The sequence below is a fragment of the Fringilla coelebs genome (assembly GCF_963513975.1).
Source record: "Fringilla coelebs genome assembly, chromosome: Z".
Lineage (NCBI taxonomy): Eukaryota > Metazoa > Chordata > Aves > Passeriformes > Fringillidae > Fringilla > Fringilla coelebs.
In genome coordinates this window covers 14,777,743-14,921,921 of record NC_140031.1, presented here as the reverse complement: position 1 = coordinate 14,921,921, position 144,179 = coordinate 14,777,743, and the positions used below count along the sequence as shown (strand labels likewise).

The window sequence follows — 144,179 nt, the reverse complement described above, 5'->3', positions numbered from 1 at the left end:
AAAGTTCATACTGATAAAGTGAAATGGATTCCAGAATTTTAATGGACTTTGGGATTTAACTCGTATGCCTATTCACACAGCAAAAACAATGGTGAAACATTCAGCATATGCTAACAAAAGTATGCATTTAGATTCCCTTGACTGTCTATGCTTCAACTCTTTCTGCATGTATGTGGTTTAGGATTATTAGCTAGGATTATTCAAATTAAAACTACTATAACTGAACCACAGAGTCAAGCGCATGCTATTGCCTTACCTCTGCTTTGTCTTCCCTGTATACAATCAGATTAAAGTATGTCCTGGTAGAAATAAGAAAAACTAAAAAAAAAAAGGATGAACCATAAGATAGATTTTTAAAAACAGGTTTTGGAAAAAATAGCTTTATTAGTTGTTCTGGTGGGCCTGGAAGTGAGACAGAATTTTATAATATCTTAAATTTAATTCTTAGACTATAGATTCCTATGGGTATTTCTTTGGGCCTATCATACCAAAATGGTAGGTGGTGGGGAAAGTGGTGGAAGAGGACTTTGAAAAGATAGAGACAGAAGATTTTTGTAGTCTGACTTCACAGGCACTGTATAATGATTAGAGAGCACTCTGGAAATTATTGATGGTATAAGAAGCAACAGAGTGAGGCCTGAGAAGCCACATTCTGGCAACAGATCACATATAATTAAGACTGAGTATTCAATAATCTCTATTATGTGCAGCTATAGCCTCTACTTTAAAAAAGTAAGGAAAAACTAACAAAAAAAAAAAACCCCGCAAAGAGATGATCTGGAAATCTCAAACTACAGATTGTAGCAACTGGTTATGGAAAGCCCTGGTTTCATGATCAGGAGCTGTAACATTCACCCTGTAGATAAATAGAGGAACAAATCTACACAAAATACTCAGCATGAGCTTTTCAATGAAGTTTGTGTTGAAGTAACTTTATCTTAGTTTAGACAGATTTATCATTAACAACAGGAAATTTTTTTAAAAACTGTAATACAGTCTGATGATAATTTTTTCAATGAATTGCAGCCATTTTGTACTCTCTGACTATTGCAATAGTTTTAATAAAGTTTGTACACTTCTTCAAATATCAAAACATGTTCTGTCTTCTGGCCAAAAAAAAATCATAAAAGGAAATCATAAGTCCTCCTGACCATGGAGAAATCTTGTGTGTATGCCTGCAATCTGTTGTTGGCTTACTCTGCTCTTTTTCATTTTCTTTTTCTGTAGTAGCTTCATCACTGACCCCTAAAAACCAGGAAAAAAAAGCCCAATTTCTTTTTCTTTTCTATAAAAAGGCCAATAAAAAGGGCAAATATAGAAGAGTGAATGGCCATTGCAGTGATTCATTTTGGCAACTCTAAACTAACTTATGTAAAGTTCAGTTGGTTCCTGGAGTTTGACTCTATGCCATTATTGATGCAGTTCCTGGGGTACTAATTCAAATTCACTCAATCAACTCCCTAAGCAACTCCAAGGATTCCAGATCTTCTTTCTCTAGGACAGACTGTTCCAAAATCCGAATGTGTTTTCTCAGAAATTACTTTAGTGACATACTACAAGAAACTTTACATTTCCACATGTGACCTGAGATTTCAATAAACAATTTGAAGTGATGCTGATGAAAGCAATCAGCTTTCAAACTGTTCAAATATAGAACACAACAGATCTGTAGCCAGTAGAAAGCCTTCCCCTTCCGTTTCCAAAATCACTTCAGTTAGGCATCATGATTATTGTCTTCCCATGAGCACAATAAGGAAGGTCTTCATTCTTCATTCTATTATGCAATTCACCTTGACATGCTTTTTAAATTTGAGGCTGTCCCAAAAAATGTAAAATATGATAGTCTTGTTACATAGATGTTTTATTTTCAGAACAGCAATAACACGAACATTAGAGTTTCAGAAAGAGCAATAAAAGTAAAAACACGGATTACATAATATAGTTTAAAGAATCTGCAAAGAATTAGTTGGAACTGTAAATACACTCAGATGGGCTGTAATAATTTTAAATCAGAAGGAGATCACTCCTAAGACTCAAATTCCATATGGGCAAAAGCTCTACTTTCCTAAATCAAATGAGTAGCCCCACAGGAGCCAGTGAACCAGGAGAGGAGTAATTTTGTTTATGCAGGGCTTAGAATGAAGAAAAACATCTCCTATCGCATATGCCATGCTCTTTCTTCTTAGTACAGACAAGAAAGTTATCTTTTCAACAGCAATTATTTAGAACCTCATCTTAACCTGCTTCCTTCTTGAGCTGAGTAATTTTCAGGAGCAGGGCCAAGAATGGTAAAATTGACTGGGTAGGACCATCAGTCATGCCAAGTGAGGATTTGGAAAGTCAGGTAAAGTGTAGGATTTGGAAAACAAGGCAGCTTGATCCTGGTGGATGCAGGACCTTCAGAGCAGAGGAGTGTGGCACCATCACCACGCCGTCATAAAATCCTCCTGGTTCTCTGCAGCTCTGCACGGTAATACGTGTAAAGCCAAGACTCAAATACAAACAACACCTTGCTGGATCACACTTACCATTTTACAGTCAGCAGAGGATCAGGGTTCCAAAGGGTTTTGCTGTGTCTAAACTTCACCAGGTGGGATGTTGTCATACGTGGCTAGTGTGGCCCACGCAGAGGAAGACATTCTAAGATTCAGATGTGAATCCCAGTTTGGATTTTACACTATGGGTTTTGAAAAAATAAAAAGAAAACAAATGTAACTAGGAATACTTTATGTTCCGCTCCCTCATCTTTAAGGAGCTTACTGATTATACAAAATTTTAAATTGCAGAAGCTTGTGGAATTTTTTTTCAGGTTGCACCATTATTCAAGCTTTCTCTTCATCTATAACCAATAAAATCATACAGTTTTAAATACATAATATAAATCTATGGGTTTTTTAGGCTAGTTCCACACAGAACCATTTGTAAGATTAAAAAATAGTATAAAGTCTGAGTCTAGCAAGATGACTTAAAGGAAATTATCCTGTTTACCTTATGCTATATGAAATGGTCAAAGTGTTTATTGAAATTAAATCCTTAGTAAAATTTATCATTTTAATTATGCAAGGTACAATAAAAACCAAAATTATAGAATGCCTCTAAAGCAAAATAAAACATTTAATGCTGAAACTTCTTTACAGAATACCAAAGATTAGAAGAAGAACTATCAAAATATCTCTGCTATTATATTCATTAATATAATCTGGCCAGTTCCTCATAGAGAAGGAAGCACTGGGGTACTCTGAGAGGGTACATTTGCACGTGGTTCTCCTCATGAAGAGATACCAAAATTGACCTCTCATATCTTGAAGACTTTGAAGCATTAGTGGAAAGGTGAAAACCTCCCTTACAACCCCTACTCTCTGGCTGCAGGTCTCTGACCACTATCGACAGCACACGCATTCTTGAAAACCCCCTTTTAACAAGATAATTTGGTGCAACACAGAGGAGCTATGAGATTATATTATCAATTTGTCTAGTCCAGGATGCTGGCAAAAATGGCATACCTTGTCCCCTTTGGGTGAAACTTCAGCACACAGAAAAAGCTTCAGGATAGTCTAGGCAAAAAAGAACAAAAATATAAAGAACACTGACATGAAGAAAAGTCTCATCCTGAATCACGTGTTCTCCACACACAAAACCACAACAATCAATGAAAAAGATGAAAAAAGATGATCTTTGGAAACAACACGGCTGTGTCAGAAAGGCAATACAGAAGTAGAAAAAACCCAAGCTTTCCCAAAGAAATGTAAATCAAAAGTAAATAAAAAACTTTCTAACAATACAGAGTTTACAGCAGAAATGCTAATACCAAAATATTCTAAGATTTATGCTCTTTCAGAACACATACTGGTTTCTCTTTCCCCTATATTTTTTTCAAAAGATGAGATTCTTACCAATATGAAGTGGTGCATCATGAAAAACAACACTAAATATTGGGCTGCCAATATAAAGTGGCAACACAAAGCTGAGCAATCATTACCATGATCTGTAATAAGGCAGGTCAACCTTTCCAGGGCTAAGATATGAAAGCCTTACTTTAAAAATATTTTTTTTTTTTAAGTAGCATCAAAAGCAGACTTGATTAAATTTGTTCACAAAGTTCTTGGAATGATTCTAGCTGGAACACAAATCTCTATTAATTTTGGTCCAGAGGAGAGAACACCAGTAAACCCATCCCAGCTTTTGCAGCATTTTCCTTGTAACGTCTGATCAGAGTTTAGCTTGTAGGATCCAAATACAATTGAGCAACATTTGATTATGATTATTTTATTTGATTTTCTGAAGTATTTGCACAATATTCTTGTTACTTTGAAGATAGCTCACTTCAAGCTGTTCAGCTTTTATTCAACAAAGCCAAACACAATTTCTTTTTATGAAACACTGTAAATATAGAAAGCTGTAAATTAAGTTGTTCTGGAACAGAGAAAGAAATTTTAAGAAATGTTAAGTGATATATCTAGCTTTGAAATCACTCTCCATGGGAAGGAACAGGACTTTCCTTATTTTCTTGCCAAAAATGGGAAGCAAAAAGGCTAATTCAATTTCACGCCAGAAAAAAAGAAAATAAGTGTGTGTATATATTATAACACATACCAGTAGGTGGAAGAGATACTTCAGAAAAGGAGAACTGTGCTTATAACCACAAAACCTAGGTGTTAGTGAAAGTATAAGAAATACACTCCAAATTTTAAAAGTTATGACGCAATTACTGTAGTACCTGTTAGAATGTATGCTTAATTACTCCTTTACCTAAAATAATCACTTACAGGCTTGTGCTATTATTTACACATCACAGTGAGTTTGGGACCATCATAATAAATAAAAAATTATTCAGGAAGGCGTGTAAACTACACTGCTGATATGAATGGATCTATTAGTTATAAAACCTGTTCTTGCTTTTAATATTTCTTTCATACACTGAACCGTCCAACTAGAAGCTGAATTGAAAGGTATTCTTCTATATGGGCTGGCAATTATTGAAACCTTACCGCAAGAAAAGGTTTGGGAGCAGATGTTTCAAAACTGGTTTGCTGAGCTTAGAGAGTTTCCTAAATAATGGGTTACCTGAGTTGGAGCCCTCCTACACCAGCAGTTCCATCTGATCCCTGCCACATCACTGCTGCGTGACTCAGAGGTCACCCCTTGGCAGCTGTATGATTTTCAGCCTTTGCTGCAAGAATACAACCAGCGCTGGAACCTGCTCTTCAGGTTCAGCACATGGGATCAGGGCCAAGGAAAGGCAGCTGGCTTGGAGGAGGGAGGGAGTCCAGAGGCTTTATATGGGCTTAAGAGCACAATAGCATTGGCCAGGCAGCTGTGTCTGAATGGAAGTGCACAAAAAGAAGGCAGAACCTTTGTGGTGGTGCTCTGGCTTTAGGGGCTGTCAGGAGAAAGGTGACAAGAGCAGGAGAGAGAGATGTTAGGCTGCCATTTCACACAGCCTGCATAAAACTGAAACAACCAGATTTAAAAATAAAAGCCACCTGGGAAAAGAAGATGTGGAAGGCCAATATAGTGTTAAGTGAAAGATTATTTGTTCACAACAAACTTTAAACCAGTCCTATATTGAGCTGGACAGGCAGGTAAGTGAAAGGAAAGTGTCCTAGAATCTGCTAATCTTATTTCCACTGAAGAAATTTTTATCCTAAATTTGTCATTACAGGCTTTGTAAGTGCAAGGAACTTTTATGGATAATTAAATGTTTAAAATTTCAGGAAGAAATTTTACCCAAAAGTTGAAAGTGATTTCTGAAAACGCAGTCCTGTGTGCCCTAATGTGTACAATTCCACCATCCACTTAATGTAAAATTTTCTGTGTATTTACACTGCTTTCCAATTATCACTTAGGATTTGATCATTGTGATTTCAATTCTTCTTAGATGCATTTTTTGGGGAACCAATATAAAACAGCTGTCATGCTTTTAAAATTAACAGTCTTATCTGAAAAGCATATAGGTATAGACCTCTATTGAAGCAGTGCTCAGAACACTATTGGTGTTCAATTTAAACAGCTGCTGAATGCAAATCAGTGATGACAGCACTAGAACTTTGTACTACTCTAGCAGAACCTGAGAAGTTGTCTCCTGCTACGTTTATGAGTCCTGATAATCAATACATTTACCAAAAAAAAAAAAAAGAAAGAGACCCTAAGATTAGCTTAGTTGTTTAGATTGTGGTGCTAACAACACCAAGGTCAGTTGTTTGAGTGCCCCATATGGGCCATCCACTTAAGTGTTGGACTTGATGATCTCTGTGAGCCCCATCCAACTCAGAATATTCTGTGACTGTGAAAATCACACCTGAAACCTCCATCTGCCTTACACCTCTATATTACAGTGCTTGCTTATTGAAATTAAATTATTCATTACTGGAAGTAAAGAATCCAAGTAGCACAAGCAGATTTCTTCTTCCCAATTTGATAAGAAAAAAATACATTAGAAAGACAATGGTGTAGGAACTCATAGATTTTGTTACCCAGACTTCTGATTACAGCCCATTCTCTACCACCCTTCCCTTTAATTTAAAGAAAAATATCAGCAGAAGTTTTATCTTTTTCCAAACTCCTGAAATCCAAATAGCGTGTCTCCTGACTAGGTTTTGTTCATTTTCTGCTAAATCTCTGCCAGAGAGCATTGTTTGTTCTTTGTTTGAAATTATCAGCAACTTTAACCAGATCTATCAGCTGCAAGGAAATCTCTCAAGTTCTGAGCAATTTCTCCTCCACAAGCCATCTTCTATTAGGCAAAAAAGTTGCTGGGAAAATTCCAAATTCTCTTTTCATCCCTCTGGGGTGTTTCTTAAATTTCTGCATCAGGTCTTCAACAAAGAAATGAGCTCTTTCGTTTGGAATCAACAAGAATAAAGTGTTTAGTTTCTTAATTACTGGACTAGGCTCTCTCCAAAAGTGTCTAAGTTTGGAATTCTTTTTCTGGCTACTTTTTCTAATCAAGAGCCAAGCATTTTCTGCTCCCTGGTTGGGAATATAATTATTTTCATTTCTTTTGGGTTTCTACTGTCTTTACTTGCAGCTCAGAACTGCCTTATATTCAGGAATACAGAGGCTGCAGACAGATATGTAAGAACACTGCCACAAAAGCTACCTAGAGAGGACTCTCATAATTCCCAGTGCTTTTTACATTAGCAAAAAACCAAGCAGAAGTATAAAAATAAGCTCTGTAAAAGCAATGGATAATAGAACACTAGAAAAGTAAAAAATTGTTATTTTTATGTTCTAGCATTTATAGTCTTCACCAAGACTTTAAGCATTTAATTTGCAGCCTCCAAACTCCACACCAATCAAGCTCAATTTATTCAAGTGCAAATCCCACAGCAACTTTCAGCATTGCATAAAAGTAATTTCCCATACAGAAGCCGCAAGTGACTAGGATCAACTTGGAAATTTAAATACAATCTAGTTCATAAAAATCCTTTCTTCACCAATTCAAATCCTTTTTGCTGTTCCTCTGTCAAAAGTCACTCAATTAGTTGCTACTACAATGGCATTGCCCAGGCATGCAGAGTGTACAAAAGTCTTTTCTCTCAAAATGGTGAATTTCCTCCCTTCTTGAAGAAATTTCTGGGTTCTTTTTAACAGTCAGTTCTGGGATTGGAGGTGCAGTAGCACAGATGACATTATTTTCAACTTGCTTCATCTTCCTTTGTGTTAAAGGATGAACATTAAATTGAAAGCACTCATTTGGATACCTTTAGAATGTTTCCAGCTCCTACCAAATAGCTATACTCTATTCCATATAAAGAGTTGAAATAACTTAAGTACTTGAAAACATCTTCTATTCCCAAAGATTTAGGATATATGACTTACTGCTCTCTGGAAAATCCAGAGCATTCCACAGTGAATTTTTCCTCACATTAATTACAGGCAGAACAATATATTTTATATATTTTGTTCCCAATGCTTTACATTTTCTGCTACAGGAGAAAGCTATTAGCAGTCATGAGTTATCTGTGTGAGCAGAATTAACACATTCTCCAGTTTTGGTCATACTTTAAAAAAATTATTCCTGTAAAAAATGTCTAATCAGCTCATTATTTAGTTTCTTTTATCTTTAGATGATATACTATAAAATCCTACAGGCTGACTTTCTGTCCATAACATGCTGTGGCTTGTCCTAATGCTGTACCAGATCAAATCCCTCAAGTTTTCAATTAGTTACAATTGCCACTTCCTGCCCTTTTGGCTTGCAAAACATCCTCTAGATATTTGACTCACATGAGCTTCACAGCTCTTGTTCTGTGATTACCTCTGCAGACCAAGCTACAATGAACAAGCTACAATGATCCTTGGTCGGTGTTCTGACAGGCTACATCCTGGTCAGCCTTTGTATCCTCAACAGTACATTGCTCAGGACTACAGTTCTCCATGTAGAGCAAAGATATTACTTTCACATCAGTGCATTCACTACCTCAGTTCAACTCTATTTCTGTGCTCTTGCAATTGTACTTCATTTAACTTGCTTTTAGAAAGCTCATGTAGAGCTGGCCTTTTCCATATGCTGTCCCACTGACTTTAGGGGATCATTTTTCCATAATTAATCAGTATTCTGTATGTGTAAATGCTGCAGAATTTACCGTGTTCTTCCTATGTCAGTCTGGATTTTCACATGTTCACTGTGTCCTTCCTACCTCACTCTGGGTTTTCCTTTATTCCTTGCATAGCCTGTAAGCAACTGATCTTCCAGACATAGCAAAGAAAGGCTCAGCACAAATAATTCACATATACTTACAGCTTATAAAAAGCTTCAAGATTGTGAAACACTACCCCAAATCATAATATTTTTGGACACCATTGATGAATTTAGGAAAAGGCAGGACAGATGAATTACATCTACATGAAAGCAACCACTGGAAAAATCTAAACACCTTAGCTAGGCAATTTCACATCATTGCTCTTATTTGATTTAATGAGATCAATATCAGCCAAAAGTGGAAGAACAGTATGAAATTTAGATTTCTTTCTCTAAAACATAATTTTCTGCTAATTTCTCTTCTAGAAAGCTTTTATGCTTTAAGCAACCAGATTCTCATTCTAAGACTTCATCAGTGTGCTATTTTTATAAAGTTCTTGGAGGAAGACAGGTCAAGCACTTGCTTTAGGTGAGTTAGAACCAGTAAGAGTGTGCTCTTTCAAAGGAAGACCTTCTGAGCATCAAAAATGAAAACATTTTTGGAATTTACATTAGGGATTTTTAGGAAATTTTTTCTTGAAAAATGAAATGCATTTGAAAACTCAATTTTGTATGAAAAACAAATATGACCAGAACTACTTGATCACTTTTGGCTCAACAGATGGTGACAAGTAATGAATCTATTTCCAAAGACTTCTGACTTACTGTGCTGCTGCCTTGATCATCAAAACTGCAGATATCCACTAACTAATAAATCTAGGTGAAATTTTAAAATACATTAATTTTAAGAAGTAATTTAAGTTCTAGTGTGCTTGGTGCTGAACAGACTTTAACAAAAATAAGTTCCCTTCAGAGTCCTACAGCCTCATAATTTGGATGAGATCCTAAGAATACAATTCCCATTTAATTCAATGGTAAGCACATAACTAAAACCCTGTGCAAGGCATTGAACATTTAGCACAGTATTCACTAAGTAGATCCAGATGATGGGCCAAATCCAGCTCTGATGTAGGTGGGCAAAATGCCATTTAAATCATTTGAGTTGCAACACTAGAGCCGAATTTGACCTTATATTTTTTGAACATGATGCCAAATGACTGCAAAAACAATGTCGTTTTTACTCAAGTGCAAATGAATGCGGTGGTTTCATCCTAGACCCTGGAGGACATGTATTCAGAGCACAAAAGCATCACAGAGTTTGGCACAGCTTGTAACTGCTTTTCCACAAAGATCCAGGACTCGAGTGTTTAGGGCGTTGCAGGTCATGAGCAGAAGAGGCAAAGCAGCATAGCTGCATGGACATGGCTGCACACTGTTTGCCTCTTGCTAACCTCTGGCCAGCACTGGCTTCCTCATTTTCATCATTCACTTTAATGCTTCAAGAGCAACAACATCAATTTGAATAATTCTGAAATCTCAGAGGATGTGCTTTGCCTACTGAAAGGCAGCTCCGTTCCTCTGTATTTTTGCTGATAGAACTGTAAGCCGAACTTGTCTTAGTGTGGTTATTAACACCTGGCCTGTGTAATGTTTTACTTCTGAAGATGTGAAGGGTCTTTCCAAAGGAAAATTTATAGAAGACAGTGATAAATGGAACTAGAATTTATCATACATGTACTTGCTAGCCATTCATATTTTCGTACTATTTTCATATTTTTATATTTGAATTTTACCTTCCAGAATTAGTAAGGATAAAAGAAGAAGGTCCTTTAGAACTATAAGCATCTTTATTTAGCACAAATAAATAAACAACTGGTAACAATTAAAAAAAAAATATCTAGATGGCCCACAAAAAGGCTGCCTGAATCATGAGATTCAGCAACTCGTCTCATCACTTTTGAAGGCTATTGAGTCCACTTAGCATCAACATCCCCTTACTGCTCATTTCCTTACTGACCTTTTCAATCTTAAGGTAACAAGAAAAAGATAAATCCTTCCACAGGAAAAGGGGGGAAAAGTACAAAAACATAGTCTGGTGAAAAATTCCTTGTTTTGACTGTGTGTACATGTAAGAAACTGGTGACCAACAAGTTGAATATATAACAGAGAAAAAAGCAAGTCTTCTAATTTTTCTGGTATTTCACAACAACAACTTTTGTTCTGCTCTTTGTTCATCTCATTTGTACTCTTTCAAACTGTACTGTCAACAAAGACACTTTCCTGAAAGAAATCAGAAGGATAATACCCCAGGACCGCAGAATAGCCAAAGAAATAATCTGCAGTAGTACTTGTTCTCTTCTCACATAGAAAATGAGAAGGATAATTTGTTTCTGGAAGCCTTCTCCTTCATTTTCTTAGCAATTTTTATCACCGGTTTAATTCTTTCTTACAACATTCTCTGATCTGTTCAGACCAGAGACCCTAGCAGTGGTTTTTTTGCATCCGTGTGGATCCCATACCCCCCAACTCTGCAGACCAAAGCCAGCAAATGGAGGCAAACCCAAAGCAGGCCCTGCCAGTCTAAGCTGAGCAGAAGAGTTGGGTCATGTATCCAGACTGTAAAGCAGCTATGGCAAGCCCAAATGGAGACTGGGAATTTATCAGGAACTCTCTTAAAAGCAAGATAAAAGTCTAAATCCATTAACCTGGTTTTGACAATTTTGATTTACTGCTATTAAGGCTTTTGATTTGGGTTTTTTAAATGTAATTAGGAGTAGATGACATTCAGCGTTTTCCATGATATTCTAGATGACAAGGGTTTGAATCTCACAATTCATTTATACATCTTTCAAAGATTCCACTCAATCAACAGCATGTAATGTTCTTATATTTACATAAACTTGCTTCATCTGGTTACAGTGATGTCAGATTTAAATTCTTCAGACAAAGTTTTAAACTGCTGCTGAGAAAATATTTTAAATTTATGTAGGTGGCAGATAAACTTTTTCTTACCCTTTCCCTCCAACCAGTAGAAGGAATATCTCCTACAGCCCAAAACCAAGACTTTGAAATAAAAAGATGGGCAGCAGAGTTCTTTAAAAAGTGTGGTTTACAACCTTGGGTTTTTTTCGTCTCTCAGTTTTTTTTTCAGATGTGATGTCTGGAAAACTGTAGTAAACTGGCTTGCAATTCCAGTAAGCCCCCCTAGGAAAGCAACTTTCAGTTCCAGGAGAAAATTTTTGCTTAGTGGCTAAAAGACTTCCAAATTCATGATCCAGAACAGGCCAAGAGCACTTGCAAGTCAAAAACATCATAAAATAACTGAGTAAAACTAAAGTACTGAAATATCTGAAGTTGATTTCAGGGATATCAAATCAGAACTTAGCTCAGACTTCCAAATCTTGTTTAATTTTCATAAAGAATTTCTGTCTCAAAAAACCAGTCTTTACCAAAATACTACATCCCACAAAGCCCACCACTGAAACTTGAACAGGATTTTGCATTACAAGTGGCAGACTTATTTTTTTGCCCTTGACCATCGTTTTGCTAAATCAGACTTCAAATAGAGAGGTTTTCTGGGAGAAATTAAAAGACACTCACAAACTACCCCCATCTTAGATTGACTTTGACATTTTACAAGGATGTTAGAGCTAAGTCTAGCCAAATTTGGGTGGAAGGCTTCCAACCCAGGATTCTGTGGTGAGTAGGGCTGGTGAATAGGTCACATTCTTTCTTCCAGCCATAAAAATTGATGTCCTAATATGGTGCTAGGTGGCAGTATTCTGTGAAGAGATTCTTTTCCTAATAAAATAACTCTTCATCACCAAATACCACTGTACTCTTTGACAAAATTGTGGCATTAACCCGTTCTTTAGCAAATACAGGACTTGACTCGCCTTAGTCCCAAAGTAGTTTTAACCTCTCTGTTTTGGTTCAGTTCATACATCAAGCTTCTTGTACTGCTGCTGTTAGAGAGGATATAGACCTTCATGTATATTTTGAAGATGCTTTTGCTTTCAAATTAGGATCACATTAAAGTTAATGTAATCTTTGAAAACATTCAATAGAGGATTCATTTGGAAAAGCCCCATGGGTCCTTTAGAAGAAAGTCTCCAAATTTGTATGAAGAATTTTTTAATTAGACAACATTTAAAATCCTTGCTCTGTCATCAGTCTGTCATCAGGCTTATGCTGCCCTACTCCCTAACATGCTGAGTGGTCAAAAAATATATGGACGAGTCTTTCTTTTCAGGGTACCTTTTACCTTCTTCCCCTTTCTTTTCAGGCATCACTGCTGTACAAGGATCCAAGAACAAGAATTCACTGAGACAGGATGTCTATTTCCTTAGGGAACTGAAACCCAGAAACTTGGATTATAGTAATACACTTTAACATTTTTTATCTGTGTACCTCAGTTTCTTCTGAAAGAAATTACATATCCTGACATAACTAAACTGTGGAATCCAACTGTCTCTTATTACCCGTTTCACAAATAAAGAGAGTTTTTATAGGCAAGCAGGTCTACTTTACAAAAAATGTAAAGCAGCAATGAGAGGGAGAAAGATTCCACCCCTTTTCATGGGAAATTTCTTTTAGTGTCTTGGTGTTGCTCTTGCTTAATGTAGTGTAACTTTCAGGCAACACTTCCATCTGTAGTAACTCTTAACTCCCATATCTGCCCAGAGTACACTGGGGTTGCTAATGTCTTGTATTTATTTCTTGTATTTTGTACTTGTTAACTAAAGTCCAATGTTTTTAAAAATAGCAGCTCTCAGGAACTCTAATGAAAGAGAGTCTATTTGGCATTTATTTCTTGCCATCCATTCTTACCAGCATTTTGATGACATTCTGAAAAAAAATTGGCATTAGGCATGCAATGTGATTATTCTTATTAACCATACATTCATAACTACTGCATGTTATTGAAAAAATCTTCTAGTAACAGACTGCCAGTTTTCATGACACAAAAGCCATGAAAATCTGTAGATATGGAAAGGTGTATATATTAAAGCTGTATTTTCCCAAGCATTTCACGTTCAGCTTATTATAACAGGACATCTGTTTAAGCTGAATCAACAGGTTTACATAGGAAGTATCATACACTACAAAAGGGAACTATCAGATTTATCATGAATGCATTTCATAAAAATGAGCTCCCTCTTCATTAAGCACCAAATTAAACAAAGAAACAAAATCAGGAAAGCAGGGGGAAGGAGTGAGGTCAGAGTGATTTTGTTTTGTCCTTTTTCTAAACCCTCTTGCTTTCTAGGTTGGCTGTTTACTTATATATTCTTTTCCTGCACAAAGGCATTTTGCATTCCTCTTGCCTGGTCCCCAGTTTGACCATCTCACATGAAAGATAAGAAGAATGGGACAGGTAGCAAAGGCAGAGCTTTCCCTGGCTTCCACAGCCGACAAGCCATCCGTGTCTCCCCTCCACGGGACTGCAGCCTGAGCAACTTTGCCTCCTTTTGGAGGGGCAGGTTATGGGCAGGAGGAGAGGCAGCCCCCAGGAGAGTCACACTCACGCTGCAGTCAGTTTGCAGATCCCAAATAGCTCCGTGGCATTGTCGTACTAACAGCCATCCCCCTTGTTGTGGTCTGAGGCTCTGTAGAAAACCTCTGAGTTATGCTGTGCACTTAGCTGCAGAAGGTTTGGTGGACTTGAGTTCCTTCTGAGGCCTGTTAACCAGGAAGGAAAACTCCAGCCTATAGTTTCAGAGGGTTCACTGCTTAGATGACACTAATAAGATCCATATCCAAAAGGTAGTGACAGCTCTGATCTTCCTACACCGTGCCCTGCAGGATAAATGCTAAATAAAGCACTTCATCCTCATCATTTTCCCCCTGCCCACTCAAGCGCCCAGGTAAGGGGAAAACTGGAGAAATTAGTGCATTTTCTTTGCAATAATAAGAATTTTTAAACCTCTGCCAAGAAGATAAGGCTTAGATGGAATGCTGTAAAGATACTCCACACTCAACAACTTTTTAAATAGATATGCTCATTATGACCAGAAGCTGTTCACAAGTAATGCAACCTAGAGAAGAAAAACATATGCATAAGGAGGCTGACATAGGAAGGATTTCTTTGAAAAAGTCAAGATAAAGGAAATGCAAAACACAGCAAATAAAAAAAGCTGAGGATTAATTAAGCTCCAAACATGCTTTGTGAAAATGTGGGGTTTTGTAACAAAATAAAAATTAGTATTTATGAACTAACACAGATATTACCATAATTTTATTAAAATGTCTTGATATTTGTACAAAATATCAGTATCACAACTGAAAGATGTAATAAAAGTATCTGATGGTAAAAAAATTGCTTCTCTAGCTTTTTTCCCTTTGTCTTTACCTAAAATGCTTCCATTTCTAATATGAGCAATTACATTAACAGCAGTCATTTGCTTAGTGTAAAATATCATTCACACATGATAGGAGTTATATAGGAAGTGACTGCATGCCACAAGCTCAATAATTTACATTCACTAGTCAAAAAACAGAGATGGTCCGATCCTGAAAATCATGCCTTGTGAGTAAGCACCTTTCAGTGATGGTATTTCTTTGAGCAGGATCAAGTCCTACTCTGTGCACCTGACATCACACCATCAAGAAAACTCTGCAGATGTTTATCTTAAAACCTGACAGCGACACAGACCATCTCCATCAAAGAAAACACTAAAGGCCTTTTCATCTGTATTTATTGTCATCAGGAAATACATACCTTTCATCTCATGTAATGGGATATTTTGGTTTATTGAATTTAATTTGAACAGGTGAAACAGTAAGAAATACTTCTGTTAATAGCTCATCTTTTAAATTCGAATGGCATTGCTATAGATAAAGGGAATACCAGTAGAAGGCACAAAACATAAAATGAACAGAAGTCATAAGAGACTGAAAGACATATTTGTTACTGCATTAGACCTGTGGCTTCCAGCAAAACGTTTATTTGCTTATCAGCTGATAAAAAAAAATATTATCACTAGTGCCCTCTTATCATGAGTTGCTTTACTATCCTTTTAGAAAGGATTGGCTGTCAAGTTTCAAAATATAATGGAGATTTTTATGTACTACAGAGATTTATCTGTATAAAACTTGAGTTCAGGAGGAGCCATTATCTCTAAATCAGTATATTGTCTGTGTGATATTTTTGTCTCCCTTCAACAATTCTCTCGTTTCCAAATTCTGCATGGCCTACAGGACATTTCAGCAATTGACTGGTTCAGAGCTGCTACCCATGCTTGGCCTTGTCTTTAGTCTCAGTTTTGTTCCTGTATCATGCCATAGAGGAGGGATCTAATTTAGTTGCTGCGTTGTCAGCGTTGGTCAAAAAACCAAATTTCCTTCAGAATTAAAGAATAAAAAAAGCATTTTAACATGCAGAAAGTTCAAATGTTGCAGATGGTTCCTATCAAATGACTGCTATCTGGATATAGTTTTATTGGAAAGCTAAATATTTATAAAATAATTTGGGCTTGAATTTAAAGGTCATCTAATTAAACAAATAAGTGACATTAAATTAGTCACAAATGTTCTTAAAATATGGGGTTTGCCATTTACAATCAGCCAGTAGAAAGTTGACTCATATTTCTCACATCTGACAAAGTGTTACTTTTGATTTTTAAAGCAATAAGAGGTTTTAAGCTGTATCAGGGTACTAATATTTAAATACAAATAGAAAATTGGCTTTGAGTCATATTTGGCATGATCTCTTACTTTTCTTCCAATGGCAAAAATTATTACTGAATTTCTCAGTAATTCTCATAGCAATGTTCTTTGGACAGATCTGGAGAAATTTGACAAAAATTTATTCTCTGGAATCCCAAGCACAGCAGAGATGCAAATTATGGCCCAGAAGCTATCTGCCAAAAGGTGACATGCTGTGATGTGTCTGTTTGCCATCAGGATACTGCTGTGGTAAATTACAGTAATAACTATAGCATTGCAGTTATCCCAAACACCTTTTCAAAGCCACTGCTCCTCCTTTGAACACTTAGGTGGTGTGTACTTCAGAAAAACATTAATCTTAAAAACATTAATCAGGGTTTTTGATCCCTGTAATTGAGCACTTTTGTAGTAGAGCATCCGTGAAGGAACAGATAAATATGTGGTTTCAGAGAAAGTTTTTTAATGAGACAAGGAGAACCCTTTTTTTTTTTTTTAATAGAATGGACCCTGTTGTATCTCTCACTGCACTATCCACTATCCTTCTGTGGTTGACAATGGCTGTTTCAGCTTTATTTAATACCTTTCTGATTTCTGTCTACAGGGAGAGTGGTTATATACAGTCCTGCACTGAAATGTTTACCTGCTTACCAAATGATGGGAAATTAATTAACAAATTTGTAGTAACAAAAGTGTTTCCCTAGCTCTAACAAGCCAACAAGCAAACAGAGATTCTTAGCCTGACAGAGCAGCATTTTAGAAAGCCCTAATCCCATGGTCCTAGAAAGACTACACACACCAGTTTCAATGTCTGTAGAATTATTTTCACTTCATGATAGTTTGTATTTAGAGTACTTTCAGCTTTAGTTTGCAATGCTCAAATCTATGATCTACAGTAGGTTTGGTTTTGATCTAAACATCTTTCAATTTGAATATTGTTTTATTGGCACAATAGAGAATTAATGAATTCTCAATTTTATTTGATTCTTCTTCTCCATTTAGAGCATAGCTCTGATCCTGAAAAAAACTAGATCACAAGGGTGTACAACATATGCCCAAATCTTATTCTGTAGCAAATGCCAAATAGTAATGCATGGGTTCAAGTTCCTGCTCCAGTGATAGTCTGCAGCATAATTCTCATGGGTAGAAAACCACATTGTGTTGTGTCCTCTTGACACAATATATAACAATATCCAGCAAGCTTAATACTCTTGAATATATTTCAGCAGCAGAGCCACAATTATTTTTAGACATCTAATTCTTTAAGCCTTTCTGTGTTATTGTAGGGAATTTTGGCCATCCTCTGCACCGCCAAAGCAAGCTTGAATAATTTCTGTCAAGAGTTCAGAACTCACAACAGAGCAGGCTGGGAGATTGCCATTAGCCCCCAAGAGTCTACAGAATTCTGCCCACTACTGACACACAGAAGGAGGCTGAGGTTTTCAACTTCATACGAACTTAATAGCCTTAAAATATTTGCAAAGGCTGTAATTCACCTTTTTTAATAGAAATTTAAATTCATGTGAGAGAGCAAAATATGCCTTCCTTTTAAGGCTGTGTCCTTTTTTCAGGGATTTCAGTCCTTTCTTAATTAAAGGAAATTGCAAAACTCCCGCCCATTTCCCTAGGAGCAGAATCAGATACTTTCATATCTTTACTAGGGACTACATCCTGTGATGTGTGTTTTAACATGAGAATCATCCACATCCAAATGTATTTTTGCAATGGAATTAACACAAAAATGAGGCCTGTATCACAGACTCCAGAGCAGAGAGTCAGTGCTGCTTGCTCAACCCCTAGCAATTGGCCATCTTATTAAGTCCCAACAGGCTAGTTATAATCCATCTCACAGGCCTCAGGGTGTAGGAGAGATCCAACAGCAACAACAGCTAGCTGAATAAATAACAAATGTGCAAGTGGAGCAGGGCATCCCACTTGTTTTGTTAAAAGCCCTAAGCATACATGTGCTCGACTGTCATGCATGATCACACCCTAGGACGTGGCAAAGCGGCACTCACTGCAGTCCCTTCATCTCTTTTCAGACTGCCCTGTCTCTTCTGACCAGCAAAAACAGTCCAATCCTCAGCTTAGATACACTTTACAGACCCTAAAATCTTGGTGTAAAACCTTGTCTAGCACTGCCATTATTAGCTTGAGCTGCGGCTTAGAGGGTGTTGAGGAAGGAGCAGGAGGAAAGAAAAAGCTGTGTGTTAAATATTGTTAAGACTTCCGCTGTTTTATATGTAACATCAGAAAGAGAGAACTTCTGCATAAGGTCGTTCTCATGGTTTTCATTATCACATATGGTTAATTAAAAACACTTCTACCCCAGGCAACCAACACACTGCAAAGAGAATATTAAGAGGGTATAAAAGCATCCTACTCACTTGGAAACTAATTAACTTGGTTAAAAATGAAACAGTTTTTTAAAAAAGTACTGTAGTGTCAGGAAGGGCTTGTTGATACCTCAGATTTACTATGTGTGGACAGAAATGAAAGCCAGTTTTGCTTCTCTTGAATGTAATGGCAAAAGTCCATCTTCAGGGCAGGCAGATCAGGCCTTTAGCATTAGACTTAAATCTTGAAATCAATAGAATAGCTATATGGTGTTTAAAATAGGCTTTAGGTGCCTGATGCTAGTTTGAGAACAATTTAGCAATTTAGTAATTTAATTCCAAAATAATAGCCCTGAAAATCCTTCTTCAATATCTTCCTAAATTTTGCATATTCTTATGAATATCTATTTAAAATAGACAGATGATTTGCTAAATAACCTATCTATTAAATGTAATTCATAGCTTCTTTATAAGACTAAATAGCTTCTTTTTTAAATGTTATATGTTGGGCCTTACTTAACTTACCACTTTCCTGTGGCCAGATAGAGACCAGAGCCAAGACCCTTCCACTGAGCTGTGGGGTCTACAACACGGATTCCCCATTCTGGCATTGCCTGCAGAAATATTTCTATGGTCAAGGGAGATCAGGTCACTGTAGGTAAAAGAGTTCAAAGCTGCAAAGCTGAACTTTCCCCAGAGCTTGCTGAGAACTATGGAATAGATTCTACTCACTCTTTTGTCAATGGGACATTTACCTCAGACATTGATAGTTAGAGACAGGTAAAAGAACTCTGGATTTGAGGTCATACTTCTTATCTCTGTTAGCAAGCATTAATTCTCTGAGCATGTCTACTGAACACCAGTGGAAGTAGGACCTTCATAAAATGCAGTAGGAAGTCCTTTCATTTGAAAGATGTGTGGTGTAATGCTTTCCCTTTTACACGGAGAGATCAGAGAACAAATGCATAGCATGAAAAAATAGTTTTCTGTCTGTGCCAAAATCCTCCAGGTATTGACTAGTATGATGATCACGTCAGATAAGGGATTTACAGTTTAAGACCCTCTTAATGAAGACTCTCCACTGAACAAACAAAAAAAACCTAGAAATTTATTGAGCTGGATGAAGACAGCAAGAAGCAACAAGACTTTTTGCAGCTTGGTGTGCAAATCGCCAGTCTCCTGACCAGATATCAGAAGCATCCAAACAAGTGCATCCTTTCTTTTCCACAGAAAACTCACCTCTCAGCACAAGCCCACAACCCCACCTCTCATGAGGTGGCCGTGCTTGAGTGTCCCGTCCATCCAGCATTCCAAAGCTTTTCAAATTGAGATCTCTTTCTGAAATCTTGACTTAAACACATAAAACATCAAAGCCCAATGGAGAGAACCATCCATGGAACCAGTACTAATTCTGGATTATTTTCCAGGAACTCGTTTGATAAGAAGAATGCAGTTTCCATAATATGTGGCTAGCCTTTGCCACTTTTAGACCTAACCTTGCACTGAAAGTCTGCTGCTTATACCCTGTACATGGGAAGCCTATGAAATTCTCAGCAAGTGCTTTGCTATGTTATAGGAGTTTCTGAAGAATGAAGGCCAGAATTTGAAATTCTCCCTTGCTGACACAGATTAAAACAAGAACAGCCAACTGAATAAATAATTGTTTTAAAAAAAAATGCATCAAATCTTACACTACAGGATTATTAGAAATAGCATCACAATTATTTAAACAAGGATCACTAACAGTACCTAATCAGGCACAAGTCTAAAATAGTTACTGATGCTTATTTCATACTAGGGTAATTTAAGTGTTATTCTGTTGCACTGATTAATAATAGATAGAGCACATTACAGCGGTTTTCTTTACTCAGCTTTCTCTCACATGAAACTAATCCACACATACATTATTGATAAATAATGCACACCTCTCCTGTTCACACCATCTAAATTATGCAGAATTAGGAACAAACTAATACACATAATTGTTTATCTTAATAGACATCACTGTATTTGTAGCCAGCATACATGGACAACCTCACTTTTGTGTAAAATGCAAAGTTTATATATAAGTGGAGTTTTTCAATAAATGTCAGAACGTTTGGCTTTCAGATTGATACCTGTCTCCTTACTCTTTTTTCAAATAAAATATATTAGATTTAACTTAAGTGTATTTTCAAAAGAATCACTTGAAATAATGCAGCCTGATATAAAAATATGAAATAAATTTTTTTGCAGTATTTTAGAGTAACTTGGAAACATGTCAGTACTGTGTTGCACTATAGCTGTCCCATCAAAAATAAATGACCATCTGCCAATATTCATATTGCCTTCCTTTTACAAAGCAGTGCTTATTTTCATCTCGGAACTAAACACATCTCTATCAAGCAACATCTCTCAACAGTCATGAAATATTTAGCACTTGAGAGCATCACCTAGTACAGATTTTCAAAGCAATAATCTTAGGTTACATTTGCTTTGGGTTTCCAAGAGGAAGTATGAGTTTTCCTAAGCAGATACACGGGGCCAAATTCACCTCACCTGTTCACTTAATTTACAACTGGGCTGTTTTCAACCACCTGAAAATGCTGGCATAGGCATTAGGGCTTCTAACCCCAAAAAAGTGGCAGGATCATTAGCCCAACAGAAAAGCAGGTACACCAGTGCACATTGCATGGAAAAGAAGCAGGTCTCATTGTGAAGAAGGAAAAATATTTGACAGTTGCAATAATGAAAAGTGATGGGAAGAATTGCACAACTGGGGTACTCTAATAGAGGGCAATCATTCAAATGTGTTGAGTTATATTTGCATCTTCAGCTTTTTCTAGCTCAAAATAATTGCCTGAGAAAAGCCTCACAGAATATTCATTATTTAATAATACAGTTTTGCAGACAAATAAGCAAAATTTGGCATAAAGTTCATTATTTGCTATATGTTGTGCCAGTTATGACTGGACAGCTCAGGTGAACAATTCATAGGGCCGATGACGTACATTGTGGGGTCTGAGGCTTTTTTGATCACTGGGGCAATACAAGTACAAGACAAAAGCATAAAACCCTAAAAGCAGGCCATTCTTCAAATACTGAAATCTAAATCCCATTTTATTATGCTGTCAATGAACTGCCGAGATTCTCCTTTGCTTGTTAACATGATAGCAGACTGATGAGAAGAAATAAAAAGTACTGGCGTGTGAAAGGCAAATCAAAAGGGGAGATTGAAGGGATTTCTCGAGTTACTCAGGTGAGTCTTTAAGCCCCAGCCAGTGACCCAGCCAGTGGTCAGAACGGTGCAGGTTCCGTTTGGTTGCTCTGAACACTTAGACACGGTATCCAACTGTCTGCCCAAAAGGCTGAGAATTTGCAGTTTCTTTGTAAGCTTACTGCACAATTAACAAAAGAAGGGAATTTGATACTAACTAAACAGAGAATGAATAGTCAATAACATTGTATAAACTTTTTCAAGTCACAAATCTTTATGCAGCAGGAGCAACTTCGCATGTTACTGGAGTCTTTTACTGCAAAGGTTGGGGTTTTTTTGTTCTCTACGCTCATGTTTTAGTTGTAAAATATATTTTTCTAAAATGGAACCCTCACCTGTTGGCAGATAATGGCAACAAATCCCTAACATAAAGAGAAAGATAAATCACAGACTAAACAGAAGTTACAGTAAATGAATAAAATGAAGGACACTATGGTTAGAAAGATCCTTAAATATGCCAAACTGCAAAATAATTACTTTATGACTTTCAACTTTATGACTTTCAGGATAATATTTTAAAAAGAAATTATTCCAGTAAAAAAAAAATTTTTTTTTTTTCACTGCTGGATTTCTAATTCTTAAATTTAAAAAAAGCATTCAAAGTCCCGCAGGCAACATTTTGAATAAAAAAATTAAACATGAAACAAGTTCCATGCTATCGTAACTCAACAACTACAAAATGAGGTGGTATGTGAAGAAGAAATGCAGCAGACAAAATGCAAACACAAGTATATTTGTAAAACAAGTTTTAATGCAGTTAACTAGAGTTTATAGACCTCAACCTGAATACCCTTACAGTGGAAACATTATTGTTTGCATGATGGTGTATATTTCTCAGAATGCGCTAGCTGTCAAGTTTAAGTAATACTTTACATACCCTTTTCATAACTGCACAATTAGCTTTATGAAACCCAGCTGTTCAAAATAAAGCCTGGACTAGCAGTGCCATCTAGCATCTTTTAAAAAACCCCAACAACAACAAAATCTCTGTGCACTTACAGAATTGGTAGATTAGCATTTATTAAGACTATCAATCTTTGTAATAGATCAATGCATCAAGTCATAATGCTCAAGTGAGTAACAAGACATGTTTTGATAATCAGTGTATTACCAAATATAACATCTGTAATATGTACACGTCACAAACCATCTGGACAATAAAAGTGTCAGACAAAATTCTTTAGCCTTTGAAAGGGCTCAACTGAGGCTGGGGAGAAGGGGACTGCATTTACTCATTCAGTGTTGGGTTATAATACGTAGATGTGTAACGTAGTGTGAAAGTGTGATAATACGGAGAAAAGGAGCAGTCAAGTTTTCTTTTGGGAGCAGAGGCCACATACACAAACTGTACCCTTTTCTTACGGAAAACTACTGACTGCCTGGGGCCCAGGTTAAAGATGTGGAAGGAATATTCCTGCTCTGGTACTGCTCTCTGAGTACCACCCATTTTTCTGGTTGAAAGCAATGAAGTTGCAACAATCTGAGGCCAATCAGTAGAGATTTCAGGGCTGTGGAATGACTGATTGAGGGATCAGAAGGAACTAGTTTTCCCTCTGTCCTTGCATTTTCAGGGACTGATAAGAGAAGAGTCAGAGAAGACACAGCACATTAATACCAGGTCCAAACCTGATGTAATCAGCAGAATTTTGGGGGTTTTGATCCCAGGTCTGTCCATGGGGTGCCAGGCCTGATCGCAACAGGAGGGCACACCTGTCTCAAAGGGTAAAAGAATCTTTGTGCAGGAGTTAGTAGGGTCACTGAAAGAGCTTTGAATCAGATTTGAACAGTGATAAAATCAGGCTCCCTAGAGTGGCCTGAGGGTGGCATGCCAATGTCAGAGGACAGTGTGGTAGCGAAGTCTGAGGTCTTGCTGTTTAAGTGGAGAGAGAGGGGGGATGGAAATCCATGCAACAGCAAAGATGCCAGGGTTATTGATCTGTTAGAAACCATGGAACCATCTGAAAGTGGTGACATAGGAATTAGGGCTTCTAAACCAAAAAGGTGTTGTGATCAACAGCCCAACAGGAGTGCAGCTACACCAGTGCTCATAGTATGGGCAACAGGAGCCACAGAGCAGCAGGAAAACTATCACACAGGTGACACCTTGAAAAGGTGGTGTGAAGGCTTGGGGTACTAGAGAGCTGAATTCAATAGTCAGTGATGGAGGGACAGTGGGGTAGCCCTATATGTTAGGGAGTGTTTTGATTGTCTAGAGCTTAATGACGGTGACAATAGGATTGAGTGTTTATGGGTAAGGATCAGAGGAAGGCCAACAAGGCAGATATCCTGGTGGGAATCTGTTATGGAGCATCCAGCCAGAGAGAAAGATGAAGCATTCTATAAACCACTCAGAGGAGTCTCACAATCACTAGCCCTTGTTCTCATGGGAGACTTCAACTTATCAGGTTCTGCTAGAAATATAATACAAAGGAGAGGTAACAGTCTAGAAGGTTCCTAAGGCATGTGGAAGAGAAATTCCTGTCATGGTGTAACCCAGTCAGGTGGTTTAGACTGGAATATATAACTTTATCAGTTATTTGAATAAAGAGTTCAAGTGCACCCTTAGTTCATTTTTCAGTGACATCCAGGCTGGCTGGGAGTGTTGATCTGCTGGAGGGCAGGAAGGCTCTGCAGAGGGATCTGGGCAGGCTGGATCCATGGGCTGAGGCCAGTGGAGTGAGGTTCAACAAGGCCCAGTGCTGGGTCCTGCCCTTGGGTCACAATAACCCCAGGCAGTGCCACAGGCTGGGACAGAGGGGCTGGAAAGCTGTCCAGTAGAAAAAGACCTGGGGGTGCTGGTCCATAGAAGCTGAACATGAGTCAGAGTGTGCCCAGGTGGCCAAAAAGGCCAATGGCATCCTGGCTTGTGAATCCAGTATTCAGTTTTGGAAGAAAAACACTGAGGTGCTGGAGTGAGTTCAGAGCAGGGCAAAAGACTTGTAGATGTAACACTCAGGGACACAGTTTGGTGGTGGCCTCAGTAATGCTAGGCTTACATCAGACTAAATGATCCTAAAGTTCTTTTCTGACCTAAACAATTTTATTAACCTATATTCTACCATTTCTTAAGCAACATAAAATACATAGAATGCTTCAGATGACCCAAATAATATTTGCTAGTGCCAGTTAAGAGAAGCATGTGCTTTTCATGGTTTAATAATTAATTTCTCATCCTGAAGTCTGATTGGCTTCCACTTTGCCCAGGTACATACTCACATGTAACAATACATGTGAAGCATATTCATTTTCTCCTTTCTATATGGAGTTAAAAGACTTCAGATTTGCAAAAGTGTAACAGTAAGCAAAATTTCACCCGCTTTCATTGTTTGTTGAACAGAATGAATTGCTTGGCATTGCATAAGACAAAACATGAAAATAAATACTGCCTCTCAGAGCCTACAGTGTGGAAGACAGGCTCTGAAATGACAGGATGTACTGGGAAGCCTTGAAACACATTCATTAATTATTGTCATTGTTAGCAGCAAGCCTTTAGAAAGAACTTGAGTGCAAACAAGGATGGGAACACTGCAGCATATGAAGCTTAGGGAAAGAGAAGTGAGGTGTTATTGCAAGTTCAACCAAATTAGCTCATTGGCACTATGGTATATAGATAGATGACATCCATATAGATGATATAGACATAGATATAGATTAGATATAGATAGATAGAGATATAGATTAGATATAGACTAGATATAGATATAGATATAGATATAGATATAGATAGGTAGATAGATAGATAGATAGATAGATAGATAGATAGATAGATAGATAGATAATATATAGATAGATAGATATAGATATATAACCACACATTTTAACCCTATACATAAGAATAATTTCTATATTACATAAAACAGATAAATTGCATTACAGAAATGATAATGAGACTACATATTTTTCAGTTAAAGCCTCTGAAGAATCATTACATGGTGAAAAATAATGCCTTGGTGACTTTTAAATAGACTTCACATGCCCATTTTCTCCTATTCCTGTGCATTTTTGTGGTGATGCTCTCCGAGAAGGATTTCATTGATATAGAACTCTAAATTTAAGATGAAACTTGAAATACCATGCTGCTCATGAAGGAAAATTCTCTCCCCACCTCAAAAAATTCTTGTTGGGATACAAATAAAAATACAGTGCAAAGATTTAAACAAATATCTTTAGAACAAAAATGACCCCATCAACTATAGATTCCCAGTAACTGAATTCAGACAACCAGTGAGACCAGTCTATGAGACACCAACAGCAAAGTTTCTTTCTGAAGAAAAGCATACAAAAAAGCTCAATCAGGACAGCTTAATTCTGACACATTCAGACACATTCTGACTCATATTTCAGAAATAAAATTGTGTCAATGTAACAGTTCAACAGCCACTGTAACATCCCCTCCAAATATCTCAAAAGTTCTTTTAGAAGGCCTAGTAAAAAAATTCTGCGGCTACATTCATATATTATGATATATTATTTCCTTTCAAGGAACAAGTATCTTTTTCAGTCACATGTTACTACTATCTACTTATTACGGCTGGTATTATGTGAGGTTTTGTGAGCTACAGGTCAGCATTCTGCTGAGTAAAGACTCAAACATTAAATATATATAATTGATATTCTCATTTTCTGTGTTAGCACTTGGACTGTTTGTTTGTTTTCCAAAACACTTTTTTTTAACTTATTGTTCCCAAAGGGAAATCTTCCCTGTAAGAATAGTTATGTTAAAAAAGTAATGTGCTTTCAAAAAGACCAGCATACCATGACCAGCATACCATGTAGAGAAGTGAAGCAACAGGCTGTCTGAACACTATAGTCTGAAAGGATGTTTTTACCTCTGTAAAGAAAAAAAAATTACAAATGGTGGCAGCATTTGTTATGTGTTTTCCAATATACTCACCCTAACCTTGAACCATTTTTGCCATTTTCTAACAAACTTTTATTTTCTCTTCTTATTTTATTTCTGTTACAGCATGCTGGTGTGGTTGGGAATTCATACCCACTGCGTAAGTCTCTGTTTCCAGACCTAGGGAGGCAAGGTCCCTTCATACATTCGATTTTTGTGCAGCTCACATTAGTTCATTCACATCATTTGCCTGCAGAGCTCGGGGCTCGATATGCGTGTGCTGCCATTTGTCAAGCATCATCCCTTTAATGATTAAATAGTAAGAATGTTTACAAAGGAAACAACGAGAAGAGATTAAAAGAGGTGGGGGAGGGGGCCGTGACACATTCAAACTAGACTCTCACACACACCACTGGCCCACTGGCGCAAAACTGATTAGCTGCCTAAGGCCACTGAGAGTGTAGGCACAGGATGTTTTCCTAAAGGGAGGAGGGGCGAGCTTGACCTTTTAATTTATAAAGGGAAACCACACACCCAGGTGTTGCAGCTCTGCTCACAAAGAACAATTAGGACATAATCTGGGCTGTTTATTTTGTTGGGTTCAGAGGTCCAGGCTGAAAGATCAAAAAGGTCTTATAGCCATTCAGTAATCTCCATGCATGTGATGTTTTTCAACAGCCTTTTGTGTTGGTACTATTTAGTTATTTGTTTGTTTGGAAAGAGAAGACAGCCTCTAAGTAGGAAATCCCACTTGAGCTACAACAAGGCAAATTGCCCCGCTCATGCTCGAGCTGGATTTTAATGGAAAAGAACAGCTTCCTCAGAAGGGGAAGTGGAGGGGCAGGCACTGATCTCTTCTCTCTGATTATCAGTGATGGCACCCGCGGGAATGGTGTGAATTGTGTGTCAGTGGAGATTTAGGCTGGATATCAGGAAAAGGTTCCTCGCCCTGAGGGTCCTTGGGCACTGGAACAGGCTCCCCAGGGAAGTGGACACAGAACCAGCTTGGCAGAGTTCAAGAATTTTTTGGACTACACTCTCAGACACATGGTGGGATTCTGTGCGGGAACAGGATTTGGACTCAATGATCCCAATGAGTGCCTTCCAACTCAGTGTATTCTGAGAGTTTCTATGATAAAAAAAAGCATATAAGCACCAATTACAGCAGGTATTTAAAGGAGCTCTTCTGGGCAACAATGACACCAATGTCATGCCAATGCTGCACAATTACCTCTGCAAATTTCTCATAAGGAAAGTGTCAAATTTGCATGACTCTTCTGACCCAAACTGTGCCAGCAAGGCAAAGAAATTTGGGCAGTGTTTCAAAAAAAAAAAATTTTTCTCAGGCTATTAGCACTAAATAAATAGTAGAGAAATAGAAAATACTGTGGCATACCCAATCTCTGCTATGTTAAATCTCTTCAAAGATTTATAGGTGCTGTCCTAAAATGACAACCTATCAGCAGGGTCTCAGGTTTCTTTAAAGCAGTCCTGCATCAAAGATGTGCACAGTAAACTCTTCAGCCACAGTATTAGTTCAGGGGTAAATCTGACTGTAACAGCTTGTGTTACCAGTCTGGCTTATAAATGGATGTGTAATAGAGTACTTTAAAGATAATTTCTTCTGTCAACCACCCAGGAAATCAAAGTCCCTCAGCAGGGCAAAACCTGTAATTTATTATAGTTGTATATGTTGTTGTACATGCCATTTATTATAGTTGTACAAATATAGAGAGTTATATATATATATATATATAGCTATAGATACACACAGACACACACACACATATATATACACACACAACTTTTAGCATCATGTAATGTGATGGACAATCTTCTAGAATGAAAGAGATTCTTTCCCTCTACTGAAGCGCTGTGTAGCTGATCTGTCATCAGCTACCCACCAGAGAGTAGGAGAGTAAAAATAGACATTCTTCACAACAAATTCCCTCCCAAATCTTTCAGATTGCCTGGTACTGCCTCTTCTGTGGGCGCTGTTCTTGCAGCTACAGGGAACTTTGGCTGACTGGATGGCAGGCAAACCATACACTGGAAACGCTGAAATCTTTGGACAGGCACAGAAAGACGTCAAAATTCATAATCACAGTTACTTTACTGCTACAAATAACAGGTTGGGACCCCAAAATCTGGTCATTACTCTGGCAAAGGCTTGTACAGAACCTCAAGTTAACACAGTTAACCTGATTCAGAAAACACAGATGATAATGGAGACCTTTTTCCAGCTGATGTAACAGGCTGTAGAATTCTAAACAGTCTTTTGTGTGGGTACTATCTCTTTCAGTGTGTGAACTTAAATTCAAACATTTATGATGACAGCACTTTCCTGGGACGTGTTGGTATACAGCATCCAAGAGCATTAGGAAGGAAGTAATACAAGGTGCATTTTTTTCTTGAAATATTCGGTTTCTTTCTAATGTTTGCTGACATTTAAACTTTCAGCAAGAAACTCTAAAAAAAGACAAACTGGCTGTTTGGTCTTGTCTTCACTATTTAGAAACTTTCTCTCTAGAGTTGTCATAGGAAGAAAATAAAACCCAAGTCTAACATCTCAAGCTTCCAGAGCAACCAATAGGCCTGGAAATGTCTATTTCCTGTCTTTCTTTTTCTTTCTTTCTTTCTTTCTTTCTTTCTTTCTTGCTTGCTTGCTTGCTTTCTTGCTTTCTTGCTTTCTTTCTTGCTTTCTTTCTTTCTTTCTTTCTTTCTTTCTTGCTTTCTCTCTCTCTTTCTTCTCTTTCTCTCTTTCTCTCTCTCTTTCTCTTTCTCTTTCTCTTTCTCTTTCTCTCTCTCTTTCTCTCTTTCTCTCTCTCTTTCTTTCTCTCTTTCTTTTCCCACTAAACTGGAGCAAGTAAGTTTTCCAAAAGAAAATGGCATACAAAAAAATTCAGCATTTTAAGTTCTGATCCTCTGCAACATTTTGACTAACACGAAAACCAGCAATGTAGAGATGTGAGACCTCTCTTTATCTGACATTAATATTTTCCACAGGTTTGATATTCTAAGACAAAAATTACAGTGGAATCAGTTCTGGTATTTTTACCTTCACTGAAGAAAATCTACAGCATTCTGTAGGATTAAAACTAATCTTTCTTTCATCAAAGTTAAAAACCCATTTTCCAGGACACAAAGAGCAAAGAGAGATAAAATCTGTTTTTGAATGCATCTGTTGATTATGAGCACAAGTTCAGCTAAGTTTTTGTTCTTTTTAATTGATGGAGAAGATTAAAATGTCAAAAATACAGCAAAAAATAAAATTTAAAAGTTTCTACATTTCATCCAAAAATAAATTTTCTGAATTTAGATACCAATTTATTCAATTTTAAGTAACTGGAACATATTTTCTTTGTATAAACGTTCATTTTTGGGGGGTAAGGCTGTTGCACAGATTCATAAATTTCTAGTCCAGAAGACAGTGGATGTCACACTCAAAGCATGTTCCTCCTCATAGTGTTGACTCCACTGCTGGAGGCTTTTGCAAAGCTCCTTTTAACCTCAAGTTATTAGATGCAGGGGTTATGTGGAAGATACATGCAGGAAAGAGGAACTTTCTGCAATTTTAAGTTTTTACTTATGTTAAAACATAAGATTGAGCTGATAGACATGATAGTTACTCATGGTTCTAGTATTTATGAAAAAAAAGCTTTATCAATAACATATGTAAATTTGTTACTATCTTTTAAAGCAAGCCTACCATGTACAAAGCTACAGAGTTACAAGGCTGGTATTAATTTTAAAAGAAAGATGTATTTGAGAAATAGAGAAGCAAAATCAATGGTTTATTTCTTAAAATTTTAAACTACATCACTTAAACAAAAGAGCAAATTAATAAATGCACAGATGAGCAAGATTCTGTTTTGTCAGATATTTTACAATTACAAGTGGACAGTATATGAGAAGAAAGAATGTGCTGTACAGATGAAGTAGCAGACAGATTCTGGAGGATTTGCTCCTGTTTCTGTTACTGACCTTCTGAGTTGCCTGGGCAAGCACAGCTTGTAGCTCAATTTCATAAATTGAATAGATTTCTTCTGAGAAGCATCACATTTAGTGATATCTTGATAATCTGTCATAAATTGCAATTTTTATACCTTTTAATGTGATCTTGCCCTTTGTAGAGACAAAATATAATTAGGGAAAGTGGGAGACAATTTATCCCCACCGTGCTACCCTTGGGCAAATAATGTTAAACCAGGGTTATTTGCAGAATTCAAAATGGGATTTAAGGCAGACTTAGGCATCTAATCAATTGAAAGCCTTTGCTCAAAAATTGTTTAATGCTCCTAGGAGCATCAGGCTTCAACAAAGGTGCATTGGAACCTACAAACCAACTTCTACCATGTTAAAATGTACCTGAGCACCTAAAACTGGACAGGACCAAGGAACCCAGCACACTAATGCATACATATCGTACATACACATATATCATGGTGTCAGCAGATGTCCTGCTGGAGTTCTGAAAATAAATCTCCTTACTTCCATGAGGGATTCCATCCATTGAGTGTTAACAATAAAATAAATTGACTGAAAATCAAGACACACTTGATTAACAACGCCTGTTTGAACTGATATTGATTCATTTTTCATTAGGCAGTCACAAAATGCCTAAATATACCATGAGCAATAATTAGGGTCCCAATCTTCTAGAAGAGAGGTTTAGGCTTAGGCCACAGCTGGTGTTTTTCTGGACACAGGCACAAAAAGTAGAAAAATTGCATTAGAATTGATTAAAAAGATAGAGATTTCACCTAACATGGCTTAATACCTTTTTTGTGCTGTAGATAAGACCAAAATCTGCTCCAGGAAGGATTTGAAACAAGAGGTCTTATCACATTAGGAAGAACTAATGCGGGTGAAAAGCGATCACCACTTCTGCCTTCAGATCTGTTTCAAATTATCAGTTCCTGTTTCATTGAGCAGAGATTTACCTGAAATGTGTATAAATTCAAATGAGAAGAAGGGATCTTTCCCCTCTATGGAAATGGCATCTTGGCTGATGTTTAGGTAGCTAAACATTCTCTTAGCTATATAGACAACAAATTATGTGCATTAAGCTGTAGTTTCTTCTAGGGGAAGAAAGCATCATACTTAGGGACTGTGATGATGAAAATCACAAGTGCTGAAACCCTTTATTGTGAACAGATTCTCACAGTACCTGCATTGCACAGACACAGAGCTCACTCTTGACATGAAGATGCCTCCAGACACCCAGTAGTTTTTGGCAGTTCTTGCAGTGTTTCAGCTCAAGTTCCACCTTGGTAGTTCATACGTTTTCTCATTAAAATGAATGTTTAGGTATCTTATGTTTACCAGTAAGAAACTATATTCTGACAGTCAGGTTATAATCCACAACAAATCTGAGTCAAACACTGTATATGTTGGGTTCAGGTCCTTAGTATCCTAACCTTGTGCCACATTTATTACAGCTAATTCCTAGAAAGTTGCAAAAAGCAACTGGTAGGAGGGGTCAGGAATGAGGGTGTGTGTATGCACAAACACTTCTGAAGAGTTTGACTTGGTATAAATTACAGCTTCCTGAGTTTTTATTATTGCATTATTTGTTTAAATGCTGGATATCTGATGATCTGATTCTTGGTGCAATTCCCTCTTTCTCATATCCATTATCTTCATAGAAAATAGTGCAAAACCTGGCTCAATACCATGAGCACAGTTCAATTTTTGATGCAATCCAAAACAGCAGAGGTTCTATGAGTAAAGAGGCTTCAGAACTGGTCTTGGAGGACTGACAGGGCCTGGATTGGTAACACAGCCTTAAGTAAGAGTGGCAAATAAACAGCTGTCATGACAGAAGAAGCTCTGGCTCTGAGTAAGATACCATCTTATGACTAACTCTTCCCTTTCTATGAAGGCTGATAATATCACCAGCAAAAGATTCCTCCTCCAGCTCAGTACTAGAGGGGTGAAAGGAACTCAGATTGCCTGTCATTATCTGCTATCACCATCCCCAGCTAAACACCTTGGTGCATCATTCCTACCTAGGCTGTCCTAGCAGACCCATGCCCAAGACAGCAGAGCAAGGCTCTGATGAGGTTCTCTTTTTCTCAGCTCTAAGGATGCATTCTTCAGACTAATTGGTTACAAATGTTCACTTAACAAGCGAAGTTATTCACATGATGCAGTAATGCAATAGTGAGTCTTGAAGACTTTAAATGTTGTTGACTTGTCTTTCTAAATCAAAATCAGACAGAAATTATTATGGGAAAAAAAATCAGTACTTAAAGAAAATGTCATTTTTAATCTAGGGGAAATTCATATCCCAGAATTTAATGGATTGTTAGCATTCTTTTTTTTTTTTTACCAAAGAACAAACCCTTACTTAGCTAGGAAAAAAAACCACCAAGGATTAGAAATGAAAGTAGGAGCCTTTTCTTGTTACAGTATCGATCTTTTACAGTAAGATGCGATCTAACACTCCAACTGTCTCACAGGGCACTGTGTAGAACAAAATGCTAAATCAAATTCTTAGTGGATGTGGACACAGGACAATTACAAACACTGGCAAAATTTAAGTCAAATGAAAAAGAAATCAGCATACACTGAATGAGCAATAATTACTGTTTTCCTTAGTTAAAGCTGGGAATTTCCAGGGAATTTCTAGAATTGCCACACACTGATGCATCTTCTGCAGCTTGGTCAGTGCAGGAAAACCACACAGAATCTGTTGAAGTCATCCGCCCAGAATCAACTGAAATTTGAGTCCTGTTTATTCTCCAAGTTTAGCAGAATTAGAGTTTTAGAGAGGATCCTTATGAAAAGAAATGGAAAATAAATTATTGTGAAAGGATGAGAAAGCTTGTTATGTTGTTGCTTGGGCTGTAGTTTTGCAGAAGCTGTCACTTAGTAATGCAAGTATTTTGTTAAGCTTTTAATTCAAATCTATTTGCTTTCTTCAAAATCAGAAATACTATAGATAAAGATTTGAGTAATCATTTAAACAGGTCCTTGCACCTGATCAGGTCAGCCTGGAGCAAGCCAACAAATTCCTAACTGCCTTTTGAAGCCTCCCATGAAAATGATCAAACCTACTGGTTCTTTGCAATGCTCACCAAAAGAACTGAGCACTCAGCCCACAGTAAAGAATTTCTCCTGAGAGGACAGGGAGCATAATGGCTACTTTGGTACTATTCCTTCCAGTTATGAAAATGTTTGTATCTTTCAGAGTCGAAAAAGTGCCTTCTAAAAGTAATTTTATGAGTCTTACATTTTGGATAATTTTTACTATTTTAAAAGTTTTATCATCTCACTCCTGATACTATTCTATAAAAATAACGTCTGATAAACTTTTTACAGGTCAGCTGAAAGTATGACTTGGAAATGGTGAATAAATGTGCCCTAAGAGAACTTAACTGCACCTGGAGCTTTGAACATAGGAGCTGTCATGTTGAAATTTATTGTTATTTGCAGCTGCTTAAGCACAGGTGTAAGAACCACAAAGAATCACAAAATGAGTAAGGTTGGAAGGGACCGCCGTGGATCACTTGGTCCAGCCTCCCTCCTGCACCTAGAACACATTACTCACAATTTTGTCCAGATGGTGCTTGAACATCTCCACTGGGGGAAACTACAGAACCTCTCTGGGCAACCTGTTCCAGTGTGTGGTCACCTGCCCAATACAGAATTTCTTCCTCATGTTCAGGTGGAACTTCCTGTACATCAGTTCTGACTTTTGTCCCTTGTGCCCTCAGACTCACCAAGCAGAGCCTGGTCCCTCTTCTGACCCCTCCCTGCAGGTGCTGACAGACACTGATGAGATCCCTTCTCAGCCTCCTCAGGGCTTAGCAGGAACAGCTTCCTCAGCCTTTCCATGCAGGAGAGGCATTCCAGACTCCTAATTGTCTTTGCAGGCCTCCCCTGGACTCACCCCCAGAGTTCCACATCTCTCTAGTCCTGAGCACCCCAGAGCTGGACACAGCAGTCCGGGCATGGCCTCACCAGGGCTGAGCAGAGGAGCAGGATCAGCTTTTTTGAGCTGCTGGCACTGCTCCTCCCAATGCAGCCAGGATACCACTGGCCTTCTTGGCCACAAGGGCACCCTGCTGGCTCCTGGAGGGCTCGTTGTCCACCAGGACCCCCAAGCCCTTCTCTGCAGACCTTTCCAGCAGGTCAGCCCCCAGTCTGTACTGAGCAGGGGGGCAGGACCCTGCATTTGCGGCTGTTGAACTTCAGACAGTGCTCTGCCCCTGTCTCCAACTTGTTAAGGTCCCTCTGAAGGGCTGCACAACTCTCCAGGGCATCAGCCACTCCTCCCAGTTTTGTATTGTCTAAGAATTTTTCTAGAAGGCTGGCAAAGGGTTCAAAGTTCTGCAGAGCCATGCCCAGTTTTGCCTGAAGATTTCTAACAGATTAGAGAAACTTATTTATGGATAGTGTTTTCTATGTCATGATTTCAGGAGATGACTTGTATTTACTTCTCTGACATCAGTCCCAGTAATGACCTCCTCATAGATACAACTTACATATTTACTTCTGTTGTAGAGGGTAATACCATTTACACATTAGCTGATGTTGATTAGTTTGCTTTCGTCAGAAGTCCAGTCTGGATGTAGTAATTTCTGGTGGCAGGCCACTCCCTACTCCCAGTTCTCTTCAGTTCAGAAATGACATCTATATGTGTCACTCATCAATCAAAATGCTGGCAGTCAACATGCTAGCCTCCATTTCTCTGCCAACATTTAATGTCAGGAATAGGATAGGCTGTTTTAAGGGTCCACAGTAGTTTCTGAACAGATTTTCAAGAACAAGTTTATATTTTGGAGGTTGTATGGCTTCTCCTTAGCTCCCATCTGATGATACTAAACAATTGCAAGACATTTTTTCTGAAGGCCACCAGGGAATAACTTGTCCACTGCAGCTGTGCACAAGCTACCTGTCTTAGACTTCTGGAGGAGCACAATTTCTGCAAACCACAGAGAAACTAAGAGCTTTAGCTCCCTCTTCTCCCTCCCCTCAGAAACCTGACTTCTGGTGGTTTATCTGATTACGAGTTCTTGACAAATACATATGCATGACCTTAGAAAGATTGTTTAGTAGTCAAATTGTATGGTTTGAATCAATACATTGTCTGTAAATGCTATTATAAATTCTTTTCCTTGCCAATCAGTAATGCATCTAGCTAGCCATCTCTCATGCCCAGAGTTTTTTGTAGAAAACATTAACCAGCCACTTTACTAGGGAAATAACTAACTAACTAGCTAGCTAACTAACTAACTAACTAACTAAATAAATAAATAAATAAATAAATAAATAATAGAATTGATAATTAGTTGAAGTGTTTTTTGCCTTTTCATGTATATCTGACAAAAGCACCAAGAAGCAAAGCCAACCTGAGGAACGCTGAAGCAAGGGTCACCATTGTTTTGTTAAACTGTTTGTACAGAAGTCCAGAAGTCATTAAATGCACTGGTCTTAGGTGCCTCAGAAGCTAAATAAATATGTTTACTCATATTTAATCTGTAGATTTAATAGGTTAGCCTACCTATTCCTTACGCTCTCCTTTGCTTAGACAGCATTTTGGGTGTAAATAGCACTTTTTGCAATCAACAGACAGCATTTGCCACAACTAAATACCTTGCCCTTTCCAGTTTATATAATTTAGATAGATATAAATGGCTCCAAGATTACATTCTCTGCACAGTAATCACATGAATAGAAGAACTTGTTGATTCAGAGCTGGAAGGAAGATCAGAGGCAAGGCAGCATCACAAGCAGGGTCAATCAGAAAGAATTGAGAAAGAAACCCTCCTTCTTTGGCCTCCTCCATTCTATGGGTGCATGAAGTTCTTCTACACTTTTAAAGCTACTCAGAATGATCTTTTACCATATATACAGGCTTCTCTTGCGTGTTATGATCATTAATGTCTCTTGGTACCATAAATCCCAGGCTGCTTTAGGGGGTACATGTGTCTGAGTTGCACCAAAACCAACCAAACAAACAAACCAAAGACCTCCCCCACCAAAAAAAAACCAACCAAAAAAATCCACCCAAAACCCAAAAACTAAACCGAGCCAAACTAAACCACCAAAACCAAAACCAAACCAACCAAAAAGAAAACATCAACAGACAAAAACCCCAAACAAAAAACGAAAAATTAACCAGAGCTATTACCCAGAAAACAAGACCTGCAGCAGTATTTCTCGTATTTAAAAATATCCAGGGAAGGTATTTTAACAATTATTGACATGCAAAAGAAAAAAAAATGTGTGCAATTTTCAAAGTTCCTTGCTTTGAACTGCATGTAGGATACATGAAATGCAATGTCAATTTTACCAAATCTGGCATTTGGGAGCTAATCATTATCATCAGTAACTGGCAACATGGTAAGGTCTGCAATGATTTGGATCTGTGTGGCCAGTTGTTAGCCATATGCTCTAAAGAAAAATAATTTCCTTAAGCCTTGCAGAATGGATGACTGCTCTTCAGAGGGTTGCTTAAATCTTTGACATGCTGCAAACATTTTAAATAATGCTGGAAAGAAGATACCGTATTGTTATCCTTTTTCTCTGTGTTTGATCTTAATAAAAAGTTAAACAATCTGCTAATAAATATAGAACTAATTAAGCTGCATTTTCAAAACCATAATCCACAGCTGGAGAGTACTGTATAACAGACGAAAATCATCTTTTAGAAGATCACAACTCAGCAATAAGCTGACTTTGGGGGATTCATTCTTTGAGACAAAGACTAGAAAACAGCAGAGTTTGGCTATTTTTTGAAACCCAGGCATAAATAATAAGAGTGCATCTAGCTGCGCGATTATATCTGAGTCATCATGTTCTTACGTATAGTATTAAGTGTGAGAGTATGTTCTGAGCCGCAAAGCATTCAAGGAAAAAATCCTCTGTGTTTGAGCTGTCTCTGCTTTTGGTTCCTGCCTTCATGGCATCTCTGGTGAGACGCGTTTGCCGAACGCAAGTGAGAAGGCGCAGTCTCTGCGAGGGTGGTGTCCGAGCCTGCACTGCAATTATGTGGAAATGCAGGTGGAATGTCCCCTGTGAGATGCACTCTGCTGCACATCTCCTGGGTGATGCCACTCTGGGGAAGCCTGACACCTGCCCAGCCCGGCTTAGCAGCAGCTCCAGCCCTGCCTGCGCAGCAGGAGACGCGGGGAGCTGTCCCTTCCTCCTCGGCCATGCCTCGGGCTTCTCCGCCAAGCCGAGGGCTCACTTCCATCGCCCTTCCTCACGCTGAGAGGTGCTTACTCACAGAAGTTATCCCAGTGACTGCTACAAATTAACTGACAAAGAAGAGGCAATGTGTGAGCTCCCCCTGCAATGTGTGAGCTATTAACCAGCTCAGAGGGAGCCCAGCTGGCTACCCTGGTCGCCTGTGGTGAGGCAAGCGTGTTCAGCTGTTGGGCTGATGTTCCTAGCTGTCAGCTCTGTTTCAAATAGTTACACGAGCAAAGCCTGGAAGTGGCTTATTCACTCCCTTTCAGTAGCACTCTAGAAGGATGGAGTTGTGGAGTTTTAGTATGGCTTTGTTGCCTTTCTGAAGGGGATTGTGATTGGAACCAGGTAGAGTACTGGATAGTTAGCACCTTTACACCCATGTGTGTGAAAAAGCATGTATAACTTTTTTATCTGTTGTTCCTCCGCCCCCCAAAAAAAAACCCCACACACCCCCCCCAAAAAAAAAAACCTCCAACCAAACAAAAACAAACAAACAAACAAACAAACAAACAAAAACCCCACACTTTTTCTAGTAAACAGAAACCATTCAGAGACCCACAGATAACATTTGGCTACCATACTATCTCTTTCTGGAAAGTTTCTTCCAGGGAACTGAAGCTTCAATGTCACCAACGAGATGACACCTCATTCCAGCTGAAGCTGGAAACAGCTGTTTGGATCCTGGACTAGTGAAAATATTTACGGTGTATCTTGAGAAAAAGTTGTATAAATAGATAAAACAGTAGCGGGGTAAAGGGAGGAGGGGAATAATTACTGTTGCCATTACACATTACATAGAATACACACAGGTGTATAGGTTCACATGGAATGTGTGTCAGAATGCACAAAATATTTCCTCAAAGCTTTAGTAGGATTTTTCCTCAAAGCTTTAGTAGGATTCTCCATGGAAAATGTAGGCTTAGATGACACTGAGTGGGAGGAGAAAATAATTTGCAAAGGCCTAATGGACCTCTTGCCTCTTCTTGGCTTTTTCTGGCTGGTTTGTTCTCAATTGCTCATATTTATAGGAGAATCTAAGTGGTCCTCATTCACGGTAGTATGAAAAAAGAAAAACAAATCCTCTAAGATTAAAGTGCCTCCTTGAAAACACTGCCTTTTTGATTATATTTGTGCCACAGAGTAAGCAAAACTGGCTGCCAGCAGACCATTACTAAACATGGTCATTGTCCAACCCACACACATAGCTACTTATGGCACTACAGCTCAGTGTCTGTGGGTCTGTAATTTCCTCTTGCTGACCTTCACAGAATGCATTTTTTACTTGTTTCTTATTCTTCCCTTAATAGCTGTATTTACCAAACAAAAGTTATCCAGATATTTCCAAATGTAATACATCTCGTTGTAATTTTATTTTTTGTCAGACACAACGTAACTATGAATGTATTTCGAGGGAATAACTACAATTAACATTTTAGAGAGAATAAACCACTTTGTTAATTGTTTGCTTGAAGCGCAGCATTCAGACAGCTTTGCCAATGCATCCATGACAGAGACACACATATTATTAATCTAAGCAATGCAGCAAAATCCTCCTGGTCCCACAATTTATATGTCTATTCAGAATATGATGGCATGTGCAGCTCCTAAGGACTTTTACCTTTTGTTTGTGTTTCTCAAAAGAATAACATGGGATGGGGAATATTCCAGTTAATCATTACCTATCACCTGTGGTAGTGCTAGCCCAGCCATCACTTTGTTCTTCCACCAGATGTCAGAGAGTGAGTGGCACACCACTCATCTCTGGAGGACTCAGCCTGCCTCAAGGGCACTTGGCCATCTCACCACTGACTCTAGGCTGGTGGAACCAGCTCTGGCTGAACTTCGTTTTGGTTATCTCAGACATTTTTTCCATGTCTCTGTTATGTCTGACTTAGAAACGCAAGTGGTTTTGAAATATAAAAGAAATGGTAAAATATGCATTTTATTAACCTTTGCTAAACTCTGCTTGTGTTCTTCTCCATTTTTGGATACTTTGCTAGAAAGGAGCGTACACAGAAGAGCAAGGAGCATGTGTCACTACCAAGTCCCACTACAGGCAGCTAAAGCAGTGTTCTGGTTTTGTATGTCTTATTCCAGCCATAAACATACTGATGAGTTACACCACCTGCAGGCCTGGTCTTTGACAACTTAAGAGTTTATATACCTAATGCTATACATAATATTGGAATAATATTAGTATTCTGGCACTTTTCTGGTGCCACGGAGGTATATGAAGTGGTAACAAATAGAGATTAAATTGTGATTTTGCAGATTTTTCAGAAGAAAAAACCTGAAATACTATTTTTTTCTCAAGATTTAAGACGTATTTTATTAGATAAAATGCAATGGCCTTCAGTCCCTGTTGTTAGGGGGCATGAACTACACAGAGTAAATATTTCAGCAAGCAGCACTGCGTCTCAAATCAAACAACCTGTCTCATTGATGGCTGCTGCTATGTGCCACTGCCTTTTCTTTGTAATTCAGAGATTCAGTGCCACAGGCTGGGAAAGTGTCCCAGCAGAAAAGGACCTGGGGGTGCTGGTGACAGCAGCTGAGCACGAGCCAGGCTGTGCCCAGGCGGGCAGGAAGGGCAATGGCATCCTGGCCTGGATCAGCAATGGTGTGGCCAGCAGGGCCAGGGCAGGGATTGTCCCCCTGTGCTGGGCACTGCTGAGGCCACACCTCGAGTGCTGTGTCCAGCTCTGGGCCCTCCCTGCAGGAAAGGCCCTGAGGGGCTGGAGAGAGTCCAGAGAAGGGCAGTGGAGCTGGGGCAGGGTCTGGAGCACAAGTCCTGTGAGCAGCAGCTGAGGGAGCTGGGGGTGTTTGTCCTGCAGAAAAGGAGGCTCAGGAGAGACATTATCACTCTACAACTGCCTGAAAGGAGGATGTGCCCAGGTGGGGTTGGTGTCTTCTGCCAGGCAGTCAGTGACAGGAAGAGAAGACATGGCCTCAAGCTGCACCAGGGGAGGTTTAGCTTGGATTTTAGGAAGAATTTCTTCCCAGCACGGGTGATTAAACATTGGAATGGGCTGCCCAGGGATGTGGTGGAGTCACCAGGAGCTCTGTAAGGAAAGACTCGATGTCACACTCACTGCCATGGTCTGGTTGACAAGGTGGTGTTCAACCACAGGTTGGACTTGATCTCAGAGTTCTTTTCCAACTTAATTGGATCAGCGATTCCGTGATTCAGCGTTTTACAATAATACCAAGTTCTGCAGTTTGGAACTGGTGTACAGAGGGAGGCATCTGAGCTGTTGATGGTGTTTGGCATTCTACACCTTGTTTCTGGCAGAGCTGCCTCTCTGGCAGTAACAATCCTGGCTGAAATCCCTCTCAATGAAATCACTGGCAAATTTCCCAATACCTTGAATAAGAACAGAATTGGATGCCATGACCAGAAGATGCATGCACATCTCTCATCATACTGTAAGCAGCAAATGTTCATGATGGCAATCTAGCAATCTAAACTGAGGGGCTAGTGACATCTGGGAGTTATATAATCAATATAAGTTGATTATATTAACACCCAAAGACATAAACAGAATTTATTTACCTCACCAAAAAGATAAGACCTTAACTAAAAGAAATCATGCAAGGCAAAATTTATTCCAACTACATTAAAATAATCTTTGTCTGATCCAAATCACCTACTTAAATAGTGAAAAAAAAAAAAACCAACAAAACCCAACCTAAAAACACCCAAATATCCCTCCTTGCTGATGAAAAGACAAAGACATGACATAAGATATTGCTATAAGTATTTAAAAAAAATTTTAGCCTATTTTTCATTAAAATTCACCTGTACCACTCATTTCCCTAAACATACTTTAGAGAGAAAATATCTCAAAAAGAAAATTCTTATAATATACTTTCTACTTTTTACAAATTTTTTTGGAAAGTGTTTTCTTTATTTCATTCTTTATTTCATTCATGGGTCAACGTAATTCATCCTTTACAAAACTGCAGTGTGGGAGATTTTCGCAGAATTTTGCAGTGGTAAAAGGCAAAACAGAATTTCTGTTTTTGAGCAGCAGGTACCTTTTCTAGTCTAGGACTTGTACTGAAGGTAGCTGCTTTTCAAGCTTAGCAATGGAACAATTAATAAAGAAACCCATTAAGGTCTGATTGTTGCTGCTAAAAAGGAAGGTTGAATTTCAGGCCTTTGAAGTAACTGAGAATGATTCAGGCCTCATTACAGAGATATAATCTACATTCATACATTTATGTTAGTGATTCAAATCTATTGGGACAGATTGAATTCCGTTAAATAGTGGATCTTTCCTGTGGAACTTTTCTCAGGCTTTCTCAGGCTAACCTAAGAGGTGACCTGACAATACAAAGTAGTGGGGTATTTAGGGATTCAACTGTGCTATAAAAGAAAGGCTATACAGAAGGTAGAAAAAAGAATGAGATATAATCTAAAAAGCTATGTCAGCTTTTCATTTGGACTCTGTTTTGTAAATGCCCTCCTTGTCATCACGCAGGATAGAAAAGGACTCTGTGCGTTGCAGTAGTTTAAAGTACTGCCCTGAATATAGCACCTGCCAGAAGCAGATCTTATGCGAAATTCTGCGCCTGTTGAATTTTCTGTTCTTGAGCACAAAGTCTTGCAACCAATACATGGATAGTCATGAGCTAGAAATAGGTTTAAGCAAAATTTTTCTTGAGTAAATTCAAGACAGTACCTATTTTTTCAGGGTCAGTTATAGCTGTTTAACCTGCAAATTATTTCTACCTCCTGCCAGAGGTCCTAAAATGCCGATTCGCTTTATTTTCCAATATTTGACAGGAAAAAGAGAAAAACAAAAAAGAAAGACATCCTCAAATTTAAAAGTTTAAGACATTATAGGAATTGTTTATAATTTAAGCTGTCAGAATAAAAATTTCTTCAATTTCAGAAATAATGTCTTGTATCCTTCATGACCCAGGCAGCACTCAAACATTGACCTAAGCTTTGTAGACACACATGTAAGCTGTCAGGCATTCACAGAAAGGAGTGGTTTGCTTTACATTTTTTCTTGTTTCTCCACTTTTTTAAAATTAATTACCAAAAGGAAAAGCCTTTGGCAAAAGGAAAACCTAAATCAGATTTGCAAAAAGAAAGATTTCTGAAATGCTTTGCACTCAGTGCAAATACATGCAGAATAAATAATCTGAAGTACCATAAACAACATCGTAAAACATATTGATTCTAACATTAAATGGTTTCATTTTTAAGGCTGTTTAAATGTCACCCCCAGCAGCTGAGCACATAAATTTAGGAACCAACTCTCTCCAGAATAAACACCACAATTGGAGAAAATAATTTCTAATTTCTGTTGTGAAGTTAACAATATATTTAACATCCTAATCTAATGAATCTGTCTAATTTTAGAACTGTTTATTCCTCCTGCATTTTCTGTTGTTTAAACTAAGATTTACTCCAAATGCCAAATAGAATCACATAGGAGGTTTTCCATTGCATTCCACTGATCTGCGTTATTTAACTGCCTATATTTCAAAAAAGCTTTGGGTTTACTTATTGAACACTGTGTTTCTGAACCTATTTCCCTGATTTCCATTCTCTTAGCAAATGTTCCATCCACTCATGTTCCAAAACAGGTATTTAACAAGACTAAGTACAGACTAAAGTATAATGTCTTGCATGCCGCCCATACCCTGTCAGTTCCTGATGCTTTATTCTGGTGTTAAAAGATAGTACATCATATGGAAGATGCCTGTTGATTGCGGGGAAAGCTGACAGTTCAGTGACGGGCTAGAAATATGAAACTGTCATAGCATTCAGTATGTGAAATGATAAATCCACTAGAAGAGATGGAATCATAGGAAAAACCAACAACATATGCCCCTCCAGGAAAATAATAGCTTGAAAAATCGCTTAAAATAGCCTAGAAAATGGAAAATTTGTTTCTTTCTGGCAAGAGAAACTGCATTAGTTTAAAAAAAAAATTAAAAAGACAGCAAAGTATTCAGACAGATTTTATGGGGAAACCTTTGCAATGCCAATAAAATCCCTTTTGCTTTGAAGTCAGACGCGTGATTCAGTAAACGACTCATGTTAGCAATTAGAAAATGGTCATTTAGGGCCCTGATTTCTTTTGAGACAAGGAGAGTGAGGGTGGGGAAAGAGACACAATAAATCTTGAGAGGCTTAAAAGGAAGAGCAGGCTAAAGTGTGAACTTTTTATTTCAGCAACGGAAGCGAGAAATCAGTGATTCATTGAAGGAGGGAGAAAGACCTCCATGCAAGCTGGCAGAGAAGAAGGAAAAGGAGCTAATTATGTCTCTTCCCTTTTTACTCTCTCTGACCAGCATATAATCTGCTTTTCCAGGGTCTGCCTGTAGTATATACTCCTTTCCAACCTCTCCACCCAACCCCTCCTCCAGCGGGGGGGAGGGGGAGATCTAGCAGGCAACAAGCTCCAGGTGGCTTTCTCAATCACTTCACTGCCAAAAAAAATAAAATAAAACCCTCCACTAGAAAACAAGTTGGGGGTTTGGGGGTTGGTTTTTGTTAGTTTGGGGAGGTTTTTTAGGGCAGGAGGTTGGTTGGTTGAGATTTTTTTTTGGGGGGGGGGGGGGGGGTTGAGAGAGAGTGGGGGAAGAGTGAAGGGGGAGGGAAGCCTCCCTGGAGGGGATTGGTTCAACTTGGAAGACAGGGAAATTAGTAAAGCATGAGTCTCTAAGCCATGCTGGTGGCCGGCGCTCCGAGGAGAAGGACGCTTTAGGAGCAATTAGCAGCGAGCCGAAGGCGGCGGCTGCCGCGGCTGCCGCAGCCCGGGAGGAAGCGAGGGCAGCTCCCGGGGCTGCCTCCGCAGCAGGCACTGCTCGCTCCAGCTGCAAAAAGGTTTCAGATGTCCCACCACTGCCTGACCCCCTGCAAATAAGGGCTGACCACCAGAGGCACATCCCACCTCTGACTTGTAATCGCTGACATTTAGGCTACAGCTTCCAACCTGTTTACAACCAAAGGGGGAGGGAAAGGAAAGGAAAGGAAGGGCGGGGGGACAAGTTGGGATTTCTCCTTCTCTCTTTCTCTCGGGTTTTTTTTTTAATACTGTTCTGGAGAATTCAAAGCAAAACAAAGAAACTTCCTCCTCTGGGGTTGTCAGTGAGAAAAGGACGAGTTGTGCAACTGGTTTGGGATTTGCAAAAAGACAAGAGGGTGGGGATCAGAAGAAGGTGCAAAGCCACAAAGTGTGAGTGCGCGTGTGTGTAAAGGTGTATGTGTGAAAAATCCATTCCGGTACCCCTTTCCGCTGGTTATTATTTATCTTAGTCGTTGTTTTTGTTGTTGTCATTGACTTTGCTGTCATCTATTTTTCAGACCTTTCTGCATCTAAGATGGTGAAGAAAGGAGTGAGGAAGAGAACAAAATAACTACTGGAAAGTCTCAAACCAGGTTGGGGAGTGTGTGTGCATGTGGGGGGGTGGGGAAGGGAAAAAGAAAAGAGGATTAACCACAGCAACCCCCCCACCCAAAAAAAAAAAAAAAACACCAAAAAACCAAACCAACAACCAACAACTCTTTTTTCTGAGGGAGGACTCGAAGGATTAAAAGGCAGCAACTTCTGAGGCGATTTGTCCCCTGAGTTATGGATGTTGGTGCACTTACTTCAGGCCAGATCAGAGCTCAGAGGAATCTAACCAGAAGCAGCAACCACCGTCTCTCCACTTGCCTTTTACCAGGTTTTACCCTTCCAGTATGTTTCATTTGATAAGACATTTTCCAGCGCCCAGAGTTTCAGTACAATGTGCAAATGGATACTGACAAATGGTGCCTCAGCCTTTTCCCACCTGCCTTGTTGCTGCTTGCTGCTGCTCTTCTTGGTGTCTTCTGTGCCTGTCACCTGCCATGACCTCGGCCAGGACATGCTGTCCCCGGAGGCCACCAACTCCTCTTCTTCATCATCCTCCTCCTTCCCCTCGTCCTTCTCCTCTCCTTCCAGTGCGGGGAGACACGTGCGGAGCTACAATCACCTCCAAGGAGACGTGCGCAAGAGGAAGCTCTATTCTTACAACAAGTACTTTCTCAAGATCGAGAAGAACGGCAAGGTCAGCGGCACCAAGAAGGAGAACTGCCCGTTCAGTGAGTACGGCTGTGCCGCCGCGCTGCCGGGCAGGGGCCGCTGCGCCCCCGGGCCCGAGCGCCCGAGCCCCCGGCCGGGGAGGGAAGGGAAGGGAAGGGAAGAGAGGGAGAGGTGGCGCCGCGGAGGGGAGGGGGCGCACGGCAGGGCTGGGTGGGCTCGGCTCGGCTCGGCTCCTCGGGGACGCCGCTCCCGGCCAGCCCGTATCTACGAATCTCTCCGGTTACATTTGTTTTGCAAATGGCCTCGCTGAGCACCGTTTGTTTCTTCGCCAGGCAGAAGAGCAAATTAGAAAGATTTGCAAGGAAGTGGCGGGGAGTGTGTGGGGGACATTGTCTCCTGAATCTGAAAATCATTATCCCCTGTCATTAGAGCTCCTTGACGAGAGCGCTGCATTGGAACAATTAATCGATTGCCCGCACGCTCCGCTCCCCGAGCCGCCCGCTCCGCGCTCCCTCCTCCCCGCTCCCGGAGCAGGGGTGTCGGTTCCTGCGGGCCGAGCTCTTGCCGGGGTGCGCTCTCCGCAGCGGGGGTGCCCGGCGGCGCTGGGAGCCGGTGCGCGCCCGCGCTGCCGCCCGCGGTGCGGCGGAGGCGGTGCCGTGCTGCGCCCCGCCGGTCCCGGGCTGCAGCGCCGCTATACCGCTACTCGCTCCATTGTAAACATCTGGGGCTGCCTTCCCACAGACCTCACACGCGTTTCATTGTCCTTCTCTTTTTCTTTTCTTTTTTTTTTTTTTTTTAATAAATTATTTCGGAGCAAAAGTCATATGGCATTCTCCATAGCTGAAGTTTCGAGCTTTTCTCTAGAACTAATTAGATGCTTTAGTAATAGCGTGCTCCTGGTAATGTATTTTTTGGCTGTTAGCGCTAGAAATGTACCCTTTACTTGGTTTTCCTGCCTGTGCAGTATCAAATTGAACTGTACTAAATCACAATATATTGCTTTCTCTTACAAATCTTAACTATGTCCCACTATAGGAACATGCTGAGAAAGTAAGCTCTGTTATGCAACTCGAGGAAACTCTAAGGCTTTCTTCAGCTGGTAAAGAACCACATTTTGGTTCTTGTGTCGTTTTACATAAATCCAGATAAACCCGGGAATAAATCTGCTGTTAAATTAAAACAACTGAAAGTGAATTAAGTAGATCCCTTCTTAGCTAATGTGTAAAATACGAGTTCTTCAGCAGGTTGCCATGCTATATGATAGACACTGCTGTAATTCAGCTGTATTTCTAGTAAATACCAATAATATAACCTTAGAAACAGTGAGAAAAGGGCTGGAGTATCATGTGTCGCTGCTTCACTTGCTCCACCTTGCAACTTCATGCTTTATCATGCACTCTAATGTTTGTAAAGGCTTTAGATGTCAAAGCAGCTGAATCTTACCACCTCCCTTTCTGTATTACATAGAAAGGCAAATCCTTAAAAAACAGAGCTGTGAGGGAGGCTTAACTTGATGAATTTGTGGGGAATGAGGTCCTAGAATGGTGTTTCTTAGATTACCTTTGGATTTGGAGGAGAACAGCACCCCTAAAATGGGATTTTGAAAGCTTTGCATACGTCTCTGAGAACATCAAACCATTCTGTATAGCACACTGCTGCCAAAAAGGGCTGTAAGGTGCCCACTGACAACAGCGAACTCAGAGAAGTAACTACACATCTGAGCAGTCCCACTTTGCAGCAGAATTGCTCAGTGAGTAAACTTATCCACAAGCTTGAATTTTTGCAAAATCTTGCCAAGAAGAGGTAGAATACACTGAAATGCACAAATACATCTTCCTACCTTTTCAGGCTACGTGCAAGAACAACCCCCCACAAATGTGGGAGGGGATGTGCATGGTGGGTCCTGGTTTTTCAGCCAGTGCATCTGAAAGAGAATTGCCCTCTCAGTGATGTCATGGTTCCTGTCACAGCTGCAGAGTGTCTGCTGAAAGAGAGGAGAATGTTATTTTTTTTATATAAAAGCAAAGCAATGCCTCTATTACACATAACTGCATTCTATCACTGAAGGTTGCATGCAGTGAAGAAAGGACTGCCATCATCTTAAAACTTTTAGCTTCCCTACTGTACTTACATCACAACGGCAGACCTAGTGTACATTCTTCAGCTCAAAACTATTACCACCCTGTTAACAGAAGCCAGAGTTTTATGTTGCTGATTAATAATCATTACAATATGCAGTGTGAAATTGTCTTTTCTGTAAAAACATAGTCTGAGACCATTTTAAAAAATATTTTTTATACCTTTGTTCAAGGCTGTTTGTGTAGCAAAACGTTGCAAGTGAATTCACTAAATCTATGTTTTTCACAGCATCATGTGTAGCAGTGCTATCATAATACTGCTATAATCCCCAGCTGGACCGATTCCATGCAAAGATATGGTATCTCTCACATGGTCTGAAATAAGCAATTACATGTGAATAGATTTCTGCATGCATAGAGTTAGCCAGAGAGGCCACTAAATTGTAGCCTGTTTAACATTACAGGCTATTTAATCTCTAAAATTAGTTTCTCCCTCTGAAACCATGTTTTCCTAAACAAATAAGAGTGACTATTGACACGCAAGACTGAAATATTCTAATTTGGAGGCTAATTTTCTCATATGCTAATGTTTAAAATCCGTTTATGCTGCAGTAAAGCCTTATCAGTAGGTCTGTAAGATTGTGATATGTTGTGTAATTAGACAACAGCCTTCATGGCTGTCTGCCAATTAAGCACTGTCAAGTAAGAAGAACAGTTGGAGAAATTCAGAATAAACATTCAGAAAACAGAATTTAGTCTCCAGCCTTTAAACAGCTCAAGCAGCATTCATGGGTTAGCTTTATAAATATCGTGTATAGTGCACTAAATTAAAGTTCACTCTGCCAGCTGTATTCCAACTTGATTGCTTGGAACTATTCCATCATCCTTTCTCTACCTGTGGAGTACCAGGTGGTTCCTGACTGTTCTGTCAGAAGACTGGCAGAACTTGCAGCACTTGGCATGGCTGGAGGTGTCTGTCACTAGACAGATGTAGGACACTATTTTATTTTTCCTTACATCTGGAAGTTGGTCCTCAAAATACAACTACTACCTTGTCCTGCAGCACCACAGCTGTGAAGTCCCTTGCCCCTGTTTTTGACAGAGCCCTTCACAAGTGCAAACAAAGAGAGCTGTAGTGTTTTCTGGCGGCTTACACACTAGATGAGGGACAAACGAATCCAAAAATCCTCCAAAGAGCAATTACAAAAAACTTTCACTATAGCTTGAGCTCTGGGATCACCAAGAGAATCTTAAGACATATATTAAAATTGAGAGAGAACTGCCTGTGCACAGATTCTGACTTAGCTCCCACACTGACAGCTCTCTTGATTAAGATAGAGACTCTCTCTGGAATTAATGATTGACATGCATTAAAGCTACATGATAAGCGGATTCAAGAAAACTTGAATGTCTCAGTGCTATACAATTTTCAATTGTCTTCCAAGGCAGCTGTTCACAGTCCTATAAGGCATACAAACTTCAAATGTGCAGGACAGACCTTACTAGTTGAGGAACAATGACATAAAACGCGATACTTCGTTAGCAGCAGCTGACCTGCAGTCTGTGGAGGGCGTTCTGCCTGACCAAAGATTGCAGGGCCAGGCTCTTACCTAGGTGCAAGTTGAGGGAGCGCAGTCTGCGCCACTGAGCCTGGAGATGAGCGGGAAGGATTGCTGAAGGGATCCCTGCGGGCTTTGGACCGAGCAGTGCTGTGCAGAGCCTACAGTAGATGGCGGCACAGCCACTGCCTGCTGTCACCGCTGCTCAGAGGCGGACAAGAAGGGTCTGCACCCTCAGCTGGGTAAGCTAATTTAGTTCTAGCAAAGCCATTGCAAGCAAAGGTATTCTATTAATTTGTCTTCCGACCAACCCAAGTGGACTCTTTAAAGAAAAAGGCCCTGTCTTGCAGAATGAAAGTGTATGTCAGGGGAGCTTACAAGAAATAATTAGCTGCTTCCCACAAGCTAACCTATTCCGGGCTTTTCTTCTGAGTATTCAATTATCTTTTATACTAAGCTTTAGGAACTCTTGAAGTCCCTGATAGTCTTTGCTTTTGCTTTGGTTAGCGTGGGATAAGCTTAGCAACATAGTGAGTGAAAGCAAGAAAGTTTTAACCCTCATTCTTTAGCCCAAAAGATTGTAAACAACCACTCAACTACTAGAAGTGCTGAACATTACTAATGAGTGAACATTACTAATTGTGTGCATATATACATGACATATAAATAGGTATTTGTATTATAGATTGGTTTCTAGGCAGAAAAATAGCATTAAATGTGTTTTGATTAGGTATACTTCATTTGATACTCATTTTTTTCACCATACCTCTGGGGCAGAAAAATAATAAAGTGCCATAGGTACCTTAACATCAGTTATTAAGCTCCAAGCAGACTGGAATAATTGATAAAATACACTCTTTTGCTACTGAACATTTTATAAACTAACTGTTTGGGATTACTGACTCCTTATCATATGTGTTTGTAAATTAACGTGAGAACTTTTCACAGTTTTTCTAAAGACTGACTAGTGTTTTGCTTGTTTACTGCCCAAAGAGCTCTGGTTTATGGCTTTACCAATCAAAATACCTAAAATAGAAAATAATAATGAGTGAAGTCATTTGAAAAGTTGGTTCCTTACTGTGAAATGTATATGTTCTTCAGGACATGATTTCTCAGTTTCGGGTAGTTTTTGTTGTTGTTGGTGGTGGTTTTGGTTTTTGGGGGTTTTTGGTTTGGTTTGGTTTTTGTCTGTAGAACTCAGCTATATAATTTATAACCAGCAGCATAAAACCGTAGGCACTTAGGATTTATGAATGTGGGAAGAATTGTACTATTTAATGTCTACATGACACTCTCCTGTTACCCTTACTGCATTCCTGCCTTGTGGACCCTCCATGCTGATACTGTAGCCCTGTCATAAATCTTTTCAAAATACACAGTTGTAAGAAGACTTTTTGTCTTCATAAATCTAACTTGTAACCACTTGGGAAAAAAAAAAAAATCCCAAGATTTAGGAGCAACTGGAAGTTTGTTCCTAAACCCCAGAAGAAAGAAAACAAGGGACATACAGGTTTACAGATGCCATGTTTCTGTTTTAATGGGAGGGTTCACAGGTAGTGGCTCAGTCAAAACTTCCCTTGAAGGCGGCATTAGCTGAGTGAGCAGTATAGAATGTGCTTACACTTCTGAAACATCTTGGATGCATTCACTCATAGGATAAGATCCTCTGTTTTGAAATAAGGCATTTTAAGATGACTTTCAGATGTCTTTGAACTGTGTGTGTGAATAGGGGCCTTTTCACTTCAAATGAGAGTCAGATCAGATCCTGCAATAGGGGAGTTTTCATTTATTGCAGAGCCTTTCATGTAAAAAAAAAAAAAAAAAGAAAGAAAAACTTTTATATGTGCAAATCTTGTTAAATTGTGTCTTAAGTTAAAAATCACAGGTACCTGTATGAACATAGAGCAACAACTCGTGATGTGATTTCTGATTTTTCCTCTGAGAAAGTAATGTAATTGCACAAGAAAGATTCTAAATAGGAAAAGAATAGTGTATGTAAATAATGTTTTTTTCTATTTCTAGGCTTAGTATTTGGGATGATAGTGTCAACAAAGCAGAGAAATTACTTGGTCAGTTTGGGATTTCTTATATACTCCCTTCTTGACATTGATGTGCCATGACAAAACATTGTTTTCTATTTGATGGAGAGCTTTTTGAATCAAGCTCTTACAGTCTCTTTTCCCCCAAACTAGCACAAGGTTGAAATTTCAGCTTGCTCATTTAAACACTTGCTACTACTGCTTGCCATTGTATACATCACTGCACTGCTCTATCCTAATATTCTGGGGTATATCATCTAATGGCCTCTTTGTCACCTGGAGCATCACAAATATTTTGTTTATCAGCATTGCCAACTAGTGTCAGGTTGATGAGGCTGCATGAAAAAGTAACCCTTGCTTGGGCTGTGTGTGCCAAACTACCAAATAAGAAGTGGAGGACCAGTTTAGATAATCTTAGCGCATGTTTGTTCCTCAGTGGGTAGGTGTATTAGTGCCACTAGTCTAACTGTGTGTACCTGTCAAATAAGTTTACCTTCTTTGACAAATTATTTTTATGTGATATTTTACTATCTTGCATCCTTTCATTGCTCAGATGCTTTAACAGGGAAAAGTAGTTAATGGTGCTTCCAACATTGGTTCTGTTAACTAGAGGGATCCTTCCCTAGCTCCCCTAATTGCTTCTGGTTCTTGCGCCAATTTGTTGTAAAACATCTCTGCTGGTTACAACATAGTAAAAAGGAGACAGGAAACAGTGTTTCATGAAGTTTTGAAAAGTCAGCCTGGGAAAGCTCTCTGTGTTTATGAAGAGAATTAAAATCTTCAAGGGTAGGAGTCAGGAGGAAGTTGCTAAATCTTTAATCACTGAATGGATATTAAAAATGAATTCATTAATTGGGCAGATTATTAATATTGATTTTGCAGATTCATGAGTACAGTGCAACAAATAGAAGTTGCAGGGGAAAGAAATGGTTACAAGTAAGGCGAGTCTCATACTAAATAGTGGCTTTAAAGGCACTGTTTTTAAATTAGGTCACTTGTGTTCTTTCTTTGAACATTCAGTTCTAATTGCAACAGTAAATCAAAGAATACGCTCAAAGTAGATTCCCATGTAAGGTGGACAACTGGACAGTGCCTTTTTACTGCTACTAACACGTGCATCCAATTACTGGGTTGATATACTCCCAATGTCAGCTGTAAAGCATTCCCCTATTTTATAGTTAGCCTAAAGAATTATTAGCCTGTCCCCTTTCACATTTACCTCTAAATAATCTGTCAGAGTGTATATCTTCTACAGTTAAAGAGGAATTTTCACACACATTGAAGCTGACTTTCAAGAAAAAAGGAAATGTTGAAACTACACCAAATAGTTTTATTCCTTTTCTTTTTCCCCTCTTCCATAATATTTTGTTGTCAAAGAGAGGAAAAGGTTACGGATAGTAGGAACATGAATGATTGTGAATGTTATATAAAAATAAAGAAGAAGATCAGATCTTTCATAAACCTTGATGTAGGAAAGCAATATGAGCCTGTTCCTTTCATGGTGGAAAACATATGTGAAGAACAGAGTTGTTTTTTGCCATTCCTGACTTGTCTTCCTATGTGGGGAGCAGAAGTGAAAATGAGGGTGTTGTGGGAGCTGGGGAATTGTGAGGGGTCTCTTTGCTCTTCTTTCTTCTGCCACTGATATTATTTCATAGAAATAAATGAAATGTAAGTTTTCTTTTAGGTTCCTGACACACAGCTGTGCAGCTGTAGTCAGTATGTGTGGGAGTTGGGAAGGGAATGCTGAAGCATTTTGGAATCATTCAGGATGTTATTTAATTGGAATTAAGGCACAGTGCTAAGTGGAGCCTGGGTATAAATCAATGATATTGTGCCCGCATTAGAGGAAGTGGGTGGGATGTGTGACAAGTACCAGATCAGTACTAGAAAGGATGACAAGAAAGAAATAGGGGCAGCATGTGTCATGAGTGGGAGGGAAGTGGGGAGAGGGGGAGCATGGCTTACCCCTTTTGGCAGCTGTGAACTGCCAGTGATGTTGAGTTGTCCTGTCTGATCTCACTGTAACATCTGTTTGTCACAGACTGAAACTATAAAGACATTAAGGTGCCTTTTTGAATTTGTATAAAAGTGTGTGCTTGGTGTTAGGATACGAACGTTCCACTCCCAATTTCATGGTGCCTTCTCTGACCTTATTCTGTAGATATTAGATAGTATTTTGTAGCTGCTCTAGGGTTTTCTTCTTGATTTTATCCTCCTCAAGAGGATTAATAACCTGCTTTATTCCTAATATCAAATTCAACTACTTGCAAGTGGAAGGGTAGGTGAATTGGTCATTGAAAGTAATAAACCATTTGAAAGAGCTATGAGCTCTGCATTAAAGAAAAATAAAAAAAGTTGGGCTTTTATTTGGTTGGTTTTTCTTAATTCTTTCAGTATGCTAATACTACAAACTATATTTGTTAAGAGAAACATATACCTGAAGGACATCAAGTTACCCTAGAATTCCAAGCGGTTTGATTTTTGGAGCAAGGAATAGGGTGGAATAGAACGTTTTGGTTGCTGGTATGTTATCAAATATATCATATTTTGCAAGCTTATCATAAAGATTTGAAGCAGATACATAGTTACAAGTTTGTTGCTGCAGTGAGCAAGGGAAAACGTGTGCTCTAGAATGGAATAGGAGATGACTGCATTTAACACAATTAATATTTTATAAGACTGCTGTTTAGTGTCTTCTTTTCACAATTTTATTATGACATTTTAGGAGATGCTAAAGTTTCCAGTGTTCTCTGAGGCAGTCTTTCAACTTCAACACAACAAAGTTTTTTCTCATTTATTTCCCAGATACTTACTTTTCCTCTGTTTTTTCCTGAATGTAAACACCAAAAGTATAAACCATGTCATAAAGCTGTAGAACTATATAATATCCCAAGTCAGAAGGGTCTCACAACAACTGTTGTGCCCAACTTCTGATCCTCCACAGGGCAATCTGGAAGTTGATCTGGAAGTACCTCTCTTATCCTCATGAATTATCTTAGTACCTGTGGCACATTTCCCTTGGAGACAAGCTAATGAAAACCTTCCCCTGAACTGTAACCTGGGCTCATGACTCTGCCCCTCTGCCCTGTCTCAGAGGAAGCAGAGTGGTGCATGTGGTTCACATTTGATGACAGGACACCTTTCCCTTGTCAAAACACTAGTGCTAGTAACTGCAACACAGAAATTCTGCACTCACTGAGGATCTGTAACTGCAAAACTAATGGTAACGTGAAAAGATACAGAAGAAGAGCCTAGAGCTGACCTCATCACCCAAGGTGGGGTTACTTTCTGTTAGTCTGCTTCTGTGTCTAGGCCTGGTTACTCTGTCTCTTCAGATGCTGAAAATATAAGCTCACATACAAGATACATGTGTAGTTTTGGTGCTACTGTTTTAGTAGCTGGGTCAACAGTTCAGACTTTGGCTGAAGAGCTGAGTCAAGGCACCACCATATGTAAACCGGAGCAGAAAATTATTACAAGCTTAGTTTCACTGGGCATTCTGACCTACAAACCATTGTAGGCTCTTTAAATTTTCACTTCATGTGGCTCTGACAGAAATAGCTTAGAAAGTGAATAGAATGGGAGGAAATTATGATTGTTTCAGCGTCCTAGAAGTGAAGATGCTGATGAAAGCACATGTGCGAGTCCAGTTCTTACAAACAGTGACATTTAAAGTCATATATGATAGCTTTTATTCATAAAGCAGTATGACCTCTGCTTCCAAACAGTCATGAGCACACATAAGCAATGACTCACTTCTTAGTCCAATGAGTTGTTTATACCACTTAAGCAGCTAATAGAAAATTCAGTAAGGCAAGTACTGGGAGGTACGAGTTTTGCCCTTTCTGAGGCTTAAAGGCAGATTCAATATAAGAAGTTTTGCTGTTTTTCTTGGTTGCTTTGTCAGCAACCCTACTCCTGGGCAAAGAATGATGGAAGGAGATGCTGCACTATCATGCAGACTGGTGATTCCATCTACCCTGGGAATAGTGATGTTTCCTGTTGATGACATACTGTGGGAAATGCTGCTGGACAGGGAAAGGGGGACAAGGCTAAAAGGAAGATAGTGCTCCAGGTGCTATGAACAGACCATTTAATTCACAGCTTTCTGTGTCTGAATAACCCAAGGAGTGGCAATTGGAACCCAGCCTGTACCTGCCATGGCATTTAAACTATGTAGCAACTCTATATTAGTTATTCCTTGGTGCTTCCTTTTCTCATATGACATAAACCAGTCAAGAACAGTGACTGCTGATTGCTTAAAAGCTGGTGATTATTGTATATTAAGAAACTACAAGACTGAATGCACTGACATACTAAAAATATTTTAAGAACCCTCTACGGACAGAAAGATTACTGTCAGTAAATGCAGGGTATAGAATACCTTGCTATAGGGCATTGGATGAGAAAATACTTTTCATCTGAATGAAATACCTCAGAGAGCAGCTATTCAGTTGAGTTTGTCTGGGAAAGAAAAAGTCCAGTACCAGCTTTCTTTATAGAAGAATTTGCAGGGTATTTGGACTTTAGAAAGATTCTTAATTACTACAGTGGATTTTTGTCTCAAAACAAGACTGAAGCAGATACAGACTGGAGTAATGATGTAGGATTGTGGGAATGATTGTCCTTCACCATGTGCTGGGAGAACACTGAGGGGATAAAGGAAGATAAAGGAATCCTAATGGTCCTCCTCATGGCGATTTTCAAGCAGCACAGAGTAGGAATCTGCTGAAAGAGAGAGGGGAGAAGACTGGAAAATTTGGCGTGAAGATAGTCTGCACAAATTAAAATTTGAGTGTAAGGAATCCCATGAAGTATTGGGAAATATGAGGTCTTATATGCCGGCTATCCAATGTACCTCAAAATTTGAGTCTAATTTCTCCTTGACCCTTTGCTGCTTATAAAATGAAGTTAGCAATACTTCCTGCACAAGCAAGGGTGTTTTGAAAGGCAATTATTTGTGAAATACACCAGTAACCCCATGACAAGTGCCAGGAAAAAAGAATAAAAACACCCAGAGAGTAACCATCCTCTTCACTGAAAGGTTTGGATATAAGGAATAGTAAGGGCAGTTTTGTCTTCCAATAGAGCAGGGAAGAATAGGCTACTTCTTAATTCTGCCAGACTAAGGTATTTTTTTCTTCCAAAACAAAAAACTCTGAAGTTAAAAAAAAAATAAAATCACAATATTACCCCTCTTGCAAGCATTATGTCAAGATTACCTACAGATTTCTTGCACAGCATAAAACAAAAATTAATGTCAAAAATATCCTCAAACTAAACAGCATGAGTGGAGACACATATTGGATCTGTCCTGTAAAACTGGATCTGGTTCTGCTGTATGAACATTATAATAACAAGCGATGTTAAAATTTCTTTTGCTTTGCAGGTATGAACCTTGGGGTGTTTCAGCTCAAGGATCCATATAATTTCCATGTTAAAATATAATTGTTATTTCACTCTCTTTACTGTCAGTGCTATAAGTAAATGAACTTTGAGCATGACATCCTCCTAATATTTATTGTAATAATGTATTATGTACTTTTGGAAGTGCCTTAATTTCCCTGAAGTGCTGTCAATCTATTGGAGTTAACTTACTGGAATTATTTGTTTGGGTTTTATTTATTTATACCATTTTTAAAATTATTGACACTTCCCCTTTAGTGTCACAGACATTATTCTTTCACTTTAATTTATTACAATTACTTCTACATGTCACAACTTTGCTTTGAAATGACAGCCATCCAAGTTAAAATCTTTTCAACTTTAGTGAAAACACTTATAATGACGCTGACACTTGGCTCATGTGGAATTAATCTGGTCTCTTGGTCATTTCTTCAGTTTCTCCTGCTGCAGTCAGCTCTCAAAAAGACATATCTGCAGCTGGGGAGTACATAAGATTAACTTCCGCCTCTCTGTGGCTTCTTGCCTCAGACCACACACCAAATAATTCCTCAAAGCATTATCCAGATTTGCTCAAAATTCACCATGCTTGCTTTATTCCTTTAGTTCTGCCACACAGGCATTTGTGGACTCTGCTTACAGCTGATTCTCCTTATGAAACAGGAAACATTTTGCAATGAGTATTTAGAGACAAACATGCTTGTAAAATATCTATATTAATTTTTCTGTAGAACTCTTCCTTTTTCTGGTTTTGTTAATTTTATACATGTCCACGGTTGACCATAAAGGTCAGCAAGACATAACCTTCTCGTTTCCAACTATGCTAAGGACATAATAAAAACTGATACAGCTTTTCAATACCAACTGAATTACAGTAACCCTTTCACCCAAAATGAATTTTTTTAAAAAAAGAAAAACACAATGCTTACATTCATTAAGAACTTTAGTGCTGTCTGAACTATTAAGTTCAATAATGCTATAAAAAAATTGCCACTGGAGGAAGTGGAGTCATGTCTCTTATCCAGGGACTTCCAAACCTTAATCACAGTTCAAAATTTTTTAAACAGGAGTCGCAGATGTGAGGTATACATACACGTGGTCACACAGCAATGCAGACTCAAAAAGTACCTAATGGTAAGACAAAAACACCAGTAGACAAGAACATTAATTCTTTCTATTACCTTGTAATTTATACTAGAAGTTATAGATGAGATTTCATTAAACCCATAATGGGGAAGGGAATGCAATTTTGGTGTTTGAGTCAGCTGCAGTCTGGCATTTTCTAGTACTCTTAATGTTGGGTTTTCAACTAAATATTTTTTTCTGAAGGTTTCAGAATGTTTCTGCTTTCCAAAGAGGCAGTATGTATGTATAAGCTCTTCATTTATAAATGTGTTTTGTGTGTTAAACTACAGAAGTTCTAGGTGAAAAATTCCCTTTTCAGATATACTGATAATGCAAGGGTAGATTGAAGGACAGTGCAGATAACATAGCACATAAGATGAAACTTCCAAGTAGAGGCCTAACTGAAGAGCACACTTATATTTTGCCCCAGCTTGAGAAAGGTATTTAGCTCTTGGAATGAGTCCAGAGAAGAGCCTCTAAGCTGATCCCAGGCCCAAAACACCTCTTGAGAATAAGTATATGTATAAATAAATATGTAAATGTGTATATAAATATGTGCCATTGTTGCAATATTTGAACATATGAATACCTTCAGAAGGACTGTAACATATTTTTTACCTGGAAAAGGATGACAAATGTTAGAGATTTCTAGACATCCAAAAGTAATTTCAGAGTTTAGTCAGTTAAAGAACTTATCTGTTCTTCAGCTCTCTTTTTCCACTGGTAATGAGTCCTAGTCAGCATGACCTTGTAGCAGAGTTTGTTGCTGTTGCTTTTTTTTTTTTTTTTTTTTTGCATTCCTTATCCAAATGGTAGATTTGTTTTCTGATTCTGAAGGAGAGCTAATACTCACAAGTCATTTGTCACAAGCCACTAAAAGTGTCAAAGTCTTACAGCAGGTCCTTGGTGGCTTGTTAATCTCTCCTTTTTTACCCCCCTCCTTTTTTTAAAGGAAACAGACTAATTCACTTAAGCATAATGAGAGCCATGCTTGCTATAGCCGACTATGTCCTACCAGCACAAGTAAAATCTGTCTTGTTTCTTCACCTCCTTTTCTTGGCTCCAACAATTAAACACAAATCTGAAAAGCACAGGCTTTTATGGCAGAGCTATTTCATATGTCAAATGAAAAATGGAGGCTGCCGTTTTCATAACAGAAAAATATACAAATGTGCTTTTCCTTTGTGCCCCCCTCCCTTCTAAATTATCATCAGCAACATGCAAAAGATAAACCCCTATGTTAAATAGGGAGACCAGATGTATGTTTAACCTCTCACCCTCATTTTTCTAACTGGCTTCCATTAGGAACAAAAAGTTAATATATTCTAAACAAAAATAACTGATATGGTGAGGTGAACTTTTCAACTGGGTAAGAGTTCTTTAGAAAGAGACAGTATTACAGAGCCCTGTGTTGGGCTAACAGACAGTTTTACTGTAGTGATATTCAGAACAATATCTCAGTGGTTACTTTTGGTAAGTAGTACCTGAAAGTTCGTTGAGTTGCAGCAAATCCAATTGTAACAAGTACTTAAATTCTCATGTGTTACAGAAAATTTAGTTATATGTTCTGTATCCAATGTTAGAATTTTTCATCTATACAGTCATTCCCTAATCCAAACTTGAAATATGGCTGTGATATTTTCCTCTTCTTTGGAGACAAGGACTGAGGCAGAGAGTTTAAAAATCAGGATTTTCACTCTTTTAGTTTTACTCAAGCTCATTCCACTGTAAAGCCATAGACTGATGATTCTACTCTGTTCATTGTTTTGTGTTCACAATACAAGGATGATGTTCTCATTCTTAATAGGTAGGGGAATAGGAGGATAAAGAGTAATACTGTTCAATTTTTATAGCAGAATGCTTCTCCAACATAGATGTATATGTTTGACAGACTAGATGATAAATCTAAAGATAATTTATCTTATTAAAGATATAGAAAACAGAGGAAAAGTCTACAAAAGTTATTAACTAGAGACAACAGACAATTATGTCAAAATACAGTGGTTTTGGAAAGTGCTGTCTCTTGGTAAAAGTGCCCATCAGACAATGGGGTAAAGAAAGTTGTCAGTGTTTGATAATGAGGTGTTCATCATGACCAAAGTTGGGAGCTGCATGTAACCCTTGGAAAGGTTTAGGAGCTGAGTTTGTTTTATCAGGAAAGATAAATGTTTAAAGTGCTGTTAATGTATGCACTACGGATACCATCTATAGAGAGTCTGTCTTTTTGAAATTACACAGTCTGAAAACCAGAAGATTTTGCATACAGAGTCTAAATTCATAGTTTTAATTGCCTCCTTTTTATACTGTTAATCTTCTATGGATGAATTAGGTTTAGGAGAGATTTCATAGAAGAAAAGATATTCACCCAGGAATCAAGGAGAATTGCTTACAGAAAGACAAGAGAAACAAGTCTGAAAAAAACTATTGCAACCAGGGAATCATTACCAGAAGTGAGTAGAGGAGAAGCCCTCTAGCAACTTGTTCTACTCCTCAGCTGGAGGTTACTAAATCTCACCAGCTCATGTTAGCATTTCAAATCTTCCCGCAAGCAAAATCACACATCTTAGCTTTACTGGCATAAATACAAGATTTCAGCCATTCTGAATTTTGTTACCTAAAGCAAGAATACTTTGGAGTGTTTGGAGTGCAGCTAAGCTGCATCTGGGGAAATAGCATAAAAGTGTGGCTGGTATAGATTTTTTTTTTTCCTTTAGGCATGATTCAAAAGGGAATGTGAGATTTTTTTAAAAGGGAAAAAAAATGTAACGGGAATATTAAAAATTGAGTGACATTTAAATAAAATTACCAAAATCATTTACTCTCTGGAGAGAGAGGATGGTGTTTTGACCCAGTCCAGAATCTCAGGACTTCAGTTATGCATTTCTAGTATATCTCTGAAATTGGCAAGGTAAAGTAGTCAATTTATTCCCACTGTGATTTCATTTTCTATCAAAAGTATCCTTTCAACACCTTAAAATACCACCTTAGAGCCTAGTCCAGGAGTAAATACTAGTTGATTTCAAGAGCTGTGCCAGTCCTGGAAGAGGTTGCAGATGTCAGCTTTGCAGAAGGCTGAAATAGCCAAAGGAAAAGGTCAGTTGTGGGATAAAAAGGAAAAGGAAATTAAAAAATAATTTATTGTGCTGCAAGATGCAATGAGGAGGCAGGAGCACTCTGAATTCCTGCAATAAACTCCTCATTTTTTTTGTTCCTTCCAACTACTGCAGAAACTGTCTTCTCATTATCTCCATACATTTCAAAGGCAAACCCATATTGGAACCATTCTTACTGGATAGTTCCAGCAGGCAGTTTCTGTGGAGCAGCAGTCTATGCCTGGCAGCAATGATATTTTTACCATATTTCCAGAACATGTCATCCACAAAATGGGCACTCCCAGGTGGCTCTCCCACTGACAGACATGTGCCTGTGGCAGTTTGGGAGCTGTGAGTAGGTGGGAAGTGGTTTGTGGCTCTTGGTCTGGAATAGGGAAGTTCTGTAAAGCCATGTAATAGTTAGCCAGTGAACTTACCATAAGAAAAGTATTTGCTTATCTCTCCCTGACTTCTTGTAACATCAGGCTTTGGTGGATCACTCCAAAGCGGCCAGGCAGGCCTTGTGTCCCAGGATCTGGAAGGAAACAGCATAGCTCTGTGATTTATGATGATTGGGGAGCTCTGTTCCAGGAACAGCCTTGGCACAGGCATTTGTCATAAATGTGTGTTATATTGCTAACAAGTGTGTGTCTGTTAATTAAAAATGTGTCAAATTACAGAAAAGGAGGACCAAAGAAAACCTCCTGGAAATCTTTACAACAGCTCCTGTTATCACCAGTGCTCATTATATAAGTCTGTTCAGAAGTTTAACAAATTCAGTCAACTCCAGATAGGTTTGCTCACCATACTCTGGCTATAGGCTGTTCCACAGTAGAAGGGCTACAAATAGTTCTAACTTTCAACTAAACTACTTTCAACAGGACAAGAGGAAATGGCCTCAACCTACACTGGGGGGAGTTCTGGTAGGATATCAGGAAGAATTTCTTCTCTGAAATGTTGGTTAAATGTTGGAACAGGCTGCCCAAGGATGCAGTGGATTCACCATTCCTGGAAGTGTTCAATAAATGATTGGACATAGCACTTAGTACTATGGTTCAGTTGACAAGGTGTTCAGTCAAATATTGGACTCAGTGACCTTGGAGATCTTTCCCAATCTTAATGATTCTATGATATTATGATAATCAGAGCTGCTTTTTAAGCTATTTTGTCCTCAACTGTCCCAAAAATTTTATTTTGTACAGTTTACTATGCAATGTACATGTAGGAGGCAGTTGTATTCTCTCCTTTTTCTTTTCTTCTGCTAAATTTGATGTGCCAAGGTCATTGCTAAACAGAGAACAGTGTGCTGAGACCCAACCCACTATCTTGCCCCTGAGATTAACTCAGTGGGGCAGAGCATGGTGCTAATAACAAACATTAGGTTATGGGTTCAATCCCTGTATGGGTCATTCACTTAACAGACAGACTTGATGATCCCTGTGGGTCCCTTCCAACCCAGAACATTCTGTTATTCTGTGATCTTCCCTTAGTTCTGAATGCAAAGCAAGGTAATTACATTCACATAGATGAGCTATGTGTCTTGTTGAAGATTTTAATTATTATGTCATACCCTAAAAACATAGATTTCTTGTTTTCCAATCCCAGGTTTAATGCCTTTTATGGGGCAGTTTAATTTGAAGTATTTCTTGGTGATCTTCTGCTTGGATCTGTTTGGACATGTTCTTTTCTTGTGAGGTAATGCTTTCATTTCCCGTCTTTCAAGAACTGCTTCTAGGTGCCTGGCCTTAGACTAGAACTGTGCACTATGTCCAAGACCTAAAAGAAGAATACCAAGGTTACCAAAACTAGTAAGCCTTGAAACAGACCTCATTTCTGCCACTTGGCAATGGCTGCTTTCTCTCCCACTAGTAAACAGAACCTACTGTTCTGTGGCCCAGGCCTGGTTCACAGCGTATTTGACAGTGCAAAGTGTTGAAAAGGTTGAAGTACCCTGTCAAGAATGGTGTTTGGCATGTAGTGATGCAGACAGATGAGTGATGTAGACAAAACTGAATTTAAGATATTGATTGAGTAATATCAAAAATGTAAGTCTCATTGATTTGCATGTGAGGCCACATGAAATTTGAAAGGATCATGTTAGTGGGTGTTTTGGGGAGAAAACTTCTTTTCCCTGCTTTCTTAAATATGTTGAAATGCCAAAGCTTTTTCCAAATAGAGTGAATAAAAACTATTGAGAAAGATTTTCTTACAAAATCAAAGTACAAAATAATGTCAGTTTAGATGAAGCATGATATTTTCTGGGAATTAGTTAGAAATATATCATGAAAACTGTCCAATTTAATTTTCTTTTTCACTGTCATAAGTTTGACAAGATGTTTCTCTGTTTCGTTTAGAAGTATAAAAAACTGATTTTATCATAATATTTAGAAAGTTGAACTGCAAATTTGCTTGAAGCCCATTACTTCTATGGGGAAATGAAATTAATTTAGTGATATTTTCAAATGAAACAATGTTTGGTTATAAAAATTCCATGTACAGCGTACTAATTCAAAAAAGGAAAGAATTGAAGGAAAAAATAAATGCTCAGAAGACAGTTGCAGTATTCTTTGCCAAAATAATCAAGCTCTTTGCTGACATGATGCTAAAGGCAGAGAATGACTATGTTGTGTTTTGCACAGGCCCGTGTCCAAGTTCTTGGTCCAGGCCAGGAGTTTCACAGTTTATGAAATGTCTAAGTCAGTACTTGAGGTTCAAGGCACTGATGCCTGTATGGCTGAAGTAAGAGGCATTTCCAGACAGTGCTTGTAGCTTCTGTCAATGGGGCCTGTTGAATTAGAAATACTAGAGAATTGCAGCACATACCCATTATGGCTTAACACTGCACACAGAACTGTTGATTTTCTTGCAGAAACCTCCCCATGGGTTGTTCTCTCTCTGTCCTACATGTGGAAGAGAACAGGCAGAGCTCCACCTTTACTTCATTCCTCCTGCTAAGTGAATGGATTTAGTATAAACATTAGAAAATATGCTTGTTTTCTTCTCCCCAAGCAAAGCATTTCTTTCCCTGACATTTTTTTCAGGAGAAGCAAGACAACTACCTTTTGTTCTGCATATAGTGCAAGCTGAGCAACCAGAATGATTTTTCATAAATTTGTATCTTTTTTATGGTAGAAACACATCTGTTTATATGAAAGTGTGCTCTGTGGGGTGGTGTGTTTGCATATGACATAATACAGGTCTCTTGCTTGTGTGTTGATGAGGGGACAGAAGAAAACCTTGACAACTGTGATTTTTTTAAATATTGTGACAAAAAGTTGTATTTCCTGAAGCCTTTGGGTATAATTTCACCTGTTCATGTCATTCTAAGATGGATATATCAGTCAAAGCTATTCTTAGTCCTCCCCTGATGCATCAGGATGTCACAGAAGAAGTGTGGACTGTTGCAGCTGATATATGGAGATAATGGGCACCACATGACTTTCTTCTTTTTTTCCCTCTTTTTTTTTTTTCTGTTTTCTTTCACTGTCTATATGTCTGGCTTTAATCAGTCACTTCTCTGTGAAATGTTTCAATTGGGCCTGAACAAACTCTTTGCTCTTCTCTGATATGGACCTGTGGATTATAGGTGAAACTACATTAAGAGGCTGCAGAGGTTAATTACGCCTGAAAGTTTCCAGTACTCTCCACATCAGTTGACACTCTCAGCACACTACATAAACAATCTGGGAGAAGCTATCATTAGCAAAGCATGAGTGCTGCACTTGCCCAGCCCCTGTACTTGCATTTTGAAGCTTTCATACATGCTTGTGCATCTTGCATGACCCATTTATGCACAGAAATGAATTTGTAAGTCAGCTGCGTAGCCTTTGTGTGATATTTCCTTCATATATGTAAGCAAAAAGATTCCTACCTGTCCTACAAACATTTAACAGCCAAACAGTCCTTTTCAAATCCTTCATTTTTATTTTAAACTACTTAATCTTTCTCTTTTTTTAATAAAACCTGTAGTAGATTCGGTAGAACATCCGCATATATTGTACTATTGTATATTCTGTAGGCATATTTTTCAAGTTTAAGAATTCTTTTTCTCTGTTGAACTGAATGCTAAGATTTTGGGGAAAATATTAAAACTGTTTAAACAGAAGTGTTGTCAAGAGTGCAGTGCAATCATCCTGATAAATCATTTCTCTCTTTTCAATGGAATCCATGTAGGCATTAGGTTAAAAAACAGAAAGCATAAGGTTTTCAAACAAATGCAGTCCTCAGGACAATCATGTCTCATTTAAGATTATTTCAGACCAAACTCCAGTTAAATCAGTTATCTCCTATGCAAAACAAAGAAATGAAAGGGCAAGTAGCTGCTTCCCTTTATCTCTTGCTATAATGTTTTCTTACATTCCAACACCATTTTCTTTACTGTTTTTGAAGAGAGAGGAGGCAGTTTTATGCTTTGGAGTGTGCAGGAACAAGTTGAGGAAGGGTTGGAAGGTCAGCCAGTGAGCTCAAAGTGTGGCAATTCACTTCTGTCTCACCTCATTCCTGCTTCTTCAGAGCAGCAGCACAATAATCTTTTAAATCTGTTTGATATGGCTCGTATGCTTGAAGCAACTTGGACAGTGCTTACATAGGAGCTGTCTTGAATTTGCCAATATGAGATCACAGAAAAAAAAAATCCTAGGACACTCAAGGAATTCTCCAGGTTGCTAGATTTAATTACCAGAATTTCTAAGGAATTCTTTTGTATCAAAAATAATTGGATCATCATTTTTCTAAGTGGATTAGATACAAAAATATAATGTAAAACAGCCATTATGGTGAGGTATGATGTGGGACATTTTTAGCTGTCAAAATGTGCTTAGAAATGTATAACAAATGCCAACATGATACTGTGAATTGTGAAAAGAAAAAGACGTGAGTTCTGCTGTTTGCTGTTGCCAGTAAATGTCTACTTTTGTTTGGACACTATTACTACAAAAGCCAAGATAAGATTGTGATTTGCCAATTGTTGCATTGTGCTGTCCAACTCTAGTTTTGAATTAAAATATGCATATGCCAAAAATTATGTTTATATAACTTAGTATGTTGTGTAATGAAAGAGTGTTAGGTAGTCCAGTTAATGAAATTATTAAATTTTGGCAGAGTGCTGTTAAATTAAGTTTATATTTAATTTTTTTAAAACATTGGGTGGAAGGAAAGTTGAATTCTATTTCATATTAATTGAAACCAACTAGGCTGTTGATATAATAACGCCTGTAAATATTAATTAACTGCATTGTGACGGTAGTTTTTTCTAAGAGGACACTCAGAAAGTGCTTGCTTTGAAATAAAACAGTCTAAAGTGGAGTTTTTGTTCCACACAAGAGAGTGTGTAGATAACATCCCTTTTGGACATGTTAGATGTTGCTGGTCTCACAACCACATACTGGAGGAAATGTCTTATAACTCATAATGCAAGCCAAAAAAGGAGAATTAAATATTCAGTTCTAGAAGATAGCCCATGGGATACTGCACACTTATTATGTCAGATGAGGTTTTGATTCTCAAAGTGAGTATGGCCTTTTCCACTTTTTTGAGTACATGTACAATTTTAAGTATTTCATTCTTTATCTCAAAAACCTATTGAAGTCACTTGGATAATTTTCTTGAGTTTGAATGTCATGCAGATGAGGGAGTTTGCAGGATCAGCTTCGGTTTCTTTGTGAGCTGCCCAAGCACTTTCAGTTGAACAAAATCTGCACACCCCAACTTTTATGGGTTGTTTGTTGTTTATTTTTTCATTATCAAGATGAGCAGTTATATGTTTCATAAGTAGGTTTAAGAATGTGGGAAACAGGCTCCGGTCATCCCTTGTTTGGTTTGACACACTTCATGGACACTAACACTTAATTAGTCATTGTCTGATCCAAAGAATTTGAGTAGCTTGATGGTTTTTGTTTGTTTATTCCATTCCATCCCATCAGCAAGTAGAGAAGTGTAAAACATATCTGGAAACAGAAAGTTATGTGAAATGTCCATGTTGAAAAATTTCTCATCATAGGTAACAGAAGTTTGACCATTGCACCATTCTTAAATTCATGTTCATTGTGCGGTGAGGGACGACACTCTTGTAAAAGATATATCAGAAAAAGCTAGGAAACGATTGAAAATGTAGTTACGAATATAACAGAAAATTGAAAGTGAATTTAGACACTTTCTGAGGCAAAAAGAAAGTCAGTCAAAATTTGGAAATGTAATCTACTTAAGCTAAATTGAAATAAAGTTGTCTGGAAATCAACATTAGCACTTTCAAAGGGTTTGTGCTGTCAGTCAAGACATATACTACTCTTTCTTCTGGGCATTTGTTTTCTAGTTTGGGATTTACTGAATAAAAATGTTAAAAAGATTTCCATGCAGACAAAAATCCCAGCCCTGTTCCTTTTTGAATGACTTATATAAACACTTGCAACAACTCAGTCCCAGGATGTTCATTAAAGTCAGCATCTGCTAAGCCTCAAAATTTCTGGCTTTACTGTGAATATTTCCAGTTTTTGCAAACTAGGTAATTAGGTTTTTCCCCTTTAACATGGCATATTTTGCTACAAGAATAAGTAAAGAGGCTGGTAAAGAAGTATGAAAATATCATTGTTTTGGTCAATCCAAGTGAAACCATGACAGCTTATATTTGTGTAAAACCTTTTCCTTTATATTTGTTTTAAATAGAAAGAAATTAAAAATCTTTGATGCTAGAAAGTAATCCTTTGGGTATCTATGACATTATCAACGTCATAGATATGATATGACATTATCAATGTCAGCATCAATTATCAGCAACATTGTCATTATCAGTGTTAATGTGCATACCTTAATACCTTGAACAAAAATATCTCCACTGCCATATAGATCATGAGCATTTGCTTAGCAGAAGTATTTATATAGATGACCAGGTCTTACTGCCCAGCTGTAGGAGGGCATTAGGTGCCCTGCAGTGTTGCCAGTATACAGAAACCAAGAGAATTGAAAAGGGTAGAGGGGGGTGTAAGATACCTTACACAAGGTGGCTTACTGCAAAATCCGGGGCGGGGGTGTTGATATTTGTAGGTTGGGTGAGGGGTTTTCCTTGGTTGGTTTGATTTTGATTTCAGTTTGGTTTTGTTTTGATTTGGTTTTCTTTTTTATGTAATTTGTGTTATCTAGCTGCCTGGTTTTGTTCTCCTGGCTGCAGTTGTTTTGCCCAGATATGCATGAACATATATTGCAGGGAATTTGGAGGAAGGATTTACAGTAATATACAGAAGTTAGCCACATGAAATAAAGGCAGGGGCATTTCTGTTAGAAACCTGGCTTCAGCTAGTGTCTGCCTAACCACTGTTGAGTCTAATGAATAGCAATGGAGTCTGGTATTACGAAGTGCAGGGAATCATCAAAGGTAATAAAACTGAGATCAGACCAAAGCAGCATCTGGGAGTGAAGTTTTAAGTAGCAGACAGGAATGTGTACTAATTATTGCATTGTTAATATGTTGCATGTGTTGTTTGAATAGAGATGGTGTGAGTAAGGGCAGTCAGTAGCACAGCCAGTAGCCCTGGATTTTATCCATCACAGATTCTGTATTAAATCTCCAGCTGCTTTATAACTTTCCTAATGTGACATATTCCCATGCAAAACCAGTCTGTCCAACTGAGCACACCACTTCTTTCAGATGTCACCAAATTTATGTAGCAGCCTAGGACCACTCGGCTTCCTGCTAAACCGGATTGAAAGCTTAGAAGAGACAGCTGGACAATGTTTCACTGCTACTAAAATATTTGCATTGTATGCAACAGACACTCAAGTTCATCAAAGTGCCTTGGTAGCTCTTTTCCTTTATATATAGGAGGAACGTTTAGTTGAGATGATACTGCAACACTGGATTCAAACACAGCTTTCCAAAATGTCTTTTATCCTTAGAGAAGACTATTGTTTCTCTATATAAATCATGAGTCTTTAGAAAAAGTATTGTTTTTCTCCTAGTGTAAGGTGTGCCAAAAAAGTAAAAAACAAGCACACTACACCAATCAAAAAACCCTTTTTATCCTGAATTTTACATGTCTATTATTTGAAATATCAAGACTGTGAAATTAAATTTAATATTTATCAACCTGTTGAAGAGAGTAATATATAGCAATTGTACTTCAACTTTTCAAAGCCAGAGCAGCGTAAGCTAATTAATGTTCTGGAAGCACAGGAAGCAATAAAAATCCTGTAGTGCTTTGAATATGACGCAGCAGGATAACATAATCAGCTTTCTCATGTCTGCATGAGAAATAGTCTTGAATACTAGTTGAAGTAATAGTGGTAAGGGTGATCATCACCACCATTTAGCCTTCCAAATTTCAGACTTTTACCATCTTTACTGTTTAAAATGCAGAAAATTCACCTGTTGAAAGGTAATATGAAATGGAGTTTGTTTATCCTTTGTAAAATGAGGTATTGAATACTCCACTGGCAGTCTACTGCTGCAGCTGGTAATCTGTGATGAAAACTTTTGGTTAGTGAAAAGTAGAGAGGCACTGTAGGAGCTCACGTACCATTCATTTGACCTGGGAATGGGATTTCTTCTGTGATTTGGTCAAGAGCATACATGAGAACAGTTAGTTTTTCTTGCGGCTCTAGTCACAGAGTCTTCAGGAAAGAAGGGAGCAGGGCATGGGCCACCAGCTTGATTATGGTGGTCTGGATTTGTTCAGTGATGTTCAGTCCCAAAAAATCCAATGACCAGAACCTAAAAGCCACAAAGAACTTGTATTTGAAAAGAGAAAGGGGAAAAAGGGGAAGTGTATTGTAGTTCTTCTGGGCTTTGTTCATCCTCCTGTACGCTATTTTGCCAGTCGGTCAAAACTGCAATAAGGTGTTCCCTATTCAGGTTTTGTTCTCTGACTCTAGGGATCAGAAGTCTGACATTTAATTGTTTTCTCCCCAACTCTCTAGATTTTGAAGCCTATCTTTTTACTATGCATTTTGCTCTGTAATGTATTTTACTTTGCACACAAATGGCCACCTATTTCAGTGCTAGCAGTAGCTTGGTGTGCCTTCATGGTGCAGAATGGGAACATTTTTGAAATCTGTGAATGTTTCCTGGGCTTGAGAGATGGTTTCCCACCCAGCTCTAACTAGCAGTCACATATTTATCCATGGAATCCCCATATGGCTTTGTGGGTGGTAATGTGTAGAGGGCAGATTTCCCACCACAGCAGTTTCCCTCAATACAGATTTATTTCTTTTTAGCTCTGCAGAGTTTTCAGTCTTAATCACTGCTAAACTTAGGCCTGGTGTTTGTATAAACTGTATGATGAAATAGTCTATATTGAACCTTACAGCTCTTTGGATACCCATTTGTTACTTTTGTCTTTAAAATTGGATAATTATTTTGAAAGTTTCCTCATCCTGACTAGAGGCAGAATAGAATGTACAAAATCCTGGCACCAAGGCTTTAATTACAAGCTCCAGCCTGGAGGCAAATTGGTGACTCTGAGGGTTGAAAACCTCAGCCATGCAGAAAGAAAAGAACCAACAAAAACAGAGTCCTCTGGCTGACTCCTGCAGATGAGAGCACTGCACTGCTCTGTGTACGTAGTGGGGGGCAGAGAGCAGTCAGCTTTTGGCGTCTTTGTCAGCTCTGAAGTCAGCACTCCTCAGAAATTCATAGCACGGAAATATTAGAGCAAAGGGGTCATCCTGAAATTGATAAATACCAGTTTGAAAAGGTCTCACATTGTATAATGATTGGCCAGAGACAGCCTGAGTGGGACATATTGTGTGGTGTTAACTTGTGAGCTGAATCTAGGAATTTTAGATGTGTACCTGACTTTTGCTATTAATATGCTGCAAGGGGCTGAGAAGTTTTTTGGCTCCAGTCCAGTACAAACAGATCTTAGCTCAGTTAGATGATAACTTTCTGGCAAATGTTTCTCATTCTCTTATTTTGAGGAAATACTGTTTTTAAGTCATGGTGGAAAAGCAAAAGAATAAGAAGGGCATGGTTCAGCTGAGACCTGGGATGCAAGGGGTCTTTTAATACACACTGTGACTTTTGATTGTGTTTTGGTCCAAAGGGAGATGCCCTGGCTAGAGATAGCAGGTGACCACCTCCTCTTCCCTTGCAGGGTGCATGGACTACTATTATTCCACTCCTACCACAATCATGGGGCCCAATTATAAACGTTGCTTTGCTAAGAGTTTTTCTTAATTTCATGGAGCTCATTGGAGGTTTCATACCCACAGGCCAAAATGTTTCTTAAACCAGTAGCTTTTGTCAATACTGTATGATGATTTAATATAAAAACTCTCAGAAGTATTGGTGTCCATGCAGAAACCTCATAATGGTACACCAATGGCTGATCATCTGGCTCAAGTCTGAGTTTTTGCTTTTAAGACTGCTTCAAGGAATTCAAAGAATAAGCATCCTCTAAATGCTTAAAATTGCATGAACATCATCATCATCATCATCATCTCACCGTGTTTTATTACTCCACAAGTGCTACTGCAAAGCAAAAATCTTGTTGAGTACCTCATCCATTCTTACCAGTTTCCAGCACTGTTCACCAGAGGGGGTTACACCTTCTTTCACCTCCCTTTTGTGACTCACATACCTGTAGAAGCTCTCCTATTCCTTGCATCTCTTGCTGGGTTCAGTTCCAGCTTGTCCTTGGCTTTCCTCACCCCATCCCTATGTAATCAAAATTTATGACCATATTCTCCCTGCATCACCTGTCCTGGCTTCACCTATCTATGCATTTGCTTCTTTCTCTAGTCTGAACCCCAGTCCCCCACTCAGCCATGTCAGTCTCCTGCCTTCCTTGCCTGACTCCTCGCCCCTGGGGCTGTTAATTCTTGTGCTCTATAGAAGGTCCTTTCACTTGAGACATGGCAGAAGAGACCAACCCTCCTCTGGCCACAACCACTGTTCAGGCAGTTGTAGAGAGAGATGAGGTCCCCTCAGAGCCTCCTCTTCCCCAAACCAAACTGCCTCAATTCCATCAGCTGCTCCTCTTAGGACATGTTTTCTAAACTCTTCACCAAGTCTATTGCCCTCTTTGGAGATCCTGCAGCAGTTGAGTGCCCTTCACTCTAATGAAGACCCCAAAACTGGACACAGCACTTGAGGTGTGGCCTCAGCAGTGCCCAGCACAGGGGGACAATCCCTGCCCTGGCCCTGCTGGCCACACCATTGCTCATCCAGGCCAGGGTGCCACTGGCCTTCTTGGCCACCTAGGTTCACCTCCAAGTCCCTTTCTGCTGGATAAATGGACTCAGCCACTCTTTCCCAAGTCTGTGGCACTGCCCAGGATTGTTGTGACCCAAGTACAGGACTCAGCACCTCACCTTGTTGAACCTCACACCATTGGCCTTTGCCCATCAAAGCAGCCTGTCCAGATCCCTCTGCAGAGCCTTCCTGCCCTCCCACCTAATATGTAGTTAAGCACCTAGACATGAAACTTCCTTCTTCCTAAGAAGCATAACTTATAAAAGAATCTGATTTTCTGCTTCTGCAATTAACTGAATTTTGTATGGTTTGTAATTCAAAGACAAGAGGTATGTTCTCCTTTATAGAAGCATTACCCTGATTCAGTCTTCTCATTAAAATAAATACTGAATATTTTTGAAAGTATACTTAAAAGAGGTCAGGCTGCTTTTTCATGGTTTTTAGTTGTTCCGTGATTTGAGGCAATTTTCTTTGTATGAAGAAGCTGGATTCTGGGACCGCAAGGGCTGGTTTTTGAGGTGCTGTACTAAACCAGATAGCTGGCTTCCTGCAGGGTTCGTGTGCTCAAGCAGGCAGGCGAGCCAGGGCCAGACAGCTCAGCCTTTTGGAGGATGAGTGTCCGGATACCCAAGCCGCTCTTAGCCGCTGGCAACCCTTAGCAAGCTCAAGTGATATCAGCTCTTAGTGATTTTTCAGCTCTGAGGATTTCAGCTCTTGCTTGCTAAGGAGCCTCGCTAGCTAGCCGGGAGGCAGACGCAGGAGAGAGAGAAGGCAGCCTGGAGTTCCACAGCGATGGTTTTACTGGGGGGTCTGTGTAGGGCTCCAGCGACAGCTCTTCTGACCAGAATGGGCTAAAGCATCCCATTATATTGGGCTGGAGGGGATCAGAAATTGTCCAATAGCAGGGGTTAGGGAGAAGTAACCTGCGGGGTCACAGAGAGATAAACTAGGGTCTGGAAGGTGGAAGAGAGGGGCTTCTGGCCTTATCACAATGAGTTGGCATTTCCTTACTTTAGGCTTTGGTCCTCCACGGGGCCCTCGCAGGCCCTGTGCCTGCTACACTGTACCAGCACTAAGAAAGCAAATTTTCAGTACAAGTGAAGTCTTTCACCTGTGTCTCTAGAAAAAGCAATGACAACAAAAGCCAGAAGAGGACAAGTCATGAATACTTACCAGACTGGGCGTTTCAGGATATCTTGTCTTAATTGTAGGACTTTACCCTTACAAAATGAAGCATTTGCTTCTGCTTTAAGAACAAAAGTTTTCCTTCCCTAGCTGTAAGTTTAGTGTAAGAGAAGATTGAGTAGAACAACTGCAACATGTTCTGGAGTAAGCTGAGCCCCAAACACATTTACTAAATTTGTTGAAAGGTGAACCAGGGGAGGCTGGTTCTTGACAAATACTCAGAGAATTAGATTGAACAAAGGGAGCTGTGCACTGAAAAGCCATGAAAAGGGCTCTTGACCTTCTGCTCGCTTGAGTTACTTAGTGGCAGTATATTAAATATTGCAACTGACTGCAAGGGAAGCAGAAAGTTCCGCAGTTTGTTCGTTTTAGTGCCTTTTATTTAGAAAATTTTTTTCAGAATAAACCTCAAAAGAGAAAGCAATAAATGTAATTCTGAGTGTTTCTTTAGCAGAAAGCACTAGAGAACTCTTTCTTAAACCCACGACAAACGTTTTCCTTGTAATTTAAATCAAAGGTATCTTTCCCTGACACATTGATGCAATGTCTTATCTTTGATAGAGTAACAAAATATTCTCTTTTCATTTTCTTTCCTAACTTGGCAGAAGTTAGTTTTTTGACAGAGATGAAGTCAATATCATGTCCTCAGCAAATGTTATGCATCTGTTTGTTGTATTACACCACAATAAGAAAGTAGCAGCTGGACTTGCAGGACCTGATTATGTTCTCTTTCAAAGAAGCTGTAGTTTTGCCATTGACTTCATTTGGATTGAGGCCAGTTTACATTTCACTAGTGTAAACCACTGATTTCTGAAGAAGAATGGCACTTCTAAAGCAACACTTGGACTACCTTTCACAACCATCAAGTCTTAAGAGTGTCATCCAGATTTTATCTCATACAAAATAATCAATAGAGAAGATAGTGCTCTTCGTAGTCACTGACAGAGGCATTCCAAAGGAGGTCTTTGTGCATAGCAGATCTCAGTAGAGATTACTTCCTCAGCAGCAAGGAAAACCTTCATCTTTTTCATTTTACACTGACATTTCATTTTAAGCAGCTACTGCATTAACGTAGCAATGTGCAAATTGACAAATCTGAGACTGGTTTGTGCATGCATTGGTCTCAGGCTTACTTAACTCTGTTGAAGTTGCTGACACCATTTGGGTGTGTGTGTTTTCAAGTAGTCTCTAAATATGGTGTCAGAGAAATAAAAAAGAAAAACATTTTCTGGACATTAGTTCTTTGTGGATTACAAGCAATATTCAAAAAGTGATAGAAGCTCTGAGCATCCCTATTTAAAAGTCACTAAATCACTGAAATTCTAGAAATAAAATACTTCATTAGGCGGTTACATACCACCAATGCATTTACACATCATCATGGTCACAAAGTCCAAACAACTTCATATTCAGGAAACTTTTTACACTACCATTAGAACATTCATAAATGGTGAAGTACCCGACAGTGACATAAAAGAGAATGTCCACTGATTCCAAGGGAGAAGCTTTGATATCAAGTAGATGAGGGTTTGGTGCCTTTATTTTACTGAGTTACTTCAGTTTTTGCTTGTCTTTGCGAGTGGGAAGTATTTTGCTGTTTTGTTTTTGGTATTCAAATATTTCCCCTTTAGAGGTCAAATAGGAAATGTCCCCTCTTATATGTTTGCTAAGAGCAGTTGATAGAGTGATTATTATTTTTTTCTTTGAAGAAAAATGTGTCCTTCACTGTAGATTGATTAAAAACAACTGTTGGTTGTATTTGGCACAGACGTAGTCAATCATCAACATACATTAATACATAATTTTGCTATGTTTTATCTTACAGACATTTTCTGTGTTTTGTGTATATTTTCAGATTGTGATAAAGTAATATATATCTAATACAGGGCTGAGTTTGAGTTGCAAGGAAATGGACTTCACTGAGATATGTGCCACTAAAGGATCCAGACTGAAGTTCATGGAAACTTTTCCACTGGCTCCCATTAACTTTAAATCTGATTCCTAATGAATTTCTAATTAAAGTTGCTATATTTTCTTAAATTACTCAGAAATACTGCTCTGCAGTTTTGGTTCACAATTGGACAACAACTACATTTAGCTTAAACGTGTGAGTTCCAATTCTTCTTCGTAAAACAATATTTTATATGAGAGAAGTTGGTTCCTGCATTGATAATGTGATATTGAAAAGCAGGTATCTCTTTGTGAGGTGAGGAGATAGAAAAAGATTTCATACAGCTGACTTCTGTTTTGTTTGATATTAGAGACTTTTGTCTGCAAGAGCAATTCTTTACCTTAACTTTTAAATAGGATCTTTAAAATTCTGTTTAAATGAAGCTCCAGAAAAATCAACTTCTAGCATGGTTGTCTTGGCAGAATACCTGTTTTAAGTACAGTTTCTTAGAGTACCCCAGATGTGTAAATGTGTATCCTGTTTAAATGATCAAATTACATCCCACCTCTCCACTCACCAGTCTCAAAAAATGCTTCTTATATGCTACAACTGCTTTATATGTCTGAGACTTTGCAATGTCTCACGACCAATTTAATTTGCATTGTTGTCCAAGTTACTAGTGAAAACACGGAAAATGTATCAACTTTCCTGAAGTTCAGCCAGATAGATTGCATCCCATTTATCTTCCTTCTTCCAAAAAAACTCCAACCAACTAGCCATGAAAGAAAGTTCTCAGATTTCCTTGACATTATACTCTTTCAGAAAAAGCATGTTAAATTTTTATGCCATTTTCCATTTAGTTCCACGCATTTTAAGTGAATGCAGAAGAAGAGAAAGACTTTATACTATGATTTTTATATGATTTCAGATTTACAATCTTCTTTCTCCTGAATCAGAAGAAAAACCCAACATTGCTGGGGTGGTTTTCTTTCTTGATAATATCCAGAGGTAAAGCATTCCATTTAGTTTTTTATTCCACTCTGTAAAGAATATGTAATGGACAGGTGTGGCCAGCTACCACAGGACAGAAGTCTCAGGATGACACTTTTTTACCAAAACCTGCCTCTAAGGCCCTGTGTCCTTGGAGCACCTCACCAAGTGAAGCTTTTCTGAAAAAAAAAAAAAAAGCTCAAATTCATCTTGGAGGGAAAAAAAATATGTCCCACACAAGGACATGGGCACTGTAAAGGGTCACAGTCTGTCCATGTTTATCAGCAGATGGAAGTCAAGTTATAACCTTGCTGTCTTCATGCAATCTAAAGGGTGAATGCAAATGCATGAGTAGGAGATGAATATATAAACAGAAAAAAAAGGAGACAAAATGATTCCTCTTATCTTGTAATTATGCGTCATCTGAACTTAATATACACAAGGATTTCTGCAATTCCTCCAGATGTCAAAGACCAAAATCTCTGAGGACAGCCATTTGTCCAGCAGGACCCTTTGAGATAAAACTGTGTTCAGATTAAGATGCTGGCAAGGAAGAGTTCAAAGTCATGTCGAAATTGCTATCTAAGATCATTTTTCAGGAGGATCCATGCTTGTCTCTAAGACAAAGCAAGAAATGTGATGCTTTGTCATGTATCCCAAGCATACAATAATTTTTATGGTTCATTATAACTTGGAAACATAGAATGGCTTCACACAACAAGTAACTTAACTCAGCTTTGCTGCCATTAGTTCTTTATACTAATATGATTTAAAGCACCCAACAGGAACATGTAATTTAAAAATAATAATTTTGCTTTTGTTTGTTTTAGTAATTTTGTTGATTCTCAGTGTTTGGTACTGTTTAACACTCTTTTTATGAACCACAAAGTATCTGCAGATTTTTATATGCATATTTATATGACTTCATGAACAGCTACTAAGATTCATAATTTTTCATTTCTGGTTTTGCTAGAAAATGGTGGATGATAAGTTAGTTATTTGCAAGATAATGATTTACATATGGCTTTTGTCAAGCCACATTTGGAAAGAAATCAGCATGTAGCTAAAAAATTCAAACCCAACAATTTAACATTGTTTTGTTAGTTACATTACATTAAATGACATTATGTTGGAGGCACAAGAAATTCATTCTGTTGGAAGCATAAAAAATTGTCAAAATTGCTTTTCATTTAACTTTAACTGATTTATTAAGCAAAAGAGAAGTATGCAGTTAGTTGCTAAACTAGCTGATTCTCATTACTGTTCCTATTTTTTTTTCTTAAGTAGCAGAACTCTTCTTCTGACCCCTTTTTTCTTATTTTTAGTCATTGATTTCTTTCCTGTAACAAATTCCAATATTTTTCAAAATGCAAATCACTTCTTAATTCTGAATGGATGACTTAGTGACAATAATTAGTTGAATAAAACATAATGAAGTTATTTTCTCTGCTAAAACTCTGACACAAGGTTTCATGCACATCCTTTACTATTTAAGTATTTGACACCTAAATTTATTAGCAAATGCAGTACTCCATTTAATATCATCATTTTAGTTTCAGTCTTAATATGTTGTCATACCACTAAACTTACTAAATAATAGAATCATAGGACCACTTGAGCAACTTCCATGAGCTACTTCATAGAATTACTTAAGCAACTTTGGTGATTCAAAAGCTCCACACAGCTGGTCAATCACTCTTTCCTCCAGTGAGACTGGGGAGAAAATCAGAATGGTAAAACTGACTAACTTATGCCCAGCCAGTCCCTGAGCAATGGCAGCCCTGGCCAAACACCCTCCCCAAGGCAGTTTTATTGTTTTGCATGACACTGTATGGAGTGAAATATCCCTGCCATCAGTTGGAGTCTGCTGTCCCAGCTATGTCACCTCCAAATTTCCCGTGCTCCCCCGTTTCCTCGCTGGCAGGGCAGTGTGAGGGCCAGAAAAGCCCTTGATTTGTAAGCCCTGGTCAGCAGTAGCTAAAACATCTCTGTGTTATCGGCACTGTTTTCACTGTTTACCCAAAACACAGCACCATTTGAGCTACTATGAAGAAAAAACGTGTCAGCCAAAAAACAGTACAAAAAGGCCAGTGTTGCATTTAGATTTGCACACCTGACTACAATCATAGTATCTCTTGATGGACCTATGAGCCAAATGCTCAATCACTAGATACCCAGGAGGAAAAATATTCTAAAGAAATAGAGGGATGCAGGGTTGAAATGAATACCACTGTGATTTTAGTGGAGCAGACTTATCAATTAATGAATCTTTTTAGATTTAGGCCAATCTTGAAATTCGTTGTGTGTTTATTTTATATTCCCACCCTATTTGTGCCAAGTGGCACAAATAAAATATTCCTGCAATAAAAAAGGCAAAATAATGTTGCCTTAGAAATTGTATGATGAACTGTGTTTTTGTGTACTATGTTATGTAATAATTCTGCTATATTCACTAGACTTTTAATTATTCATTATGTTTTCAGGGGCCTCAGGCTTTTTTCAAGTGGATTTTTTTCCAGGGTTAACAAGCCTTCCAGGCAAATTAAAATATCTTATGTGGAGAAGTCAGAGAAGAAAGAGATTTGATAGCTGACACATCTCTACTAAAACTGCTGTCACCACTGTATTTGTCAGCTGTGTTGATGGCTCACAGAAAGAAAATCAATAAATCCAGCCATTTTGTGTACCTATTGTCAGATACTGCGCTTCATAATTACATGTAACAATTCCCTTATAGAAAAGCCAAAGGTTTTTTGTCATCTCTTTATTAACTAAGAGTCCCTTGTCCAGACATATTTTTTGATGGTGCTTTGTTAATGTAATTGCAGTTAGCCTGTAAACATCCTGTTTGAATACACTTCAGCCCTGTGCTGTAGTGCACACTGGAATACTGTCCATCACTTTCAGTTTTCATCATGTATTTGCTTTCATGTCACTTAATGATGTTTCTGCTTATTTATAATATACAGAAAAATCATGGATATCTGGCAGACAATTTCTGTGGTATGGAAAAAGATGCAAACACCTACATTAATGAGCTTAATATTCATAGACATTATCAGTAGTGGATATTATTATCTTAGGGACATGTCTGTGTAATCACATGTATTACCTGATGACATGAAAACAAAGTCATAGTCTTCATAGATGCTTGATGAAAGTTAGCTAAACACAACTAAGCTGAAAAGATGCCCATAATTAGTGAAAAGCTTGGAATGTTTTCTGAAATATATCATTCTCTCATTCTAGCTGTTATTACTTTTTTTTGGCCTGCTTCAAGATGGGAAATAGCTTAGACAAGATCTATCCATTAGACAACACTGACATCTGTCTTGTGGGTAGAAATATGAGAAGGGAAGATAAATGATGTCTCATGCCTGTGCTGAAATATATCAAATTTTAAGGGAAACAAATTCACCCTGTGCCCTAGGATTACATGTAATATTTGCAGTATGTCACTATCATTTTGCCTGCATTTAGAATCCCTTAACTGTTCTTTTTCTACATTATTTTTTGTATCAAAAATATTAATATCACTGGCTAGTTCATTTTATACCCATTCAATTCAATTTGAGAGTATGAACAATTTGACAGCTACGTAGCAGTTTGGCCTCTAAGGGGAAGTAAGCTAAGGATTTTGCACCCAGGTAAATGTACTTCAGAGCTAAAGAGTATATTTAAATTAAATGTGAAATGCTCAATATGTGTGTGTAAACATAGGTGTATATATATATGTCTTTATAAACAGTACGTCAGTAGCTAGCATTCATATTGTTGATCTATATTTTAACATCAGCAACATCATGAAGTACATCTATGTACAATGTTTAGTATGTTTAGTACATACGCAAAAACATACATATGAAAATCATCCCTTTTCCTGCATGCAGTTTAATGCTGTGACAAGTGAATTTAGACACTTGTAGGGGCATAGGTGAAGATATTACAGCTGTCAGTTCGGTTTTATTGCTGTACTTAATTTTTTTCTTCAGGTGTCTTTTAAGTAAAGACTAACGTAAAACTTTTTGTGGCAACTTAGCCTTTGCAGCCAGATGCCAGTCTAAAAAGCTACCATTTAAGACACGATAAGATAGGAACAGAAGTGGAAGTATCACTGTTCAACTGGACCAACAGCCCAGAAGCACAGAGAATCAGAATTACTGAGACAGAAAGGGTGAGCCTTAGTCTAGAGGAGAGACAATTTCTTCACTAGAGCATTACAAAGCTTTTAAGATTAGCTTTAAACAAGCTAGACTGAGAATTAAAAGCAATCAAGCCACTGGGCTAATTCCCTCTGCAGAGCTAAGAGTGGCATGGTGAGCACTTAGAAATAATTGAATGGTCAGGGTTGGAAGGGACCTTAAAGATCATCAAGATCCAATGCCCCATGGTGCTAATCCCTTCATGCTAAACTGTACAAGTACAAAATAGGAAACTGTTCCTCTGATAAAAATGTGCTGCATGTATACAAAATAGACATAAATTTATGTCATAAATACATTTAACACAGGTAAAAAAGCATGCACATATTTGTAAAACATATAAACTTAAACACATTATTTGCTTCTTTGGGAGAAGGGGTATTTGTCAGATACAGTGTAATGTCCCTAAAGGCACTATATTCTAGTTGAACTATTTAAATTAAGTAGTGCAAGCTCCTAGCCTGTATGGGAGTTTGTCACACAAGTAGGTTTGCTCTCTCAGATACTGAGATGTCTTAACAAGCAGAAAAAATATATTTTCTTTTAATATATTCTCTTTACTGCCTCAACTGTTGCAAAATCTTTGTAGTTCTAATTGTTCTGGTAAGTGATGTTACCCAAGTTTCTTTAGTCACAGCCACTGATGAATTCCAAGGGTTTTAGAAGATCTGTATTCAGTTTACACTGTGGTATTTTAAATTCTCTCTTAAGGTGAACTCCTGCCTCAATCTTTTGTATATTTTTCTGCCCTTTCTAAAGTGCTACCTATATTCAGTATGTGCTTTGTGCACCACTGCTGTGAGAGGCAACAATATTCAAATTTGGTTACAGATTAAATAGATATTTTTATCTTGAAAAATATTTTGCATACTTAGCATTTTCTGCTTTCTTCTGCCTGAAGTTTTTATTACATTTGTTTTCTAGAACTGGATTTTTCACAATGAACCCTATAGCCGGTGTAGAGCCTGTCTATTCCTGGTGTCTCCAAGCATCTATAGTTTCTTTCCACCACTTTGTAGAAAATAAATTAACACCAATTAATACAACAACTATTTAATAAACTTATCTCGTATATTATGGCATTTCTTACAATTGCTAAACTGTATGTGGCAGTTCAAAGCTGCTAGAAAGCTTTTGTTACAATTCAGCTTTTTTGTTACATGTTTTCTTTGAACTTGCACTGCAATAGGGAAGCTGAGGAAAAGGCTCTACTGATATTTGAAACACATCAAAGGCTTAAGAAACTAAACATGCAAGACAGATGCTTTTGTTAATGTCTGCTGTATCTCATTTCATAATCTTTAGCAGCACATACAGCTTCATGATTTCACACGATCACTGTTTTCCTCCTTATTGATGTGAAAATTTGATGAGTAAAAAACACTTGTTTCAGTATAAAACTGATTTTTTTACAAGAATTATAGTTTTAACATGCAAAGTTGGAAAAAAGAAAAAAAGCACTAAGTGGATATAAAATTGCTAGTATAAACCAAATCTTAGGGTTCTTTATGGTATGGAAAGATAAATAGCATCTAGTCTGACAGTTCATGTATTGCAACTCATTGCATTTAACACTATAAAAGAGAGTAGTAACTTCCACATTTAGCATCTGTGCATATGATTATGGCTAACCATATAACCAGATAAGCATTAATCTTGGATTAGACATCAATTTTTAGAACAACTTAATTTTTTGTTTGCTAGGTGGTACCAAATCCCAATCCAAATTTTTCTCTTACATGGTTTCTTTCTTAATAAGTTACCCTGCCTTCAGCTTCTACAATTTGATCTCTGCCAAGCTTCTAGATATTTTACATTAGGTGGTCATCTTTTTATTTTTTTTTTCTAATTAGTAGAAACCTCAGCACAGAAGTAATCCTAGAAATAAGCAGAGTTAACCACTCTGATTGTTAGAGCAAATCCTGCCTAACATAGATCCAACTCTACACTCCGGTGCTGTAGTTTAAATTGGAAACTGTAGAGGAAAGGGAGTTTGATATTCCCCATTCCTACATGTGGAAGGATGCCCCAGGTATGCTTCCCCTGGTACTCCTATATTGTTAGCTTCTGATTGCTGATATCTATTCTTGAAATATAGTGATAGTATGGTCAGCATATTCTAATAAATCAAATAATTAATACAAAACAAATTGGCTAAGAATGTTGCCCTCTAATGCAACAATTCTAAGGATGTGCACAGGTCCTGTTTACAATTATAAGTTCAAGTGGTAGAGAGGCCTCTTACAGCAGAAAGAGCTGGGTACTATCCTCACTCCTGCTTTGCAACCACAAATTTGTTACAGTACTTCACACATACTTCTTTCCATTTGTAGACCTCATTGAAAATACTCATCTGTAAATATTCCCAGCTTTCCTCCTTGCTCAGATATACCACTGGGATTTCCTTATCTTGTTTAAATTGAAAATGGGCATGGACTAAGACTGTCAGTTTTGGTTTATTCCATTATAGTTAAAGTAGCAGCCTTTAATCATTACCAGCAATATTAGTGCCACAACAGTGTTTACATCTCAAATATGCTTCTAATTTTCCCAGTCAAAGGCAAATTGTTGGTGATATCTTAATGTTTTTTTAGGTAGCTAATGCCAAAATGCAAGGTTATGATCTTGATCTGAATATTTCCCAGATGTGTGGTAGGGTGAAAGGTGGAGCAGCTAACAGAACTTGACTTCCTATCTGTGTTAGTCTAAGTTAAGTGAATTCTAAGTCAGGCATAATTAGAGAGTGAGACCCCTAGAAACCTTCACCTTCACAACTGCTTGAGATGAAAGCTTAGCGCTTGGGTGAGTGTAACATAATCCACATGTTGGAAGAGAAATCAGAATCAGCTGTCACTGTCTTCTGCATATGTTTTACAGTGCCCCATTAGCCACCTTCTTGTCAAAAGCCAGTGATCTTCCCTGAGCTTAATGCTTCTAATTCATTTACAGTGGAATCAGGACCATATTCTAAATCTGATGTCAGTTTCAACACAGTGCAGTCCGCTGAGGTTTCAGTTTGCATATGACTGATCCAGTTTGGAAAGGTGTAGTTGATAGAGATGGATTCCAGTGATCGTCAGTTACAGGAGTCCCTTTTTCAAGACAGCCACATCAGATATAACATAGATAATAAAAAACAAGAAATAGAACAACATATGAAAATTTTGGATTTGGCCCCTGAGGTTTTGACCAGCAGACCTTCAAAGGCTTTTTCAACCTGGAGCATTGTCTGAATTGAAAAGGCATCTAGAAATCTCTTCAATGTCCAAGAACACTGAAATTGTTAAGCTGGGAATCAGACACTGACATTCAAATAATTTGAGATAATTAGGAAAATTTGGTTTTTTAATTATTGTTGTGTCACCAGATAAAACACTGACAGAGACCTCAGACAGAAGAGTCCTCTTTCAAGTTTTGCTATTATTCTGCAAGGTCACTACAGCAAATCAATCAGCCCTCAGAATCAACTGTTTGCTGGCTTCCCAAACGGATCTTATGGGCTCTGATTGCTAATGATCCTGCAATGAAGGTCACACGCTTTCCAGGTGTGGTAATATGTATGCTAATATGTAAAAAATAAGTGGAATGGCATTCAAGGGCATGTCTGTTAACACTTACAGAGGTAATGGCCTGTTTTTAAAGTACATGATAAAAATCTTTTTATGGGAGTAGAGTGGGAAGACATTTTAGAGTGGTCCCATAACAAATCCATCAGTGATTTGCCTTAGCCCCTTGTTACTGAGACATAAGCCAGGTTTCTTGAAGAAGTGAAGTTTAAGTATTAGTTGGCTTCTTCTAATAACTTTCACTTATGTTGGAAATTTTCATTCACTTTTGTTAATGAATAACTCAGAGTTTTCTTGTAAATGAGGATGTAGCTCCAATGAGAAACTAGGCAAGAAATGCAAGAAGTTACAAATTTTTAGTTCTTCACGAAGAAAAATGAAAAATTTTAATCCACCACAGTCTACAGATTTGCAAGAATGTATTTTGTATCATTTTCCAAGCTATGTATGTCTCGTTAGAAGTAGCACATAAATCAGGAATTGCTGAAGTATCAACTGCAAATTATATTGCAGTATAATTTGTGATGGTACTGATTGCTGGTTATATGTGTTACACCTTTAAGAAGAGAGAAGGCTTTTCTGAAGTCTCTCTAAAACAGAGCATACTTCTCATTAAAATCTTTCCATTTCTGAGCATTGGACTTAAAATGGTTTTGAGCAAACAATGGTGAAATAGCTGAGAGTAGTGACAGCCTGGTCACTTACCCGTTTGTCTCACATGTCCTGTTGAAATGGAATTTGAGGAGAAGGGTAAGTCAGGCATAAACTTACACCACCCTTTGGAAATTCACCATCATCTTGATTGTGTGTAACTTGCCTTTCTTTGGGAATGTGAGCACGCTTCTCCCTTTTCTGTGCCCCATTAGCACTGGAATTGTTGCTTTTGACATCACAGATTGATATATATAAAGCTTTCAGATCAATTAGAAGGGATTTCTGAGGTCAGAGGACACTGGAACTTGTCAGCTGATATTTTAGCAATGGCACTGGGAGATTTGAGATACTTAAGGCAACATGCTATGTCCCTTTGCTCTAGAACTGTTCCATTTTGATACCAGAGAGATGGAAAGGTGGTTTGCCAACAAGGATTTCATCATCTCGGTTCTGTTAAAGATTTTACAGAGCCTTTGCTGTTGCTCCCTATGTAAGTGAAATATACAAGACCTGGAAATTAAAAATCACCAAAAATCGTTTCAAATTATGTTACTCTATGGTTAGAAAATATTTGGAATAAAATTTTTACCCTGATAGAAAAATTTCTTCTATCTTTCCCTCTAGATTTTTATCTTCTGCTCTCTCTAAAGGCTTTTGTGCTTTCATAGGCAGTTGAGAATGTAACTAGTGGGACTGAGTGGAGTCAGGCAGTTCAACTGCTCTGGAGCTGCATGGAAGTGAATTATGATTGAGCAGATGTATGACAATAGATTCAGCAGTATTGTAGTTGTTGTTAATTGTGCTAGTTTAAAACCAGCAAGGAGCTCCCAAGCGTGGTCTTGGCACAAAACGTTTAAAACAGCAAAATATGTAAAGTAAATAAGTAGACTGAGAGACTAAAGGAAGCCATTGTGATCCTTAGTCACATGTTTCAACTTACTCTTTTTCTATCAAGTTCTTTTGTTAGTGTCTACAAGGGAAGGGGAGGAGATTACGGTGTTGGCTTGAGGACAAAAAGAGGCACTGGAAAGTAAAGAATAGGAAAAAAGAAGTAATTTTATAGACCTGGGCAGAAAAAAATGGCCATTAAGAATCAAATTTTCATAGGTGGTTAGTTCATTTCATGCTTTGCCTTGTAGGATACTTGCTGTCTGTGAGCCTGATTTGTGAAAGGAGACCCACAAATTAGTAATTCTTGTAGGAGCTGCAGCTGGGAGTCCAGTTTTCATATAGTGAATCACATGTTCTCTAGGATTTACCAGTATTCAAACACATTTTTAATTTTGTTTTTAAGTAGAAGTCCCTTCACATTTCAGTCTAACAGGAATAGTACAGTTGTCAATTATTACTTATTTACAGAAATCAATGCCTCTTGTATAAACAGCACAGACTGCAGTGTTTGAGTCTGCAGTTTGCTTTATTTATCTAATAAAGCAAAAAAGGAAATATGGGTAATGTTGGACTTGATCAGATCAGAAGCACAAAATAAGCAAATGAAGAATATGGGGATAAGAGACATAAATCTCACAATTTAGAGGCAAGTAACCAAAGCATATATAATCTATAAAGATAATGCAATGTGAAAAAATTATGGTCTTGAATTTTTTGTGAGCAAAATGTGAATGACCACACTCCTGCTATTGCCTAGGACTACCACTATGTCTGAACCATCTTCTGCTTGCTGTCTAGGTCTTTTAGAGTTTCTTTGCACTTCTGGAATTGCAGTGAACTGACCAGAAATATCATACAGTAGTTACAACTGGTTCCTTTGTAGTGAAAAATCAGCAGCACACCATGCACACTGTAAGTACATTGAAGTGCAAATACTGTAAAAAGTACTGTTCTTTAGTGTAGTAAGTCCAGCATATTCAGAAATAATTGACTGGCTTTTTGTGTGTGAAAACAGAGTTTTATGGGCTTGGAAGCATTCTCAAGAGATCATGTGGTACATCCCCTTGTCTCACAAAATATCTATCATTAACTCAGCTGGACACTTTTATCACCTGCTCTTAAAGTCTGCCCACACTCCAAAGTATCTTTAATGAATAAAGAGAGTTTTTATCACCCTTATTAAAGTCTTATTATTCTTAACATCCTCTCTTACTCTTCTGTGTACTTGAGCCCATTATTTCTGTGGTCTCTTTCACGGAATATTCCTCCTCTTCCCAGAAATTTTGAAGTACTTGAAAGTTACTTTTTCCTCCTAACTCTCCTCTTCCTAAGATAAACTTTATTTAACTTTCAATTAATTACAAATCTTGTTTTTCTATGCCTATCACAATGCTGGTTGCCCTCTTTAGGCTACCCTGAAAAAAGCAAAGAACTTAGATGAATCCTTCCAAATACTGGATTATATGGAAAGATTTTCTTTTGCATTTTCAACATGCTTAGATGTGTCAGAAAGCTATTCACTTTTCATGTTCCTCCCTCAAGGCCACATTGTACACCAGTAACCACTCAGAAACTTTTCTGCAAAATAGTTATCTTGTTCTTCTTCCTGCATTTGTGTTTCCTCAACACTTTATTCCATTTTTGCAGTGAATCACTAGCAACAATTGCCTAAATACAGTTTTCTAGCCTGTTTTTCATCCTACTTAAAATAAATTTATATTAAACGAGGGTATTTATGATAATGTAATGTGGTTATGTCAAAAGCTTAACTACATAGCCATTTTCATGACATGACCTGTTACACTGCTATAAAATCAGATTAGATTTAATGAAATTTGCTCTTGACTGGTCTTAGCTGGCTGCTTCTCTGCTTTTTTCCTTTTTCTATATGGGGGAATGTATATGTAAGAATTAAAGGGTGACTCCACTACTTCAGACTAAAGGTCAATCTGGTTTCCTGTCTCTGACAGTAGCAGTAGGAGAAGCCCCAAGAGGAGAACAAGCAGTCAGTGCTAACTGCCTGATATACTTCCCTAGTGTGCATCAGTATGCAACTCAGAGACTAATGATGGTATTGATTTACTTGTCTTAGGAACATATTTTTGGAATTAATTGCTCTGATTGCTTCTCAGTTGAGGTAAACTGACATCCTAACAATGATTGCTGTAATCTAACAAGTGTGGAAAAAAAAATCACTTCTTTTGTTTTAAAGATTAAAGTGTTGTTTTATTTAAGATTCAGTGCATAGTACATATGCCTTTTTCATTTTCTCAAAGTTACCTAGTCTTACAGATTTTTGCTACTGAAGCCATTTCTGTTCTACCCAGCTAAACCCAGTAGTTAAGGTACTCCTCAAATGTTAGTTAACAGTTATTTCTGATCATGCATGTTGCTCTTTCTGGTGGCTCTTCCAGTTCTGTTCTATCTTTTATGAAACAAGACACAAAGGTAGCATTTGCATTTAAAATAAAGTCATGGATGGATTTAAACTTTGTGGCTGTATTTTTCATTTCCTAAGCATTCCTTACTCTTCTCCAGTAAATTCCAATTTTTTTTAGTAGCTATTATAAGACTAAGAGCTAGCAGCTGGGCCATAAGTCATTCTGTAACACATTCCATGTTTATAAACCTAATGTTATTTTCCTGTGTGCATCACTTTTTACAACATTCACCTACACTTAATTTTTTCTGGAATTCTATTGCCTATCAGCTTGGGTTCTGAGGGTCTTTTGCAATTATTCCCACTTCTTTCAGATTTAGTACCCTGAATAATTTAGTATAATTAGAAGGGTTTTCATGGCATTACTGTAAATCATTAATGAATACACTGAGGACAGAAAATGCCAGGACTTTGTTGATTACTTTCCCAAGAAAAATTGGTTTTTTCCTATTTTTAACCCATAACTTGGTTTTCCATTTTCTTCTATACACCAGCTACACAGCGTGTAGAAAAAAAAGAAAAATGGATGGAACCTGGAATAAAATTATTTAGTTGGTCATGCACTGGCAGTTGTAGATAGTTTTACATTTAATGTCTGTGCACAGGCTGTACAAGGAGCATGTTCACCCATTGATCTGACATTCTCAGGTGTTTCTGCATTAACATGCAAAATCCCGTTATATGGCAGCTCTGTTCTTCAGCTGCTCATCTCCAAAACTGTCTGCAGGTCTACACTGTCAAATAGCTTATTTCCCAAGGTGGCTTTTTGATCCAGCACTCCTGTTTTACCCTGCACATGTTAGTTCACACCTAGCTTTATTTGGCATGAACTATTTTCTACTGGGATCAACTTCCATAAAATTTTCAATATAATTCACTGCAGGGACCACATAAGCAAGACCAAGCCAGTCTCAGTTCCTTTGTTCTTTAACAGCTTGATGCCAGACCTTGCAGAGCAGTGCCTACCATGACCTTGCCATCAGACTACACAAAGACCAAACTGGTGGGCTGCTGCACAGCCTTCACAATACGTCAGACACTCAGAACAGAAAATCCACAGGTGTGTCTGACATACAGGTAAAGTCTCTAGAGGTAATATTCTGAGGCAAATTGAACCAGGCCCTCTCAGGGACACACCAGACCAGCCCCATAAGGTGTGAATATGATTGTCGGACAGTTTTCTTCAAATGGCCTAGGGACAGGTTCTCTTTGCAGTGTTAGGCAGTGGTGTAAGCAAAAGTATCTCTTGACCTGACACAGAAATATGCAGAGAGGACGGGACATTCTTTGCCTGCTCTCTACACATTTCCTGACACAGCTTCTGCTGGTATGACAGCATAAATCACACTCACTGTCAGCTGAGTGGTTGACTGGGGTTGGTTGGCTGAGTGCACTTTCTGCTGATAAATTACAGAATGTTGAGCAGAAAAACTGGAAATAATGTATCAAAATTTGTGGATTGTATTTTAAATGTCTAAACATAGTTTAGTGAGCATTTGTGTACACACACAGTTTGAGGAGAAGGAGCCCCAAAAAATTTCAGCAATCCAGTCTAGGGAACCATAGTTTTTATAAAAGGACAAGACATGAGTTGCAAGCACGTGCAATTAGATCACATAATCCTGTGTGCAAAACATGCTTGTTAGCTGTTATCTGAAGATGTCAGCAGGGAAGATGGAAACAATATAGAAGAAGACTTGAAGATAATAAAAGCAGAAGGGTGTGAAGTGATTGTGCTCTTCAGATCAGCCTTTTAAGTTTCCGTGAAAGATTGACGATTTTGTAATCCTGCTTTTTTATGAGGTGTTGAATGAATGCTTAAGAAGACAGCACTTATCAGTGCTCATCAAAGTTGAAAAAGAACTGTTTGTAATAGCAGTCTGAAGATACCAGGTCCAACCAGGTTAGAAACAGTCAAGTATTAAAGATGAAAACACTGTGAAAGACATATATCAGGTTGCACTGTAGCAGGCCATAGTTTACATATGTGTGCTAGAGTACAAACCTTGTTACATTCTTTTAATGCATACCTTTGATGAAGAAGGAAATGTACGTAATAGGTAAGACAAAGAAAAAACCTAGCATTAAATATTGAGAAGTGAGTCACATAGGATTGTAACAATAATAATACAGTTATTGAATGGTGTCTTTTTGAGTGGTTACCATTTAGGATGCATTAACTACATAAAATTATTTATGTCAGAGAAAGAAAAGCAATTAATAGATAAAACAGTAAACTAGTCATCGGAGGTAATCATGTTTTTTTCAGCTGCTAAACTGCTGGCCTTAATATCTTCTCATATAGTAACAACATGCAATTAATTTATCTTTCTTTAGTCCAAGACTGTTGAACAACAAGTTTTATAACAATTGTGTCTTTCAATAAATACTTTGTCTGAAAAAATTTAGACAGTGGTTTGTTTGCACAATACCAACTAGGTTATAAGTTACTCAAAATCACCCATCAAATCATATACAACATTGTCCCAAACTATATAAATATAAGTATTAAGGTCAGAGGCCTGCCTTTTATTTGATCATATCCAGACTGGCTAAGCAAAAAAATTCTGGAGGGAAAAAAAGCCAGGAGGGACAAAAAACAGATGTGAATTTTAGATACAGTGAAATACTGTTTGCATTGATTTTCTAAATACTGGTTACCCTTTCCATGCAACTGCTCTAGTCTACACTTCTCAGATATTCATTCTGTTCCCAGAGTCCTTATAAAGTTTTCTTGAAAAAGTGATTATTATGATCAAGTAACATCAGGAATATTTGTGGCATTGCAGAAGAAAACTGCTGAAAGTGTTGATGAGTAACTACCACCAAATATAATTATGTGAAAAGTAATGATCATTATAGCTGTCCAGGGGTAATCTTTCATTATAAACATGTGGATCCCATATTTTAAAATACCATGGATTTCTTCTTCCCGTGTGAGGCAAAGACAGACATAAACCATTAGAACCAACAGCTAATTGATGTTGTGGATTAGTGTGTTTGGCAACTTTCTGATTTGCAGGAAAAGCACTAAAACATCGTTTTTTTTCCCAGAGAAACATAGCAGTAGCAGAATACTGCTGGAAACTGTTCTTAGTCATGGCATTTTAAAAAGGAGCCTTTAGAATTTTGTGATTTTTTTTTCTGTTTGCCCCCATTACTAAGTTATTATGGCCCTAGAGATTCAGGAGAAGATACTATCTGCCACAGGCTGTGCAGGGCACACTGCCAAGATTTGTGATAGCTATGTAGGTAGTTTTACTTCTGTCTCCTACCTTCCACAATAAGATAGGTGTTTGAGATGGGGAAATAACAGACCATATTTTCCCAGTTCTGTTTTCTTGCACAAAGGGGAGTCAAGATCCACCATAAGGACAAATGAGGTCCAAAATAAAAACAAAACAGACGAAAGAGAACTATTGTCCCATTTAGCTGCTGTTCTAGCAGCCTTAGCTAGACCAACAGCCACAGTACAAGTCAGACAACAAACTTGTCGTTTGGATAAAGATTGTTGGTAGACAAATTGCTGAGGACATCTGCAGCACACTGGGTTTCCTGTCCCACAAAGCCTATACAATGCCTCATAAGAGTTTTTTCATCTGTTTGTACATACTCTGACTGCTTTAGCACCCTGGCTCACTTCCATCTGCTTGTATTTGTCAGTGTCTAAATACTTTGGCTCCATTTAATTGTCATTTGTACCCCATTTAGAAATACAGGTATTTTATCTGCTAGCTGATTTCCGGACATTAGTTCACTTGCCAATACATTCCACCCAGCTAGGAGATCCTCCCTTCCCCAGGAGGGAAAGAACAGATTGCAGGTGATGTACAGATACTTGTCAGCCACCATGCATTTGGACTGTTTCTTCTGCAGTTCAGCTGTCTGTTATCCCTCCCTAGATTGTTGGGATGGACATTAAATGGAATAGCCTTACCTCTATCCAGTTTCTTCCAGTTAAAGTTATTCACTTTGAATCTTATACAAGTGGTAAAATGCAGGAGGTGAATAAAGCAATCATGAATGTCAAAAATAACCTGGGATTTCACCCAGGCAGATCCATACAGCCCTTAGAAAATATACTGATCTGTACTACTCACTTATAAGCTTTCCATTCTCCTGCATGTTTCTGTGGAGACATGGAAATTTAAGATTTGGCAGAAATCCTGAGTGCCTGGTCCTGTCTACAAAATGGAAACATACATGGACTGCCAAGTTTCGATTAGGATTTGGATTAGGATCCAAGTTTCCTTATAAACACATGAAGTAGTCATTCTGCTCAAGTCAGTACCCATCAGGCCTTAGTTAGAACATAGGTCCAGTCTTGGGCACCTCAGTTCAAAAAAATTAGTCATCTGGAAAGAGACCAAAAAGAGAGCACTAGAAGGTCCAGAAAATATATACTACTAAAACTGACTGCAAAAACTTGGATTGTTTAGTCCTTAGGGTTTAAGGCTGATTTGTTTTCTATTGAGTTTTTTTCCAAGCCAGATCATTCCAATGATTTTGTTTATAGTGCTGCTCCACAAACAGTTACATTTGAAGGTTGGTGAACTTCAGCACAGAGGCAGGAAAAAGAAGCCAGGGAGGGCTGAAACTCCTTAAGGCATCTTTGTCAAGAGATCTAATCAGATAACTGCAACCCTGCATCCAATCATATGTACTATACTGTTGTGGTGTTTTGTTTTCCATTTTTTTCTCTTGGCACATGAATCACTGCTCTTCCTTGGTTAGTATGAGCCGTCACTTATATCTTCTCTGTCCCAAAACCAGATCAGATAACATATTCCTACACTGTCTGTGTCTAATCTAAAAGTTACCAAATCTTGCAGTGTTGGGTCAAGCAGGCTGAGATGCTCAGACATCAACACTTTCTGTCAACATTCATGCAGCTGTTTATGTCTTCCCATCTTAGCTCAAAACACAGGGCTCAAGAAATCTGAGCTCTGATTAACAGAACCAGGTACTGTTGGCTCTATGCGTAGCCATTTCATCTCAACAGCGTGAATTAAATCCATCTGAAGGAAGCAAACATGTTTATATTCCCTAGCACTTTAGCTACATCTGATTACATGCTTGTGCGTTAGTGACGAAAGTGACAGACATGGTGCCCTTGAGGGAACAACTGAACTCATCATAACAGACAACATAGATGTGTCCTCCAGCACTATGTGTCCTCCAGTCACTTCCAGCATTTCCTTTGCTTCAGTTTAACCCATCTAGCTTTGGAAATTTAATAGAGGGCATGGTGGTGTTTAGAACTGTCCTTTGAAGTTGGCTGTCCTCACTGACCAGAGGGGAAAATGTAGGCTGTGATCCTGAATTAATTCTTTCTTTTACATGCCAGGATATATACTAGATAAACTGATTCCTGCCAATTTTGTAGCTAAACCTAAACTCCTCCTTTGCTAACCAACAGCTTTCATTATTGATCACTAAGAGGTTCTCTCATCCCAGGTGCCACCCTTTGATTTGCTTGGTCTACAGAGAACCATTGATTGAGTCATCTGTGCTCTGCTCTGAAATTAAAGCCATAAAAACAGTAAAAGATGAAAAGGAAGTTGGTACAGACTGGATCAGAGAACAGGCTATAATAATTAGCCTTTAATGGGATTTTTATGCACTGTGGAGATGTCACTTCTTATACTGATACTATGGTGATATTTATGCTGATACTACTGCTAATACTACAGAAAGGCTCAGAGGTTTTGTTACCAGAGTCTTCCATAAATTTAGATACGTATTTCAGGTTTATCCAAATGTATTAGATGTGGGCATTGGATAGAAAAGTTCATGGAACATTAATATTTTGATTCTGGTTGATCTAAATATGACACATTAGCAGATTGCTTTGTGGTCTTTCAGTCCATTAACTACTTCTGATTTAGAGTAGGAATGATGGCAGTCTCAAAAAAAAATTATTAATAAAATCTAGAATCAAGTGTTAAAACCAGAACTGGTTTAACTTCAAATAAACTTTAATTTTTAAATCAAAGCTTAGGTCATCATTCTGGTTGGTTATCATTTGAGGTTTCTGTCCATAACTGTGACACTGTGGGTTGTGCGATTTGTATATAATTTGTCATTTGGGGATATTTTCAACTTGTAGGTGTAATTGGTGAAACAGAGTGGAAACAGAGGCAGTGGCCTCATATACCTTAGCACTTCACCCTTCCATGACTACATCCAACAAATCTATTTGCTTCAAACCACTTTTTTTTCAAGCCACCTACTAAGAACAGCTTTTTGAACTACCATGTCTTCCACATTACGCCTGAACACCAACTTGTTTTGACTTAAGCCAGTGGCAGACAAAGGTATCTCTTCAGAGAAACTCCCTGTTGGGTACAAAAGCCAAAGTTCTCAAAAGTCAGTTTAGTCTCACCTGCAGTCACACAAAGCCCTGTCTTCTCCAGCTACCTACCAAGAGCTGCAGCTTCCTTCATGGGCTCAACAGCTTTTTGTCACCCTTTGGGAAACAAAGGTTTCACAAGCTCTCAGTCATCATCACATTCTATCCAGCTGAACTCACTCTTCATCTACAATATTTTTGCAGACGGAAGAAAAGTCAAAGGGGGGAGGGGTTGTTTGTGGATTGCTGCATACACAGGATAATCTCTGAAAGGTGTAGGAAGATGCATGGTGGTTCTGTCCTTCTGCATATATAGGACGGCAACTACTGTTGGAGAGGTTCTAGAACTGTTTATAAAAACTCCTTACACAAATGAGACAACTACAGGAAAATGACCATTGTCTCACACTGCACAGAATTTAAATTTTGTCCCAGAATCAAGTGTTTCTTGCGGCAGACCACATTTACATCCACTGTGCTTCTGCCTTGACAACAGATGTGATATTCTGTCAAATTGCCTTTCCTAAGAATTGCTTGACATAACTTCATTCCATTTCTAGGATATTGTGTGGGGTTTTTTGCTTCATATTATTAGCATTTTTATTAAATATAGGTCATTTTTAATTAACATATAACCAAGGAAGTGCAATTTTTACTTGTAGTTTTTACACACCCTCTGTGCAAAGCAAGAAGACAAACAGATTTCTGTTGCCTTGCAATATGTATAATGATCACTTTTATAATCTATAAAAATACAGTTTATTTAAGGTAAATGCATTTGGGTTCTATTGGGAATATGTTTAAAGCCTTTGGGACCTGTAAAGAGAGTGCATGCACAGCCACAGGGTACATTTCATCTTGCTATTTGAAATCTTTCTAATTATAATTGAAAATTATTTGGGTATTGAAAGCTATGCTTTTACAGTGGATATGGTCAATGGGGATTAGTTGTAATTGTTGGGTTTTACAAAGTTATGGTGGTAAAATACAGCGCGCTATCTGGTTTAAAGCAATAATAGAGGCCAGAACATTTTGATTTTTTTTAATTAGTTCATTTTCATTTCCAAGTTCTGAAGAAGCATGAAACCAGAATAAATAACTCCTAAGACTTTAGGCACTGCTCACCTTCAGCTTTTAGTGAAATAGTTAATTGAAATAGCCTAATATGATGTTATTTTTACAAGGATAGTATGGCAAAATCTAAATCCATTTAATCACTTTCAACATAAAAATTTATGATGGCACATGTTATGACAGTATTTTTCTTGCTTCTTTGTTTGTGTTTTGGTTTGGTTTGGGTTTTTGTCTTGTTACTGGTGTTAGAAATGGATGCGGACACGGTTCAGAATACAATTCTGTAGACAGAATTAACTGAATTCTTCTCATCACTTTTTGGCATGGAAAATACAAAAAAAAAAAGTGTCACTCATGATGTTGCAGCAGTGTTTGCATCATATTCTTGCCCCCTATTAGTTTGCTATCCACAAGTTAGTCCACTTTACTCTGATTTTGAGCACAATTTACTTCAGCAGATGTGGGAGACCTGCTCAGTCCTCTGTAACAGTGCTCTCTCAGAAGATCAAGAAAGCAACTTTGGCTTTTCTTTGCTGTGAAAATGAACAACATTTTAAGAATAATACAGATTAGAGCCCTGCAAATATGGACTCGCTGATCTGCCTCCATAATTGGCATGGCCCTGGTATATGTAAGCTATCACAACCCGATCAAGGAGGACAGTTTTGCCCCTCCTGTAATTTCTCTATTGGCACACCCTTAGTGTACCACACTGAGTTAGCCAGGATATTGATCTAACTATAGCTGCATAAATGTCAGGAGATCAGGACAAATGTTGGAGCCAGGCATGCAGTCTCCTACTCCCAAATCAGTGTGTTCCTGGGCAGAAAAGAGAGTGTATCTCCCAATATCCCATTACAGGTCCCTTGCACCATCCAATACAGAAAGAGACTGTTTTAAAGCAAGGGGCGGGGGGCAATGGGAGGGGGCAAGGGGGAATAATATTTATTACAAACAGGGAAAAATGTTTCTGATATCTTGAAGACAAAGATAGTGTGGCCATTAGTGTTGGCCTTATTATTTCCCACATTGTCAACACACTTGCCAAAAGTGAATTTATCAGCTCAGTGCAACCAAGAGATTTAGTTTATCTAGATGTTCTACAAGGAAAAAATTGTTTACCTAGGGTTTTAAAGACCTGGGGAAATCCAATATTCTATTGGCATATGCTATCTATTTAATTTGATGCTATGGTTTCAATGTCTCTTCTGGTAAATTGTAGTAAAATCTATGCTAGGAAGAATGAAGTTGTTTCAGTATCTATGGGGTGTAAAATGCAGGGTTAGGAAACGTTAATTGAAAAAAAAGTTTGTGTATATTCTTGCAGTGGTTTAAAGAATACTTCTGCTGAATTTTTTGGTCAGTTGGTCCTGAATATTGTAACTTTTATATTTTTCAGGTTTATTATCTTTTCTATAGTGAGAAAATCCTGTAACAAAGTGATTAAATAGCTCCATTTATATTTTTTAGGCATATTGGAGATAACATCAGTAGAAATTGGAGTTGTGGCGGTTAAGTCTATTAAGAGCAACTACTATTTAGCCATGAACAAAAAAGGAAAAGTCTACGGCTCTGTAAGTACCTTTTCACATTCCAAATGGATTTCAGGAGTCAGCACAGTTTCCTGCCTTGCCTATTGAAACACTTCTTGTCTGTGTACTGCTACTAATTGGAGCTGAAATGAGCTGTTCATCAAAACTTCATCCTCTGATAAACCAGGATCACGCCTTTCCACAAGCTTCTTGTTGTTTGCTAAGCTCATGTCATACCAAGATAGCTGCTGGGATTTACCAGGCTTACCGCCTCAGTCACACTGCTTATTAAGGAGTGGTCAGTAGAGAGGGTCTCACAAAATTTAATCTGTAAGGCTTGTTTTCCCTGTTTTTTCCTACAGTTCAATCACACATAGCAGAAATTCAGGGGTGGGGGAGAGAGGAATAAAGGTGCCTGAAATCATGGAAACTTGAGCTGATGAAATGAAGACACCACATCATTAAATTAAAACTTTGAAGAAGATTCCTAGAATAGCAGGCTTTAAATTGACTATATTGACTAATGATTAATATTATGGACAGTACAGAGAGACATGAACTGAAATATCAGCAGCTAAGATTTATCTGAGCAGAATTCAGGTAACACTTGAAAGTTGTCCATACATACTTAATTTGTATAGGTGTCAATTCGGGGTTACAGATACTTTCAGGGGAAAAAATCCAAACATCAAAACCCAAAGGTAATCAACCAAACAAAAACAAACCAACCCAAGGAAGCTCAGAAACCATCCAAATATATTTAATAGAAAGCTATATGATCTATAAATCTAACAACAAGACTCAAATGTATCCTCACACATCCCCATGATTACACAAACACCAGATTGTTTGGGTATCACATCTGGTTTGGTTTGCAGTTTTGCAATGTTGTTCCAGTTCCTGGAAAGGTTATGAGCCATTCTGCAGGTTGCTTAATGTTCAGATCATCCATATGATGATCTGAAAGGATGTCAGATATAGGGACTGAGTTAATGGTTGAGCAATGTAGCCAAACCTCCTATTTCTGCTGAAAACAATGAAGTAATGATAATCTCAAGTGAGACTCAAGGGGCCTCTAGTCATTTCGCCCTCTTTCTTAAGGAAACATTTCTTCAGAGTGTGTTTAGTTCATACAAACTATATACACTGCCTCCCTCACCTGCACTGTGGCTAGTCACATACATACTTCTGGTTTTCTAAACTCTGCAACAGTGTCAAAGAATCACATTAAGGAGAGAGAAGAACAAAGACATTTTTCTTATATTCCTGTAAATGTAGATTTAATTTCTAGATTTATACTGGTCAGAAATACAGGATGATCAGTGCTTATTGTGAGAGAAAACTGTGTACTGAGTTACTCAGTACAGTCATTGATTATGGGTATGCTTCTGTATGTAGGTGAAGGTTTTGGCATAAATCACCACCTTCAGCTCACACACCTCAGTTGTGCACTTCAGTCATTTGTGATGGTCCACCCCAAAGCCCAAGCCAGACTCTCTTCCCCGAGCTGTCAGCCTTGTCTGGTGTGGTGAGAGTCTGTTTAGAGCCTATCCCAACACTATATATGCACAAAAGACATTGAAACAGCTTTCATGTACCATAGATGGAAATTGCTGCCATAAGATTCGGTAATTCATAGTGTATTAGAAATAGTGTTGACAGGAAAATACGAATGTGGGAAGCCATTTTTTTAATTCCAGCTGAGATAATTTTTCAATATTCACATCATAAAATCACAACATAATGATTTATCAAAACCTATTCCATAATACTTTAGCAATTTCAAGAATGCTTCTGTTACTATTTCTCCAGTAATCCCAGGACTTGCAGTTAGCCTCATATTACTACAGTGTGGCAGCTTGCAGATGGATACCAATACCAAAACCAGAACCAATAAAAATTGTAAAAACACCCTTGAGCACGTGCACAATAGACATTGATGCAGACTTATACTGAAATATGTTGGAAATGAGCAAAGCAGTCCTGTGTAGCACTCAGACTTAAGACTTCTTAAGCACATCAAAACATCATCTTTTCTGTTATCTAAGAATAGAAATACAAGTTGGATTTGAGTACAATTCTGCATCTAGGAAAACAAGCAAAGCTCTTTCTACATTAATCAAATACTTTTCCATTTGACTGATTTTGGTTAAAATGAAAGGGAAAAGACTCACTTGCAGGTTTCTTTAACAAAACTAGCTTCTTTAAGCTTCTTTAACAAATTGGCAGGTAGAAGATACTGTGGTTTAGAACTGTGATTGATGAGCACCTCCCTTTTTAATACCTTGATGCCAGAGGTGGCAAATTACAGAAAATAACTGATAAATTATCTGTATGGCAGCTTTGTGGAGAAGGCAGTGCCAATAGTGGTCTTGTAAAGATTCTTGTCTTGATAGTGTCTTCCCCACTGATCAATGTTCAAACAACTACTAATCCTGAAATTAAAGAGCACTTTGGGAGCCAAATTTAATTTGAATGCATGCAATTCCATCAAGCAGGTCTTCAATGGTTGTAGCCGCAACTAAGGGAAACTGTTCACACAAAATTCTCTCTGGATCAAAGTCCTTATCATTAACTAGTATAACAATTCTAATTTAAATAAATAGGTATGGAAAATATATTTAACTTGATTTCATTAACACAAGACTTATTATTCAGACTTATTTCTTGTCTTGTTCATGATCACATTTAGAATAGTTCATGTAGTTAGTATATCATACTCTGAGATTCTGACCAGCTTCTCCCTCAGCTGTGCAATGACAAATTACTTTCTGAAATGCAGGAAGAACAAAATGCTGATTTTTCATTTTAATTTAATTATGTTTCAAACACCCCACTTTTAAAAGCCTTCTAAATGCAATATAAGTAGTTTGTTAAAATTGGATGGCTTTATATATAGAAATTAATTTTTTTGAAAAGAACTATTCTTGGCTTCTATATAGAAAAGTGCATATACGTAAAATTACATTTAACAGTACAAAAAATAAGTTGGGTCCCCGACATGCTTCCATAGGCTTGTATTTTTGATTCATTCTAACAGCCTGACAACTGATTCTCCCTTAAAAATAGAAAATCTTAATCCCTGGTCCCCTGCATAAAATTACTTCCAACCTTGTTTAGTCAATAAGATATGGGATCATACATGACTCCTTTTTAGGCTAAGCTTCTTTTCAGGTCAGCCAAGTGAATAGGCCCCACATCAATTGTGATAGCATCATAAGAGTGATTTGCACCAATCCAAAAAAAGCCCTTTTGCATTACCAGTGTTGTTTAAAGATTCTTACTTTAAAAAAGAAATAGTCCTATTCCATTAATATTTGTTTAATATATGGTATCAATAATCTCATTCAAGGTATTTGAGTTATATTTTTTAGAAATGAAATGTGATTTATGATTCCAAGATTGCTTCCTTATGCTTTTGAATTTTTGACTGAAGACTTGATTTCATATTCTTGCCATATTCCAACACAGAGAAGCTGATTTTCAGTTCTTAATTTCATTTTTTGCAGTCTAACTGATGATGCTTTATATGCTGTGAAACTTTTATTTAAATACACTGTGGAATCCTAAAAGAGTGTCACATACAAAAGACTACAATCTTTTGAAACATTTTTTTAAAGTATTTGCTTTTAGCATGCTGAAATATTATGTTTGTTCTGAATCTGTGGGTTTTTTCTTCTTTTAACAGAAGGAGTTTAATAGCGATTGCAAATTGAAGGAAAGAATAGAAGAAAATGGATATAACACATACGCATCCTTAAATTGGAAGCACAATGGAAGGCAGATGTTTGTGGCCCTGAATGGGAGGGGAACCACAAAGAGAGGACAGAAAACAAGAAGGAAAAACACTTCAGCTCACTTTCTTCCTATGGTAGTCATGTCGTAGATGAACAAACTTTTTTTGATGCAGTTGAACCAAAGGCTGTTATGTCAAGAATATTTGATAATTAGAAAAGTAGATGCGGAGAAGTAGCACAGACATCTGCATGTTTGAAATGAGAGCAGGGGAAGCCTTTGAAGGTTTTGTACTTATTGCTGGCACATGAAATACCTTTATTTAGTTCGTTGTCATATCTTATAATCAAAATGAAGCTGGATCAAAGGGGATGGAATTTATTGCCAGTGTGAACTTTTTTTTTTTTTTTCAATCACTGCAACAGACCTTGATGGACATAAGACAATCTGTTGCGTGATCTTCATGGGGAATGCTATTTATGGAATACTAACTCTTATCAAAGTCCTTAATTGCTCATTCAAGCCTAATGATTCAATGAACAGTTAGACACACAAGCATTTACTGGAAGCACTTGGGTCATATGCACAAAAAATGACATTTCTGGAGAAGCTTTGTGGACAAATGGATAGGATAAGCAAAGTAGTGTGTAACTGTTCTAACAAAATGAATAGTATGGTTTGCTTGTATGTCCTAAATTCATTTTTCTTTATTTCTCTCTAAGTTATTTATTTAATAGGGTGTTAAATATCTTTTTTTATTTGAAATGTTTCTTCATTTGCTTCTTTCTTATTTTCCCTTTTTCTTAGTACTTCACAGAGAGGTTGATTAAAATGTCAGAACCTCAGAAGTACTCAGAGAATTAGACAAGGCTTTAAAGGCAGAATTTAGAGTGTATACTCCATTTTTTCCTAAACTGTCTTGCGCTTAAGCATAAGACCAAACAAGCAGTGCTTGGATTTATGGTATTGAGTGTCTTTATATTGGAGAAATTTTTGTACTTATCAGCACTCAAGAAAAACGTTCAAGAAATACTTTGTTCAAAGGGTCTTTCTGCTATTTTGAAATTGAGAGAAGGAACCACATCTGTACTTGGGTGTCAATGCATCTGTGTGTATATTCACCTGATTTTGATTTCAGTTTGGAGCTGGGATCTAACACACTGCTATCAGTGTGATATTCTGCAGCACACATTGGGCTGGAACCTTGATGTGGTCAACCCTGTTAAAATCACTGAGACTGCGAGTGTTCAAATAAAACAGTAATGTTTGGCCACTGAAAGGTAAGCAAGAAGGCAACACAGTCCTGCACACCTTACCCAATTGATACTCTCATTCAACCCATTTGCCTTTGGTACCAAATTGAAGAACCACAGGCATATGGTGGGAGGGATATTTAGGTAAGGGCTGAAAGACCAAAATCATCCTCTTGTGATCCAAAATCACGCTCATGCGTTTTTCAGAAATTATTACTCACGTGTATATTATATATGAGAGCCCACTGAAAAGCTGCGCTGGTTTCCAGCTTTAGCATGCCTTTCATAATCATCACAGTAACTGAAGGCTCAAAATACATAATATCCAGCACATTTTTATGAAGTGTTACTCGTCCCGTGGCTTAACTTGAGTAACTGCAGTATAATAAAGTTAAGCATAATATGAAGTCTGTTCAATTAAAGGTACATAAGGTTTGTTTTATATTTTGCTTTACTCAGTAATTTTAGAGAGCTCTGGATAGCTCACCAGTGTAACCATATTGAGATTCATTTTGTTAGAGCAGATAAATAGAAAACAGTACATGAAACAATTTGTACCACTGTCTTCACATTGTATTCCACTAAATAAATAAATAAGCCTTTGCAGTGTCTTTAGTAAGAAACAAAAGTAGTATAATATTATTTTGTTTTAAATACTTTAACTGATAACTATAAGATTATATTGATGCTGCAGTTTATCTTCAATATTTCTCGTTGTGAAAAAGTTGGTTTTATTTTTTATTGTTTGGAGACTGTATTTTGGTACAAAGGAGAGCCTTGCATAATGTGTCTTTTTGAGAATGTTTAACCTCTATAAAGGCTGGTGTTGTTGGAATCTTCTATAACTTATTTAAGTCAATGTTTAACCAGCACTTCAATCTTAATCTGTTATTTAAATATTAGCTGTTTAAAAAAACAAAACGAAAAAAAAAAAAGCTTTCCCATAAAATACAAAATGGTCAGATTATATTTCCTGTCCTTAAATAAAGTCAGCTGTTTTAAAACTAGGAATTCTTTGAGAGACAACATATTTTTAGTTGATAGCTGATGTTGTATTTCATGGTATTTTATCTCCAGTTTTCTTCTTCACAAATGACCTTTTTCTAGAAAGAGAAATAAGAATTTCAGATTTTAAATGTAATTGCAGCTTACAGCAAAATTGAACTACCATGATAAAAGTGAGTCTCTGTTGTTTAAATTTGTAATCAGTAATTAAAACTGACAAGACATAATGGACCACCCGTACTGAACCTTCAGTATGAGTTGGATGAATGCCGTATTGAATGACAACTTAAAGAATATTTAGGGTACAAATGAAATTCTCTTCTTACAGACTTACCTAGATGACTTGGTCAGGGGAGGATTATGCATAAATATTATCATAGTACTCAAAACACCATGCTGCTCAAATGACAAGATCAGGAAATATCACTTTCCCAAAGTGAGCCAGGAGCCATTTGTGACATGAAGAGTGGTTTCTGAAAATTAACCAAAATAAAAAACCCTTGAAGGAATCAATGATTCCTGTGTGTTTGGTATACTGTAACGCCCACTATAGTGGGAGCAAACTGCAGATATTAGAGTATCCCAGGTCCTCAACAATAAGCTCTGTTTTCTGTCACCCTGAGCATAACAATCTCCTGAGTAAAAAGAAAACAGAGGGAGGGGTTTAGAAAATAAAAGGGATACCAAAATCACTGAGCAACAATGTATAGTATCTTATATTTAAATAAAAATAATAAAATGTGGGGATTAGAGAATAAAAGTATTGTCTTTGTTTGTTTTATTAACCTAAAATTGTACTGCACAATAAAAATAAAAAAGAAAAAGATCTGTTGTATTGCGGGTTCTGATTTTGTGCTGCATACTTCCCAAACAAAAATCATTTTAACATTTCTAAGTATTTTTAATATTTTTTATGTGTGAGGCCACTATCTCCACATTAATAGCAACCAAATGCTCCAGACTCTTCCTGTATTCAAATCCACCTAGTTTTATACAATGGAAAAAAGCAATTAATTTAGAGGAAGCGTGATTGATGAAATATAGAAGGGGTTTAGGAAGAAGAGCATGTACTATTAATTTTGGAAAAATAGTTACATTTTCTATTAGACTTTATTCAAGACATTTCAGGTTATGAAGTTCACCAAAGGCTGGCAAGCTCTAGAAGTAGGAGCACTACTTTGTAGTTCATGCCCCTCCTGTAACTGGCTGCCTCTATTCAGACAAACAGTAACTGTTTTAAGAAGTGCTCTTGAAACTAATGTATGAAAACAACCCTTCTTTTGAAGTATCAAGTATCATTATTTAGTCCATTAAGTTAGACTGTGGGACCAAATTCATCTTCCTAATTTTCTATTAAATTGGTGAAAGAAAAGCATAACATGCAACACTTTCTGCTCCTGCTAGTCAATGTGTTGATACTGATGGTATTTTTCAGAAAAAGATCCTCGATTGAAACAATTTCAATGCAACTTCAAGTAAAAGAAGCAAAGAAAAATATATCCCATGGCATTGTTAGCAAAAAATAGAAGATGAAAAATTAATTGGCTTACAACCTATAAATTATGATTCATAGTTACCCTTACCTCCCAAACTTTTTGAATCTCATGTTTAACCATATGGAGGCTTTCTTGGAATAAGTTTAGGATTTTTTAATGAATCACAGTGCATCTCATACCTGATTTGTGTATTTTCATTTCTTAATCCCAGAAAAAAAAGTTGTATGTCCTTTGTCTACTTCAGCAGTTTGTAAAAACATGCTCCTGTGGAAAGGCAAAATAAACAAACTGTGACTAAATCTCAAGTAATTGATAAGGGAGTAGTGATTTCTGAGTTACTGCAGTACAAATGAAAATTATTTTCACTCCTGAAATTCCTCACTAGGATCTTTAGTGTGTCACTGTATGCTATTTCATTAATGCAGAATAGAATCATAGAATGTTAAGGGCTGGAATAGATTGTAAAGATCATCTAATCCCAAGAACCTCTGCCATGGGCAGGAACATATCCCACTGGACCAGGCTGCTCTAGGCTTTACGCAGCCTGGCTTTGAACTCTGCCACTATTGGGACAATCCACAGCCTCCCTGGGCAGCTTGCTCCACCACACTCATGGTAAAAAATTTCTTCCATACATCTAACCTAAATTTATCATCTTTCAGTACCCATTGTTCTTTGACTTATCACTGTAGCTCATATCAAAGAGCTCCTTCCAACCTCCCTGTTTTCCCCCTTCAGATACTGGCAGGTTGCTGTGATGTCTCCACACAACCTTCTCTTCTCCAGGCTGAACAGCTTCAACTTTTTCAGTCAGTGTTTGTACAGGAGGTGCTCCAGTTCTATCAGCTTTGTGGCCTCCTCTGGACTTGCCCCAGCAGTTCTGTGTCCTTCTTATGTTGGGATCCCTACAGCCGAACACAGTGCTCCAAGTGAGCTTTCAACCTCAGAGTGCCTCAGAGCAGAGCAGAGGGGCAGAATCCACTACCTCAACCTGCTGGCCACACTGCCCTGGACGCAGCCCAGGATTCCATTGGTTTTGGGGGCTGTAAGTGCACATTTCTGGGTGATTCAGTGAGTGTAATGAAAAATTGATATCTTTTTTCCCACCGTTTACATGATGTCCAGATAATTTTTATATTTTCCTGCATTAGAGATACTCTTGAAGTTTCTCTTGCCCATGTTTTACAAAATGTGCATTACTCTTGTACTGCTATGTGCAGTGTGTTTCTTGTCCACATAAAGTAATTTCCTATGTTTTTTCCTTCTTTTACATGTATCAGCAAGATTCATAAATAGTTCACTGAGGGAAATTACAGTACTGATGTCTGCAGCATATTGTCATCAAAATCCCAAAAGACAGCTCTCATTTCTGGTTCCACATAAGACATGACACAGCAAGCCTGTGATCCTGTTATGATAACCCTTGTCTCCCCTGAAACTGCACAAACACTAGTAAACGTACTAATTAGGCTCAAAAGTAAAGTATGTATTGAGGATAACTTGGTACCTTTAACAATGACCATGCACAAGATATGTTGCAAATGAAAATATATTTGCCTCTTTCCTTCCTTTTCCATGGTGCACTCGAGGAAAGGAGTCATTAGTATTATTATTGTTGTTGCTGTTGTTATTTTTACTACTACTACTACTACTACTACTACTACTACTACTACTATCTTCATTGCTCTTATTAACTGGTAGCCAATTCATGACCTATTCTGGTCTGTGACTGAATCTTTCTTTAATGATGAAATAGGATAGAGATATCAGCAATCTTATAAAAAAAAGGATCAGTCTCTTTCTCTTCCTTATGGTCAGGCAATTCAACTTCCTGAGTGCTACTGATTTAGCACACAGTTTGTGCTCACTTAAGTATAACTTAAGCTATAAGATTCCAGCTTTGGAAGAAGAGATATGGCTCTGTTTATCATATTAAATGAGTACTGTATCCTTTGTCTGACAGAGACAGATAAGATTTAATCCATTTATTTATTTAACTGATTGCTTCTTAAATGTTATTAAGTGAACAATATAGTGTGAGAGAAAAGTCTTGCTGATAGCTGTAATTATTACATTTCTATGATAATTTGGAGATACAGTAGGAAGGTACAGTGTCAGAACAGTTAAAGTGCTTTAATACAAAATCCTGCAGCAAGTTTCAGCATATGTTCACACTGAAAGCCACCATCAAGTAGAAGATGAATGTCTGGGCCTCAGGATTGAGGAAGTCATTTATACAGAAGCTCTGGTTGGCCCTTTACTCCCTTGACTGGTGAGGTGTCTCAACTATTCTTCACAAAAAAGTCGTAACAGTCAACAAAGTCAAACGAATCTGATTACATGTAGAGGTGTAGAATGTGAAGCCAATTCCATTGACAGTCAGAAAGTGACAGCATCTGAGTTTAAGCCACCTGCAGCAATCTTCTATTTCTTCCCCTCCACTCTGTAACATTTGACATTTTCCTTGGACTTTTGTCAGAGGCCTGACACAGTTTTTCCTCATTGCAGGTGAAATGCAATACAGCATGAGGTTTCTAACAGCACACCCTACTTATAGCAACTAGAAATGAAAATTCATTTGTGAAGAAAATCCAGTTAAAACACTCAGGTAGAACCTTGCAAACACAGCCACTGATGAAACCTGCCTGTGACACACAGGACTGGATATAACAGCAGACTAGTCCTCAGCACTCATGTGATGGGCATTATGCTTAGTTTTAAGACTTACTTGTATTAGATTTTCCTCAAACTTGTCATCTATATTGTTATAAAGAATGCCAGTAAGATTCAGACAGTCATATGAGCTTGTCCACTGAGGATGTTTAATACTAGACACATGGTTTTGGCCTAAGAAGTATTTGAGTTTCTTAGTGCTTTGGAAGTGTACTTTAAGGAAATACTATAAAATTTCTCCATTCTTCTGTTAATCCCTCTGGCTACAATTCTGTGCTCACTGTTGGAGACAAAACATTTTAGAAGAATTTTTTTTTGTCCGTAAACTGATGAGACATAGATTTGAGAGATGGCCTCCTCAGCAGAAAAAAATTGTGGCATGGTTGCACTAATAATGTTGTGGAGAGAAGTTGCCCATATCAGGATCACCACATTTTAACACCTTCCTCAGGGACATGGATAGTGGGATCCAGGGCAGCCTCAGCAAGTTTGCTGGTGACACTGAGCTGGGTGGGGCAGACAACACGGGGGAGGGAAGGGATGGCATCCACAGGGACCTGGGCAGGCTGGAGAGGTGGGACCATGCAAACCTCAGGAGTTCAGCAAGGTCCTTCGCATGGGCCAGGGCAATTCCAAGCAAAAGTACAGACAGGGCAGAGAATGTATCAAGACTCACCCAGGAGAAAAATACTTGGGCATGTTTGTGGTCAAAAAGCTTAACATGACAGGACGACACCTGCTTGCAACCCAGACAGACAGCCACATCTTGAGTTCCATCAAGAAGCCTGACCAGCAGGTCACAGAAGGTGATTCTCCCCATTTACATTGCTCTCATGAGACCCCACCTGGAGTACTCTGGCCAGATCTGGAGTCTACAACACAAGAAATAAGTGGTCATGTTGGAACAAATCCAGAGGACAGCCACTTAACTGATCACAAAGATGAAAGACCTTTTCTGTGGTGAAAGAATGAGAGAGCTGGGGTTGTTCAGCCTGGAGAAAAGGAAGCTCCAGGGAGACCTCATTGCTGCCTTCCAGTACCTGAAGAGGGCTTGCAAAAAGGCTGGAGAGAAATTTTTCACAAGGGGGAATTGTGAAAAGTTGAATTAAGTTGAAGGAGGATAGGTTTAGATAAGATATTAGAAAGAAATGTATAATCCCAAAGAATAAAATAATCTCAAAAGCCTCAATTCTTATGATCATCATATGAGAGCATTTCCATATCACCACGCACATATAGCATCATCTGATTTTGAAGTAGAACCTCAAAACTACTGAAGAAACATAAGATTAAATTGCTTCTGCAAATATGTTGAGAGCAGTCATAACTGGTTACATTGATTTTTGATACAAGTTGAGCTGGCGGTTTTGGTAGGTTGATAAGCAAAATATCTCTATTTTAACCACAGGTAATTTAAGAATAAAATTATCAAACTGAATTAAGGGAAATTCAAGTTAAGTTATTTGGAAAAACCTCATTAATACTAAGAGCTCTGAAGTAAGCTGATTTAGACAATTGTACAACTTACTGAGTTTTCGGCATGTAAGAGCTATCAGGAATGGTTTACATTTCTGATTCTGCCGCAGACATGAGCATGAAGCAGATCTCTTCCAAAGTAACTTATACCAATATTTTGTAAGATCCAACTAACCATCTACTGAATCTATATAAAACACAAGAAAATTGGCTGCAGGCATAATTTTCAGTTGCTACCAACAAGTTCAAACTCAAGCCAGTAATATGTAGAGATCCTCTTAAAATTATCCAGAGCCATACAGTTACCCAATTACAGCACGCAAGTGTGTTGCGACAGGAGAGAATCATTAGTATTTAAAATCTTTCTAAGTAGAAGAAATCAGTGACTAAAAGCAGCCAAAGAACAAGTTTTTTTGACAGACAGGAAATGTCAGCAAGCTTTTTGCTCCCACCTTACTAACCCTTGTAGAGAGTTGCAATCTGGGTCTGACTCAAGCTTCCATTGCACACTGATTTCAGAAGGAAATATTGGCATGAGCAGTTACAAAATGAAAAGGTCAGTACCTTCTTTCAGTGCTCAGTAACTTGCATGAAAAGCAAATTATCTATTTTCTTAGATAATTACTATATTTTTCAGTAGTTCTTGCAAGAATGATGTCACAATGAATAAACTCCTTCATTAACCCACTCCTTAAAATGCATGTCCTCCTAGTCTGAGTTGACTTATGGATATTGTTCAAGAAAATTGACTTATTTCAGCTTTAACTAACAGCACTATAAATTAACCTGTAAATAGAATCACAGAATCATAAAATCGTTTGGGTTGGAAGGGATCTTAAAGATCAGCTAGTTCCCACCCTCTCTGTAATAAGAAATGAAAATGAGCACCTCCCACTAGACTAGATTGCTCAATGCCCTGTTCAACATGGCCTCATCACTTCCAGAAATCGGTCATCCACAACTTCTCTGGGTAACCGGTTCCAGTGCCTCCCCACACTCACAATGAAAAATTTCTTCCACAAATTTTTCATATTTAATGTAATTTTTTGATCTGATGGCAGCTTAATATTTTGTAGTGATTATTTAATGGTTCTTTTTTCTTCTGTTTATTTTAAACAAAGTGTGGTAGTTGATCAAATAGCAGACTGACCCTTCATTAAATAGAGCCCTCTATTTATACAGGGGACAGATCAGCCACTTGCAGTTTCTTCTTTTGACAGTCTGTATCACAATTTTAATATACACAGTGAAAAAGGGAAAATACACAATGTTCATGACTATTGTGTTACTGCTTGCACTCCACAAGCATGGCAAAGATTCACCATAACTAAAATGCAGAGAGAAGAGGGAAAAATTATTCTTCCAGTTAATTGTAGCACTAGCAGATATGGATATATCATGAAATACATAGTATGCTGCATGTTCTAAATGTCATATTCTTAAATCAATTATATGTTTATGTATATAACATGTAATAACATTTACATCCAACAGTTATAAATAACACACACAAGCACAGAGGCTTGCACCATTGGTAGTTTCCTGCTAATCTCATTCTATTATTTTCATTTCTTTAGCTCTGGAGGAGCATCCATGTTATTCCCTGCTGTAGCTTCTACAGCTCAGGTAGGAAGTTTGCTTAATCAGCAACCTTCAAAGGTAATGTCCATCTCTAAACTCCACAACTCTTACAAATCCATCTGACAAAGTCTTGGACCTCAAAATCCTTAAGGCATGTCTTATTTTTTCTCTGTATATTTGGCAGCTGTCAGTTTGCTGCTCGTAGAGAAAGTACAGATGTTAACTACAACTACTCCTATTTTCAAAACTCCATTGTTTTGGATGCCAAAAACCAAAAGTTAATACACATTAATGATCCAGTATGATTACTTATCTTTGTTTTGATATGGTGAAATATGACAGAGAAAAATAAATAAATGAGTGTCGTCAATGAAGTATTATTATGCATACTTCTAATATGTATCTTAAGGAGGTTAGGCTTTTTTACTGAAGAGAGAGAATTCAAGGAGTGATTTATTAAAAAATAAAGATTATACAGGTTTCCATTCAGAGGATTTTATTTTCTTCTGTCCAAAGGAAGGAACATGAACAAAACCCCTTCAGACATACTGAAGGCAGAAGCAACAATCACAGATAATATCTCAAGACCTGTAAGTCATGTAAGACCTACCAGGGAAACTCTCAGTAGAATCCTATTCTTTATGGGTGGTGAAGATAGAAAGACAATAATTGAGTGCCAAGCCCTGTGACAGAAGAAAGATTTGAGCAGCTGTGTTCTTAATGCTCATAATGAAGGGACTCAGCGCAGCTGGCATCTGAGCCAAATAGCAATAGGGCATAATCCCTGAAGTATGTCACCATGATGGTATTTCAGAACACTGCACTTTTTACTCAAAAGGTTAAGGAAAGAATTAGAAGTAAATTGATATTTACCCATTTGGAATACAGTATCCAAACAAGATTTCATTATTTTAATTTAGTAAACAAAGTTAGTGAGAAAAACATAATAATTGTCTATTGTGCTTTGGAAGGAAATACCACATGTATTCCAGAGAAGCATAACATGAACATTAGCAATGCACTGTAATGACCAACATAAATGCTCAGTGCTGTTGAGAAGTGGCAGGATCACCTATGCCAACAAAGAGCTGCAGAAAGGGGTAAGTGCATACATTTAGAGACACAAAACTTTGACTGAAAATATTTTACCTCAAGTTACTTCTTTTTTAAGCAAATTTTTACCTCAGAACTATAATACATGAGAATAAAAGGGATTGTAACAACATTGTAGAGGAGTGTTTCTTAACTTAGAAGGCATGCCCTGAGGGCAGCAAGATGGCATATGGAGTTTTATGAATAGGAGATTACACAGCTAGGCCAGGACAGGCATCATATCAGGAAAGCAACATAAAAATTTTAATGTGACTAGATGAGAAACACAACAGGAAGACAGGAGTATTGGGAAGAATTAGTTAAATTAACATGCAGAATCTCACAGCAAAGTTTCAATTTAAGTTTTGGGCACTGTCTGAGCCTTAGGGAGAAGTTGAAATTTTCTTCAAAATCAATCCTAGAAGTAAGCTGCTATTGGCTTCTAAATATTACATCAAATGTGATTTTGTTTGTTTCTAGCCCTCACAGATTGTCCACATTGTAAACATTTTCCTGGTAACATTATTGTGTTTTATGTAAATATGGAGAATTTTCTTAACTTGAGCCAGATTACATTTAAACAAGCACCATGTAACAAGGATGGCCCTAATTAAACTGAGGACTGCTGGGAGTACTATTGCAATACACAGAAATCTTGTGCCATTTCCTGTCTTTTTTTTATTGAGCATGAAATCCGCAACAGATTTCCTGCCACCTAGGTAGAACTGAACAAGACACACTCTCACTCTTACTCTGCCCTGCAAAGCATAAGCCAGTACTGTACAGAGACACAGCACTGGGTCTCTGCAGCAATGTGTGCTTACCTGGGTCCGTGACAGAGCCTGTCACCATGAGACAGTTTAGCATGCATCGTGAACAAGAGCTCTGCCACTCAATGTGGTAAGAAGATCCTGGGACTTTCTGAGGGAAGGGGTACTTCACTTTGGCAGCTGTCACCACACAACATCAGACTTCACTTTTTGGAAGAATGGCAACTTTAACCAATAGTGGAAGTAGTTATTGAGGTGCAAACAGACCAAATAGATCTGATGTAGTCAGTGGTTTGTATGACATGTTCAGGCAACGCCCTCACTCTTCTCTAAATATTGCTTCCTACAAACACCAATAGGAGCAAGAGAAGTATAAAAATCAGAAACAAGTAGTGAAGCCAAGACAAAAGAGAAGATTTGAAGCAGAAAATACAAGAAGTGGGCTGCACAGTGGGCCGGCAGACCTGGTCTTGTGCAATTATCTGTACTTAACTCCCGGTCTGCAGTGATCATCACTCCCTGGACACACTTCATGCTGCTTCCATTGCTTGAATGAACCACTGCTTCCACACTACCACAACTGTCCTGCCTTTGATCATGAGTATTTGAACAATAGTTTTTTATACATATTTGGTTATCGAACTTTTCAGTAATTACACTTGCAAACAAGACAATTATCTTCTTATCTTTTTTCACACATCCAAAAACCACGAAACAAGAATGGAATATCACTTTGTCTTCACAAATTTCTCTATCATGGCTGTATTTTCTCAACCAGATTGTAAGAGACTATGGTCTAATTTGTGCTTGACTGAAGTATATCCACTTGAAAATGATCTTATCTTGACAAGAGTATTTAAAGAGAGACAAAGTCCAGTTTTGTCCCAGTCACATGCTTTATTGGAATTGTGTTTATCTGGTTTATTGCAAATCTTGGCTTCAGCTTTTTTTTTTTTTTCCGCTGTAGCTAAAAGGCAGAGAGACCTAGTGTTTTACTCTGTGAAGGACCAAAATCAAGTCACTCCTTATGTTTCTAAATAGTAAAAATTTAGACAGTAAATAAAATAGTAAATAGTGAAAATAAATATAAAAATAAATTAAACATAGTAAAAATAAATTAAAATAAACTAAAAATAGTAAAAATAAATTAAAATAAACTAAAAATAGTAAATAGCTCTTAAGGCAAGTGGTTCCTCCTCTGATAAAGAGTAATTCTCTTAATTCTCTCTCTCTCTTTTCCATTTTTTTTCTTCTTACAGCATCTCTAGTGTGTACAGTATCACTAGAAAGATGAAAATAAAAATTTTTTGGTTTTTCCACCCCTACTTATAATCAGAGCATGACACTAGATCACCTTTTTCCACAAAATGTTTTTCATGATGTCAGTTTGTACAGATAAGTAAAAAATCAGGGCAGTGATTAAAACCCTGAATAACAGCAGGCCTAATATGGAAATCCTGGATATTCAGTTGGGTTTTTTTCTGAAAACTACTTTTTACCAATGTGTTTTACGGCTACTTCATAATTTGGATTTTTTTTAACTGAAACAAGATACAATGACTAATGTAAAGTTTATAAAATTTAGTATATCTACACATTACTTTTATCTGTCAAACTTGTTATCTTATTAAAGAAAATCCAATTTACTTCATAAGGTCAAAATTTCCTTTGAGGTCTATCAGCTGTTTCAGTACTTTCATTCTCTGGTTCACAAATCTTGTAGCAGAAATTGTATAATACTGACTGGTTTATATACTATGGAGTTGTCCCACATGTCTTTCAGATGATAATTCCAATTTTGTATGCTTTTTTTTAGAGATTTATTTAATTTAATAATTTTGAATATACTCTTTGTAGATAGTTCCCAAAGAGCCCAAAGGAATGAGAAAAACAAACCTAGCAACAACAATATGCCTAATTTACTAAATATTAGTTCACATCCTCATTTCTATTTAATCTGCAAATGAATTTAAAATTATTCACCTAATTATTAAGACAACAGTTTGCTGCAGGAACACAGCAAATAAGGAAATTTATGCTAGTTTTCTTATTTGCTTAGTAAGGTATTCTTATAAATCCCTTACTAATGAGTCACACACAAAATTAGGCAGTATTCAGTAAAACAAACAAGCAATTAATTACTGAATCTCTTTGGAAATTTACAGTTAATCTTCTATTTGCTTAATATTTATTACTACCACTACTATTTTATCAGCAAGCTAGAGATATAAACCTGATAATTTTCTATTCCAGAAATTTTGTCCAAGGTATAATCTATACCTAATGTCTGTCAGACGTTCATCCAACAGTTTAACATATCTAATTATGGAAATTCTGCTGCTTTTTCAAGTAACTTGCTTATGTGTTGAATTGGCCTTTTGATGTGAAAGTTTTTCTTAAAATCCAATATAAATGGCCCTTTCTACCATTTAATCTAACTAGGTCACATTCTGTCTATTACGGAGATGAAAACACTTGATCACCATCCCCTTTGCAATAACCTTTTATGCATTTGAAGCCTGTTATCACACCCGTCTTCATTTTTCTCTCTGCCAGACTAAACAAATGAAATTCTTTCATACCTGCTTTGGAAGTCATGTTTTCTAAACTGCTTATCATCTGTATTATTTATGACAAGTTATCTCCAATTTCTGTGTCTTTCAGCAAAAGTGTCCTCTCTCCTAAAAGTGCTCATGGTATGAGGTAGCGCAAAATAAACACATCTTAACTGTAATGAGAGACACGCTTTTAATAACTTTCTGAAATGGCTTTTGCCTCTTTTGTACATGACATTCAGTTGCATATGTGTCCCCACCTTCTTTCCTGCATTTCCATGCCAGTCCTTGCACATTTCCTATTCATGCAGTCAGTGAACAATAGTTCAGAGAATTTTCAACCATCAGTGACCTCACTCATTTTCACTGACAGCCATAAGTCCTTAACTTGCTTGACCATAGATCAGAGGACTTCATGGAAAGCATATAACCAGGACAGATAAATATTAACCCAGATGCAGAGCCAAAATTTGTATGAACTAAGAGTTTCCTCTCTCTGCCCTCCAACATTACTCACTACAGGCTTGTAGCTATGTCCTATCCTTTTTCTGCTCTAACAATTTAGTTAATACATTTGTTTCTTGAGAGCCAGAAAGTAAGTCAAGCTAAATTGGCTCACTTTTCATATAAACTTCATATAGACAACTGTTTAATTTAGTTAGTTTACTCTAACATGTAACACATGTAACATGTTTATGTTACTCTAACACTTGCCAAGCCTCAGTGTCTAACAGACAGCTAACTGCATCTATAATAATCTAGACCTATCTTACATATTCCAGATATTGTTTTCAATATCTCTAAATAAGTAGTTAGCCTGTCTGCTGTAACAGGCCATTTTCTGAACACTACTTCTCATACTATTTAATAAAAAAACCCCAGGACTATTGCTTATAATTACGAGCAGATAGTTAATTCAGTTCAGCTTTAGAGAGCCTTTAAGGTTTTTGTTTCTCTGCCTTATGACATGAGCGATGGAGTTCATCCCTGAAATGCTCCCTATTCAATTAGATAATAGGGACAACTTCTTCACTGAAAGGGCTTTCAAAATTGGAACAGAATGTGCAGGGAACTGCTTGAGTCCTCACCTTGCACAGGGCTGAAAGATGCGTAGCTGTGGCACTAAGGGAGATGGTTTAGTAATAGATATGGCAGTATCGGTTTTATGGTTGGACTAGATGACCTAAAAGGTACTTTCCAAGCTAAATGATTATATGAGTCTGGAATATTTTAAGGAAAATCAGTGTCCCATTTTAGGATACTCATCTTGAACTCAACAAAGGAGAAAAATTGAAAGAATTTTTCATAATTGTATGCCACCCAGAAGTTTTCTGCTAATTATTTTTCAAAATGCAGATTAAATTTTACTGGACTTAGTAAACAAAAAAAGCCAAATTTCAGAAGCAAAAATAATATTGTTCAAACAAGAATCATCATTAAAAACATGCTATTGTTAAATTATATGATAGCAGCTTACTCTTAACAACACTAAATATGCTTTGAAAAAGGGATGTGAAGGTTGACAAGAAGTTTGAATTTCATTCTTTTATTTTCCTTGTGATGATATGTCCAACTTCAGACATATAAAGTGATTCTAATGCCTACATCAAGCTGCTTTTTAATGTAGAGAATGTCCTGAATCAATGCACAGAGCCTAGAACACTGTCCTTGACTACAACCCCATCACACTGATGTGCAGACCATCAAGAATACCAGTACACTTCAATTCTTCCCCTTAATTTTGAGGGACCTCATATTCTTTAATCAGGTTTTTAACTGTACTTGCAAGAGTAAGTACCAAGAAATTGCTTTAATTACCTCTCACTTATTTTACTGTCACTATACATTTAGTGGGTAGGTTTTATAAATTATGTTTTATATGGCTTTCTTTTCTTTAAGATCACACACCACGCACTTCTACACTCTGCAGTGCTAATTTTCTTCTTCACATGTTATGCTTAATGATAGACTATTCTTTTTTACTCTAAAAAATACTCAGGAGATTCCATTAACCTATTTGAAAAAAAAAAAAGCAGCAAGTCTTCAGCTGCAAGGTCTGCAAAATTTATAGCTAAAAAGATGGCACACTTCAATTTTGCAACACATGCTTCAGAAGACATTGTAAATACACCTGCTAACACTTCTGCTACATGCAGTCAGGCATGTTCTCTCTGCCACTGTTCCAGTGAAACAAAAGGTAAAAATACTTGTCATACAGGTCAGAAGTGAATGGAAGTGAGAAAGATCTATAAGAAACATTGGGTTGTGTTTAGGTGATAAATGACCAGTATGAAGATTAGCTTATCTTTAGACAAAAAATCTGCAGAGGCACTGATGTTATGGTACATGCTGAGAGCAAGCTGCTGAATATAAACAGTGTCTCACTGAAACCTACTTGATGCTGAAACTAAGAGGTCAAGACTGGTGCCCTGATGCAATTTAAATATATGTCTTTAATTACAAAATTACATGTTCTGAACTTAGAGTCTCAAAAAACATTGCTTTTCAAGCTGCATTTTAGCGTTGTCTTTGAGTGGTATGAACACTGAAATATTGAGGAACCTCAAATGATGAAAGCAGCTCAAAAAATATAAAAGTGCTATTTTATTTGGCTTTTACAGAATTAACCTCTCTAGCTGAAGCTAGGTAGAATGGGGAAAGCCCATGTTAAATGCATTATTGCAGCCTTACACTCCACTTCTGAAAGGCAACTGTGAGTGCTAGATGCTCTATCACCTCGAACCAAAAGCTATCCCTCTTTGAAATGTTTACTGTAGAAGACAGGAAATCTGTTTGCAATCTTAAACAAAGACCAAATTTTTTAAAGTATGTAGCTAGTGTGTAAGCATAAAGGTAATCTTGTGGGTAAGGCACTGGACTGAAATTCTGACCTCAAATCTCAGCTGCCAGAGTGGCTGTATAGGACCTTGGCAAGACATGTAGAGAGTATAAATAAAAATGCCCGTGAAAGATTCAAAACTGTGGTTTTGGCAGATATAGTGACTGCATCCAAAATCGTAATTTTATTTACTTGTCTTTCAGAAACACCATGTGGTTAGTAGGTAGGTTTTATAAGAAATGTATTACTCAGCCTTCTTTTCTTTAAGGTCACACAGCACACACTTCAACACTTAATCTGCCAACTTTATTTGGTTACTGCTTAAATTCCACAGGCACTTCTTTGTTTTTGGTCAGGATTCCCAAGAGTCAGTGTGTTGTACACCTTACTGTGATCTAACATCTAAGCTTCAAGCTGCCTCCTAAGGAGGCTTTTCTTCTGTGTGATGTGCTCATGGGAGCTGAGGATTTGGACAGATAATCTTACCTCAGCAAAAACAAATGAACAAAATATATATGGGAACTGTGATGTGACACAGAGTGGAAATTTCTCCAACAGGGAAGGATGAATCCCTGAAAAGTTCATGCTTGCCAAAGTTCTGAGAACACACCTCTGAGTGATAAATAGGGAAAACAACTCTGCCAGTCATGTTGTGGAAGACAGTACACATAATCAAGGCAACAAATGACAGTAAGGTGTTGTCATTAAAAATTATGACTTCTCGAAGTTTAGGCATAATTTTAAGCAATCAATTTTAACATCAAAAAGCAGTAACTGATATTTTATACTCTTTACCCTCTACAGAAAGTAGCTGCTCTTTGTTATTTCTTTGGCCAAACTGGACTCCCTGGTATGAATTAAGACCTCAGTCCAAGATGAGATAATCTGTCTACAGGCAGTTAAGCATATTTCATTAATCTCCTACTGAAGCTCTAAAGTGCAGCTCCTCCATTCTGACACCAAGGAGGGCTGTATGGAATTTATAAGTTCTTGTGTTTTACAAGCCCATCTTTAAATGCTCTATTTGATGCTGTTGTTCAATGCTTAGGATCAGAACATTGTTCCTGGATGTTCACCCCAAATCAAAATACCACGGCATTAAACATTTTCAGCCCAATAGAACATCTAGAGAATGTTCCACATGTTTGGCCGACAGAGAACAGCTTATAACACAATTACATCCTCTACAGATGGCACATGCTGTATGGATTACAATGTTGCTTGTTCTGTTGCTGCGGACTCAATTTGAATTGTCTCTAAAACATTTGAACCATAAATCAATTCTTCTCCCTCTCAAATTAAAATTAAAAAGTATTTCAAAGGAAATTTTGTGCAAGAGTCAGGGGTCTAGGGTACCTTTCACTTTGTATCAAGGACAAGGGGCCTGCTGAATAAAACAGAGAGGAAGCGGCCTCTTTTATTTAAACTTTTTTTTTCTCCTGACCTCATACCTCATTTCAGAAAGAAAATCTTCATTGGAACAAACTATAATGGAAGGCAGATCATGTTCAGCCATGTCTTGTATAGATCTCCAGGGCTGGCAGTTGTTCTCATGAACAACTTTTCCATCAGTGGAAAACTGAGCCAAACTCCTAGTCTTAAAGCCAAAGTGTTCATGGCTGGAAGAATTGTAAATCATTATAACAAAATGGTTTTCAAACTAAGTGTTGAGCCAGATGACAAGGTAATGTCATGGCTTGATCAAGCCTTATAAAACTGTTTAGGTATGTGGCAACACTAACTATCAGTTGGTCTCACTCACATTTACCTTTATCCATGAACTGATCATCAGAATTATTGTATTTAGAGAAACCCTTTAGATGAAAATGTCAAGTGATTTTTGAAAAAATTTATCTTTTGATCTTGATCTTGTGTTGCAATTACTCCCAGACCTTATTGTGGTTTCCTGCACAGAATTATATCCTTAAGCATACCAGTTCAGCATTTAACACAGATACAGGACAATAAAAAGTCAGCAGCAGGAGACAATATGTTTTATATGTGTAGTTAACTTTACATAGCCCTGGAAAATATTGGCAAGTGGCACTTAATTATGTTACCCCTGGATTCTTAAAAGGTATCACAAAGAGCACAAGGCACAAAGCACTTATTTAGTGTAGTTGGGCTTAGGAACATTTTACAGACACACAGTCTTTACATATTAGAATACAATTTCAATACATTCTAATTTTGTTAATATAATTATACTTTGTGGCTTTTGTTCTTTGTTTACTCTTAAATAATTTCCAATTAATAATTCTATAAAAAGCAGTTTCATTTGAGACATCTGAGAAAGTATTCTGGACATTTAATCCTAATCTTTTTACCATATTGGCTCAGGGTCTGGGGGGTAGAGGAAGGCAGAGGATTTTCTGCTTCATTGCACAACATCTAGATCTGAAAATAGTATCAGTGATGGAAAGAACCATACAAAACAAAAGGCAGCCAATAGATATATCACCAGCAAGATATTTTAGTTTGTGGCCTACTAAGACTACATCTTAACATGAAATTGCTGGAAATGCTGAGTTGAGAGGTTCACAGTGAAAAAAAATTGAAGAAATGATCTGATGGTCAAACCTTCATATTTTATACCTAGTGATATACTCAGATTCCAATGATTTCTTCCATCTAGGTAATATTGACCAAAGTTGTATGCAGAATCCGTAACTCATTTATTTTATATCTTGATAAAATGTTCTAAAGAAATTAAGCTGGTTTAGCACAGTCATATTCCTATCTTAATGTAACAACAGCAAAACTTACCACCTGAGAGTAACTGTCTGATTTAGCAGCTTGTGCAAGAATAATTTTATATGTTAATTAAAAGATGTACCTGAATTTATATTTATATTTATATTTATATTTATATTTATATTTATATTTATATTTATATTTATATTTATATTTATATTTATATTTATATTTATATTTATATTTATATTTATTCAGATATACCTGAAAAATACTTAGGACAAAAAATACCATCTGAAAAATATAACTACACACACTGTGCAATCCCTCCTGTCGGCAAAAACCTAGTTCAGAATCTGATACAAAGCATTCTGAAGAAAATTCTGAAAATATATGATCAGAAATTTTCAGTCTAAGGTCTAAATGGTAAAAAGGAATTGCTGGGAAATACTTATTAAAATGCCTACAAAAAAAAAAATCTCCATTTATGTTTTCATGGACTGTGGATTGATATTTACTTAGTTTTTTGATTGTATTTTATTAGGAAAGTAAATCTGTAATATGTTAATTCCATGTGAATTCCACAGAACTTGACAATGCTGTACTTTCAATACTGTGAATGTATCTTTAGAGATACTGCTTTTACTTTCACTTAGTGCAACATACAGCATAACTTTCCTCCATTTAAAAAAAAAAAAATTGTTGCTACTCTGGCAGAAGTGTTATTGAGTTATTATTGGATTCAATACTGTTAACTTTTGAGCGACACATTTTTTTCTTACCATGTTTTGACTTTATTGACAACATTCTAGCTTGGCAGCTTGATTTAAAATAATGACAATTGGCTCATTGCAAAATCTTCAGAAAAACAGCTATTCCTGCCATTCCTTTTAAAATTTTCTTATTGCTACCAGGACTGCACACAGCCACAAAATTGCTGTCAGCAATTTGTAAGCACATGTAGAAATGTCGAGTGTGCATGATACAAGGCCATGTCCAAGGATCTACAGCTCTCTTAAATCCTCCTGTTGATTCCATTCTGACTAGCAAAATTAAAAATCTGGGATTATTGTTGAACCTGAATCTGTGTTGAGCTCTGCTCCAAACTGAAAGCTGCAAGATGAGCTAAACAAAAAAGATAGGGCAATGTGGAAATTGGTATGTGTTTGCCCTTCAAGCATTACTCAAGGAAAAATGGCTGCTGTCTCTGAAACCTGAAGGTATTTACAAAGTTCAAAATGTAATTCACAGAAAAGGAAGACAGCACAGATTTAAAGTCACATAAACAAAAAAACTTTTATAACATTTAGATTTGTCATCCAGAAAAAGTAATGAGAAATCCTGTCTGACAAGCTTGCACTAAAAAATTGGAAGAAAATAAAATAATTCTGCTCTGTATCAGCCTGCTTGAAACCTCTCAGTGTGTACCTGTACTCAGAGATCTCTATGGCACAAAGAAAATTCACCTTTTCATATTTTCAGTTTCCCTCATATTAAAAAAACCCACAATTATGCCAGTGGGTATTCCCAGTACTCATTAAGTAAATAGTACAGGTATTTTACAAAAAACTTGCAGTTAGGATGACAGCCCAGAAGATGCATGCCTGTTTTCCATTTATTTATGTACTAGACTATGACACATCAAAATGAATTCTTTATTTTGTTTGTACTCTCTTAAAAATTAATTACAGTTTGAGAACACATACATTTTTTCATACAGTTAAGAGTATTGTTGCAATGCAACAATTTAGTGTAATTTTACACCACTGGAAAAGCAGGATGCAAATGTTGATCCTTACCATACAAATTGATATTAGACTGACTAGGAGTTGCTCATGACATCTGGAAGAATGTTATCATTCTTTGTAGAAATGATACTGCAATCCTGTGGGTTTATCTTACTTTAATTGCAATGGACAGTCTGTCAAACCACAAAGATGCAAATAATTAAACTTGACTTTGATCCTTTGACATCATTGTCTCTCGTTAAGCAGATACACTTGCAGTTTCCTCTGCCTTTTCAGAGATAATATATCTTTGTTTTCCATATATTTCACTTATACAAAAAATATGCTTGGTAGGAAACTCCTTCCTGAAGTACATTTTTAAACTTGCTGATTTAGGTGTTATAGGTAGTGTTATAAATATATGTTTATCTGATTTGTATCCAGACACCTAAATGGCAACAGGGACTATTCTTGATTCAGTACATAAAGTGACATTTTAGGATGGTATAAATCATCTCCAAAGGTAACAGTTTGCTGCCATTGATCATCTGGGGTAGTCACTCTGGGTAAGATAATAGGCGAGAGAAATCTCACCCTTATTTTTCAGTGGAATGAAATACATACTTTCAGATGTACCCACAGGCATTCTCTGGACACATGACACTTTGTAGACATGAAAAAAAAAGCCAAAACAGACATAAGACACTAAAATCAGGTGATGTGTAATACCACTATTCTGCAGTTTCTTGGTAAGCATTTTGAAGGAACAATATACTAAATTCATGGGTTTTTTGACTGAGCATAAACAGAATGGATTAGGGAGATTACAAAATACCTTTGACATGATTACATTATGGCCATCCCTGTGAAAGTATATTCTATGCATGTACCTATTCTGAAAACTAAAATCTTGCTCATATATCTTCTTACATAGTGTATCAAGAACTGGAGATCTTGAGAGGAGTTCTATTCTGCCCTAAAGAGGCACACAGAATGGACAAACCACATATTTTTAATGAGTTAAATAAGACTGAAACATTTGAAACCCCTTACAAGATTTTTTTCAGTTAAGCAATTTTAAATCTCTATCATCTACTGACATGCAACTTCAAGCCCATAATAAGAGGAAGCATTAACAGGTAGTTAAATTTACATAAGCAAAAGCTAAAGCAGGTCTCTTCAATATTCCATATTAGTTGCTGCTTTTTAAATTTTTTTTTATAACACCTGTTGCATCTTAAATTACTTAAACCACTATAAAACCTATATACATTTATGCACTATATATTATATACATTTTCAATTATTCTTTTCCTGATCTATATTGTTCAAAGCGAAAAGATATATGTGAAACTCTAAAGAGTAAAATAAAATATGTTAACTTGCAAGCTACATGTAAGACAAGTTAGTAATGATGTACAGGAATGTTCTAGTGTGATTTTATCTAGAATAATTTTCTTTAAAGTAGCTAGTACAGGGCTGTACTTTGTATTTGTGCTGAGAACAGTGTTGACTACACAGGCATGTTTCAGTCACACAGGGTCAAGGTCTATTTTGCTTCTCAACCCAACCTGCCAGTGAGGAGGCTGGGGGTGCACAAGAAGCTGGGAGAAGACACATCCAGGACAGTTGACCCCAGCTGACCACAGGGATATTCCATCCCACAGGGCATCATGCTCAATATGTAAAGCTGGTGGAAGAAGGATAAAGGAGGGAGTGAAGGAATTTGTCTCCTCAAGTCACTGCTATTTGTGAGGAATGCTGCTTTCCAAGGCATGGCTGAACACCTGCCCACCCATGGGAAGCGGTGAATGAATTCTTTGTTTTGTTTTGCTTGTGTGTGCAGGTTTTGCTTTCCCTATTAAACTATCTCTGTCTCAACCCACAACTTTTCTCACTTTTACTCTTCCAGTGCTCTTGCCTATTCCCCTGAGGGGGCAGTGAGTGGCTGCGTGGGGCTAAGTTGCCAGCTGGAGTTAAATCACGAAGGCTATTAACCCACTTCTGAAGACACTGAAGTCTCTCAGAGGTTGGTCTCCAGACAAACAACACATCCAAGAAGTATACCAGCAATCTGATAATGTGCACCCCTGTTGTGGCATATTATTATATGTCTCAGTGCAACTTCCACATGTTCCAGTTTTAAAACTGCCTGACATTTCTCATTTGGTATGTTGTGGCTAAACATGTGCAGGAGCAGTTTTTTCAAAATTATGCATTTAGTTATTTCAAAATGTTTATTTCTCTGAGTAGCCAAAAGTACCAATCCACAACCACTACAGAGTGGATTGAAAGGGCTTCCAAAATTACATTTAAAAAAACAATGCAATGCTTGAGTTAAGAGAAGTGTGGAAGAACATCTGAAAGCAGTAACTCCCTTTTTCTTTCTTTTTAATTTTATTCCTATTTATTCATTTGCACTACTGTAATTTGAAAGAGAACCAAACAGGTTTTTCAAATATTATGAAAACACATGTGCCGCTGGATTGAATACCTAAGTGTCAGTCTGGGAAAACATTTTTACAACTACATTATAATTCTCTGAAAGATATCAAATGTCTTATGTGTTATGATTGAGTAGGCAATTACTCAGGTTTTAAGGCAGCTTTGCATTATTGTATTCATGCCTAGAGCTTCTGCACTTTGCGTGTGCAAGGGGGCAAATATATTAAAATGTCACCATTGCTTGGAGAACTCTTGTGATCTGAATCAAAAAGAGTCATTTACTTTTGGGCAATTTTCTTTAGTATTTCTCTCATATTTTAAGGCAGTTTTGAGAATGGAATGTTCAGTTTCAGAATTTTGAGAATGGAATGTTCAGTTTGTTTGTTTGTCATCATCTTTTCTTTTCATACCTTTTCCATTTTTCATTTATTCCACTCCTATTGGAAGGTTCTCCTTCCATTAGGGATCAAGCAGAACTAACTAACTGACAATAATAACCCCTAGAAAACCTCTCACTTCAATCCTTATTCTCCTTCTACCTTACTGCTGCTTTGTGTCAAGAAGTTTATTGCAGCCGATTCTTATTCTTATTATTCAATGTTTTGTTATTTACATGTAAAAAAAACAAACCAAACCAAACAAAAAAGAACCAAACCAAACAAAACAAACAAACAAAAAAAAAACCCCACCAAACCACCAGAAAAATAAAAAAAACCCACACAAAACAAAAACCCCCACAAAATAACAAAAAAACCCAAGACCACATGCACAAAAACAAACAAACAAAAAAAAAACCCAAACAAAACAGAAAAAAAAAAAACAAACACAAAAACAAAACCAACAAAAAAAACCAAAAAATACCCCCCCCCCAGCCCCAAATTTCCTTCCTTTTGACCTTACTCTCAGTCCTTACTGCAATCAAATTATATCTGGACTGTAGGTGAGGACCTACACCCCTTTACAGAGTCTCTTGCACAGCAGAGGCTACGCTGTCAGATGCAAGGGCCTCACAGCCACCCCAGTGAAGCTCCAATCTTATCAGCTGAGAACTTTCCTGAACTACTGTGGATCAAGATGATACCAGAGGTACTACTACACTGGATCAAGACTACACTTGAGGTACTCTGCACAGGATTATTAAAACTTAAAGCATAGTATTTTTAATAAAAATTCAGTATATCTTTTAATTTTCAAAACATGGTCAAGTGTGAAAACATATTTAACAGAATTTATGTAGATACATACTCTAACTCATCACATTAAAATTTTACCATACTTTCTTTTTCACTTGCTTCCTTATCTTGTAACATTTCTTTGCCAGATTCAGTTACCATGTATCTCCAGACACTATATACTAAATTGCGAAGAGAAAAACTTTATTTTCTGCTATGGTGTTGATCCACCAAAAACTGCACAGGAGATGGTCTAAAAATGTCTACCTGAGACTAAAGCTACAGAAGCAAAGCACAGTATTATTGCTTTTGGAACAAGGCAGATTTTTGCCTAAGATAAACTGCTGGTTTTACATCACACGGAATAATTTAATCCCTCACATTTGGTTAAATTAAAAGCTAAATATCATTGAGGGACTTTAATGGGTCTTCACTTGCATAGAAGTTTTACATTAAAGGAATAAATCTATTTCAGTTTCCTACGAATGACTACACAATATTTAATGGTTTAGATAATAAGAAATTACTAACTTTATAGCAGCAATTTCATAATTTTATATGAAAAGATAAGCGTATGATTTCCATGATTCTTTGTCTTGTACTGAAAACATCATTAGCTTTAACAGCTAATAAAGTATTTTTTTCTATCACTCTGTCTTCTACTTCCCACTGTAGAAGGAATAATAAAAACCAGACCAGGAATGAAAAAAAAATTATTTGCAGAAGACTTAAAAGCCAAAATGATGGAGCCTGGATGGAAATAGAAAAGATTATGATGCAAAAAAAATAGGTTGCTAACCATTTTGTATCTAAAGACAGGCAGTGTTCAGTACTCCTAGCAAGTCTGAATGTTTAAAATAGCATAACCAAGACCAGTTAGTCCAGTACTTTTTTGTGAAAGGATGGAAGGACTCCTTATTTAAATGTCAAACATTGTGGTTGTCATGTTTGTTTCCTTTCTAGGGGAATAAGAGAGGGAGACAATCCTGATATGATAGTGAGTTTAAAATGACACAGAGAAAATTACACACAGAACAAGAAAACAAATATTAAAAAATGCAAAGCAAAGAAAATTCAGATGGAAAACCAACAGGTGGAAGAAAAAAAAACTAGTAACAACAATCTGCTTATACTATCCCTGGAATGTCACTCACACCTTAAAACAAGCTCAAAGATTATTTTTACATTAGCTAAAAACATCACACAGTTTTAACAAAAAATTTTTCAAGCGCCATCTAATGCGCGGATGTTTTCAGTGTTTACTGTCTCAACTGGTTTAAGATTCAAGCAATACAAGTGTAGCACTTCCTTTCATTTGCCAGAGCTTTGTATATTTGAACTGTGGGTCTGTACAACTGAAGTAATTTTGCAGTTTGATTTGAAAACCTTTTCTTTGTTTTGGCATGTGATCAAGAAGCTGAATTTACATGTTGGTGTAAGGTTGTGCTTGAGCCACCTGCTTCCCTCTGTCATAATCTAAACTGACAAATACCAGAAAACAGTCTGTTCACAACTAGCAGTGCTGAATGTGAGCATCTTTTACACATGCCTGAGTCTGATGTTCAGACTCCTAGTCCAGTGCCATAATCATGATTGTAACTTACTCTCAGAGAGTATATATATACAAATGTCTCTCAGAGACATATATATATATATATATATATATATATATATATATATATATATATATATAATGTCTCTCAGTATATAACATCTCAAAAGCCATTCATATTCAACTTGTAGCTTAATTCTCAGACATTTTCAAAATTAGCATTTCAGATAAAAACCTAACGGATTTATATTTCAATGACCTTAGACCTCAACTGGGATAAGTCAGCATTTCATTGAAAAGTAAGTTTTGTTGACTTATATTGGCCAAATTTAACTCTAAATGTTTGTAAAATATAAGAAATGGAACCATAGACTCATAGAATTGTTATGGTTGGAATAGGCCTCCAAGGATCAAATCCAATATTCAACCTAGCACCACCATGGTGACACCACTAAACCACGATAACTCTACCACTTCTCTGGCAAGCCTGTTCCAAAACACGACCTTGTTTTCCATAAAAAAATTTCCTAATATCTAATATAATCCTTACCTGGAGCAACTTGAGGCCTTTTTTCTTGTCCTGTCACAGGTTGCCTGGGAGAAGAGATTAACCCCTATCTCACTACAGCCTCCTTTCAGGGATCTTTCTCCCCTGAGCCTCATTTTCTAAGGCTAAACAACCTTAAGTCCCTCCTCGTAAGTCTTTCTTCTCCTACAGACCCTGCCCCAGCTCCATTGCCCTTCTCTGGACTCTCTCCAGCCCCTCAGGGCCTTTCCTGCAGGGAGGGCCCAGAGCTGGACACAGCACTCGAGGTGTGGCCTCAGCAGTGCCCAGCACAGGGGGACAATCCCTGCCCTGGCCCTGCTGCCCACACCATTGCTGATCCAGGCCAGGATGCCATTGCCCTTCCTGCCCACCTGGGCACAGCCTGATTCAGCTGCTGCCACCACCAGCACCTCCAGGTCCTTTTCTGCTGGGCAATATTCTAGCCACTCTGTCCCAGACTGTGGCATCGCCTGGGGTTGTTGTGACCCAAGTATAGGACTCAGGACTTTGTTTTGATGAACTTCATATTGATGTAGCCCATTGATCTAGCCTATCCTGATCCCTCTGCAGTACTTTCCTATTTCATAAGAACATATTTCATCAATGAACCTTACAGTAACTTCTACTGAAAGAAATCTTTCTACTGTACAAAAAATCAATAAAGAGGCACTGTACTAATGTGTATATGGTCTAGATTTTAGATTTAAAAAGAATATACTGTCAATAGCATACAAGTCAATTAACACCAGTTAAGTTTGCAACTGGGGCAGCTCTGATAGCCCCAAATGTCACGCCATGTGTCTGACAGAATTGTCCAAAAGCTTCTTAGACTCTGGCAAACTTATTGATGTGACCACTGCCCTATGGACCCTGTTCCAGTGCCCAACCACCCTCTGGCTGAAACACCTTTCCCTTACATCTGATCTAAACCTCCTCTGATGCAGCTTCACACTATTTCCTTGAGTCCTGTCACTGGTCAGAGAGATCAGTGCCTGCCCTCCACTCTCTCCTCACAAGGAAATGCAGTGAGGTCTCCCCTCAGACTCCTCTAGCCTGAACGATCAAGTGACCTCAGCCACTCCTCATACAACTTCCTTTCCAGACCCTTCAAAATCTCACTTGTCCTCTTTTGAATGTTCTCTAATAGTTTAGTATATTTCTTGTATTGTGGTCCCCAAAAGTGCCCCCAGCACTCGAGGTGAGGCTGCCCCAGTGCAGAGCAGAGCAGGACAATCCCCTCCCTTGCCTGGCTGCTGATGCTGTCCCTGATGCCCCCAGGACACGCTTGGCCCTCCTGGCTGCCAGGGCACTGCTGGCTCATGTTCAATGTGCCATGGACCAGAGCCCAGGGCCCTTTCCATGGCACTGCTGTCCAGCCTCTCATTCCCCAGTCTGTCTGTACATCCACAGTTGGTGCATCCTAGGTTCAGAATAAAGCATTTTCCCTTGTTAAACTTCATATAGTTGGTTGTCAGCCAGTCCTTTATTATTCATTGAGGTCTCCCTTTCCTTGTCATAAATGGAAATCAGTTTTGCTAAGCAGTATGTGCCTCTCATTAAGCTGTGCTGGCTGTGACCAGTGACTGAACTGTCTTTCAGTTGTTTTTCAAAACCTGCCAGAATAATCTTCTCCATACTTCACAAGATACTGAGACAGATTGACAGGCCTGTAGATTCCAAGGTCATTGTTCTTGCCATTTTTGAAAACTGGGACAATATTCACTAGCTTCCAGTCCAGTGGGACCTCTCCAGACTCCCAAGACCATTCAAAATCATTGAGAGAGCTTGGAGACAACATCAGCCAGATCTAGGAATTCTTGAATTAATTCCATCAGGCCCCATAGATTTATAGGAATCCAGCTCAAGCAGCTTGCAGTAAATTACAAAACTGGAAATAATAAAAATAGGAAAGTAGATTTCCTTCCATTCTGGCACTTTGCACTTGTGATCTGAACACAATTTCTAACTTAGACTTGCTAGGTAACCAGAGGTAATTATCTTGCAATACTTTTTGCCTCAGTTTTTACCAAAAAAAAAAGGAAGCAATACCTCCAAATTTAATAGGAACTTTTGAGGAGAAAATTCATTCTCATGGAACATGATATTACAAAAAGGACAGCTGTGTACCTTGCTTGTCATTACAGTGGAAGGATGCAAAGGTGATATTTTGCAACAGGCTGAAACGGTGACTATCAATAGTACAGTGGTATGTCACAATGACAGATCATTTTATCACTCTTCTAAAAAGGAAGTGACTAAAAGGAGTGTCTCTAAAGTAATTCCTATGACTTCTGTCCTAAAAAATTTTTGTAAAATATCCGTAACCAGCATGATTTGTTGAGCACAGCAGAGACTCTTAAGAGCTTGAATCCTTTGTGAGCCTGCCAAATTAGGTCACCTTACTTGGGTACTCCAGTAAGAAAGATCTGGTCTTACTGAAAAGCTCAGAGAAGGATCATAGTACTTTTTTTTTTTCTTTTTTATGCTTTGCATCATTTTGTCTAGAATATCTTGACTAAGTGACTTAATGAATAAAGTTTTGTTTTTCTAACTTGCTAGGCAATTGCCAAAATGTTCAGCCTGTTCTAAATCAAAATTAAATAGGTAAGATCTGCACAGGGTTAGAGCTATTCACTATTTGGTTGTTCAGGTCACTTCTCCCCAGCTCTTATTCAGTACCAAAAGATAAAATGAGCTTTGCAAACTTCAAGACTGCTCCATGTGTCAGAGGCTCTACAAAACCAGCAGGAATCTACCCTGTGTCTGTGTCAGCAGCCATGGGATTGGAAAGACAAATGTTGTCATAACCTCCACCCACTGGAATCTGGTTGTTGGTTTAGTTAACACATCCTCTGGCTATTTGAACTGGTCACCCAAGAAGTCAACAGTAAGTTAAGTTGTCATGCATTCCTTATTAGTCATTTCCTCCCACAGCTGGATCTTCTGCATTCATGTTTACAAATCAGCTGAAATCTTGTTTGTGCTTCAAGGATGAACTGAAGACATTAGAGAGTATCTGCAACTCTGCAAACTAAGATTTAGGTTCTGCCATACAAGCAAACTCCACCAACTTTCCTTTGCCAGCTGTCTTGCTGCTCCAGAATTGCATAAGTTCCACAGTATCTGGGATTTTTTTTTTTTTTCTGGGGAGGGGGGTTTGTTTGTTTGCTTGTTTGTCTGGGGATTTTTTGAAGGGGAAGAGGCATAGAGAGGGACACAGACATCACATCCTCTAACCCTTCTATGTAAGTACCCAGGAAGGAATTTCAGCTATTTTCAATGAAGAAAATGCTTAATTTTTTTTCACTTAATGTGGTAGCACTGAGCAATTGTGTTTGTACACATAAAGAAAGATGCACATATAATTACTTTTTAAAAATTTAATTAAACAGCTATTCCTGAACAATTTTTCCAGCTAACTGGGCAACATTGAGACCTTGAGTTGACCTAGCTGTTTACTCTTGCTTATTTTTACAGAAATGAATAAGCATTCTATCTATTTAGGAATTTCTTCACTTTACTGAATGCAGAACAGACAAGGAACAAGAGACAAGAAAAACAAGCATGATACAAAGGAGAAATCCGGAAAAGTTCTAGTTAAATCCAGGTCATTATGAATGACATTTCTCTTGACTTCCTGCATTTCCTGGCAAAATTATTTTTTCTCTTCCCTCTAAAGTGTTATCTACCCTCATCCTGCCACATCTGACTTGTGTGTCAGCCTGTCTTAAAACAGAGAAGACTTAATCTTTCCTCTTTCTTTTCCGTCAAGCAGTCTCACTGGAATATTCTATCTGGATATTGACATTAAAGAAATATTAGCTGTATTAAGAATTGCCTGGAGAGAGCATAGAATTGGCTGGAAAAGAGACAAATAGATTTTCATTGAAACAAAAGCAGAAATAAATAAATATGTCCAACAGGTGAATTTTGTAATTCTACTCTGAAAGGCACACTGCTTATACTCTAGTTAGAATAATTTTACAAATACGTCCCTTACATATTTAAAATCGTTCTCTCTAATTAGCCAATATCTAATCACCATCTTTTTGGAGAAGTGCTCGTATTCTATGTTTATTTTTTATGACATCCCATTTGTGACAAATCAGTAAATAGAATACATGAGCTGTGAAGGTCAAACATAATCAAATCTAAGACTCACAGTCTTCTCTCTACAGCCCCCCACCCCAATCACATCATCCAGATTTACCATCAACAGGTTCTATAAGCAAAGTCATGCTATAAGCAAAGACATGCACACAAGCTCCTACCACTGCCCAGTCTCCAAGGCCAGGACCAACCACCAGAAAATTGAAGAGAAGGTTTCTCTATCATTGGGAAATTTCATGGATTTAGCAGAAAAGTGACATTTCAGGATATTACTTTATGCTAAAGCTCTAGAAAAGTCTTCCACAAGACTTTAATGCTGTTTTAACTTTATAAGAGAGCCAATTGACTTTTAAGCGTCACAGAGATGAAAAGTTATTCTGGCAAGTTTTCTAAAATGGTGAAAAATCTTATATAATGTTTAATGGTTTTACTACCAGGCCTCTTAAGTATTTTTAATTAATAAGAAGTTAAATGCATAATAATCCCATTGCTTGTATTAACAGAATTGCAGCAAAATAGATGCCAGTTTCATTTATGCATATTATGAAATAAGAAAATTTTGCAAAAATGTCCCTTTGCTTTGTCAGGATGAGAACTATTTCCACTGAAGTCATCCCACAGCAGCCCTTTTTTTAATCCAGATAAAACTTGTTTTGAACCAATCAAATATATATTATACAGCTATTAGACCACTAATATGAAGACAAATTAACTGCTCGACACTGAATGCTTTCTCATGTGCTCGTTGTCAGCAATTAAATACCACAGCAGAAAAATGTGTCTATTAGCACTAAAAAAATTTTCACCTTGACAATAGAGGGTTACATTCACACAAAGGACTTTGTAAAAATTCACATTTGTGCTGATGTTTTACAAGCCCTGATGCTGCTTCTGCTGATATCCTCAAGCAGTTACCTTTCTTGTGGTCCACTGTACTATTGGGCTTATTTCCAAGAACTGATACAAACTAAGTCGTGGGATCATCTACTTAGCCAGCAGATGAAAACAAGCAGAAGGAGGAGGGATATATGGATTCCAATCTCTGTTTATGAGAACATCCTTCCTGTCATCAATATCCGCATTCCATTAACGTATGGTTTCAATTCCGCCTTTGCGATGTGGTTCAAGCACAATAGTCAAAGCATATATGTTCCAGTCAAGCACATTTCACTTTATATTAAATCAAGTAAGAAGGGATACCATAGCAGTTTCTGTGAAAGCTCTAGCTGTTTAGTAACCTGCTGCTCCTAATCATTTTCAATGGTACTGCAAAGCTTTTCCATTACGTAAGAGCAAATGCAACCTCTGATAAAATATTATGGATAATATCCATGAAAAATAAGATGTACTCCAAAATGCTTATGGTTTTCATTATTTATCTAGTTGTTTAAAATTTACATTAGTTAAAATATTACTCTGTCAAAAACTTGTTTGAAAGAGCACAAAATAAGAAAAGAAACCTGAAAGAGAAAAATTAATCATTAGTAAATCAAAATCTCTATATAATTTCCTTTATTTCCATAGCATGTGCACTGTATCCAGGTTCATGGCCTGCAAATAGCCTTAGGAAAATGTTTGGAATGCGAACTGATACTGCAAAGGAACTGAGGAATCTATTAAAAAGGAATTTGAAGGTATATAAGCTATACTGTGGCTTGAATTGCTGGGGTCAGCTCTAGGGTATGCACTAGAGTCCCGTGTCTGTGATACAGTGTGAGTACAGTGCACATGCAGAAACCTATATATAACCACACAAATCTAGGTGTCTCAATCTGAAAGATGAATTCCACATTAAAGGTCTTATGAGACCTTTAATTAACCTGGAGATGCATCAAATAGATGTCTTTATTTATGTCAGCAAACTGCTAACAATATATAATCCTAGTAACATTTACAGAGCCTGCCAGGAATACTGGAAGGTAAGTTTACTGCTTATCTTAATTTTCCAACATCAAGAAGTCAGATATTTTTGCAGAGCATTGCATCACCACATGCACATATAACTGCCACCAAGCACGAGCTGAATCATACCCAGGGACTAGATCGGCTTGATTTTTTTCCATGCCTGAAGTTTATGACATTCGCACAACCCGTGGACAAGGAAATACAATCACCTTGATCTGCAGCTCTAGTATCTTTTCTAAGAATTAAACATTCTTGACATATCAGAATCATTAATATAACTGAATGAGTGATTCCTGAATTTTGCATTAAATTTGTAATTATGTGTGAATTTGTAATTATGCGTAATTATGTATGACACACCAGCCTCTACTTTCAGACAACATACAATCTACTGTGAAGAAAGGATTGAAACAGTTTGAATAACAGACAATTTCTCTTATGATGATGGGAATTACTGAAGACAAGACAATTTTAATGTTGTGGAAGAATAGTAGCATGCCACCTGTACCTGTGATCCATCCCCAATCTCTGTTATCTTTTCTGAGGCTTCCCATGACTTCTGGAAAATTTGTTTCTTGCTAGAGGGATATAAAAGAGGATCAGATTATTGGTACTGCAGAAACAGTATTTATAGGACTGCACCTGGATGCTGAAGAGGAATTTTTCTGGCTTACACCAGGTGCTGTATCTAACTTAAATTTGCTTGGACAAATCATATATTCATAGAATACCCTGCACATTTACTAAAATGCTTTCTCTAGTCATTGTGCATGTTAGATCTATTTCTCCTTTTTTAGAAATGAATACGAACAAGATAAAATCCTTGGGTTTAGTAGAATTACTCCTGATTCACAAAGCTGAATGGCTCCTTAGCCCCAGAAGTTAAACTATATTATTATGGGTGTTGTCCAAATGCCTCTTAAACACTGACAGGCAAGGGCACTGACCATGTCACTAAGAAGCCTGTTCCAAAGTTTGACTACAGTAAAGAAATGCTTTGAAATGTCCAGTCCAAACCTCCTCCAGCAGAGCTCTGAATCATTCCCACGCACACATCCTGTCCCTGCCTACCAGGGAGAGGCGCTCAGCACCTCCCTGTGCCCTTCCCCTCCTCAGGAAGCTGCAGAGCGGTGAGAGCGCCCCTCAGCCTCCTTTTCTCCGAACCAGACAAGCCAAACCCCTCCATCAGTGTCCAGGACACGTTTCCCAGCCCTCCCACCGGCTGTTTCCCTCCTCGGGATGCACGGCAGGACCTTCCCACCCTCCTCCACCCGCCGGGCCCGGCGGGCCCGGTGAGGCCGCCCCGAGGCCGAGCCCAGCGGGACCCTCCCCTCCCCGGGCCGGCCGTGCCGCGCTCGGCGCTCTGCGATGGCTTCGGCCTCGGGGCTGCCCGGGCACTGCTGAGCCGCCCCGAGCCTCCCTGTGCCCCGTGTTTCTCCTTCCCAGGTGCACAATTCAGCGTTTGGACTTGACACATTTCATCTCATTTAAAATTGCTCAGTGCTCCCATCTATCCAGATCCCTCTGCAAGGCCTCTTGTCCCTCAAAAGAATCCACAGCAGCTCCCAGTCTGCATCATCAGCAAACCTGCTACTGGTGCGCTCACCTCCAGCACTGATACAGAACTGACGCTGGAATGGAGCCCTGAGGAACACTACCCACATGACCAGTCAGCAACCAAATGTTGTCCCTTTCACTAACACCCTTTGGGCTCAGTCCCTCAGCCAGCTGTTCACCCACCACACCATGAACCTCCTGCTCATCCCACAGCTCAACAACTTGTCCAGAAGGATTTTGTGGGGGACACTATTGTTGTAGCGCATTTTCTTTATTTGGCATATTCACCGTTTAACTTGTGGTTTTGCAATCCCTCTGTATTGTCCTCCCCCCGTCTTTAAAGTGGCACAGGCCTCCATTTTTACCTTATGTTTCTAAAATTGCTCCCTTAATTTTATTCAGTTCATTTACGTGTCAGTCCTTCTGTTGCTACCTAGCTACTCCCTGACAAGTTTCAAACCCTCCCCTTCCCAGTTGTTAACCCCTCCTGTCCCAACCCTTTTCCCCAGAACCTTCCTTACTCCTCTTTCCATTAAATGTCAATCCCTTCCCAAACCTGCCCCTCCCTTAGAAATTTTCCTGTCAGTATCCTTTGAAACCCCATTAGTTTACTTAAGCTGTTTTCCTCCCTCGAAATCCTTCATCGTTTACACATTGTATTCCCTGCCTTGTGTTCCACCCCCAGTTCTCCAGATTGGTTAAAGATTGTATCCTCCCCTGAGGCCTCCTCCATTTATAAGCTAGGGTCTGCCCTCAGTTGGGGTTCCTGGGACCCTGGACTTGGGGAGTTTAGCCACTGAATAAAGTTACCCCAGCTCAACCCCAGGAGCCGTGCTGCTGTCTTTTTGTTCCTGCGCCAAACCTCCACTGGTACCTGGGATTCTGCAGAGCTTGAAAGGCAGGGGAGGTTGGGGGTGACAGGAACTGCAGGCAAGAGGCCCCACATTACAAACCTTTCCTTAACAAAGGGCATGGGACCTGCAGCTAGGGGACCAGTATTCAGAGACCCAACAGGAACTAAGGACCCCAGAGTCCTGCACGCTTATACTCATGACAGTATAAAAGTCCAGGGTTTCCTTTGTTTGACGTCCCTTCTTGGGAGGCACCCAGCATGAGCTGCGATTTTAGTCCTTAGTTATTGCAGATTTAATTATTTTTAGGACCAAGAAGTCTTACTTTCTACTACGTAAAACATAGCGTTGAGTCAGTGAGGAAGTATTGTCTGATAGTGTGAGTGTGGTGTGTGTAGGGAGTTAGCAGGGCACTTAGCAGCTCTGGAGCTGCCCACTGAAATGGATTTCTGTCCCAGCTCAGCTGGTGCAAGTGTGACTGCCCGGACAGGAAAGTTTCCTTAACAGTATCTAAAGCCTAATAAAAACAGAGGGAAACTATATCCTCTGCCTTCCCTTCCTCCAGTAGGTGGACCTGATCATAGAAGAATAGCTAATTAATTAAACGGGATTTTCCCTTTGTAAAACCATGCTGACTGTATGTGATGCATTGTTTGTTACATGGTTTTTAATAGTACCTAATACAATCTTCTACATAAATTTTTTTGGAACTCAAATTAGCTCTGTCCTGGTTCCAGCCAGGATACAATTAATTTTTTCAGTAGCCTAGAGGGGCCATTCCTAAACCCAGAGATTATTCTATACCAGCTCATTACCACAAGCACGGGAAAAGGAGTCACTTTCCAGAAGGAAGGTCTCTCTCCTGCTTGGGGTGACATGGGTGCAGTGAGGTGGTAGGCTCCATTTTGGCACATTAATCACTCTCTCTTCTGTATGCTTTTGCTATTAATTTTGCTGCTGTTACTGATTCTTTTATTTCATTGCTCTTTTCAGTAAATGATTTTTACCTTAGCCTGTGAGCTTCACCTTTTGTGCCCTCAATTCTCCACTCTACTCCAGCACAGCTGAAAGGGGGAAGGAAAGCGGAGGAGTGAGAGAGCATCCCGTGATTTAGAGAGCCTCGATGGGGGCAGTGAAGTGGGGAGTACCATTCCTAAACCATTACAAGTTCCCTGGCTCTTCACTCATACCTTTTTTGCGAATTGGAATACCACTGTCTTGTTTCCAACCAGCAGAAACCTCCAAGACCTTTAATAGATGCTGAAGAGCCGAACAAAATCCCACCAAGCCTCATGGACTTGAGAACAGACAGCTGATACAGCTGGTCCCTTACAACTTCAGTGTCCAAAAATGGAAATTCACAGTTCCTGCACTGGTGGGTCTACAGACTCAGGGCATTTATAAGCCCCAGGTCTATTATTAACCATTGAGGTAAAAGCCACATTGAATGCCTTCACTTTTTCTTCATCCCTAGTTAGTCAGCTAACTATCTTCAACAAGTAATGGTCCAATGTTTTCTTTAGACATTCTCTTGTTATTAACATACTTAAAAAGCCTTTCTTGTTGTCTGACACTGGCCAGTCTCAACTCTAACTGAACTTTGACCTTTTTTGTCTCCCCTCCTGCATATATGAACCACATCTTTGTAACTTTCCTGCAAAGTTTGACCTTACTTTCACAGGTCATACTGTTTTCTTTTCCTCTTGAGCTCCTTGAGGAGTTACCTGCTCAGCCAAGGGGGTTTTTGCTACTCTTGCTTCACTCACACTGCAATGGGATTGCCTGTTCCTGGGCTTCTCAAAGACAGACCTGCCCCCGTGGACTTGTAAGCCCTCAAAAGCAAATTCTCAGAATAGTCCACTAAATGTTTTTTCTTTTTCCTCCTTACACTAAACACATTGAACCAAGTAATTTCATGATTGCCGTGGCCAAGACACCCACCTACAATCACAGCCCCCATGAGTTCTTCTCTATTCACAAAGAGCATGTCTAGGAGCATAATCTTCCTAGTTTGCTCACTTAGTGTCTCTGACAAGAAGCTATCTGCTAGAACCTTCAAGACTTTAAATAAACAGACATAAAAAGAGGAGGGGAAAATTATGTTTCCATTTACTAAGTTAATTTGTTGAAGAGAATCAAGCATTCTGGAATATAAACAAAACTGTTTTAAATAAGCATGTAATCTGAAAGTTTCTTGTGGGCAAAATAGCTATCATTTCCTGGAGTGGAGCCTAACTTTACTCTAATAAAAGTGACTCCAATACTATGAGAAAGAGCTGGAGACTGGAAATTTAAAAAACAAAAAACATTTGACCACATTTCAATATTGTGATGCAGGAAGTGATGGGGAGACATAAAATTACCTGAAATCCTGCCAAAGCTTGCAGAGGAGCTGCAGTCAGCTCCTAAAGAACAGGGTGTGCCCCAAAACCATTGCGTGGTTTTGTAGTAACCAAACAATGACATTCATTTTTATGAACTAGGTATTCAGGGGCAGGGGGTGCTATTTCCACAGTTCAGTGTCTAGGGATTGTAGCAATTGACCCCTAAAGAAAATGTTCCTGCAATATGTGTCACAACTAAGAGTTTTTAAGTGATAGTATATTTGAGGTAATTCTTAGGCTTCTCTCCACATGCAGCTAGAAACACGTATCTATTTTCTTTCAGGAATTCAGATGTTGTGATTCAAATAGCAAAGACAACACAAAGAAACCCCATTTCCAAGCTGCTTCTATTACTTTGAGTATTGATTATGTCCTAGTGGTAGCAGCAGTTACACTGCCTCAAAATAGGTCTTTGTTTATATTAATAATTAAAAGAAAAAGTGAGTTTCAACAAACTCATATTACTTATACTGGATCAAATCTTGCTTCTGACACTGTGAAATCTCCCTGACAGTGCTTGAGTTGATGTAAGTTCATTTCATGGGAGCAGAGTGTTATGGGCACCAGGATACAGATGTCAGGACACAGAAATTAGGAGTGCATGGACCAGAGTTTGTGGAGGACTGGGCAGTGAGTCACAGGGTTATGAATAATACTGATCATTAAAACCAGGGCAGGAAAAACAGCTGTTGGAACTTCTACAGCTTCAGGGTTTCTTTTCACAGAGCCTATTAGTTGGAAAGAATTAATTTGAGATAATAAAGTACAACTGGCCTCTGAGGGATTTTTTAGGTTTGTAAATTATTGAAGTTTCATATCCATAACTAAAGCCCTTATTGCTTGTAGTACAGCAAGCTAGCTAAGAAAATCATACAGTAAGCAAGGCAAATTAAAGTGGACATGACCTTTGCTCCATTTCTTGCACTGCAAGAAAAATGTGGAATGAAAGGCTGAACCTGAACAAACACTTAATCCCACATAACTATTTCCTATTTTTCTGGAATTGTAAGTCACAAAGAAAAGATAAATGCTAAAAGGCACTGGTATAAGGAATATGGAAAAAATACCACTAAGAGAAAAATGCAACCATTCTCAAGAAACTCTCAGACAGCCACATGAACCCTAGCAGTCAAATTGAGTATGTCGCTCTAGCACCCACAAGAGCTAGCCCAAAGAATCCTCAGTTGTATGTGTGGATAGGAATTCAACTAACAACCCGATTAATATTTCTAGAACTGACAGTGGAAGTAACAAAGGGGAACACTAATAAATTATACCTCAGTAATTCGCTCCGTCCTCCTACTGAAAAAAAGAAGCCTAATACTGCTCAAACAATACAGTTGACACAGTAGCTTCAGCCAGAGATTTATAAACAAGTACATCATAAGTTAATATTGTTGAATATTGCATGTTCAAAGAGAGATTTGACCCAAAATCAAGGAGAGCTATGCAATATCTGTTCTCTAGAACAAAGTTATTAACATCTCATTATTAATAGTGAGCAATGAACTGAACAGAATTACTGTCAGTCTTCACTCAAACTTTCATTTGCAGAGATACAGATACAGTTATAGTCAGACAGGCCTGTTGACACTGATCTGTGAACTGCTGATTTTCACAAACAGCTTTGCTAGCAGTGATGTTCTTCTATGCCATAGTCTAACTTGGTGATGATTCTTACTCTTCTCACCATTTTGTGCCCTTCCTTGGGCAATATATTGAGCAGTGATGTTCTTCTATGCCATAGTCTAACTTGGTGATGATTCTTACTCTTCTCACCATTTTGTGCCCTTCCTTGGGCAATATATTGATGGGTGGAGTGTCTTTCAAAGAGATTCAGTGATGTACCCTGGAGGCTGGTTGCACATGAAGCCATCCTCCATCACTTATGAAAAAACACAGCAACATTAGCAGCTGGACAAATGGCTTGATCCACTGGGTACTGAACTAAAAACCTGAAATTTTTAGTAGAATTCACAAAAAAATCAGTATGGGAATTAAGAGAGATTAATTAACTGTATACTGTGGTTTACATCCTAAACAGAAATTAATAGAAAATAGATGCTTATTCCTCCAAGTAGCAAATGTAAAGTCACGATTTGGAACTCCTATTATGCCAATGTTTTATGGAGTCCTCACCAGGTACCAGGTTGCTTATTTTTCAAAAAATAAGCACCACTTAAGTGGTCTACATGTATAAGAGCAACCTAAAAATTAAATAGTTGTGTGACAGTCAAGACTGCTTATATCCTCAAAGGCTTTAAAGAACTTCTTTTCAACCAATTTCCATGAGATTTTTACTTATAACAGGAAAAACTCTTAGCCAAGCAGAAACTGTTATTCAGAAGAGTAGCTAAACTACTATGACTTCTAAGTCATAGAGGAAAAAACATTTCAATTCTTTCTTCAGTCAATGAAGAATAATAAAGTATTCATAGTGATGAGCATTAACAGATACATGAGCCTGAGTTGCACTCAATTACTTGAATGCAATTCATGTCCTTCTGAGAGTGTTAAATATCATTTTCTCTGGGCAAAGCCATGGTACCTCACCAATCCTGAAGGAAGTCTTAGGACATCTATCTGTTAGAGAACATTAAACTGGACACCTTAATGCATCCCTAAATTCCATGAGTACTTCAAAGCCCATTAGATATTTATAAGTTTTTATGCTCAATTTTAAACTTTGACTTTTAAAGCCTGGGTTTCACACTACTTGCTTCTTTCATTCAAGTACAGAATTCTCCCTACTGTGCAGTCTTCAGCAATCCTAAGTCTAGTCCCTAATGTTCTGAGTAAAACTGGTTCCTCTAAAAAAAGGTGATTAACATCATTTATTTAATTTTGAACTTGTTTTTTCCTTTAACAGATGGTGACCTTCTCTAACTGCCAGGAATCCTCATGCACGTGCTGACCTGTAACTAGTCATTTATTCCAGGGAAAGTGTGCAATAGTTTGACTCTCCACTTTATCCTGGCTGACCTACAAGGTTTTTCCTAATGTTCCGACTCACTACAAACTGGACTTTTCACCATATGACAGTGACCTCAGAAGCCAACCACATACTCTGTTAGATAAACAATATGTTTTCAAGATAAACATAATGGTGGATCAAAGCATGAGTTTTTCCAAAAAGGGGCATGTTAGCTTTATTATTTGTTATGCAATCATCCCCAGTTTGTTGCATTGCTGAGTTTCTTTCCCTTGTGTATTAGTTTTCATCTGTATTTTACATATCCATTAAAAACACCATATACTCACTCCAGCAGAGATTAAATGTCTAAAAGATGGATTTAAGTTCACGATCTCTCCTATTTCTATGTAATTACATTGCCTTCCATGTTGCAGTACAGGTCTCAAAATAACTCCTCAATTCCCCGCAATCAAAACTTTCAAGCTAGTTCAAGTTCCAGGAATTCAGTCTACAGAGAGCTCAAACTAAACAGACTCTGTCCCAATGAAAATCAGGCACTTTTCCAAAAGGTGATAATGGATAGACACCAGATGGCCGATAGCAAGGAAAACAAATCTCCTGGTATGTGCCAAAAAAAAAAAAAAAAAAAAAAAAAGAGAGAGAAAACAACAATAAAAAAGCAAAATGAAAAGTGTATTAAAAGATTGGCATCAAAGGAAAATAGTAAAATGCAGCAAAATGTAAGGCTTCCTGGCAGACAGAACAAGCCAGAAACAGAGATGAAGGACAACAGGATGCAGGAGTTCTGGACGACAGGGTCAGGTTTCAGTGGCAGTGTGCAGCCCGAGACACAGCTGAGAAGGGAGGCAGAAAATGTCCTGGTGGCCCTGCTCTGACAGCAGAGGCTCCAGCCTGTGGAATGCTGCAGAGGGTGTAGCCGTGTTAGAGCGGGGCAGCCTGGCCACTCTTCCCCGTGGGCACACTGTGGGCTGCCCAGGGAGGACCAGGAGCAGGTGTAAAGCCAGCCCTGAGCAGAGAAGGGCCTTTCCTGGGGGCAGAGGGCAGGCTGTGTGGCAGCACTGCAGGAAGAGACTGGACAGGGAACCAGACTGGACCAAGCCATCCTTCCCCCTTGCCCCGGAGGTAGACACAACACCTGTGGGAAAACATTGCCCCACCTGCGTTATCTACTCCCAGCACGGCTGTGATTTTTAAAAGTTTGCTGTTCTGCCTTTTTATTTAATTGCGTATTTTGACTTTAAAACATAGCTTTAGAGTTTAAAAGGCTCCATTTTTTTCTGTTTGCTTTCAGAGAAATGTAGTATGGGCTGCCTCAAAGCTTGACAGGGAATTCATCGGGGAAGAGAGATGGCATCTCTTGGGGACCACACAATAACTCTATGGCAATAAACAAGATTGTTGGAAATATTATCCTTAGATTCACTCTAAAATACTCTGTCAGTACAATTCGGGAAAAAATAATAAGATACATGGGCTGAGCTGGCCCCCAGTGCAGGTAAATTTATTGGATTCAGTTGCATATTTGCAAAGGCAAATAATGTCCGTTCCCACTTTAAGTGTTCAAGAAAGTAAATAGAGTATTTGCAGAGTTAGGATAAATTATTACGCCAAAAAGTAACTGACTTTACCATGCTTAGAAACTCTGAAGTAGGTATACAGTTGCAGATATCTATGCTGATTTGAAAATCGAATTCTGCAAATAAATAGAAGACCAAGAAAGGCCACAGATAGCACAAGCCATTGCATATTTCAGAGGATCTTCCTCCTTTCATTAAGATTAAATAATTTTATTAGAGATAGTGGATTTTTAAAACAAAAGGCAAATTTGTCCAATATTTCTTCAGCTATTAGGTTTTCTAAAATATTGAACTTAAAAGCTGTACATTCTGTGTACCTTGGCTACCACCTTTAACAAAGAAGACTTCATACTTCAAACTACCCTAAAAACACGTATGTCTAAAGGCCTGTTCATTTAAATCAGTCAGTTTCAAATCGAAATATGGTTAGACTTCAGAATTGAAAGGTGCCAAAGTACAAAATTTCCACAGCTGTAAACAGTAAATACCTGAAGTGGGGAGAGTAAGAATGCATGAAACTTTCAGTTGAATGTGTTTTGCATTAATGTACACAAATCAAATGTTTTGTGAACGATTTAAGTAAGTGGATGAAACATCAGGAATGAAGCAATATAATCCAGTAAAGTAAAGCATGCATACCCTGAGGCAGAAGTGGTTTTAGTTTTCTTGTCATAGCACAGGATTTTGTTGTGTGTTTGTAATGAGGTAGGGGACACTAGAAACAAGGAGCTGAGCAAAATTATAGAAAGTCTTTGTAAATATTTCTGTTGTTAAAAAACAGGTCTCTTTTTAAAGTCAAAATCCATACACTTTGAAAAAGTTGTACTTTTCCTCACATAGGTTTTCATTTTTCTCTCTGTTCTAACCAGCAAAGCATTTCCCTGCCTTTTCCTGTATGCAAATATAATGCAGATTGCAGACAATGTATACTTGTAGCACTGCTTGTTTTACTGCTATACTCAAGAATCTATTTTCATTTGAAACCACATTTTTCTTCATTCTTTTTTTCTTTAGCTCTGAGCAAAAGAATTTAGAAATGCGGCTGCAGTGTTCCCAGGGCTGGGAGTTATCCACAGATCCAGTCTGGTCCTTCCCAAACAAGGAGTCCAGGGACAATCCAAACGCCCAGTATTT

The 144,179-nt window shown here is 38.0% G+C and overlaps 1 protein-coding gene across 2 annotated transcripts; it reads left to right on the top strand.

Moving 5' to 3' along the window:
• Positions 1–44,926: 44,926 nt before the first annotated feature.
• FGF10 (fibroblast growth factor 10) lies at positions 44,927–103,906 on the top strand. 2 transcript variants are annotated; one of them, XM_084225267.1, is made up of 4 exons: positions 44,927–45,025; positions 45,154–45,915; positions 97,053–97,156; positions 100,806–103,906. In XM_084225267.1, the coding sequence occupies exons 2-4, from the start codon at positions 45,579–45,581 to the stop codon at positions 100,998–101,000; spliced, it is 636 nt and encodes a 211-aa protein (XP_084081393.1). In that variant the 5' UTR covers positions 44,927–45,025; positions 45,154–45,578; the 3' UTR covers positions 101,001–103,906. The 2 variants fall into 2 exon arrangements, with proteins under 2 accessions (XP_084081393.1, XP_084081392.1); XM_084225266.1 differs by having other exon boundaries at positions 100,803–103,906.
• The last annotated feature ends 40,273 nt before the right edge of the window (positions 103,907–144,179 follow it).

What these genes read in the sequence shown, in the direction of transcription:
- FGF10 (XM_084225266.1), top strand. Translation starts at nt 45,579, where the DNA reads ATGTGCAAATGGATACTGACAAATGGTGCCTCAGCCTTTTCCCACCTG. An exon ending in GAAGGAGAACTGCCCGTTCA is followed by an intron (nt 45,916 to 97,052) that starts GTGAGTACGGCT and finishes TATATTTTTTAG; the next exon opens with GCATATTGGAGATAACATCA. An exon ending in AAGGAAAAGTCTACGGCTCT is followed by an intron (nt 97,157 to 100,802) that starts GTAAGTACCTTT and finishes TTCTTTTAACAG; the next exon opens with AAGGAGTTTAATAGCGATTG.